The 135,277-nt window shown below is 49.2% G+C and overlaps 1 protein-coding gene across 1 annotated transcript; it reads right to left on the bottom strand.

Moving 5' to 3' along the window:
- Window positions 1-31,378: 31,378 nt before the first annotated feature.
- Window positions 31,379-107,907, bottom strand: LOC147107267 (coagulation factor X-like). The gene is made up of 8 exons (XM_086006136.1): window positions 107,619-107,907; window positions 82,175-82,335; window positions 78,086-78,110; window positions 76,690-76,803; window positions 75,502-75,633; window positions 56,144-56,343; window positions 45,759-45,876; window positions 31,379-32,461 (listed from the first exon to the last, which is right to left on the bottom strand). The coding sequence occupies exons 1-8, from the start codon at window positions 107,683-107,685 to the stop codon at window positions 31,896-31,898; spliced, it is 1,383 nt and encodes a 460-aa protein (XP_085862262.1). The 5' UTR covers window positions 107,686-107,907; the 3' UTR covers window positions 31,379-31,895.
- Window positions 107,908-135,277: the final 27,370 nt, after the last annotated feature.

Raw genomic sequence — 135,277 nt, 5'->3', positions numbered from 1 at the left:
GGGCTTGAACCCACAACCTTCGGACTCAGAGGCAAGGGTGCCACCCACTGAGCCACGGCCGAGGGAAGTAGAGAAAGGTTTAACTGAGTACAGTGATACAGAGAGACACCAGCAGAGAGGAGGCTGATAGAGCAGCTCATTCCGAGACTGTGGCCACTGAAGGGGATGGAATCGGTGGTCGGGTCCAGAGCTGTGGCAGGGGCTGGAGGTGGAAGCTTCGGTCTTCCCAAGGAAATTGCAGTTTGTTCAGGAGCTGACACCAAATTAGGGGTGTAGTTAATAAAGAGGAGGACTGCGACAAGATACAAGAAGGCATTAATAAACTTGCAGAATGGGCATGTAAATGACAAATGAATTTCAATATAGAAAAGTGTGAGGTGGTACATTTTGGTAGGAAGAATAAGGAGGCCACACACAGCTTGGAAAATAAGTGTCTAAATGGGGTAGAGGAGCAAAGGGATCTAAGGGTACAGATACACAAATCATTAAAAGGAGCGACACAGGTTAATAAGGCCATAAAATGCAGACCAAACACTGGGGTTCATTCCTAGAGGGATAGAATTGAAAAGTAGAGACGTTACATCAATCTTATATAGAACCTGAGGAAAGGTCAGCGACCTGAAACCTTAACTTGGTTTCTCTCTCCACAGATGCTGCCTGACCTGCTGAGTATTTCCAGCATTTTCTGTTTTCATTTCAGATTTCCAGCATCCGCAGTATTTTACTTTTATATCGAACCTTGGTTAGACCACACTTGGTTGCTGTGCACAGTTCTGGGCTCCATATTACAAAAAGGATATAGAGGCACTGGAGAAGGTACAAAAAAGATTTACAAGGATGATACCAGAACTGAGAGGTTACACCTATCAGGAAAGGCTGAACAGGCTGGGGCTCTTTACTCTAGTAAAGAGAAGGCTGAGGGGTGACCTGATAGAGTTCTCTAACATTATGAAGGGGTTCGATAGGGTAGAGGTAGAGAGGATGTTTCCGCTTGCGGGCGAGACCAGAACTAGGGGCCATCAATATACGAAAGTCACTAATAAATCCAATAGGGAATTCAGGAGAAACTTCTTTACCCAGAGAGTGGCGAGAATGTGGAACTCGCTACCACAGGGAGTGGTTGAGGTGAACAGCATTAAAGGGGAAGCTGGATAAACACATGAGGGAGAAAGGAATAGAAGGATATGCTGATAGGGTGAGATGAAGTAATGGGGGAGAAGGCTCGTGTGGAGCATAAACACCGGCATGGACCAGTTAGGCTGAATTGTGCTGTAAATTCCTTGTGAGACTGGATGTCGGACAAGCATTCTGATTGTACAGAGGCAGTGGAGGGGTCGAGAAAGAAGAGGAGAATTAGAGCTGGGTGTTATCAATATAAAGGTGTAAGGTACAGACTCACGTGGAAGCAACAGAATTCGGTAGTTTAACGCCACCCGTTACCACCAGATTCGGGGAACAAAATGGTGGCCGCCACTCTTATGCCTGCTGCCGGCGGGTCCCGCGGTGGCCTTCATTTTCAGATGACCGGCAGCGCTGCTGATGTCGGCGCTCACCAAAATTTTGTAGATGATGCAGATTGTGACGTCAGTGAGCGTGTAACGCTCACTTAATGCCTGATCTGCGAGTTTCAACTTCGTTGCTCCACTTACCAGCATGCCTTAAGTGCCACCAGCTGAGCAAGCATTGAGGAGCAAGAAGGAGGCTCCAGCAGCGGTATTTAAAGGGATCATCAGCAGCAACTTGCACCTGACATGTTTCTGCAGTTTGACCGGCTCTGTGGAACCTTCTGCAACTCCAGCAGCTTTATTAACTTATCGCAAGGTTCTAAGGTAACACAGAGTGTCATTGCAAGTGGAGAACACCTTCATTCTTATTTAAAGGCTTCTGCTCACAACACTTGCTCACAGTCATGGGGACGCTACTAGCAGTTCCCCTCCCGCTCAAGAGGGAGTGGAGGCGGCAAAGAAGACGAGAAGATGTGTAGAGGGAGGAGGAGGAGAACCAATAGGAGGCCTTACCCACCGAGGGTCTTCCGAGAGCACTTCTCTTATATCCACTTAAACGAGGAGCAGTGTATTAGGAGGCTCCGCTTCACCAAGGAGGTGGTCACAGAACTCTGCCAACTCCTGCAACCAGACCTGCAGTCTGAGAGCAGGGCGACCACAGTTCCTTCAGCGGTTGTCATTGTCACCGTGGCCCTCAATTTCTTGGCCAGTGGCACCTTCCAGTCTGCAACAGGAGATATAGCTAACATTTCCTAGTTTGCCGTGCATCGCTGCATTCGGGAGGTCACAGAGGCTCCCTACACCAGGAGAAGGGACTACGTTTTCTTCTCTCTGTGTAGAGAGAAGCAGGACAAACGTGTATGTGACTTTTGCCAGGATAGCGGGCTTCCCCATGGTGCAGGGCGCCATCAACTGCTCCCACGTGGCTTTGTGGGCGTCGCATAACAATTCTGACATCTTCCGTAACCACAAAGGCTACCACTCATTTAATGTGCAGTTGGTGTGCGACCACACCCAGTGCTTCCTGATGGTCAATGCCCGCTATCCTGGCAGCAGCCATGATGCCTTCACCCTGCGTCAGTCCGGTGTGCCAGCAATCTTCCAGCCACCACATGAAACTCCATGGTGGCTGCTCAGAGACAAGGGCTATCCACTCTGCACCTGGCTCATGACTCCCCTCCGCAACCCCAACACTCGTGCCCAGCACTCATATAATGAGAGCCATGTTTCCACCAGGAAGAACATAAGAAATAGGAGCAGGAGTCGGCCATTTGGCCCCTCAATGAGATCATGGCTGATCTTCTACCTCATCTCCACTTTCCTGCACTATCCCCATATCACTTGATTCCCTCAATATTCAAAAATCTATCGATCTCTATCTTGAATATACTCAATGACTAAGCCTCCACAGCCCTATGGGGTAGAGAATTCCAAAGATTCACCACCCTCAGTGAAGAAATGTCTCCCCATCTCAGTCCAAAATGGCCGACCCCTTATTCTGAGACTGTGACCCCTGGTTCTAGATTCCCCAGCCAGGGGAAACATCCTCCCTGCATCTACCCTGTCAAGCCCTGTAAGAATTTTGTATGTTTCAATGAGATCACCTCTCATTCTTCTAAACTCTACAGAATATAGGCCTAGTCTACTCAATCTCTCCTCATAGGACAATCCCCCCATCCCAGGAACCAGTCTGGTGAACCTTCGCTGCACTCCCTCAATGGCAAGTATATCCTTCCTTAGGTAAGGAGACCAAAACTGTCCACAATACTCCAGGTGTGGTCTCACCAGGGCCCTATATAATTGCAGTAAGACGTCTTTACTCTTATACTCAAATCTTCTTGTAATAAAGGCCAACATACCATTTGCTTTCCTAATTGCTTGCTGTACCTGCATGTTAACTTTCAGTGATTCGTGTACAAGGACACTCAGGTCCCTCTGAACACCAACATTTCCCAATCTCTCACCATTTAAAAAATACTCAGCTTTTCTATTTTTCCTACCAAAGTGGATAACTTCACATTTCTTCACATTATATTCCATTTGCCATGTTCTTGCCCACTCCCTTAGCTTGTCTATATCCCCTTGACGCCTCCTTGCATCCTCCTCACAACTTACGTTCCCACCCAGCTTTGTATCATCAGCAAACTTGGATATATTACATTTGGTCCCCTCATCCAAATCATTGATGTAGATTGTGAATAGCTGAGGCCCAAGCACTGATCCTTGCGGTACCCCACTAGTTACAGCCTGCCAACCCGAAAAAGGCCCGTTTATTCCTACTCTCTGTTTTCTGTCCATTAACCAATCCTCAATCCATGCTAGTATATTACCCCCATCCCATGAGCCCTAATTTTGTTTAATAACCTCTTGTGTGGCACCTTATCGAAAGCCTTCTGAAAATCCGAATACACCACATCCACTGGTTCCCCCTTATCTATTCTGTTAGTTACAACCTCAAAAAACTCTAATAGATTTGTCAAACACGATTTCCCTTTCATAAATCCGTGTTGACTCTGCCCAATCCTATTATTATTTCTAAGTGCCCTGTTACCACGTCCTTAATAATAGATTCTAGCATTTTCCCTACTACTGATGTCAGGCTAACTGGTCTGTAGTTCCCCGTTTTCTCTCTCCCTCCTTTCTTAAATAGTGGAGTTACATTTGCTACCTTCCAATCTGCGGGAACCATTCTAGAATCTATGGAATTTTGGAAAATGACAACCATTGCATCCAGTATCTCTCTAGCCACCTGTTTCAAAACCCTAGGATGTAGGACATCAGGTCCAGGGGATTTCTCGGTTTTCAGTCCCATTAATTTCTCCAGTACTAATTTTTTACTAATACTAATTTCTTTCAGTTCCCCATTCTCGCTCGACCCTTGGTTCTCCACTATTTCCGGGAAAATTTTTGTGTCTTCTTTCGTGAAGACAGACACAAAGTATTTGTTTAATTTCTCTGCCATTTCCTTATTCCCCATTATAATTTCTCCTGTCTCAGCCTGTAAGGGACCCACATTTACTTTCGCTAATCTTTTCCTATTTACATACCTATAGAATCTTCTACAGTCTGTTCTTATGTCACTTGCTAGTTTACTCTCATATTCTATTTTCCCTTTTTTTAAATCAATTTCTTGGTTCACCTTTTCTGAATTCTAAAGTCCTCCCAATCCTCAGGCTTACTACTCTTTTTGGCAGCATTATAAGCCTCTTCCTTTGATCTAATACTATCTTTAACTTCGCTTGTTAGCCATGGTTGGACTATGGCAGAACCACTGAATGACTCTGGATAACTGTATATAATTCTCTTTAATGATGTTCTAACACCAGCCTAAACCTGTACCATTGTGTTAGGCATTTCTGTGTTTTGTATATAGAGTTTGCATGTACGGGGCGTGGCCCCTTTAAGAGCGCGGGAAAACGCGGGCAAACGCGATGACGTCACGTCGCAAACCACGGGGCTGCCCAGGCAGTCCTCGTGGCATCTCCTTTGAGTAAAGACCTGTTTAATTGTTCTCCTGTGCCGATCTCAGTTATTCGTAGGAATTCGTCAATTCCTACATTGGTGACCCCGTTTTTGTGAACGTTTTCACAAAAGAAGAGCACAGCATGGAAGCAAACGTCGTTTCGCTAAAGCTGCCACAGTTCTGGGAGCAGCAAGCGCCCTCGTGGTTTATTCAGGTCGAGGCCCAGTTCGCCCTGAGGAACATCGATACGGATCAGACCAGGTATCTTTATGTGGTCTCCGCACTCGACAGCTCTACCACCTCTCGGATCGTCAGCCTCCTCGAAAATCCCCCAACGGAGCGCAAGTATGAAACCCTCAAGGCACGGTTACTGCAAGTTTTCGGGCTCACAAAATCGGAGCGCGCCCATCGATTACTCGCTATGCCCGGGCTCGGGGACTCCAAGCCTTCAGAGTTGATGAGCCAAATGCTCACACTCCTGGGCTCAGAACGGGAATGTTTCCTATTCCGCGAGATTTTCCTCAGCCAACTGCCTGAACAGGTACAAGCTGCCCTGGCCAGATCTGAAGCTGAAGACTGCGCAACACTCGTGGCGGTGGCTGACAAAATTTTCGATGTAACTCGGCAGCACTGCGCCGCCACGAGGCACCCATCCCCCGCAGACACTGCCCCAGCTCGTCAGCCTGCTGGGCTGTGTTTCTACCACGTGCAGTTCGGCGCGAAGGCGAAGCGTTGCCGCCCTCCCTGCAGTTTTCCCCCCAAAAAAGCCAACATCAACTGCCACTGCAACCACCGAGGAACGGGTCTAACGGGCACCCGGTGGCCGCGATGGCGATCGGCAAAGCGGGAAAATTGCTGTTCATCACCGATACTCTCTCCGGTCGTCATTTTCTGTGCGACACCGGAGCGCAGTGCAGCATTTTACCCACGTCTGCCCTCGATGTGCAGACGGGGAATCACGGCCCCGCCCTTGAAGCGGCCAATGGCGGAACGATTCGGACCTTCGGCAGGCGGCGAGTGGAGTTGTGCCTCGGGGGGCAATGTTTTCACTGGGAGTTTGTTACGGCCAAAGTTTCCCAGCCCCTCCTCGGCGCGGATTTCCTGTGCGCCAACAGTCTCCTGGTCGACGTTAGGAACCGGCGGCTGATCAACGCAGCAACTTTTAATTCTCTTCCGTGTTACCGCAGCAACACTACGTCACGCACCGTCTCCTGTGCGTTCCCGACTCCTGATGAGTTCACTCGCCTGCTCAGCGAATTCCCCGACCTGACAAGACCCACGTTCTCCTCCACAGCCATGAAACATGGTGTGGAACACCACATCACCACCAACGGCCCCCCGGTCTACGCGTGGGCCCGACGCCTGGAACCTGGCAAGCTGGCGGTCGCAAAGGCAGAGTTCGCAACCATGGAACAGTTAGGGATTATTCGCCGGTCGAATAGTCCCTGGTCTTTGCCCCTCCATATCGTCCGAAGCCTGGCAGCGGATGGCGGCCATGCGGCGACTATCGATGCCTAAACGACGCCACCACTCCCGATTGGTACCCGATCCCCCATATCCAGGATTTCTCTGCCCATTTGGCAGGGAACAACGTGTTCTCTAAAGTCGACCTCGTCCGGGGCTACCACCAGGTCCCAGTTCATCCAGAAGACGTCCAGAAGACCGCAGTCATCACCCCATTCGGCCTCTTCGAGTTTCTACAAATGCCGTTTGGGTTAAAGAACGCCGCCCAGGCTTTCCAACCCCTGATGGACTCCGTGCTGCGAGACCTCAAGTTCCTCTTCGTCTATTTAGATGACATTTTAATTGCCAGTCCTACCAAGGAAGAACATACCTGTCACCTACGCAGCCTTTTTCGACGCCTCAGCCAACACGGCCTGATTATCAACCCGGCCAAGTGTCAGTTTGGCCTGCACCAAATTGATTTCCTGGGGCATCGGATCACCTCAGAGGGAGCGGTTCCTTTACCTTCGAAGGTGGAGACGGTGACATCCTTTCCACGCCCGCAGAACATTAAGGCCCTGCAGGAATTCCTAGGCATGGTAAACTTTTACCACCGTTTCGTGCCTAAGGCGGCACTACTCATGCAGCCCCTGTACGAGGCCCTCAAGGGCAAGACTGGCAAGAACCCGGTAGACTGGACGGATGACATGACCCGAGCGTTCGCCGACACCAAAAGCGCCTTAGCCAGCGCGACTATGCTGGCGCACCCGCTGCCAGGAGCCACCATCGCCCTCACCACCGACGCGTCGGACTACGCAGTCGGTGCCGTGCAACAGCAGTAGGTGAATGGGACGTAGTAGCCGTTGGCATTCTTCAGCTGTCAACTACGGCAGAACGAGAGAGCTTACAGCACTTTCGACCGGGAGTTGCTCGCCCTTTTTCTGGCCATCCGCCATTTTTGGTTCCTTCTGGAAGGAGGTTCTTTCACCGCCTTTGTGGACCATAAGCCGCTGACCTTTGCCATGTCCAAGACCGCCGAACCGTGGTCAGCCGGACAGCAGCGTCAACTGACATGCATATCCGAATTCACCACGGATATACGGCATGTGGCCGGTAAGGACAACCTGGTGGCAGACTGCCTCTCCTGCGCGATCTTCAATACGGTTCATTTGGGCATCGACTACGCCCTCATGGCAGCGGACCAAGCCTCAGACCCAGAAGTCCAGGCTTACAGAATGGCCATCACTGGCCTCCAGTTGGCTGACGTCAAGTTCCATTCGGCAGGTACCACGCTGCTGTGTGACGTCTCCGTACAGGATCCTCGCCTTGTCGTGCCGGTCGTCTGGCACCGCAAAGTGTTCGACCCATACATGGGTTGTCACACCCTGGAATGAAGGCCTCCCAGAAACTGATGTCAGCGAAATTCGTATGGTATGGCATGCACAAAGATGTCCGCGACTGGGCCAACACCTGCGTGGTCTGCCAAAAGGCCAAGGTACAGCGCCACATCAAAGCTCCGTTGGCCGCCTTCACAGTTCCAGAGCAACGTTTTGACCATGTCAATGTGGACCTGGTAGGACCACTCCCACCCTCCCATGGTTTTTCACACATCCTGACCATGGTTGACTGCACCACCAGATGGCCAGAGGCGGTCCCCCTGTCATCCACTACTTCGGCGGACGTAGCCAGGGCATTCATTTCCTCCTGGATCGCCCGTTTCGGAGTGCCCGCAGATGTTTCGTCGGACAGGGGACCGCAGTTCTCCTCCGAACTCTGGAATGCAGTGGCCCAAGGACTCGGTGTCAAATTACACTGCACCACAGCCTACCACCCACAGGCGGATGGCCTCTGCGAACGCTTCCACCGTTCAATGAAAGCCGCCCTGATGGCCAGCCTCCAGGGTGCTGGATGGGCAGACAAGCTACCGTGGGTCCTGTTGGGCCTTCGCACGGCCCCCAAAGAAGACCTTCACTCTTCATCAGCGGAGCTTATAGCCAGCGCATTTAGACCTCGACCGCCCCGTCGAGACAGCACAACCGCCGAGACGGGGTCGGTCACCCATCGTCGTTACGGCAGATCAAGTGCGACCACCCACCAAACCGCCAGCCGCCCAGCAGCCTCCACCTCGAGAGTACAGGAGTCGTTCTGACAGGCTTGTCAGACCCCCTCACCGTTTGACTTTGTCCGTTAAAGCGAATTCTGGGGGGGCGCATGTGGCAAAACCACTGAATGACTCTGGATAACTGTATATAATTCTCTTTAACGATGTTCTAACACCAGCCTAAACCTGTACCATTGTGTTAGGCATTTCTGTGTTTTGTATATAGAGTTTGCATGTACGGGGCGTGGCCCCTTTAAGAGCGCGGGAAAACACGGGCAAACGCGATGATGTCACGTCGCAAACCACGGGGCTGCCCAGGCAGTCCCTGTGGCATCTCCTTTGAGTAAAGACCTGTTTAATTGCTCTCCTGTGCTGATCTCAGTTATTCGTAAGAATTCGTCAATTCCTACAGGACCACTTTTCCTGTGGGATTTTTGTGCCTGAAAGGAATGTATATTTGTTGTAAATTATGTATTAATTCTTTAAATGCTAGCCATTGCTCATCCACTGTCATACCTTTTAATGTAGTTTCCCAATCTACCTTAGCCAACTTGCCCCTCATACCTACGTAGTTTGCTTTGTTTAGATTTAAGACCCTAGTTTCAGATTTAACTAAGTCAGACTAGGCAGACCATTGGGATACTGAAGCAACGGTTCTGCTGCTTTGACCGATCGGGAGGCGCTCACCGTAGTTGCCGGAGTGGGTGTCCCATTTTGTGTTGGTCTGCTGCATGCCTCACAACTTGGCCCCCATGAGGGCGCCCCCAGGGATTGTGGAACCACCTCAGGAGGAGGACGAGGAAGAGCAAGTTCAACAAGAGGAGGAGGGAGGGAGGAGACAGGCAGCCAATCCCCCTTCCAGACGGGCTGTCCGTGAACACATCATCAGACTCCGATTCAAATGAATGAAACCCCAGATCCCTGTTGCTCACCACATCCCCACCACACCACCCCTATGTCATGGAATATCACAGCGTGCTCCTGGACACAAAGCTGAATTGAAAGCCACTAAAGATTCCATACAAAATTAATAAATTTATCAAAAATCAATTTACAGATACAATATGAACTAATCACCCTTGTGGAATCCCTTCGTGCCTGTCATTCAGGTGCCCGTTCCTGATCTAGTGCAGCTATGAAGTGCTCGCCCAGTGGCTGCAGCATGGTTGGTGGAAGGCTGCTGAGTTTCTGTGCGGGAGACTTCAGAAGGCCTTGCAGGATGACCTCGAACAGCTCTGGGCCTGGAAGGCCTGGCTCTAGACTGCACCACCTTGGCATGGGCGGCAGCAGTCTGGGCTGGCTGTTTGACAGGCAGCGGCAAGGGCATCGGCGAAGTGGCAGTGGGGGGAACAGGAATGTGGTCATTCTGAGAGAGGACAGCGGGGTCCTGATCCACTGACACAATGCCGTTCCCCCGGGGCGACACCCCAGCATTCCTACCAATCTGTCGGAGCACCAATTGCTGGGCTGCTGTGCCACCGTGAAAGCCCCGGTTGACGGTGGTAGACCCAGCCACGATGGCAGCAGTCAGAGCATGCGTGGCAGCAAGCTGAGACTTAATGAGAGTGGTCTGAGCTTCCGCTGCAGCACTAAGACGTTGGGTCGCTTCCACCTGTGCTGCAATGGCAGCCGCGACATCGCCCATCACGCGCAGCATCATGTCTGGGTCGACACGGTCTCTCCTGGAGTTGTCCATCATTTGCAGCTGGAAATCCTGGGCTCCAAGCTCTGCACTGAGCCCCGGCCAATGTTGGAGGCGGACTCCACCACGCTCTTTGACATTGCCAAGAGGCTCTCTGGTAAGCTTGCAATTTGGTGTGCATGCCCATCACCCTTCTTCACCCATCGAGGTCCTCATCTGAGTACTGTGCAGCAGAACTCGCGAGCGAAATCACCCACCGGGGAGCTGGCCCCTGAGCTACCCTTTCCCCTTGGCCTTGCTGCAGCCCACTCCTGCCCGGTGCCTCACCCTGTGCAGATCCCACTTCTACACTAGCCTCTAAAGTACGCGCAGTGCCAGTTTCTGAGCTGGTGTCTCGAGTGACAGATGCAGTGATGCTGCGTCTTCTCCTTCTTCTCCCCCCTTGTGCTCCTCCATTGCCTCAGGGACAGGCTGGTCCAGTGCTTGTTCTTGATTAGCTGAAAGCAGAGAGGCACAAGACTTGAGTTATGGTGAGGTGAGGGAGGGTGGAAAGCAAGATATGCATGTACACACCATCAGCAGCCTGAAAGTGCGAAGAGATTGTGGGATATGGGGGAAGTGGGATGTGAGAAGAAGGATTGGGAATGAGCATACTGTTCTTGTCCCCAGGGCTTCAACCCCGCCAGTTGCCATGGCCTCCATAATCTGCCGCCCAGTGATCTCCAGCATTCGCTCCTCCAGTTGACTGAGGTCCTGGATGGCAGCTTGGCCCCGCCCATCTGCCGCTGCTTCCTCCTCTTATATGTAACCTTGGCCTGCAAGAGAAAGGGAAGTGAGTCAGTGAGTGTGGTGCAATGTGTTTGGGTGAAGTGTGTCAGTGAGTGTGGTGCAGTGTGTTTGGGTGAAGTGTGTCAGTGAGTGTGGTGCAATGTGTTTGGGTCAAGTGTGTCAGTGAGTGTGGTGCAATGTGTTTGGGTGAAGTGTGTCAGTGAGTGTGGTGCAGTGTGTTTGGGTGAAGTGTGTCAGTGAGTGTGGTGCAATGTGTTTGGGTCAAGTGTGTCAGTGAGTGTGGTGCAATGTGTTTGGGTGAAGTGTGCCAGTGAGTGTGGTGCAATGTGTTTGGGTGAAGTGTGTCAGTGAGTGTGGTGCAATGTGTTTGGGTCAAGTGTGTCAGTGAGTGTGGTGCAATGTGTTTGGGTGAAGTGTGCCAGTGAGTGTGGTGCAATGTGTTTGGGCGAAGTGTGTCAGTGAGTGCGGTGCAATGTGTTTGGGTGAAGTGTGTCAGTGAGTGTGGTGCAGTGTGTTTGGATGAAGTGTGTCAGTGAGTGTGGTGCAATGTGTTTGGGTGAAGTGTGTCAGTGAGTGTGGTGCAGTGTGTTTGGGTGAAGTGTGTCAGTGAGTGTGGTGCAGTGTGTTTGGGTGATGTGTGTCAGTGAGTGTGGTGCAATGTGTTTGGGTGAAGTGTGTCAGTGAGTGTGGTGCAATGTGTTTGGGTGAAGTGTGTCAGTGAGTGTGGTGCAATGTGTTTGGGTGAAGTGTGTCAGTGAGTGTGGTGCAATGTGTTTGGGTGAAGTGTGTCAGTGAGTGTGGTGCAATGTGTTTGGGTGAAGTGTGTCAGTGAGTGTGGTGCAATGTGTTTGGGTGAAGTGTGTCAGTGAGTGTGGTGCAATGTGTTTGGGTGAAGTGTGTCAGTGAGTGTGGTGCAATGTGTTTGGGTGAAGTGTGTCAGTGAGTGTGGTGCAATGTGTTTGGGTGAAGTGTGTCAGTGAGTGTGGTGCAGTGTGTTTGGGTGAAGTGTGTCAGTGAGTGTGGTGCAGTGTGTTTGGGTGAAGTGTGTCAGTGAGTGTGGTGCAGTGTGTTTGGGTGAAGTGTGTCAGTGAGTGTGGTGCAATGTGTTTGGGTGAAGTGTGTCAGTGAGTGTGGTGCAATGTGTTTGGGTGAAGTGTGTCAGTGAGTGTGGTGCAGTGTGTTTGGGTGAAGTGTGTCAGTGATTGTGGTGTAATGTGTTTGTGTGATGTGTGTGTCAGTGAGTGTGCTGCAATGTGTTTGGGTGAAGTGTGTCAGTGAGTGTGGTGCAGTGTGTTTGGGTGAAGTGTGTCAGTGATTGTGGTACAATATGTTTGGGTGAAGTGTGTCAGTGAGTGTGGTGCAATGTGTTTGGGTGATGTGTGAGTGAGCGTGGTGCAATGTGTTTGGGTGAAGTGTGTCAGTGAGTGTGGTGCAATGTGTTTGGGTGATGTGTGAGTGAGCGTGGTGCAATGTGTTTGGGTGAAGTGTGTCAGTGAGTGTGGTGCAATGTGTTTGGGTGATGTGCCTGCCACAGTTGAATAGCTTTCAGTGTGTGCAAGGTGTGAGATGTGGGAGTGTGTCTTACAGCAGTGGTAAGGTTGTGAGAATGAAGTGAAGCTATGATTGTGAGGTATGAGTGTGGTAGGTAGAGACTGTTGGTAGGTGAGTGATGGGGATGTGGTGCATTGAGCAGTTTGTGAGGCTTGTGGTGCAGATGGTGGGATCTGGCATTTGATGACGCCTTCACTCACCTTGACTACTCGTGTGAGGTCATTAAACTTCTTTTGGCACTGGATGGCCGGCCTTCGCACCACAGTGCTGGCCATCACATGGATGTTTATCTCCTGCTAGAGCCTTTGAGATGTATGGGACGAGGGCTTCCTGCTAGTCTGCGGGAAGAGAACAGCCCTCCTTCCACCATGGAGAGGGTGGCAACCTCCCTGGAGAACATAAGTCGCCAGATGCAAATGAACATGGTTACTCTTCTAAATAGATGGTCTGCTATGGAGGATAGATTGCTATCTATTGAGGAGAGGAACCAGAGGTACACGGATGTCCCCGTTATGAGGACTATCAGTACAGAGACGGGTCCTCATGGCCCCACTGATGTGCAGCAAGGTGCTCTCCAGCTTCTTGCTAGTACTGAAGTGCGGGCGACCCATGAGAGGGATGGTGGTGGTCCACAACAAGGAAGTGTGGGCTCCTCTCCAAGTGCTCACACTCCCATGCCACTGCAGAGACCTCGGTCAGAGCCCCGGATTCCTCACCCAACTGAGATGGCCGTCTCAGCCCTGCACAGCTGCAGGAGGAGCAGACTGTTGCAGAGCGCTCCAAGGTTTCCAAACCCAGAGGACGTCCGCCAAAGGTGTTGAAACAGGCGCAGCATGGAAGTGAGCAAGGTGCCTCAACATCTGCTGAAGCCACAGGGGAAGCACCACGTAGAAGCACGCGTAAGAGAAAGTTAACGCACAAATAGTCACAAGAGTAGTCACTTGGGTGTTTTGATCTAATACAAAGTGAAGAATGTCATCATTATTTCAATTGTAATAAAGAAATGCTATGGCAAAGATTCAAATAGTTGGTCTATGTGTGCCCAGAAATGGAAGTGTCACAGTGAGGGGTGAGGGAGCCTTTCATCTGTAATGATGGTGGTGAGAGTGATAGGAACCCACAGTTTATTGTACAGATGCTGTATGGTGTGTTAAGAAGGTCGGCCAGACACTCATTTCCATGTGGCAGCCATGTGTTGGCTTCGTAAAGTTACGCGAATCTGGCATGGATTAGTGTATCCCTTGCCTCATGGCCAGCAATGTGCTCGCGTGCTGGTGGAACTGCCACATCCGCCTCCACAAGCTCTTCCTCCTCCTCCTCCTCCTCCGAGGAGTCTGTGCACTGAGCCACTTGTTCCTCAGGCAGCGGTAAGCCATGTTGCTGTGCGATGTTGTGCAGTGATTCTGGAGACCTTGGCTGGTGAGTACTATAGGGCTCCACCAGATCTGTTGAGGCATCTGAATCGCATTTTGAGCAAGCCAATGGTTTGCTCTATGATGCTTCTGGTGGAAATGTGGCTCACATTGTAGCGCTCCTCAGCTTCGTTTGATGGCCTCCTCATCAGTGTCATTAGCCAAGTCTTCAGGGGATAGCCCTTGTCGCCAAGTAGCCATCCGGAAAGTTGGGTTGACGGATTGAACAGCTGAGGCACAGTAGACTGCCGCAGGATGAACAAGTCATGGCAACTGCCAGGGAACTTGGCGCAAACATGCATAATGTTCTTCCTGTGGTTACACACCAGCTGGACGTTAAGGGAGTGGAAGCCCTTGCGGTTGACAAATACAGCTGGGTTGTGATGGGGTGCCCTAATGGCCACAGGTGTGCAGTCAATGACGCCTTGCACCCTTGGGAAGCCTGCTAGATTTTCAAAGCCAACTGCACGCGCGGTTACACTTGCTTCATCCGTGGAGAAGTGGATGTAATTGTGCACCTTTGCAAAGAGGGCATCGGTAGCCTGTGTGATGCAAGTGTGTGTGGCCGACTGTGAGATGCTGCTTATGTCTGCTGCTGATCCCTGGAAGGACCCTGAAGCAAAAAAGTTGAGTGCGGTGGTGACTTTGACAGCCACTGGTAAGGGGTGTCTACCTGCTCCTCTGGGCTCCAGGTGTTGGTGCAGCATTGGGCAGATGTCAGTGACTATGTCTCGCGGAGGGCTCAGCCTCCTTTGGCACTGCTGCTCACTCATGTTGTGGTAGCTCATCCTCTGCCTGTAAACCCTATATTGGGGGTTTCTCCTGCGGCGAGGTGCAGCCCTGCGCTGACGCCCTCTGCCCTGTGCAGCATCAGGTGGGTGAGGAGAAGGTTGGTGCTCCTGTTGTTGGCTCTGCTGTTGCCGCGGCTGCTCTTCCTCCGATTCTGAGGACCAGGGTGAGAGGGTATAAATGGTTCCCATTCCGCTGGTATATATCTCAGTTGAGGAATAGATGTTATAAGCGCTCAGTCAATGTGGGGAGAGGGTTTTCCAAGGAGGTGACAGTGCATATGGATCTCAGCTTAACCACTTACAAGCTCCATAGACCTGCAAAATATGTTCCAAAACCTCAAAACACAAAGTTCTGGCATCTGAAACTCAGCCATGTTACAGGTCAGCTTTTATGCTGCAGGAGCAGCCGTCAACAATTCAGCGAGTTGTTGAACCTGACACAATCCGTTGGCGTGTTTGGTGCATGATGTGCAACACGCTGAAAATGTTGCAAAATGGGAAGAGCCAGTAAAATGGGATTATGTCGGCAGTTAACAAGCTGGTAACTGTCTTAAGTGCCTCTCCCGCTGCTTGGTGGCGGGTCTGATCGGGATTCGCAAACCCGACACTTTGTAAAATTTGCATGGAGGCGGGACGGCGGCGGGCTCGCAACCCGCCGTCAATCATTTTGATTTTCACTCCTGACCCGCCTCCAAACCCCCGCCCTCTAAGCGCTGGCAAAATCGTGGCCAATGGGTCAGACAGCAACGGGAGAGATTTGTGGAATATAAAGTAAAATATAAAAGCCAGCTAAGATTTACCTGGTATTGCTACAGATATTGTTAAAGCGCAATGTTCCTGTCAATGTTTGCGAACACTGATAACGTTTGAGGGGCGGTTCATAATATTTGCGTTGATTTCCCTCAGTGTGCACAGGTCACTTGTTATCAGTTCATCTGTCCCAAAGTGCCAGTAACTTTCGATAAAAAGAGCTAACTTTTTCTGAAATGTCAGGTGCCTCTTTTTTTTAATAAAAGGTGAAGGTAATTCAGACTGAAAATCCTTTTGTTTTGGCAATAGTGGTGAACTTTCCAGGCCAATTTGTTGCACATTAGTTCATGTAGACTTTAATCTGATAATGATGAAATCTTACAGCTTGAAAAGCAAATGTGTAGCATTGAGAATGTAGAAATTGGGAATGAATTTTCAACAAAAAGTACCAAGGTACTGTGTTCTGTTTGTTCTGTACAGGAGGAAACTGCAACATGGATAACATTACAATACTTGAGGGGATGATATAACTGTGACACGCAGAACACCATTCCCGAACTTGGGGGAATTATATAACTGAGACACGAGGGTATGGTAACATAGTGATTATGTTACTGGACTAGTAATCCAGAGGCTAACAGCAGCAGAATTGTATTCCACCACAATCTGTAACCTCATGGCCCAGCATATCCCTCACTCTACCTTTACCATCAAGCCAGGCGACCAACCCTGGTTCAATGAGGAGTGTAGAAGAGCATGCCAGGAGCAGCACCAGGCGTACCTAAAAATGAGGTGCCAACCTGGGGAAGCTGCAACACAGGAATACATGTGTGCTAAACAGCGGAAGCAGCATGCTATAGGCAGGGCTAAACGATCCCATAACCAACGGATCAGATCAAAGCTCTGCAGTCCTGGCACATCCAGTCGTGAATGGTGGTGGACAATTAAACAACTAACGGGAGGAAGATGCTCCATAAATATCCCCATCCTCAATGATGGCGGAGCCCAACACGTGAGGGCAAAAGACAAGGCTGAAGTGTTTGCAACTAGCTTCAGCCGGACGTGCCAAGTAGATGATCCATCTTGGCCTCCTCCTAAGGTCCCCACCATTACAGAAGCCATCCTTCAGTGAATTTGAGTCACTCCACGTGATATCAAGAAACGACTGAGCGCACTGGATACAGCAAAGGCTATGGGCCCTGACAACATCCCGACTGTCGTGTTGAAGACTTGTGCTCCAGAACTAGCCGCGCCTCTAGCCAAGCTGTTCCAGTACAGCTATAACACTGGCATCTATCCGACAATGTGGAAAACTGCCCAGGTATGTCCAGTCCACAAAAAACAGGACAAATCCAACCCGGCCAATTACCGCCCCATCAGTCTACTCTCGATCATCAGCAAAGTAATGGAAGGTGTCGTCGACAGTGCTACTCACCAATAACATGCACAGGATACTCAGTTTGGGTTCCACCAGGACCACTCAGCTTCAGACCTCATTACAGCCTTGGTCCAGATATGGACAAATGGGCTGAATTCCTGAGGTGAGGTGAGGTGAGAGTGACTGCCCTTGACATCAAGGCAGCATTTGACAAAGTCCTAGTTGTAAAGTCTGTGGGTTGTTTAGTTAATTAATACACAGACTCCAAGAGTAACTTAAAACAGGACTTTACTATTCGAAGGTCAGGGCGAATCTGCCCAATAAATCCTGACACAACACTTATATACTGGTGTGGTCACCGTCGGTATTACAGTATACAGAAGCCAAACAAAGTAGTGCCACACCTAAAATAGTTCTCTTAAAGGTGAACGGTTACATACAATAGTTCTCTTAAAGGTAGACGGGTACATACACTACAATCCTCCCTTTTTAGCTTACAACATACTTATTCCCCATTAAACATAACATATAATCAACTTCATGTAAAACAATTCACAGATATAGTCTCTGCGGGAACAGTTCACAGATTCAGTCTCTGGTCTTGACTCGGTCCGAACAACATCTCTGTGGTGTGGCCGGTTCACATTTCTAGCGTGACTCATCCAATAGTCTTTCCCTTGGCTTAACAGCTTGAACTTCCGTCCTGCTGAACCAGCAGTGCTGACTTTTACAAACAGCTGGACTGCCTTGGTAATTTTTCCTACTTTCCAACTGATTTGGCCCCCTTCGTAGGGCCCACGTGCATGATCTGATAGAAGTGATAATGATTTAGATGGTTATCGTCTTCTACTTCGTCTTTTTCTTTTCTGCTTCTTGGAGACTCTCGGGGCTCCCTTATCCGCTGCCAGCTGTAGCGCCACCATCTCCCTATGTTCCTTAGACTTTAAGTGCTTCATCCTGATTTCTGCACTTTGGGAGTTTTCATCACAAGTTGGGCAGACCAAGTCATCGTAATATTCCGTGTCACTCAACAGGTCATGGTAATATTCGGTGTCGTCCTGAGCTAGTCTAGCGAGAGGGCCTGCTACTTCTTCCTTACCCAACTGGACGTTAGCCGACTGTTGTTCCCTCCCTAGACATCTTTCCTGAAGAGACTTCTTCATGCATTCATATTCATCCCGCTCTTCCTGGGTTTCCTGCCAATCCTTCACTAATGACCTCATTTGTGATTCCAATACTTCCCCTTCCATCGGGGATTGATTGATCGGGCTATTCAATCCTTCTACTGGAGCAGCTGTTTCAACATTCTGTAGTTCACATTGACGTGATTCAGCGTACTTTCGGCAGCCCCGTAAAATCTGTGTTGCAACCTCAACTATTCCCCAAACTTTTGAGAGCTCCGAACCCCTTCCCTTTGAAGATTGAAGCTCATGTTCAAATGGTTCCCCTTGCAGAGTCTTGTCTCTCAGCATATGAAGGAGTTGGCTGACCGTTAACTCTTCCACGGGGACCCTGTGGATCAGAGTCTTCTCCATTTCATCCACCTTTTCCTCCAATGCTTTCACCTTTTTTTCCTCTTGTACTTTGGCTTTAAGCGCTCGGAGAAGTTGCGCCTTGATGCTCTCTAGCTCATGTTCAGGGGCCATTCTTACAGTCTCTGTGTTTCTTACAGTTGCCTTTTCTTTCACTGAAAGAATTCCCAGTTGAATCTGTTCTTCAAGTTGTTGAACCTCGGTCATTGCCGCCTCATATTTGTCTTGGGTTTCCTTCAATATTTTTATGAGTTCTTGGACATCTTGACTTTCATGTTCTGCCATGTCTTTCACCTCTAATTTCTCATCTATGGATGGAACTTCTACCGATGAGTCTGTCTTGGCCTTGAGCTCATTAAGAATTTCCTGCAGCCTTTGGACTTCTTGTTCATGTTCAACCTTTAGTTGCTCATATGCTTCCACTGAAACTAGCTTTTCGGAGGTTGCCGAGTTAACCCCCTCCAGGATTGTAGCCTGGGCCTGTTCATACTGTTCCTTCAACTTCTCAAACTCTGCTTGTAAGGAGTCGTAGAGAAGAACTGGAATAAAATCCTGGCTTCCTGAAGATTCCTCTTCATTTGCTTCTTTCTGCAAATATTCTAACTCCTGAACATCATAAGGGAGATGTGATCGGTGATTGGTCACGATGGCTCTATGGTCGCTCTCTGCTTGAGCTAGCTGCTTCTGTTGTCTTTCCAGATTCTCCCATTCGGTGTCATAGAACTTTTTCATTGTTTTCATCTCTTGTACGAGACGGTAACTCAATTGATCTAATTGTTGTCGTGATTTGAAATAAAGTTGAGTCCGAGCTCGGTGTTCTTCCGTCATGGATATGTCCTTAAACTGAACAGGCTCAGAATTCTCTGTCAAACTATGTTGTCGTTGTTCGGTGGAGATCTGTTCTGAAACTTTGTTCTTCTCTGAAGCATAAGCCTTTCTGCATGCCTTCGTTTTTCCAACCTTAGTCGGCAAGTCCATTTTAGCCTTGTCTTTCACATTTGGGTTGGTCTTATCGTCATCCGATTCAGAATCTGAGCTGATTGTCTGCACCGAGTCCTCACTCGTTATGGCTTTTAGATAGTGCCATTCCATGTCTATTTTCTTGATCCACTCGCGTCCTAGAAGTGGTGGTCCTCCCTCAGGTAGTACGTATAAGTTCATTCTTGGGTGTTCTTTACCCCTATCTCTCACCTTGACTCTTATCTTTCCCATGGGGTATACTTTATGCCCTGTGTATGTCTGCAATACGAACTTGGTATCCCTTAAGGGTATATGTGAGAATAGCTGGTGGTAATCCCTTCGATTTATGACTGATAGAGCTGATCCAGTGTCCAACTCCATTTTCACTTGGACTCCAGCTACTTTTAGCATGACCCAGATAGTTTGTAGGTCAGCTTCCTTACTCACATTGTGAATTCTCAGACTACCCAGCTCCTGGCCGTTTGGGTCTGAGTCCGAATTCTGTTCGTCTGAACTCTTCTCAGCCACCTTGTGTGCCTTGTTGTACTTTTCCTGTGATGGCTTCCTTTGGCTGTTGGTCCTTTGGTTGTTGGTCTTCTTCCCTGACCGGCATACCTTAGCTATGTGACCCAGTTTGCCACATTTCCTACATTCCTGGTTCTTAAACCAGCATTGGTTCTGGTCATGTGTTGTCTTCCCACAACGATAGCATTTTGTTGTTGTCGAGGTAATTTGATCCACACTGAGTGCCGCTGTCTTTAGCTGCATTTCCGCAGTTCCCTTCGCTGCGGCTTCGTGCGATGCTGCAATAAGGATAGCCCTGTCAAGTGTAAGGTCGTTCTCTTCGAGTAGTCGCTTTTGCGTTCCTTCCTTTGCCAATCCGCACACGAACTTGTCTCGCAATGCCTCTGTCAGATTCCCTCCAAACTGGCAGTATTTCGCTAGTCTACGCAGTTCGACCAAGTATTCTGCGTTGCTTTCGTCTTTCCGTTGCGTTCTCGCATAGAATTTGAATCGTTCCGCCAACATCAACGGTGTGGGGTTCAAGTGATCCTTCAGAACAGCCACAATATCATCGAAAGTCTGATCCGCCGGTTTAGCTGGTGATAGTAGATGCTTCAAGAGCCCGTATGTCTTCGCGCCCATCGAGTTTAGCAAGGTTATAGCTTTGTCATCTTCTTCTATTTTATTGGCCTCACAATAGATCTCAATGCGTTCCACATACGTGGCCCAGTCTTCTACCTCGGAATTAAAATCGTTGATGTTACCACACTTAGGCATCTTCCTCTCTTCCTGATAAACACCACGAATTATTTCTTTAAAAATTTTTTTTTCAAGATGGCGGTTCCCGCGAAAATGGCGGTTTCCCGCGCTTATCTTCTCTCCCCGCCCACTTCAATGGCGGTTTCCCGCTTCTGTCTTCTTCCCCGCCTAATGGCGGCTTCCCGCGTTTCTTCCCTGGCGGGAGGGGTACACTTTCCCCACGGGCGACGGCCGCTGGCTTTCAGGTTCACAGCCTGCGCGTCGGCTTCAGTGCTTTCCCTTTTCTCGGCAGGGCAACCGGCGCTGGGTACACCCCGTTGACGGCGAACAGTTTCAGCCGCTGGGCTGGCTCTCGCTCAGTTCCCCTTGCTCGGGCTCTGTCTCTCTCCCGCTCGCTCGGCTCTACCGGCGCTGGGTACACCCCGTTGACGGAGAACAGTTTCAGCCGCTGGACTGGCTCTCGCTCAGTCTCCCTTGCTCGGGCTCTGTCTCTCTCCCGCTCGCTCGGCTCTACCGGCGCTGGGTACACCCCGTTGACGGAGAACAGTTTCAGCCGCTGGACTGGCTCTCGCTCAGTCTCCCTTGGTCGGCTCTGCCTCTCCCGCTCGCTTGGCTCCCAATCGCGCCTCCCAGCCCTCTCGCAGTCCGGTGCTTCCCTCCCCGGCTGCGGCTGAGTTTATCTCTTCCCGCGCCTACGTTCCCGGTCGCAGCGCTTCGTGGCTTCGGTCGCTGCCCGGCCTTTTTCGCCGGTCGCGGTCTAGCTGTCTCACGACGCCGTTGCGTCCCCCAGCCTGTCTGTACCGCGGCTTCCTTGCTCCACGCTGCCCCAGTCTCAGCGCCTCTGGACCCGACTTCTGTCCGGCTCCTTTCCCCCTCGACCGTGGTCGAGTGCACCGCCCTTATCCTCTGGTTATTCTTTTTACTTTCCCTTACTCACAGTCACCGTGGCCGCCTTGCTTCTCGTGCTGATCGGCTCACTCCTCACCGTGGCAGAAGGGACAGTCAGTGCCTGTTGCTGATGGAAGTCTTTGTCTCTAAATTCTTCCTCCTTTCTAGTTCTGCAGCCTCGAGTTTTCTCCCAGCAGAACGACGAGGGCGGTTGCCTCTTCTCGACGCTCGTTAACTGCTTCGGAAGTATTGTTGCCACAGGGTACGATCGGACTCGTCGCCACTGTAAAGTCTGTGGGTTGTTTAGTTAATTAATACATAGACTCCAAGAGTAACTTAAAACAGGACTTTACTATTCGAAGGCCAGGGCGAATCTGCCCAATAAATCCTGACACAACACTTATATACTGGTGTGGTCACCGTCGGTATTACAGTATACAGAAGCCAAACAAAGTAGTGCCACACCTAAAATAGTTCTCTTAAAGGTGAACGGTTACATACAATAGTTCTCTTAAAGGTAGACGGGTACATACACTACACTAGTAAAATTAAAGTCAATGGGAATCGGGAGAACATTCTTCACTGGCTGGAGCCATACCTAACACAAAGGAAGATGGTTGTGGTTGTTGGAGGTCAATCATCTCAGTCCCAGGACATCGCTGCAGGAGTTCCTCAGGGCAGTGCCCTAGGCCCAACCATCTTCAGCTGCTTCATCAATAAACTTCCCTCCATCAGAAGTGGGGATGTTTGTTGATGATTTCACAGTGTTCAGTTCCATTCACAATTCCTCAGATAATGAAGCAGTCCATGCCTGCATGCAACAAGACCTGGACAACATCCAGGCTTGGGTTGATAAGTGGCAAGTAACATTCGTGCCACACAAGTGCCAGGCAATGAGCATCTCAAATAAGAGGGAGTCTAACCACCTCCCCTTGAAATTCAATGGCATTACCATCGTCGAATCCCCCACCATCAACATAAATACCGTGGCTACAAGAGCAGGTCAGGGGCTGGGTATTCTAGGCAAGTGTCTCACCTCCTGACTCCCCAAAGCCTTTCCACCATCTACAAGGCACAAGTCAGGAGTGTGATGGAATACTCTCCACTTGCCTGGATGAGTGCAGCTCCATCAACACTCAATAAGTTCGACACCATCCAGGACAAAGCAGTCCACTTGATTGTCTCCCCAGCCTCTACCTTAAACATTCACTCCCTCCACCGCCGGCGTACCGCGGCTGCAGTGTGTACCATCTACAAGATGCATGGCAGCAACTCGCCAAGGCTTCTTTAACAGCAGTTCCAAACCCATGACCTCTTCCACCTAGAAGGACAAGGGCAGCAGGTGCATGGGAACACCGCCACCTCCAAGTTCCCCTCCAAGTTACACACCATCCTGACTTGGAAATATATCGCCGATCCTTCATCGTCGCTGGGTGAAAACCCTGGAACTCCCTCCCTAACAGCACTGTGGGAGTACCTTCACCACACGGAATGCAGCGGTTCAAGAAGGCGGCTCACCACCACCTTCTCAAGGGCAACTAGTGATGGGCAATAAATGTTGGCCTTGCCAGCGACACCCACATACCGTGAATGAATAAATAAAAATAAAATTTAAAAAAACACACCGAACACAAATCTAGGACTTGGGAGAATGATATAACTGAGACACACAGAACACCATTTTAATTGGAGTTGCCAACATTGCTGACAAGTCCAGAAATGAAAGATTAATCTTCCAGACACTGCTATGAACAACCCAGTAGCAAAATCATAGAGGTGTCAAAACATACTGGCCTAGAAATTCGTGAATGCCACAAAAACTGCCGGTGCTAGGGAAGGGGCACCCAGGGTCTCGCACACAGCACTCCAGCTTTGTGCAGGAGGTCTAGACTGCAAGAGAGGTCCTCTACTCACAGGAGCCAGGGGGCCCTCCAGAAAGAAGGATGTGGGACCACATCACTGAGGCCGTCACTGCCAGCCGTGTCGCCCCCCACCACCTGGCTCCAGTGCCCAAAGAAGCTTCATGACCTCAGACCAGCGGTCAAGGTCAGTGAATGCATCTCCATCTACTATCATCTGCAGCACTAGCCTCACACACTGCTCAATACACAACCCCCACCCGCCAATCACTCACCTACCAACAATCTGCACCAATCATGAGGCACACCTGCCATTCCTAGCTTCACCTCACCCCCTTGGAGGAGACGGAGCTGGCCATTGTTTGCAGGGGAATGGCTGAGCCCTTGGCCAGCAGTGGGGCAGAAAGGATACAAGATGCTGGTATCCTCATACGTTATCCTCCTTCTCGCATGCACCTCTTGCTTTCCCGCCCTCCCCTCACCACAGCTCCACCCTTGTGCCTTCCTCATTTCATACACCCAAGAAATGCAGCCTGCCCAGCCAGTGAGTGACCAAGGAGAGGGAGAGGAGAAAGAAGAAGAAGCCACCAGCTCCTCATGGACGACCAGCAAGGCACTGTGCAGTGTCCCCCACTGAAAGTCAGCAGCCTTCCACCAGCCACGCTGCAGCCACTGGGGTAGCACCACGTGACATCAGTAGGATAGGCAAAGGCAGTCACTAAGGGAATGCACAAGGATAATGAGTTGATTTCTTGAAGTCATATTGGATGGATCGATGTATAAAGTTTGATTGGAAAGTTTGCTTTGTGGTGGCTTTTATTTCAGCATTGTGGTCAAGAGGACACTGTGATGGTCAGTAACAGAGGGAAGGTAAGGTGTGGGACAAATGTGGAAAGGCGAGTTGGGGTTGTGGTCACTGGTAGAAAGGGGCTGTCTGGGTTGCATCCTTCCTTCTGCGTCTTCCTCTTCCCTCTGTGAGCCGATGCTGTAAATCTGAAATAAAAGCATAAAATGTTGGAAATGCTCAGCAGGTGAGGCAACATCTTGACCTGAAACGTTAACTCTGTTTCACTCTCCACAGATGCTGCCTGACCTGCTGAGTATTTCCAGCATTTTCTGTCTTCTCAGAGGCCTTCCTTTACCACCCGAGGCCTTGCAAGAGTCCAGCAGCACTCCCTACACACTTAAAAAACTAATAACATCTATTGCACCAAGCCACTACTTCAATAAAATGTGAAAAATCCAGTCCAAAAGCTTAAATACAAACTTACCTGAAAGATGTGTGTGTCCCTTTAAGAAGTGCTGCAGCATCTCTGTCAGTCTGCTGAAGGCTGGATTTTAATAGTGAGCTTAGGGTCTCTGTAATATCACCCTCGGACAATCTGTGTAATATCACCCTCGGACAATCTGTGTAATATCACCCTCGGACAATCTGTGTAATGTCACCCTCGGACAATCTATGTAAATCACCCTCGGATAATCTGTAATATCACCCTCGGACAATCTGTGTAATATCACCCTCGGACAATCTGTGTAAATCACCCTCGGACAATCTGTAATATCACCCTCGAACAATCTGTAATATCACCCTCGGACAATCTGTAATATCACCCTCGGACAATCTGTGTAAATCACCCTTGAACAATCTGTGTAATGTCACCCTCGGACAATCTGTAAATCACCCTCGGACAATCTGTGTAAATCACCCTCGGACAATCTGTGTAAATCACCCTCGGACAATCTGTGTAAATCACCCTCGGACAATCTGTAATATCACCCTCGGACAATCTGTGTAAATCACCCTCGGACAATCTGTGTAATATCACCCTCGGACAATCTGTGTAATATCACCCTCGGACAATCTGTGTAATATCACCCTCGGACAATCTGTAATATCACCCTCGGACAATCTGTAATATCACCCTCGGACAATCTGTAATATCACCCTCGGACAATCTGTAATATCACCCTCGGACAATCTGTAATATCACCCTCGGACAATCTGTGTAATATCACCCTCGGACAATCTGTAATATCACCCTCGGACAATCTGTAATATCACCCTCGGACAATCTGTGTAAATCACCCTCGGACAATCTGTGTAATATCACCCTCGGACAATCTGTGTAATATCACCCTCGGACAATCTGTGTAATATCACCCTCGGACAATCTGTAATATCACCCTCGGACAATCTGTAATATCACCCTCGGACAATCTGTAATATCACCCTCGGACAATCTGTGTAATATCACCCTCGGACAATCTGTGTAAATCACCCTCGGACAATCTGTGTAATATCACCCTCGGATAATCTGTGTAATATCACCCTCGGACAATCTGTGTAATATCACCCTCGGATAATCTGTAATATCACCCTCGGACAATCTGTAATATCACCCTCGGACAATCTGTGTAATATCACCCTCGGACAATCTGTGTAATATCACCCTCGGACAATCTGTGTAAATCACCCTCGGACAATCTGTGTAAATCACCCTCGGACAATCTGTGTAAATCACCCTCGGACAATCTGTGTAATATCACCCTCGGACAATCTGTGTAAATCACCCTCGGACAATCTGTAATATCACCCTCGGACAATCTGTGTAATATAACCCTCGGACAATCTGTGTAAATCACCCTCGGACAATCTGTGTAATATCACCCTCGGACAATCTGTGTAATATCACCCTCGGACAATCTGTGTAAATCACCCTCGGACAATCTGTAATATCACCCTTGGACAATCTGTGTAATATCACCCTCGGACAATCTGTGTAAATCACCCTCGGACAATCTGTAATATCACCCTTGGACAATCTGTGTAATATCACCCTCGGACAATCTGTGTAAATCACCCTCGGACAATCTGTGTAAATCACCCTCGGACAATCTGTGTAAATCACCCTCGGACAATCTGTGTAAATCACCCTCGGACAATCTGTGTAATATCACCCTTGGACAATCTGTGTAAATCACCCTCGGACAATCTGTAATATCACCCTCGGACAATCTGTGTAATATAACCCTCGGACAATCTGTGTAATATCACCCTCGGACAATCTGTGTAATATCACCCTTGGACAATCTGTGTAAATCACCCTCGGACAATCTGTAATATCACCCTTGGACAATCTGTAATATCACCCTCGGACAATCTGTGTAAATCACCCTCGGACAATCTGTAATATCACCCTCGGACAATCTGTCATATCACCCTCGGACAATCTGTGTAATATCACCCTCGGACAATCTGTGTAATATCACCCTCGGACAATCTGTGTAATATCACCCTCGGACAATCTGTGTAATATCACCCTTGGACAATCTGTAATATCACCCTTGGACAATCTGTAATATCACCCTCGGACAATCTGTGTAATATCACCCTCGGCCAATCTGTGTAATATCACCCTTGGACAATCTGTAATATCACCCTCGGACAATCTGTAATATCACCCTCGGACAATCTGTGTAATATAACCCTCGGACAATCTGTAATATCACCCTCGGACAATCTGTAATATCACCCTCGGACAATCTGTGTAATATCACCCTCGGACAATCTGTGTAATATCACCCTCGGACAATCTGTGTAAATCACCCTCGGACAATCTGTGTAAATCACCCTCGGACAATCTGTGTAAATCACCCTCGGACAATCTGTGTAAATCACCCTCGGACAATCTGTAATATCACCCTCGGACAATCTGTGTGATATCACCCTCGGACAATCTGTGTAATATCACCCTCGGACAATCTGTGTAAATCACCCTCGGACAATCTGTGTAAATCACCCTCGGACAATCTGTGTAATATCACCCTCGGACAATCTGTGTAATATCACCCTCGGACAATCTGTGTGATATCACCCTCGGACAATCTGTGTAAATCACCCTCGGACAATCTGTGTAAATCACCCTCGGACAATCTGTGTAATATCACCCTCGGACAATCTGTGTAAATCACCCTCGGACAATCTGTGTAATATCACCCTCAGACAATCTGTGTAATATCACCCTCGGACAATCTGTAATATCACCCTTGGACAATCTGTAATATCACCCTCGGACAATCTTTAATATCACCCTCGGACAATCTGTGTAATATCACCCTCAGACAATCTGTAATATCACCCTCGGACAATCTGTAATATCACCCTTGGACAATCTGTGTACTATCACCCTCAGACAATCTGTAATATCACCCTCAGACAATCTGTGTAATATCACCCTCGGACAATCTGTAATATCACCCTCAGACAATCTGTGTAATATCACCCTCGGACAATCTGTAATATCACCCTTGGACAATCTGTAATATCACCCTCGGACAATCTGTAATATCACCCTCGGACAATCTGTGTAATATCACCCTCGGACAATCTGTGTAATATCACCCTTGGGCAATCTGTGTAAATCACCCTCGGACAATCTGTGTAATATCACCCTCGGACAATCTGTGTAAATCACCCTCGGACAATCTGTGTAATATCACCCTCGGACAATCTGTGTAATATCACCCTTGGGCAATCTGTGTAAATCACCCTCGGACAATCTGTGTAATATCACCCTCGGACAATCTGTGTTAATCACCCTCGGACAATCTGTGTAATATCACCCTTGGGCAATCTGTGTAAATCACCCTCGGACAATCTGTAATATCACCCTCGGACTATCTGTGTAATATCACCCTCGGACAATCTGTGTAAATCACCCTCGGACAATCTGTGTAATATCAGCCTCGGACAATCTGTGTAATATCAGCCAGGCTGCAATCTGGGCAATGCTTTTAGAAGTTGACTGATGTACTTTGCAGGAGAGCTGAGGAATTCACCAACTTTGGATCACAACAAGGCAGCAGGGAGCTTGGGCCATCGAGTGTCACAGGGTTTCTGCCTTCCCCAAGATCTAGGGTGCAATCGATGGCTGTTGCATTATTTTGCGAGCTTGTACAGAAATCCCCCTCAAACTACCTCAACAGAAGGAATTGCACCCCCTCAATGTACAGATTGTGTGCGACACCATGCTGAGGATCCTACACGGGAGATGCTGGAAAATGTCTCGATGCCTCCTTCCTTCGCAATGAAGCCCATCCTGACCTGTTCAAGGAGGAACATTGGGTCAACAGATGGCTTGTGGGTGGTAAACCTCACCCCTTGCTCCCATGGATAACCCAACTAAGATTGGTCCGAACAGCAGCAGAGGAGAATTACAATGAGGCACGTGCTTCTACCAGGGCTCGAGAGGAGCAACAGAATCCCAGACAGATCAAGAGGGGGTCTGTAGTATGCTCCAGATCATCTGAGCCATACAGTTGTAGCCTGCTGTGGCCTGCACAACTCTGCCATCCAAAAAGGACTGGACAGCTAGTCCCAGAGAGATGACACCAGCTGCTTTGGAGGGTGAATTACAGAGAAGAGAGAATTACAGAGAGTCTGTCACTCAGAGGGCTCCTCAGTGACTGCTGCAGAGAGCACCAGAGTATAACTTGATGCGTCTCTTCTGTTTAAGACAGTCTACCTCTGAGACCACTGCCTCAATTCCTTCTCACCAATACAGATCAAAAAACATGGCAACACATCCTGGGAGGGAGCTGCTCTTAGCTGAATTTCTGGAGTTTTTTCCTGAGCCTGGTGTCAGGTTCCTGATCCAATGATACAATAATCAGACATGGACTCTGGGTGGAGCGGGACTGATGGGTCCAATAGTCTGTGATAGTGGATTGGCGGTTAGGATCAGATCAGCCATGATCTTATTGAATGGCGGAGCAGGCTCGAGGGGCCGATTGGCCTACTCCTGCTCCTATTTCTTATGTTCTTAATAATCAGACATGGACTCTGGGTGGAGCGGGACTGATGGGCCCAATAATCAGACATGGATTCTGGGTGGAGTGGGACTGCTGGGCCCAATAATCAGACATGGACTCTGGGTGGAGCGGGACTGGTGGGTCCAATAATCAGACATGGATTCTGGGTGGAGTGGGACTGCTGGGCCCAATAATCAGACATGGACTCTGGGTGGAGCGGGACTGATGGGCCCAATAATCAGACATGGATTCTGGGTGGAGTGGGACTGCTGGGCCCAATAATCAGACATGGACTCTGGGTGGAGCGGGACTGGTGGGTCCAATAATCAGACATGGATTCTGGGTGGAGTGGGACTGCTGGGCCCAATAATCAGACATGGACTCTGGGTGGAGCGGGACTGATGGGCCCAATAATCAGACATGGATTCTGGGTGGAGTGGGACTGCTGGGCCCAATAATCAGACATGGACTCTGAGTGGAGCGGGACTGATGGGTCCAATAATCAGACATGGACTCTGGGTGGAGCGGGACTGATGAGTCCAATAATCAGACATGGACTCTGGGTGGAGCGGGACTGATGGGCCCAATAATCAGACATGGAACCTGGGTGGAGCGGGACTGATGGGTCCAATAATCAGACATGGACTCTGGGTGGTATCTGATATTATTACACATTCTGCACTGTTCAGTGTATCCCTCATTATCGTACATCAGCACCATTCAATGTAGCTGACACTATTGCACAATCTGCGCTGTTCACTGTATCTGCCACTATTGTACATTCTGCAGTGTTCAGTGTCTGTGTCACTATTGTACATTCTGCAGTGTTCAGTGTCTGTGTCACTATTGTACATTCTGCAGTGTTCAGTGTCTGTGTCACTATTGTACATTCTGCAGTGTTCAGTGTCTGTGTCACTACTGTACATTCTGCAGTGTTCAGTGTCTGTCACTATTGTACATTCTGCAGTGTTCAGTGTCTGTCACTATTGTACATTCTGCAGTGTTCAGTGTCTGTGTCACTATTGTACATTCTGCAGTGTTCAGTGTCTGTGTCACTACTGTACATTCTGCAGTGTTCAGTGTCTGTCACTATTGTACATTCTGCAGTGTTCAGTGTCTGTGTCACTATTGTACATTCTGCAGTGTTCAGTGTCTGTGTCACTACTGTACATTCTGCAGTGTTCAGTGTCTGTGTCACTATTGTACATTCTGCAGTGTTCAGTGTCTGTCACTATTGTACATTCTGCAGTGTTCAGTGTCTGTGTCACTACTGTACATTCTGCAGTGTTCAGTGTCTGTGTCACTTTTGTACATTCTGCAGTGTTCAGTGTCTGTGTCACTATTGTACATTCTGCAGTGTTCAGTGTCTGTCACTATTGTACATTCTGCAGTGTTCAGTGTCTGTGTCACTACTGTACATTCTGTAGTGTTCAGTGTCTGTGTCACTACTGTACATTCTGCAGTGTTCAGTGTCTGTGTCACTACTGTACATTCTGCAGTGTTCAGTGTCTGTGTCACTACTGTACATTCTGCAGTGTTCAGTGTCTGTCACTATTGTACATTCTGTAGTGTTCAGTGTCTGTGTCACTATTGTACATTCTGCAGTGTTCAGTGTCTGTCACTACTGTACATTCTGCAGTGTTCAGTGTCTGTGTCACTACTGTACATTCTGCAGTGTTCAGTGTCTGTGTCACTACTGTACATTCTGCAGTGTTCAGTGTCTGTCACTATTGTACATTCTGTAGTGTTCAGTGTCTGTGTCACTATTGTACATTCTGCAGTGTTCAGTGTCTGTCACTACTGTACATTCTGCAGTGTTCAGTGTCTGTCACTATTGTACATTCTGTAGTGTTCAGTGTCTGTGTCACTATTGTACATTCTGCAGTGTTCAGTGTCTGTCACTATTGTACATTCTGCAGTGTTCAGTGTCTGTCACTACTGTACATTCTGCAGTGTTCAGTGTCTGTCACTACTGTACATTCTGCAGTGTTCAGTGTCTGTCACTATTGTACATTCTGTAGTGTTCAGTGTCTGTGTCACTATTGTACATTCTGCAGTGTTCAGTGTCTGTCACTACTGTACATTCTGCAGTGTTCAGTGTCTGTCACTATTGTACATTCTGTAGTGTTCAGTGTCTGTGTCACTATTGTACATTCTGCAGTGTTCAGTGTCTGTCACTATTGTACATTCTGCAGTGTTCAGTGTCTGTGTCACTAATACCATTTGACACACAAGCTCTATAATGTTCTGTTGATTATTTTTATTACGGTTACAGTATTACTGCTGCATTTTACAGCGATGTTCTGTTGTACAGTCTGGTTGAAGCCACAGATAACAGGTCGCTATTTTACATGCAGCATTGAAATTACAACATGGGATAAAGATTAGGCAGAAAACCAGTGGGTCAGCAGAATTTTATGACATTCTCTGACAAAAGGTAAAGCTTCTTTGCTAGCAAAATGATAAACTACAGCATTCTGTTGATAATTGGTGTAACTTAGATTATGTGGAGTTAATGCAGTCTGAATTTGGTCTTGGTGTTCTGTTAAAATGTGAGCACTATTTCAGCAGTGACGTGTTATTGGATTTGGTGGGAAGGAATCTAATTGTGTCACCCATCTGCACTCCAGTAAGGTGCATGGTCTTTGTTTTCCGCGCATATTAAAATGAGATCCATTTCCGGACTAAATATGTGAGCTTGTGTTCCAGTTATAGTGAGAATGTGGAAACAAGGCATCTTCGATTCCAAGGGACAGCCTAAGAGAGACTATAGTGAGAAGATGTCTCCTCAATAACCCTTTTGACCCACTTGATGTACTTTGACACCTTAGTGTAGATACCATATTTCCCTTTCTGTGCACATCCTTCTCCCCAGCTCACAATGCCAGTCAGGAACCAGGTGTTCTTGTGTTCGGTAACATGGGGCCCACCGCTGTCCCCTTGACAGGCGTCTTTGAGCTCATTGTCATAGCCGGCACAGAACATGTTCTGAGACACGGGGTGCTTGCTGGACTCGATGCATTTGGTCCGATCGATGTATGGCACGGTGAGGCGCTGGAGCTTGATGGACGGCAGACCGCGTTCATGATCAAGGCCCCAGCCGCTGACTAAAGCCTGCGGCATATTCATCAAAACTTTCTCTGCAAAGTCTCTGTGAGGCAGACAGATCGGGACAACGTCATGGTTCAATTGTAGAGGATTCTTCAATATCAGGACTGCGATATCGTTGTCATATGCTCCCTGGTAGAACCTAGGGTGGGGAACTACAGCCTCAACATCTTGTCGTTGTTCTGAATGTTCCTCTTTCCTGACATCAAACTCACCTGGTGAGTAATAACAGATACGTGTCAATAAAACAGTCACCCCGCACTTTATAAATCCTTTGGTATCATTTATTTGATGGTCAAAGTTCCATCAATTTGTTCGCAAACAATGAAGTGAAAGAGTTTCGATTCTGCAAATTGTAACAAATAGCCTAAATTTTAAGAACATGGAACATACATAAGAACATGAGATGTAGGAGCAGGAGTCGGCCATTCGGCCCCTCGAGCCTGCTCCGCCATTCAATAAGATCATGGCTGATCTGATCTTGGCCTCAACTCCACTTCCCTGCCCGCTCCCCATAACCCTCGACTCCCTTACATTTCAAAAATCTGTCTATCTCCACCTTAATTATATTCAATGACCCAGCCTCCACAGCTCTCTGCGGAAGAGAATTCCAAAGATTCACCACCCTCAGTGAAGAAATTCCTCCTCATTTCCGATTTAAAAGGGTGCCCCCTTATTCTGAAATTATGCCCCCTAGTTCTAGATACCCCCACGAGGGGAAACATCCTCTCTGCATCTACCCTGTCAAGCCCCTTCAGAATCTTATGTTTCAATAAGATCCCCTCTCATTCTTCTAAACTCCAATGAGTATAGGCCCAACCTGCTCAACCTTTCCTCATAAGACAACCCCTTCATCTCCAGATTCAACAACTTGTATTTATATCGTGCCTTTAACGTAGTACAATGTCCCAAGGCGTTTCACAGGAGCATTATAAAACAAAATTTGACACTGAGCCACAGAAGGAGATATTAGGGCAGATAAGAGGTTGGTTTTAAGGAGTGTTTTAAAGGTGGAAAGTGAGGTAGAGAGGCGGAGAGGTTTAGGGGGGGAATTCCAGAGCTTAGGGCCTAGGCAGCTGATGGCACAGCTGCCAATGGTGGAGCGATTAAAATCGGGGGATGTTCAAGAGGCCAGGATTGGCGGTGCACAGAGGTCCCGGGGGTGGGGGGGCAGATATAGGGTTGGAAGAGGTTACAGAGATAGGGAAGGGCGCGGCCATGGAGGGATTTGAAAACAAGGATGAGAATTTTGAAATCGAGGCGCTGCTTAACTGGGAGCCAGTGTAGGTCAGTGAGCACAGGGGTGATGGGCGAACGGGACGGTGCCAGTTAGGACAGGGACAGCAGAGTTTTGGATGACCTCAAGTTTACGTAGGATAGAACGTGGGAGGCCGGACAGGAATACGTTGGAATAGTCACGTCTAGAGGTAACAAAGGCATGGATGAGGGTTTCAGCAGCGGATGAGCTGAGGCAAGGGTGGAGTGGGGCGCTGTTCCAGAGGTGGATATAGGCGGTCTTAGTGATGGTATGGATATGTGGTCAGAAGCTCATTCTCAGGATCAAATATAACACCAAGGGTTCCGCCTCAAACAGCTGCTAGGGAGAGGGATGGAGTCGGTGGCTCGGGAACGGAGTTTGTGGCTGGGACCAAAGACAATGGCTTCGGTCTTCCCAATATTTAGTTGGAGGAAATTTCTGCTCATCCAGTGCTGGATGTGGACAAGCAGTCTGGCAGTTTAGAGAGAGTGGAGGGGTTGATAGAGGCGGAGGTGAAGTAGAGCTGGGTATCGCCAGCACACAAGTGGAAAATGATGGTGTATTTTTGGGTGATGTCGCCGAGGCGAGCATGTAGATGAGAAATAGGAGGGGGCCAAGGACAGAACCTTGGGGGACACCAGAGGGAACGATGCGGGAGCGGGAAGAGAAACCGTTGCTGTTGATTCTTTAGCTACAACTGGATAGATAGGAATGGAATCAGGCGAGGTCACCCAGCTGGACAACGGAGGAGAGGCACTGGAGGAGGATGGTGTGTGGTCAGCTGTGTCAAAGGCTGCAGCCAGGTCGAGATGGATAAGAAGGGAGAGTTTATCACGGTCACAGTCACATAGGATGTCATTTGTGACTTTGATAAGGGCCGTTTTAATGCTGTGGCAAGTGCAGAAACATGATTGGAAGGGCTCAAGCATTAAGTTGCGGGATAGAACGGCACGGATGTGGGAGGTGACAACACGTTCAAGGATTTTTGAGTGGAAAGGAAGGTTGGAGATGGGGCGGGTGGTTAGCAAGGGCAGAGGAGTCAAGGGTAGGTTTTTTGAGAAATGGGGTGATTACAGCAAATTGAAGGGAAGGGGAAGAGCACCTGAGAAGGGGATCTCATGGTCACAGGTATTAAATTGAAATAAACTGCTCACTACATGGGTCAATAATAAACTGTAATAAACCGCTGACCACACTGTGAGAAAGGGGGAAATCTTCATTTCAGAGTCTGCCTACTAACTAACTGGACTAAATGAAATAAGTATTATTTGTTATAGTCTCAAGTTTGTATTGTTTGTATTATATAACTAATACACAATGCACAACAATGTTTGAATAATCATGCTTTTAAAACTAGTGTAATGTACCCTGGGTAGAAGTGGTTAGATTTTAAAATGGAAGAAACACAGGTGTTGGGCCCTCTTGACTAACATTCTTGACCAACATTTTAAAAGCTCTTCTCAGCAAACCTATTAATAAGAACAGACATGGGGCTAGAAATTCATTAAAGCCAAGGAATGGGCGGTGTCAGTAGAAAAGTTGGAGAGTTAGCGCCAGGCGCTAATGTTTTAGACTGCACGCAAAATTTGTGCTCACTGCTCAAAAAAATCATTGGAGTCCTAATTCAAGTCTTAAAGCCCAAGCTCATTGGCGTTACACTCAAAGGGTGGGCCAATATCAGGCGCAGTCTAATCACAACTCATCATTTCCACAGGCTTTTTTAGTACTTAAAGGGGAGGTTCATTGATGCTGCAGAACCTCATTCTCAGCATTGCTGGCTGCGCAGCTGTCTCAGCAAGCAGAATCAGGACAAGGAGGAGCCAGAGGGCTGAACCAGGCATACTCATGGCAGATCCACGCCCCAAGGAGAGAGCCTGCAGATTCTGCAATGAAGTTTTGGAGGCGTTTGTTTTCGCTGTGGAGAGACGGAGGATGGTGCGCTACCCGGCAAGTGGCAGGAGGCCCTCGCCACAACTTTTCCACACCATGTGGAGGGAGGTAGCACAGCATGTCTCGGGCAGCACTGTGGTCCCCAGGGCCCACAGTGTAGAAAGAAATTTAACGACCTCACTCGGGTTGTCAGGGTGAGTGAATGCTTCAACAAATGGTACTTACCACCATCTGAACCACAGTCTGCGCACACTGCCCAATGCACCACACCCCTAGCACTCACCCACCAACAATCTCTACCTAACAACACTCACACCCACATCTCACACCTTGCACACAATGACAGCTATTCAACTATGGCAGGCACATCACCCAGACACATTGCTCCACACTCACTCATACACTTTCCTTTCTCTTGCAGGCCAAGAAGGCTCAGAACAGGAGGGAGAAGGAGTACACAGGTGGGGGACAAGCCGACACCCAACCACTGTCTGTGCTGGAGAATTGGGTGCTGCCGATTATTGGGCACCAGGTGGTGGACGTCGTGGCCACTGGTGACTTTGACCCCCTTGGGGACAACAATGGTATGTTCATCCCTACTCCTCCTTCTCACAAGCGAGTCGCACTTTCCAGCTAATCATGCTGTATGCATGCCTTTCTCCCTTCCTGCCCCCCTCTCCTCACCTTAACCCAACTCTTGTGCCTTTATGCTTTCAGATCATCAGCAAACACCTGAGCAGCCTGTCCCTGAGGGCACCGTAGAGAGCGAGGCAGGAGAAGAGGAGGAGGAAGAACACACCACGTCACTGCATGTCTCACCCGCAGGCACCAGCTCAGATACTGGCACTACGGGTTCTTTAGAGGCTAGTATAGTGGCAGGATCTGCACAGGGTGAGGCACCGGGAATGAGTGGGCTGCAGCAAGGCCAGGGGGAAAGGGTAGCTCGGGAGTCAGCTCTTCGGAGAGCGAGTTCATGCACGAGTTCTGCTGCACAGGACTCAGATGAGGACTTTGATGGCAAGGCCTTTAGAAAAAGGGGATGCACACGGAGATGATAGGTGCAATGGCAAGAGTGCCCGAGAGCATCTCGGCAATGATAAGGAGCATGGAGGAGTCCGCCTCCAACATTGCACAAAGCTCTGCGCACACCATGGAGCCCATCATTTCCAGTCTTCAAAGGATGGTAGACTCCCAGAGAGACCGTGGCAACCCAGACCTGATGCCGCGCGTGAGGGGCAATCTGGCAGCTTCCATTGCAGCACAGGTGGAAGCGACGCAACGTCTCAGTGCTGTAATGCAATCTATGCTTGGTGGCATCCAGCCTCAGACTGCTCTCATGCAGTCTCAGCTTGATGCCACGCAAGTTCTGACTGCCGCCGTCATGGCTGGGTCCGCCACCGTCGACTGGGGCTTTCACGGTGTCGCAGCAGGCCAGCAATCTGTGCTGCAACAGATTGGTAGGGATGCTGAGGTGCTGCCCCGGGGCAGTGGGTCAGTGGAGCAGGAAGCTGTTGTCCAATCTCAGGGTGACAGCATTCCTGCTCCCACCACTCCGCCAGTGCCCTTGTCGCTGCCTGTCATCCAGCCAGCCCAGACTGCTGCCGCCCATGCTGAGGTGGTGCAGTCTACAGCCGGGCCTTCCAGGTCCAGAGCTGGTCGAGGGCGTCCTGCAAGGCCATCTGAAGTCTCCCGCACGGACACTCAGCAGCCTTCCACCAGCCCTGCTGCAGCCACTGGGCCATCACTTCGTAGGAGCACTAGAGTAGACAAAGGCACAGTAACGAGAGGCACTAAGGGATTGCACAAGGGTGAATAGTAAATATTGTTGTTATAAATGTCACTGGGCTAGTAATCCAGAGGCCTGGACTAATGATCCAGAGACGTGAGTTCAAATCCCACCACGGCAGCTGGGGAATTTAAATACAGTTAATTAAATAAATCTGGAGTAAAAAGCTAGTGTCAGTAATGGTGACCATGAAACTATCAGATTGTCGTAAAAACCCATCTGGTTCACTAATGTCCTTTACGGAAACAATCTGCTGTCCTTACCCGGTCTGGCCTATATGTGACTCCAGACCCACAGCAATGTGGTTGACTCTTAACTGCCCTCTGAAATGGCCGAGCGAGACACTCAGTTGTAACAAACCGCTACGAAAAACAATAAGAATGAAACCGGACAGACCACCCGGCATCAACCTCGGCACTGGCTACGGACACGGCAAAGGCACACCCAGCCCAGCCAACCCTCCTCACCAACATCTGGGGAGAGCTGTCCCACAGACTAGTCAAGCAACAACCTGACATAGTCATACTCATAGAATCATACCTTTCAGCCAATGTCCCAGACTCCTCCATCACCATCCCTGGGTAGGTCCTGTCCCACCGGCAGGACAGACCCACCAGGGGTGGCGGCACAGTGGTATACAGTCAGGAGGGAGTGGCCCTGGGAGTCCTCAACATTGATTCCGGACCCCATGAAGTCTCATTGCTTCAGGTCAAGCATGGGCAAGGAAATCTCCTGCTGATTACCACCTACCGCCCTCCCTCAGCTGATGAATCAGTACTCCTCCATGTTGAACACCACTTGGAAGAAGCACTGAGAGTAGCAAGGGCACAGAATGTACTCTGGGTTGGGGACTTCAATGTCCATCACCAAGAGTGGCTCGGTAGCACCACTACTGACCGAGCTGGCCGAGTCCTGAAGGACATAACTGCCAGTCTGGGCCTGCGACAGGTGGTGAGAGAACCAACACGAGGGAAAAACCTACTTGTCCTCGTCCTCACCAATCTACCTGTCGCAGATGCATCTGTCCATGACAGTATTGGTAGCAGTGACCACCGCACAGTCATTGTGGAGATGAAGTCCTGTCTTCACACTGAGGACACCCTCCATCGTGTTGTGTGGCACTACCACCGTGCTAAATGGGATAGATTCAGAGCAGATATAGCAGCTCAAAACTGGGCATCCATGAGGCGCTGTGGACCATCAACAGCAGCAGAATTGTATTCCACCACAATCTGTAACCTCATGTCCCGCATATCCTTCACTCTACCATTACCATCAAGCCAGGGACCAACCCTGGTTCAATAAGGAGTGTAGAAGAGCATGCCAGGAGCAGCACCAGGCGTACCTAAAAATGAGGTGCCGACCTGGGGAAGCTGCAACACAGGACTACATGCATGCTAAACAGCGGAAGCAGCATACTATAGACAGAGCTCAGCGATTCCACAATCAACGGATCAGATCAAAGCTCTGCAGTCCTGCCACATCCAGTCGTGAATGGTGGTGGACCATTAAACAACTAACGGGAGGAGGAGGCTCCATGAATATCCCCATCCTCAATGATGGTGGAGCCCAGCACATGAGTGCAAAAGACAAAGCTGAAGCATTTGTAACCATCTTCAGCCAGAAGTGCCGAGTGGATGGTCCATATCAGCCTCCTCCTGAGGTCCCCACCATCACAGAAGCCAGTCTTCAGCCAATTCGATTCACTCCACATGATATCAAGAAACGGCTGAGCGCATTGGATACAGCAAAGGCTGTGGGCCCCGACAACATCCCAGCTATCGTGCTGAAGACTTGTGCTCCAGAACTAGCCGCACTTCTAGCCAAGCTGTTGCAGTACAGCTATAACACTGGCATTTATCCGACAATGTGGAAAACTGCCCAGGTATGTCCTGTCCTCAAAAAACAGGACAAATCCAATCAGGCCAATTACCGCCCCATCAGTCCACTCTCGATTATCAGCAAAGTGATGGAAGGTGTCATCGACAGTGCTATTAAGCAGCACTTACTCACCAATAACCTGCTCACTGATGTTCAGTTTGGGTTCCATCAGGACCAATTGGCTCCAGACCTCATTACAGCCTTGGTCCAAACATGGACAAAGGAGCTGAATTCCAGAGGTGAGGTGAGAGTGACTACCTTTGATATCAAGGCAGCATTTGACCGAGTGTGGCATCAAGGAACCCTAGTAAAACTGAAGTCAATGGGAATCAGGGGAATACTCTCCACTGGCTGGAGGCATACCTAGGACAAAGGAAGATGGTTGTGGTGGTTGGAGGTCAATCATCACAGCCCCAGGACATCGCTGCAGGTGTTCCTCAGGGTAGTGTCCTAATCCCAACCATCTTCAGCTGCTTCATCAATGACCTTCCCTCCATCATTAGGTCAGAAGTGGGGATGTTCGCTGATGACTGCACAGTGTTCAGTGCCATTCGCAACTCCTCAGATAATGAAGCAGTCCATGCCCACATGCAGCAAGACCTGGACAACATTCAGACTTGGGCTGATAAGTGGCAGGTAACATTTGCGCCACACAAGTGCCAGGCAATGACTATCTCCAACAAGCGAGAGTCTAACCACCGCCCCCTTGACATTCAACGGCATTACCATCATTGAATCCCCCACCATCAACATCCTGGGGGTCACCATTTACCAGAAACTTAACTGGACCAGCCACATAAATACTGTGGCAACAAGAGCAGGTCAGAGACTAGGTATCCTGTGGCGAATGTCTCACCTCCTGACTCCCCAAAGCCTTTCCACCATCTACAAGGCACAAGTCAGGAATGTGATGGAATACTCTCCACTTGCCTGGATGAGTGCAGCTCCAACAACACTCAAGAAGCTCGACACCATCCAGGACAAAGCAGCCCGCTTGATTGGCACCCCATCCGCCACCTTAAACATTCACTCCCTCCACCACCGGCGCGCCGTGGCTGCAGTGTGTACCATCGACAAGATGCACTGCAGCGACTCGCCAAGGCTTCTTTGGCAGCAACTCCCAAACCCGCGACCTCTGCCACCTAGAAGGACAAGGGCAGCAGGGGCATGGGAACACCACCACCTCCAAGTTCCCCTCCAAGTCACACACCATCCTGACTTAGAAGTATATCGGCCGATCTTTCATCGTTGCTGGGTCAAAATCCTGGAACTCCCTCCCTAACAGCACTGTGGGAGTACCTTCACCACACGGACTGCAGCGGTTCAAGAAGGCGGCGGCTCACCACCACCTTCTCAAGGGCAACTGGGGATGGGCAATAAATGCTGACATTGCCGGCGATGCCCACATCCCATGAACGAATTAAGAAAAAATGTGTTCACTAATTTTTGATAAACTTATTAATTCAGTTTGGATTCTTTTCTGGTGTGTCTCATTTCATCTTTGCGCTGTGATATGGCCTGCGACAGGGATGGAATGATGGGGATGTGGTGAGCAACGGGGATCTGGGGTTTAATTCATTTGAACCGCATCTGATGAGGCGATCATGGACCGCCCTTCCGGAAGGTCGATTGTGTGGCTGCCTCCTCCTCCTCATCCTCCTCCTCCTCCTGTCCCTCATCCTCCTCCTGAGGTGGTCCCGCAATCCCTGGTGACAAGGGCTGCGCCCTCATGATGCCCAAGTTGTGGAGCGTGCAGCAGACCACCACGAAATCCCGCTCAGCCAAGTACTGGAGGGCTCCTCCCAAGCAGTTGCTTCAGCGGGCCGATGGTCTGCTCAATGATGTTCCTGGTGGCAGCATGGCTCTCATTATATGAGTGCTGTGCAGGAGTGTTGGAGTTGGCTCTCATTATATGAGTGCTGTGCAGGAGTGTTGGAGTTGCGGAGGCGAGTCGGAGCCAGATGGAGAGCAGATAGCCCTTGTCTCCAAGCAGCTAGCCGCAAGCTTAATCTGGTGGCTGGAAGAGTGCTGGTGCACAGATCTGGCACAGGATGAAGGCATCATGGCTGCTGCCAGGATTGCGGACATTGACATTGAGGATTTGCTGTCTGTGGTCACACACCAACTGCACATTAAGTGAGTGGTAGCCTTTGTGGTTACGGAAGATCTCAGGATTGTTATGGGGTGCCCACAAAGCCACGTGGGTGCAGTCAATGGCGCCCTGCACCATGGGGAATCCCGCTATCCTGGCAAAGTCACATGCATGTTCATCCTGCTTCTCTCTGGTGATGGGGAAGGTAATATAGGCCTTTCTCCTACCGTAGAGCGCCTCTGTGACCTCACAAATGCAGTGATGGATGGCGAACTGTGAGATGTTAACTATGTCTCCTGTTGCAGACTGGAAGGATCCGCTAGCAAAGAAATTGAAGGCGACAGTGACCTTGACTGCTACTGAGAGCGCCGTGGTCGCCCTGATCTGAGGCTGGAGGTCTGGTTGCAGGAGCAGGCAGAGTTCTGTGACCACACCCTTCGTGAAGTGGAGCCTTCTAATACACTGCTCCTTGCTTAATTGGAGGTAGGAGAAGTGCTCTCAGAATACCCTCGGAGGGTAAGGCCTCCTGTTGAGAGGCCTGATGGCCCTCCTCCTCCCTCTGGCCAAATGTTCCAGTTTTTCTCGCTGCCTATGCTCCCTCCACCGTAGATCCTGAAGGGCAAGGCTGACTGCCAGTACAGCCCCCATTGATGTTACCAAGTGTAGCAGTTTGGTTGTTTGAAGAATAAATGTAACTACTTTTTAGTTACCACAACACTCCTGATACAAAAGAACCTTGAAATTATTGAATGAAACTGTTGGAGTATGTGAAACTGATAAGAAACCATTGAAACTGCACTAATGTGACAGCTGTGAGTCATTACTGATGATCCCTTTAAATAACTTCCCTGGAGCCAGCTTCCTGGTGCTTCACGCCAGCTCTCCCTGTCGGTGTTTACTCCAGGCGCTAAGGTAGGTGGCGACAATCAATTTAGCAGATCGGGCGGTCAGTGAGTGTTGCACACTCAGTGACATCATGATCCACCTGGCGATGATGTTCCCAGCGATAACTTACTGGCGGCGCTACAGGGGAAGCGGGATTTGGCGCTAACGGGAGGCACTAAGGGGATGAATTTTTCCCCCATTATGTCTGTGTGAAGGGACTGAAGAAGGGTAGTGGAATTCCAGTGACTGAGATAAGAGGCAAAGGGAGTCCGATGTTTTCTGTCTCAAATTAAGATAATTGATTTCAGGGACACCACCATCGTCTCCGAGCAAGGCACCACCATCAGTGTGTTAACGAGCTGATAAGGGTCCAAGGGTAAAAAGCAGATGTCATAACATGATGACTTGACATGGACAGGCGGGATCATTAGGTACGTGGCATCCCTGTAATTGGACAGAGGGGCTTCAGGTGTGAGTCAATGATTGGGTTAACTGGTGCCCAAAGACTTTACTGGGAAGAAGAAGTATAAGAAGGGGTCTCACAAACAGTTAGGTTGTAGAGGCATTCGGCAAAGTGCTTGGGAACATCCACCAGGCGAGCTGAGGAGGGTTTCGGGATGGCGGAGGACTCAAACCCGTCACACCGGGTGGATGAGTGAGCCTAGATGGTGGTTGACCCATGGAGATCGCGTCTTCTACCCAAGGCACAACGGGTAATATAAACCTTGATTGTGCCTTGTTTAAATACTGCTCAGATGCTGTAATGTATCAAGCCTCACTTTCATTGAATAAAATATAATTACTGTCTCCAATACGGGTCAAGTCGAATCTTTTGGAACATAGGAGTGAAAGGGTTAATTGCCAAAGACCCGAAAACTCTCCAAAACGGGTCAGTGATAAACCGTAATAAACCGCTGACTAGTCCCATTCACCCATCACCCCCGTGCTCGCTGACCTGTGTCCTAGCTCGCACTGAGTCCCATTCACCCATCACCCCCTGTCCTCTGCCCCCCCGTGTCCTAACTCGCACCCAGTCCCGTTCACCCATCACCCCCTGTGCTCACTGCCCCGTGTCCTAACTCCCACCCAGTCCCGTTCACCCATCACCCCCTGTGCTCACTGCCCCGTGTCCTAGCTCGCACTAAGTCCCGTTCACCCATCACCCCCTGTGCTCACTGCCCCGTGTCCTCACTCGCACCCAGTCCCGTTCACCCATCACCCCCTGTGCTCACTGCCCGTGTCCTAACTCGCACCCAGTCCCGTTCACCCATCACCCCCTGTGCTCACTGCCCCGTGTCCTAACTCACACCCAGTCCCGTTCACCCATCACCCCCTGTGCTCACTGCCCCGTGTCCTAACTCGCACTGAGTTCCGTTCACCCATCACCCCCATGCTCACTGCCCCGTGTCCTAACTCACACCCAGTCCCGTTCACCCGTCACCCCCTGTGCTCACTGCCCCGTGCCATAACTCACACCCAGTCCCGTTCACCCATCACCCCCTGTGCTCACTGCCCCGTGTCCTAACTCACACCCAGTCCCGTTCACCCATCACCCCCTGTGCTCACTGCCCCGTGTCCTAACTCACACCCAGTCCCGTTCACCCATCACCCCCCGTGCTCACTGCCCCGTGTCCTAACTCACACCAAGTCCCATTCACCCGTCACCCCCTGTGCTCACTGCCCCGTGTCCTAACTCACACCCAGTCCCGTTCACCCATCACCCCCTGTGCTCACTGCCCCGTGTCCTAACTCACACCCAGTCCCGTTCACCCACCACCCCTGTGCTCACTGCCCCGTGTCCTAACTCACACCCAGTCCCGTTCACCCATCACCCCCTGTGCTCGCTGCCCCGTGTCCTTACTCACACCCAGTCCCGTTCACCCATCACCCCCTGTGCTCACTGCCCCGTGTCCTAACTCACACCCAGTCCCGTTCACCCGTCACCCCCGTGCTCGCTGCCCCGTGTCCTAACTCGCACCGAGTCCCATTCACCCATCACCCCTGTGCTCGCTGCCCCGTGTCCTAACTCACACCCAGTCCCGTTCACCCATCACCCCCTGTGCTCGCTGCCCCGTGTCCTAACTCGCACCCAGTCCCGTTCACCCATCACCCCCTGTGCTCACTGCCCCGTGTCCTAACTCACACCCAGTCCCGTTCACCCAACACCCCCTGTGCTCGCTGCCCCGTGTCCTAACTCACACCCAGTCCCGTTCACCCATCACCCCCTGTGCTCACTGCCCCGTGTCCTAACTCGCACCAAGTCCCGTTCACCCGTCACCCACTGTGCTCACTGCCCCGTTTCCTAACTCACACCCAGTCCCGTTCACCCATCACCCCCTGTGCTCACTGCCCCGTGTCCTAACTCGCACCCAGTCCCGTTCACCCATCACCCCCTGTGCTCACTGCCCCGTGTCCTAACTCACACCCAGTCCCGTTCACCCATCACCCCCTGTGCTCACTGCCCCGTGTCCTAACTCGCACCCAGTCCCGTTCAACCATCACCCCCTGTGCTCACTGCCCCGTGTCCTAACTCACACCCAGTCCCGTTCACCCATCACCCCCTGTGCTCACTGCCCCGTGTCCTAACTCGCACCCTGTCCCGTTCACCCATCACCCCCTGTGCTCACTGCCCCGTGTCCTAACTCACACCCAGTCCCGTTCACCCATCACCCCCTGTGCTCACTGCCCCGTGTCCTAACTCACACCCAGTCCCGTTCACCCATCACCCCCTGTGCTCACTGCCCCGTGTCCTAACTCACACCCAGTCCCGTTCACCCATCACCCCCTGTGCTCACTGCCCCGTGTCCTAACTCACACCCAGTCCCGTTCACCCATCACCCCCTGTGCTCACTGCCCCGTGTCCTAACTCACACCCAGTCCTGTTCACCCATCACCCCCTGTGCTCACTGCCCCGTGTCCTAACTCACACCCAGTCCCGTTCACCCATCACCCCCTGTGCTCACTGCCCCGTGTCCTAGCTCGCACCCAGTCCCGTTCACCCATCACCCCCGTGCTCACTGACCTACATTGGCTGCTGGTCCAGCAACAACTTGATTTTAAAATTCTCGTCCTTGTTTTCAAATCCCTCCATGGACTCGCTCCTCCCATCTCTGTAACCTCCTCCAGCCCCACAACCCCTGAGATCTCTGCGCTCCTTCAATTCTGGCTTCTTGCGCAGGCCTGATATTCATCGCTCCACCAATGGCGGCCATGCATTCAGCTGCCCTGGGCCCTAATGTCTGGAATTCCCTCCCTAAACCATTCCTCCTCGAACTCTCTCTTCTCCTTTAAGATGCTCCTTAAAACCTAACTCCAGTAATGGACTGTTCGGGCTTTACTTTAGATAGAAAGCGGCCAATTTACCAACTGGCATTTCTAATTTGCGGTGGCACTGTATGCAAATTCTTGTCCTGTAATTTGCCAAGGCTCACCGTTTGCAAATTAGCAAATCTGTGTGAGTTCAGAATCCCAGCATTCCTCCAATCTGAAATGTCTTTATCTATGAACCAATGTCCATAGATAGAGAAATAAATAAAAGGTAGATATTAGATAGACAGATAAATAGAGAGATAGAAATGTGGGTAATACAGATAAATAGAGAGATAAAAACACACAATCGATCAAAGCATCACTTCACCATTTCCTGGTGATCCTGGACTCTTTTTAAATGAGAATTATTATTTGTCAAAGAAGCAACTTAGAAAAGAGCAGATTGCTCACCAACAACAGCAGTGATGGTCTTCGTCTGGTTAAGGCAGTGGGCTGCAGTCAACACTAAATGCTCGGTTAGAATTATACCTCCACAAAATCCTTTGCCAGTTTCATCGACTAAAAGAACCTGTTAGACAATAATACATAGCATTAGGATAACTATTAGTCACATCGAACATAAAATCATAGAATCCTAGAATGGTTACAGCACAGAAGGAGGCCATTCGGCCCGTCGAGCCTGTGCCGGCTCTGTGCAAGAGCACTTCAGCTAGCCCCACTCCCCCGCCCTTTCCCCGTAGCCCTGCAGTTTTTTTCCTTCAGGTACTTATCCAATTCCCTTTTGAAAGCCACGATTGAATCTGCCTCCACCACCCTTTCAGGCAGTGAATTCCAGATCCTAACCACTCGCTGCGTAAAAAAGTTTTTCCTCGTGTCGCCTTTGGTCCTTCTGCCAATCACCTTAAATCTGTGTCCTCTGGTTCTCAACCCTTCCACCAATGGGAACAGTTTCCCTCTATCTACTCTGTCTAGACTCCTCATGATTTTGAACACCTCTATCAAATCTCCTCTCAACCTTCTCTGCTCTAAGGAGAACAACCCCAGCTTCTCCAGTCTATCAACGTAACTGAAGTCCCTCATCCCTGGAACCATTCTGGTAAATCTTTTCTGCACCCTCTCTAAGGCCTTTACATCCTTCCTAAAGTGTGGTGTCCAGAATTGGACACAATGCTCCAGTTGAGGCCAAACCAGTGTTTTATAAAGGTTCATAATAACTTCCTTCCTTTTGTACTCTATACCTCTATTTCTAAATCAGAGGATCCCGATGCTTTCTCAATCTGCCCTGTCACCTTCAATGATTTGTGCACATACACCCCCAGGTCTCTCTGTTCGTGCACCCCTATTAAAATTGTACCCTTAAGTTTATATTGCCTCTCCTCGTTCTTCCTACCAAAATATATCACTTCGCACTTTTCTGCGTTAAATCTCATCTGCCACGTATCCGCACATTTCACCAGCCTGTCTATGTCCTCCTGAAGTCTATTGCTACCCTCCTCACTGTTCACTATACTTCCAAGTTTTGTGTCATCTGCAAATTTTGAAATTGTGCCCTGTACACCCAAGTCTAAATCATTAATATATATCAAGAAAAGCAGTGGTCCTAGAACCGACCCCTGGGGAACACCACTGTATACCTTCCTCCAGTCCAAAAAACAACCGTTCACCACTACTCTCTGTTTCCTGTCACTTAGCCAATTTTGTATCCGTGCTGCCACTGTCCCTTTTATTCCATGGGCTTCAAATTTGTTGGCAATCCTATTATGCGGCACTTTGCTGAACGCCTTTTGGAAGTCCATGTACACCTCGTCAACCACATTGCCCTCATCAACTCTCTCTGTTATCTTATCAAAAATCTCAATCAAGCTAGTTAAACACAATTTGCCTTTAACAAATCCATGCTGGCTTTCCTTAATGAATCCAAACTTGTCCAAGTATCTGTTAATTTTGTCCCGGATTATCGTTTCTAAAAGCTTCCCCACTACTGAGGTTAAGCTGACTGGCCTGTAGTTGCTGGGTTTATCCTTACACCCTTTTTTGAACAAGGGTGTAACATTTGCAATTCTCCAGTCCTCTGGTACCACCGCCGTATCCAAGGAATTTGGAAGATTATGGCCAGTACCTCCGCAATTTCCATCCTTCCCTCCCTCAGCATCCTAGGATGCATCCCATCCGGTCCTGGTGACTTATCTATTTTAAGTACAGCCAGCCTTTCTAGTACCTCCTCTTTATCAATTTTAGCTAATCCAGTATCTCAACTACTTCCTCTTTCACTATGACTTTGGCAGCATCTTCTTCCTTGGTAAAGACAGATGCAAAGTACTCATTTAGTACCTCAGCCATTTAAATTTAAATAAAGGAAACTACGATGGTCTGAGGCGTGAATTGGGTAGGATTGATTGGGGAATGTCACTCAAAGGGTTAACGGTGGATAGGCAATGGCAAACATTCAAAGACCGCATGGACGAACTACAGAATTTGTTCATCCCAGTTTGACATAAAAATAAAACAAAAAAGGTGACTCAACCGTGGCTAATGAGGGAAATTAGGGATAGCATAAGATCCAAGGAGAGGATATATAAATTGGCCAAAAAAAGCAGTAATCCAGAGGATTGGGAACAGTTTAGGATTCAACAAAGGAGGACAAAGGGATTAATTAAGAAAGGGAAAATAGAATAAGCTTGCGGGGAATATAAAAACTGACTGTAAAAGCTTTTATAGATATGTGAAGAGAAAAAGATTGGTGAAGTCAAGCGTAGGTCCCTTGCAATCAGAATCAGGGGAATTTATAATGGGGAACAAAGAAATGGCAGACCAATTAAATACATATTTTGGTTCTGTCTTCACAAAGGAGGATACAAATAACCTCCCGGAAATGTCGGGAACATAGGGTCTGATGAAAGGGAGGAACTGAAAGAAATCAGTATTTGTAGGGAAATGGCGTTAGGGAAATTGATGGGATTGAAGGCCGATAAATCCCCAGGGCCTGATAATCTACATCCTAGGGTACTTAAGGAAGTGGCCCTAGAAATAGTAGATGCATTGCTGATCATCTTCCAACATTCGATGGAATCTGGAACAGTACCCATGGATTGGAGGGTAGCTAATGTTACCCCACTATTCAAAAAAGGTGGTAGAGAGAAAACGGGGAATTACAGACCGGTAAGCCTGACATCGGTAATGGGGAAAATGCTAGAGTCCATTATAAAAGATGTAATAGCAGAGCACTTGGAAAACAGTGACAGGATTGGACAAAGTCAACATGGATTTACAAAAGGTAAATCGTGCTTGACTAATCTACTGGAATTTTTTGAGGATGTAACTAGTGAAATAGATAAGGGAGAACCAGTGGTGTGGTGTATCTGGACTTTCAGAAGGCTTTCGATAAGGTCCCACATAAGAGATTAGTGTGTAAAGTTAAGGCACATGGGATTGGGGGTAAGGCACTGACTTGGATAAAGAACTGGTTGGCAGATAGAAAGCAAAGAGTTGGAATAAACTAGTCTTTTTCCGAGTGGCAGGCAGTGACTAGTGGGGTACCGCAGGGATCGGTCCTTGGACCCCAGCTATTCACAATATATATTAATGATCTAGACAAGGGAACTAGATGTAGTATCTCCAAATTTGCAGACGACACAAAGCTGGGTGGGCGTGTGTGCTGTGAGGAGGATGCTGAGAAACTACAGGATGATTTGGACAGGTTGGGTGATTGGGGAGAAGCATGGCAGATGCAATATAACGTGGATAAATGTGAGGTTATCCACTTTGGTGGCAAAAACAGGAAGGCAGATTATTATCTGAATGGCAATAGATTGGGAAAAGGGGAAGTGCAATGAGACCTGGGTGTCCTTGTGCACCAGTCGCTGAAGGTAAGCATGCAGGTGCAGCAGGCGGTTAAGAAGGCAAATGGTATGTTGGCCTTCGTAGCGAGAGGATTCGAGTACAGGAACAAGGATGTCTTGCTGCAGTTGTACAGGGCCTTGGTGAGACCACATCTTGAGTATTGTGTGCAGTTTTGGTCGCCTTATCTGAGGAAGGATGTTCTTGCCATGGAGGGAGTGCAGCGAAGATTCACCAGGCTGATACCTGGGATGGCAGGAATGACGTATGAGGAGAGATTGGGTCGATTGGGCTTATACTCGCTGGAGTTTAGAAGAATGAGAGGGGATCTCATTGAAACTTATAAAATTCTGACAGGACTGGACAGACTAGATGCAAGAAGGATGTTCCCGATGGCGGGGGGGTCCAGAACCAGGGGTCACAGCCTAAGGATAAGGGGTAAGCCTTTTAGGACAGAGATGAGGAGGAATTTCTTCACCTAGAGAGTGGTGAACCTGTGGAATTCTCTACCACTGAATGCAGTAGAGGCCAATTCATTAAATATATTCAAGAAGGAGTTGGATATATTTCTTAAGTCTAAAGGGATCAAGGGGTACGGGGAGAAAGCAGGGACCGGGTACTGAACTTGGATGATCAGCCATGATCTCATTGAATGGCAGAGCAGGCTAGAGGGGCCGAATGGCCTACTCCTGCTCCTATCTTCTATGTTTGCCATGCCCTCTGCCTGCATGTATAAGTCTCCTTTTTGTTCCCTAATCAGCCCCACCCCTCCTCTTACTACCCATTTATTATTTATATGCCTATAGAAGTCTTTTGGATTCCCTTTTATGTTAGCTGACAGTCTATTCTCATACTCTCTCTTTGCCCCTCTTATTTCTTTTTTAACTTCTCTTCTAAACTTTCTATATTCAGCCAGGTTGTCACTTATATTCTCAATCTGACATCTGTTATACATGCTCTTTATCTGCTTCATCTTACTCTCTATCTCTTTCGTCATCCAGGGATCTCTGGCTTTGGCTGGCCTACCTTTCCCCCTTGTGGGAATGTACCTCGACTGTACCCGAACCATCTCCTCTTTAAAGGCAGCCCATTGGTCGATTACAATTTTGCCTGCCAATCTTTGATTCCAATTTACCCGGGCCAGATCCATTCTCAACCCACTGAAATTGGTTTTCCTCCAATTAAAGTATTTTTACTCCAGATTGCTCCTTGTCCTTTTCCATAGCTAATCTAAACCTTATAATACTATGATCACTGTTCCCTATATGTTCACCTACTGACACTTGCTCCACTTGACCCACCTCAGTCCCCAGACCCAGATCCAGCAATGCCTCCTTCCTCGTCGGGCTGGAAATGTGCTGATCAAGAAAGTTCTCCTGAACACACTTCAGAAATTCTTCCCCCTCTGCTCTTTACACTATTACTATCCCAGTCTATATTAGGATAGGTCCCCCATTATCTCTACTCTGAGGGGGAAAAATTTGGTATCGCCCCATTTGGGGCGCCGTTATCGGCCACGTGCAAAGTTTAGCGCCTGGTGCTAATTATCGCCTCCGACCGCAAACTTGGCTTTTATTGCCGTTGGAGGTGATTGGAGCTCTAAACCCGGCGCTTCACACCTGCCTTAAGGCGCTAACGCCGAGGAGCGAGGCGTTACCTCAGAGCGCTGGCGAAGTAAGGAAGGGCAAATCAAAATAAACCTGCAAAGTGCTGCTCAGTACCCAAAACTCCTTCACACAGCGTTGAATCTCTCCAGAAGTCTCTCTCTCTCTCTCTCTCAGAATGCGTGGTGCAAAAATGTCACCAACAAAAAAAGGTAGGAAGCGGTAACCTTTAAATAGCGCTCCCCCAGTCCCTTTCTGACAGTATAACGCTCCCCTCAACCTGTCGTTGCTAGCGGCAGGCGGTAAGGCAGGGGGCGCCACTCAATATCCGGTCCAAGGCGCTACCGGGGTGTTGCGCACTCGGCTGACGTCACGATCTGCCGGCGCAGGAGATCGTGGTGGTAGTGTTTAGCGCCGCCGCAAAATGTCTGGTCAATTTCGCGAGCGGCACAAACATCGCCGCGCCCGGGCGCCAGTTGCTTTGCGCCCCATTAGCGCCCTCTTAAGGTGCTAACGGGAGGCGCAAACAACTGAATTTTTCCCCCTATAGGTCTTGCACCTCTCTGTAATTCCCTCACTGGTCAAGAAGGTAAGAGCCCATGGGATCCAGGGCAATTTGGCACATTGGATCCAAAATTGACTTAGTGGCAGGAGGCAGAGGGTGATGGTCGAAGGTTGTTTTTGTGACTGGAAGCCTGTGTCCAGTGGTGTACCGCAGGGATCGGTGCTGGGTCCCTTGCTGTTTGTAGTGTACATTAATGATTTAGATATGAATGTAGGAGGCATGATCAGTTAGTTAGCAGATGACACGAAAATTGGTGGAGTGGTAAATAGTGAGGAGGGAAGCCTCAGGCTACAGGACGATATAGACGGGATGGTCAGATGGGCAGAACAGTGGCAAATGGAATTTAACCCTGAAAAGTGTGAGGTGATGCATTTTGGGAGGACTAACAAGGCAAGGGAATACACAATGAATGGTAGGATCCTAGGAAGGACAGAGGATCAGAGGGACCTTGGTGTGCAGGTACATAGATCCCTGATGGCAACAGGACAGGTAGATAAGGTGGTTAAAAAGACATATGGGATACTTGCCTTCATTAGCCAAGGCATAGAATATAAGAGCAGGGAGGTTATGATGGAGCTGTACAAAACGCTGGTTAGGCCACAGCTGGAATACTGTGTGCAGCTCTGGTCGCTATACTATAGGAGGGATGTGATTGCATTGGAGAGGGTGCAGAGAAGATTCACCAGGATGTTACCTGGGCTGGAGCGCTTCAGCTATGAAGAGAGACTGGACAGGCTGGGGTTGTTTTCCTTAGAGCAGAGAAGGCTGAGGGGGGACCTGATTGAGGCGTACAAAATTATGAGGGGCATAGATAGGGTAGATATAAAGGAACTTTTCCCCTTAGTAGAGGGATGAATAACCAGGGGGCACACTTTCAAGATAAGGGGCAGGAGATTTAGAGGGGATTTGAGGAAAAACTTTTTCACCAGAGGGTGGTTGGAATCTGGAACTCACTGCCTGAAAGGGTGGTAGAGGCAGGAACCCTCACAACATTCAAGAAGCATTTAGATGAGCACTTGAAACGACATAGCATACAAGGCTACGGACCAAGTGCTGGAAAATGGGATTAGAATAGACAGGGCTTGATGGCCGGCGCGGACACGATGGGCCGAAGGGCCTCTTTCTGTGCTGTATAACTCTATGACTCTATGACAGTGGGATATTAGCGGGTATGGGAGCAAGCAAGAGAGTGGGATTAGAATTGGTGAGATATTAAAGCATATGGGGTGAGTGCGACTAGACTGGGAGGTATAATAACGGGTATAGGGTTGATTTGGAGTAGACTGGGAGGCATAATAAAGGGTGGCATAGTGGTTAGCACTGTTGCCTCACAGCGCCAGGGACCCGGGTTCGAATCCGGCCTCGGGTGATTGTCTGTGTGGAGTTTGCACATTCTCCCCGTGTTTGCGTGGGTTTCCTCCGGGTGCTCCGGTTTCCTCCCACAGTCCAAAGATGTGCGGGTTAGGTTGATTGGCTATGATAAATTGACCCTTAGTGTTCGGAGGATTAAATACGTGGGGTTGCGGGGATAGGGTGGGATATGTGTTGATGTAGGGGTTACAGGGATCGGGTGGGATATGTGTCGGTGCAGGCTCGATGGGCCGAAATGGCCTCTATCTGCACTGTGGGGTTTCTGTTCTGTTCTGTTCTGTATAGGTCTGAGTGGGATAAGACTGGGTGGAATATTAAAGGGTATGGGGTGAGTGGGAGTATGGGATTAGACTGGGGAGCTGGTTCAATAAGGAGTGTAGAAAAGCATGCCAGGAGCAGCACCAGGCGTACCTAAAAATGAGGTGCCAACCTGGGGAAGCTGCAACACAGGATGACATACATGCTAAACAGCGGAAGCAGCATGCTATAGACAGGGCTAATTGATCCCACAATCAACGGATCAGATCAAAGCTCTGCAGTCCTGCCACATCCAGTCGTGAATGGTGGTGGACCATTAAACAACTAACAGGAGGAGGAGGCTCCATGAATATCCCCATCCTCAATGATGGTGGAGCCCAGCATGTGAGTGCAAAAGGCAAGGCTGAAGTGTTTGCAACCATCTTCAGCCAGAAGTGCCAAGTGGATGATTCACATTGGCCTCCTCCTGAGGTCCCCACCATCACAGAAACCAGTCTTCAGCCAATTCGATTCACTCCACGTGATATCAAGAAATGGCTGAGCACACTGGATACAGCAAAGGCTGTGGGCCCCGACAACATCCTGGCTGTCGTGCTGAAGACTTGTGCTCCAGAACTAGCCGCGCCTCTAGCCAAGCTGTTCCAGTACAGCTACAACACTGGCATCTATCCGACGATGTGGAAAACTGTCCAGGTATGTCCTGTCCACAAAAAGCAGGACAAATCCAACCCGGCCAATTACTGCCCCATCAGTCTACTCTCAATCATCAACAGTGCTATCAAGCGACACTTACTCACCAATAACCTGCTCACCGATGCTCAGTTTGGGTTCCATCAGGACCACTCGGCTCCTGACCTCATTACAACCTTGGTCCAAACAAGGACAAAGGAACTGAATTCCAGAGGTGAGGTGAGGGTGACTGCCCTTGACATCAAGGCAGCATTTGACCGAGTGTGGCATCAAGGAGCCCTAGTAAAATTGAAGTCAATGGGAATCAGGGGGAAAACTCTCCACTGGCTGGAGTCATACCTAGCACAAAGGAAGATGGTTGTGGTTGTTGGAGGTCAATCATCTCAGCCCCAGGGCATTGCTGCAGGAGTTCCTCAGGGCAGTGTCCTAGGCCCAACCATCGTCAGCTGCTTCATCAATGACCTTCCCTCCATCATAAGTTCAGAAGTGGGGATGTTCACTGATGATTGCACAGTGTTCAGTTCCATTTGCAACTCCTCAGATAATGAAGCAGTCCATACCTGAATGCAGCAAGACCTAGATGACATTCAGGCTTGGGCTGATAAGTGGCAGGTAACATTCGCGCCACACAGGTGCCAGGTAATGACTATCTCCAACAAGCGAGAGTCTAAACACCTCCCCTTGACATTCAACAGCATTACCATCGCCAAATCCCCCACCATCAACATCCTGAGGGGGTCACCATTGACCAGAAACCTAACTGGACCAGCCACATAAATACTGAGGCTACAAGAGCAGGTCAGAGGCTGGGTATTCTGCGGCGAGTGTCTCATCTCCTGACTCCCCAAAGCCTTTCTACCATCTACAAGGCACAAGTAAGGAGTGTGATGGAATACTCTCCACTTGTCTGGATGAGTGCAGCTCCAACAACACTCAAGAAGCTCGACACCATCCAGGACAAAGCAGGCCGCTTGATTGGCACCCCATCCACCACCTTAAGAATTCACTCCCTCCACCACCGGCGTACCGTGGCTGCAGTGTGTACCATCTACAAGACTCGCCAAGGCTTCTTCGGCAGCACCTCCCAAACCCGTGACCTCTACCACCTAGAAGGACAAGGGCGCATGGGAACACCACCACCTCCAAGTTCCCCTCCAAGTCACACACCATCCTGACTTAGAAGTGTATCATCGCTCCTTCATCGTCGCTTGGTCAAAATCCTGGAACTCCCTCCCTAACAGCACTGTGGGAGTACCTTCACCACACGGACTGCAGCGGTTCAAGAAGGCGGCTCACCACCACTTTCTCAAGGGCAACTAGGGATGGGCAATAAATGCTGGCCTTGCCACTGACGCCCACATCCCAGTATAAGAAATCGTGAATTGGAAGAAATAACTTGAGATAAAAATGTCTCTTTAGACTGGTGTTAGAATAACTGGAGAGACATTTAGAATTTGCTGATGTTCTTGGTTCCCTGCAGATGTTATAACATTCTGCACTGTGGCGGTGACCTTGTTTCCAGACTCGCTGTCTGCTGTGTGTGCTAGAAAGGTTGTTGACTGTATCTTTAATTTGGCCAACCGAGACCCAACGCCGATGTTTCTTCCATTATTGTTAATAACCATAATATAATGTTAAGTTAGGGTTTTGACTTTGTTTAACAAAGCTGCTTTAAAATGTGTAGGTTAATTACATATAACGACATAGAATAGAAGATATCTTTGGGAATTTAATGATTCATTCCATGGTACAATAATTGCATGAACAGCATGAACATAAATAACTGATAACAAGCAGTTACGAACATCTGATGGCCGAGAATGGCCTGTCTGACTCCAAACTAGGGAGGATAGGGACAAGGGAGCTAAGAGAAATTCCGATGGGCAGGCCTTCAAAACGTATAAACAATAAAGCGTGTGTGATGATTGTGAAGATCCCTCCTGGAGGGAGGATCTTCATCTCGAAGTTGAGACAAAGAACTCGACGTGCCATTGGGCACCTTGGTTTAGGAAGAACCCTTACAGGTCAGATAGCCCTGTCCATATCCTATTCTAGGCCCACCTCTAAAAAGAGAGTAAAAGAGATATCTAAAGAGCTTTTAGCACAGACGGTGAAGGGAAGGGAAGAGCTGTTCATCCACGCCAGCTGTCTGTCCGATCGGGACCGTTACTAGCTGCTTGTCACGATTGTGTGTCTACTATGTCTATCTTAATTCCGTGTTATACTTAACTTAAACTGCCGCTCCTTAATAAAGTGATCTATGATTCCTAAGACCCTTTGGGTAATCAGTGTGTGACCTGTGATCCAAATCTTACAGTCCCAGGAACAAATAAAAAAAAGCTGATGTGGAAATAACACTGGCCCAGACTGGAGGGACCTAATGGCCTGTTTCTGTGCTGGAGAATTAAATAAATGTACAGTTCAGTATGTGAGTGGACTGGTAGTAGAATTAAAACCTTACTCACCAGTAATCTCTGTTAATCTCTAGTCTTTAAATGAACGGTAAGTACCTGCCACGGACACTGTCCCAAGGGGCAATCTTGTCCACCCACGATTCTCACCATGTTATCGGAGTTGGGTTCGTTGGATCCGGTGTCACTAAATTGGACATCGGTGTCGTTTTCCGCAGTGCTGTTAGTTGACACAGGATCTCTGTAAGCATTTAATGTACGGGTTCGCTGGCCATAAACGGTCCCACAAGGATTAGGCACTGTTAAACGGAGTAAATACAGTGTATATCTGTTTATTAAAACACTGTTGGGCCATTCTGAGACAAGCAATTTATGAATAGCTTGATGCATTGGCAGCTTCGCAGGGAGAGCTTTTAGCCCAGAGACAATACTTATTGCCCTTCTACCGGGTAATTGAACCACCTCCATTCCCAAATTTACAGCCAATGATCTACTGGCAGTAGAACGATGGTCCCAGACATAGAATCATAGAATCAGACAGCAAAGAAAGAGTCCATTCGGCCCATCGTGCCTGTGCCGGCTCTCTGAAAGAGCTCTCCAATTAGTCCCACTCCCCCTGCTCTTTCCCCAGAGCCCTGCAAATGATTCTGTATACATCCAAACCCCTTTTGAAAGTTACTATTGAATCTGCTTCCACCACCCATTCAGGCAGTGCGTTCCAGTTCACAACTCGCTGAATAAAAAAAATTCTCCTCATTTCCCCCCTCGATTTTTTGCCCATTACCTTAAATCTGTGTCCTTTAGTTACCGACTCTTCTGCCTGTGGAAACAGTTTCTCCCGATCTACTCTATGAAATCTCCATGGCAACGGGTACACATTGATTTTGCTGGTCCATTTATGGACTCAATGGCCCAGTAATTCCTGTCACAACGCGTGAGTAAGGACGGGGTACTCACGCGTGTGCCAGGAGGAATTGCCGGTTTTCAGCATGCACAGCGCATGCGCTGAAAACCGGCATTTCCTGTCCTCTGACCCAAGGGGTTAAGAGGCTGAACGCATGCGCGGTATTGGGCAGCGCGTGCAACTTGGATTTCCTGTATTTTTACAGATTTGCGCGTGTGTAAAGGCCTCCGGTTTTTACGCATTGAAAAACCACACGTAAGTACTTAGTTTTACAGGTAAGTGGTCTTTTAGTACAATTTAGAATTTTTTTTTCCACAGGTTTATTATTTTTAAAGAATCTACAGTAAGGTAAGTTTAGTTTTAGACACTATTTTTAAAAAATTTATTTTTTTCAAAAATTTGATTAATTGTTTAAAATAGTTTTTTTAAAGTTATTCATAGTTAATTTAATTATTGGGTGCTTTTTAAAATTTTATTTAAAGTTTAAGTAGTGTTTTGGGGTGCAGTACTTTTCATGAGTTTGACAGTCTTTACTATCAAACTTATGAATGAAGTTTCCCCTCCCCTGATTGGCTGAACAGTGCTCACCTGATCCCAGCCGGCACATCGCACTAACTACGCCGCTGGGTCAGGTTAGCACAGCGCGCCGAGATCAGAACCTGGCCACTGACAGGAAATCCACTGCGGGCCAGATTTCAGATGTCGGCGCGCTGGGTAAGTGCACATCGGGGGCTTGCACGCGCGGCAAGCCCCCGACCCGAATTACTGCCCCAATGTTTTTAATTGCCGTGGATGCACATTCGAAATGGCCAGAGGTCATCAAAATGTCCTCCACCACCACGGAGAAAACTATTGCAGTCCTACGGACCATCTTCGCCAGGAATGGCTTGCCAGAACAGATTTGCTCCGGCAATGGACCACAGTTTGTGTCCGAGGATTTCCGGAGGTTTTTGAGGAATAATGGGGTAAAACATTACACATCTGCCCCATATCATCCAGCCACAAATGGATTGGCTGAGAGGTTTGTTCAGACCTTTAAAAAAGCAATAAAGGCGATGTATAATGACGACATACCACTACAACACAAGGTGGATAATTTCTTGTTTGCTTACCGGAATGCGACACATGCAGTCACCAACCAAGCTCCAGCCATAATGTTCTTTAACCGAAGGTTAAGATGTCACCTGGATTTGCTCAAACCAAACATAAGACGAGATGTTGAGGATAAGCAATTCCAGCACATCAATGAGAAGCCAACCAGGAGCTTCAAGATAGGGCAACCAGTCTTGGCCCGCGACTACCGAATAGAAAAATGGCAGCCAGGAACGATATGCACACAGCAGGGACCACTAATGTACACAGTGGACGTTGGAGAGAGCATCGTGAGACGCCATGCTGACCAGATTCTAGAGTCACAGGAACAAGTCAAACCCATACCACGAGCATGCGCACCTGGTGATGAACCCGAAGTACAGATTGCGTCTACCTCAGAATCAGTGGTATTGGAAGCTGACGAACCAACCAATGACAATGAGCCAGAATCGACTCCACCGCAAGAACAGGATACTCGAGAAAGGCGCTATCCAGACAGGATCAGGAAGCCTCCTCAAAGACTGAATTTATAAATGATTACTTCAGTTGATGTATATAGTACAGAGAAAATTGTTAAATGAATGTTATGTACTGTTTATCTAAAAGGGGAGGAATTGTTGTGTATGTACGTTTAAGAGAGAACTGCTTTTATACTGTAGTACCGGCAGTGACCACACCTGTATATAAAGCCGTAGCAGGCTTCTGCACTTTCAGTTCCCTGTTATTATCGTTCTCCTGCAGTCCGTGTGTTATTGATACGCGGACACTACAAAAACCTCTCATGATTTTGAACACCTCAATTAAATCTCCACTTAACCGTCTCTGCTCTAAGGAGTTCAATCCCAGATTCTCTATTCTCTTCACATAACTGAATTCCCTTTTTAAAGGTGTACAGAAACAGGCAGATCTGGGGGTTCACATACACGAATCTTTGAAGATGTCAGTTTAAGCTGATAAAGCATTCAAGAAGTATACAGGATTCTTGGCTTTATTAATAGTTATGGTAAACCTAAATAAATAACTGGTTAGGCCTCAGCTGGAGTATTGTGTTAAATTCCGGGCACCGCACTTTAGGAAGGATGTCAAGACCCTGGAGAGGGTGCGGAGGAGATTTACCAGAATGGCACCAGCGGTGAGGGACTTCAGTTATGTGGAGAGACTGGAGAAGATGGGGTTGCTCTCTTAGAGCAGAGAAGGTTAAAACGGAGATTTAATACAGGCGTTCAAAATCATAAAGTAAATCAGGAGAAACTGTTTCCAAAGGCAGTCGGAACGATAACCAGAGGACACAGGTTTAAGGAAATTGTCGAAAGGAGCGGGGGCGCGATGAAGTACAAAATAAGTACACCATGAGTTGTGATGTGGAATGCCCAATCTGAAAGGAAGCAGAATCTGTAGTGTATGTGCCTTTAAGAGTCCCTGTGTACTGTAATGCCGGTAATGGCCACTCGGGCTATATAAGCCTGTATATTGTGTTGTATCAGTTAGTTCCCCTCCAGACTTTGTTCAGTAAACACCTGTGAAACCAACTCCTGTCTTCAGTGTCTCTATTAACACACGGATACAACAGTGGCGACGAATTGGAAACGGACTTACCTGCAATTCGGCAGCACCTCAAGGACATCGATTCCTCTGGCGTCCAAAGTCGAAGAAAATCAAGAAAAAGAAAAAGCTGTGGTTTCACCAGCTAGCCGAGCTGGTGGCAGGTACTGCAATAATCCTTCCTGGGCGTCGGGCTGGGGCTCCAGCGGCTGGCTCTGCAGCTAGGCCAAGCAGCGAAGGCGGAGGCAAGCAGTAACAGACGGGGAGGGAGCACTCGGGAGATGGCCGGCGCTGCAAGCAGGTCGGCGTTCAGACCTAGCAGAGAGAGTCCGGCGGGAACGAGTCTCCACCTGTAAATAAATAAATAAAAAGAAGAGAAACCCGCGGGAAACAGCGTTGTCATCGGCAGCAGCGGCGGGGAAGCGCGGGAAGCGCCATATCTTTTCTGCAGAAAAGAAAGAAAAGCGCGGGAAGTGCCATTTTTTTCTAGGATGCCTAAGTCTGGCAAGATTGATGCTTTTCATAACGAGATAGAGGATTGGACCACATATGTGGAAAGAGTGGAGGTATATTGCACCGCAAATGGAATAGAAAATGAAAAAAAAGCGTCAGTACTTCTAAATCTAATGGGCGCAAAGACATACGGGCTGTTACGAAACTTAATCACTCCAGCCAAACCAAAGGACAAGAATTTTAAAGAAATTGTTGATACCCTACAGGAGCACTTAAACCCAATACCGCTGCTGATAGCGGAACGATTCAAATTCTTCAAGAGGAATCAACACAAGAATGAAAGTAACGCTAATTACCTCACTGAATTAAAAAAGCTATCAAAGCACTGCCAATTTGGGGCAGGACTAGCAGGTTATCTTCGAGACAAATTCGTCTGCGGTCTCCTAAGTGAAGGAACACAGAAAAGGCTGCTTTCTGAAAAAGATTTAACACTGGACAAGGCTTTCAGTATGGCTGTATCAAACGAAGCAGCCGCAAGAGGAGCTGCAGAGATACAACAAAAGACACAGGACTTCGGCACCCATGAAATGACACAGGGTTTCGAGAGATGTTATCGCTGCAGCAGATCCACCCATGACCAGAGGGACTGCTGGTTCAAGGACAAAGCATGCAGGCAATGCGGAAAGATTGGACACATTGCACGGGTATGCCGATCTGGACAAAAAAAAATCCACGGACAGGAAAAAAAAAATCAATAAAGAAAAGTACAGAAAGGTACAAATGATGACGGACAGTAGCTCCGAAGACCAGAAGAGCGATAGCGACTCCGAAAACAAGAGACTAAGCTGTCTCAAATTACATAATGTAATTGCCAAAGAAGATTACCAAACCATGTGGGTTACCCTCACGATAGCAGGGTCCCCAGTTAAAATGGAGCTAGATACAGGATCAGCGCTGACCATCATAAATCGACGGGATTACGAGCGGCTATTTCTGCATATACCTTTAAAAGACACATCCATTATCTTGAAAACATATATGGGGCAGAAAGTATACCCCAAAGGAAAAATAAGGGTGCCTGTTGTATACAACGGCAAGGAAATACAAAAGTTGTATTTATACGTTCTACAAGATGGTGGTCCACCGCTGTTGGGATGTGAATGGATCAGGAAAATACATTTAGACTGGCACTCCATTCAGGCACTGACGGTGACCATTAAGGAAAAAAACGATGATGACGTCATACCTGAACGATTAAAAGACATCTTGGCCAACGCCAAAGAAGTGTTTCAAGAGAAACTAGGAACCTTGAAAGGCATCACCGCCTCAATAAAAGTGGAAGATGCGGCAATTCCCAAGTTTTTTAAGGCAAGACCGGTGCCATACGCAATTCGTCCAGCAGTCGAGGCAGAGCTGGAGAATTTGGAAAAGGCAGGCGTATTATCCAAAATAGATTGGAGCGAGTGGGCAACACCCATCGTCCCAGTCATGAAGAAAGCGTTGAATAATGATAAATCTGAAGAACAGAGAAAAATTCGCATCTGTGGAGACTTCAAGGTGACTGTAAACCCGGTCCTTCACACGGTACAATATCCTCTTCCGAGGATAGAAGATATTTTCGCCTCACTGTCCGGAGGGAAATGTTTCACCAAAATTGACTTGGCACAGGCATATCTACAGATGGAGGTTGAAGAGGCCTCTAAAAAGTATCTCACGATAAATACACACAAAGGTCTGTACCAGTACAATCGACTGGTTTTCGGAGTAGCATCCGCTCCAGCTATCTGGCAAAGAGCTATGGAGCAAGTCCTCCAAGGGATTCCGGGGACTCAATGCTACCTAGACGACATCCTTGTAACAGGAGAAAACGACAACGAGCACCTTGCCAATTTGGAGCAGGTGCTCACTAGGCTGAGAGAACGGGGCCTACGAGCAAATCGCCCCAAGTGCGAATTTTTCCAGAATCAAATATCATATTGTGGCCACATAATTAATAAGGAAGGGTTGCATAAGTCACCTGAAAAAATTGAAGCGGTCATAAAAGCCCCAGCACCTGAAAATGTTTCACAATTAAGGTCGTTCCTGGGATTAATAAATTACCATCATAAATTTTTACCGAACTTATCAACTCTTCTGCACCCTCTTAAGGAACTGCTACAAACAGGAGTAATTTGGAAATGGAGCGAAGACTGTAAACGTGCCTTCCATAAATGCAAAGACTTAATCACATCCAAAGAAGTTTTGGCTCATTACAACCCATCACTGCCAATCAGACTGGCGTGCGATGCATCCCCTTACGGCGTAGGAGCAGTATTATCGCATAAATTCACTGATGGCTCGGAACAGCCGACAGCTTTTGCGTCACACTCATTGAACTCAGCTGAGCGTAACTATGCCCAAATCGACAGGGAAGCACTCAGCCTGGTATGGGGAGTGAAGAAATTCAACCATTACCTACACGGACAAAAATTTACCTTGTTGACTGACCATCAACCCCTCATCTCCATATTCAACCCTAAAAAGGGTGTTCCCATTATGACAGCGCAAAGGCTACAGAGGTGGTCCCTTTTTCTAGGGGCACACCAATATAACATAGAATACAAAGGATCAAAACAGCATGGGAATGCTGATGGTTTAGCGCGCCTACCGTTGCCAATGGTAGAAGAAGCACCTACCATAGACCCAGTGGAGATTTTCCACTCTACCATAGTCGAATGTCTACCAGTAACAAATTCTGCCATTGAAAGGGAAACTAGAAATGACCCGACTCTCTCATGAGTCTACAATTTAACAGTGAAGGGATGGCCAGCACATGGCGAACCACTGTTGCCAGCATTCTCGCAAAGAAGAGAACAGCTGTCAGTGTGCCGAGGAACCTTGATGTGTGGATCCAGAGTGGTGATTCCACCCAAACTCCAGGATAAAGCTCTAAAGGAGCTTCACGAGGGGCATCTGGGTGGAGTGAAAATGAAGAACCTAGCCAGGGCGTTTGTATGGTGGCCAGGTATCGATGGAGACATCGAAGAAATGACCAAGAGCTGTCTAGGATGCCAGAAGGTCCAAAACGCTCCACCACAAGCCCCTCTACATCCATGGGAGTGGCCCTCATCTCCCTGGCAAAGGGTACACATCGACTTTGCTGGTCCATTTATGGACTCAATGTTCTTAATCGCGGTTGATGCACACTCCAAGTGGCCGGAGGTAATAAAGATGTCCTCCACCACCACGGAAAAAACCATCACAGTATTAAGGACAATATTTGCCAGGAATGGGCTGCCTGAACAGATCTGTTCTGATAATGGACCGCAATTTGTGTCCGAAGAATTCAGGAAGTTCGTAAAAAACAATGGGGTTAAGCACTACACGTCCGCCCCATACCATCCCGCCACCAATGGATTGGCTGAAAGGTTTGCCCAGACCTTCAAGAAGGCCATAAAGGCCATGGGTAATGAAGACATAAAACTTCAGCACAAGGTGGATAACTTCTTGTTTGCATACAGGAATGCAACACATATGGTTACAAACCAAACTCCCGCCATGATGTTCTTCAATAGAAGCCTAAGATGCCGGCTGGATTTGATCAAGCCAAACATCAGAAGGGACGTGGAGAACCAGCAATTTCAAGGCATGAATGAAAGGCCAACTAGAACCTTCCAGATAGGTCAACAAGTTTTGGCCCGGGACTACCGTACCGAGAAATGGCAGCCTGGAACTATCTGCACACGACTAGGACCGCTGATGTATACCGTGGACATCAGAGAAAGCATAATAAGGCGCCATGCTGACCAAATCATAGAGTCATCCGAAAAGGGACAACCTACACCACAACTCTATACGCCTAATGATGAAGTAGAGATACCCATAGTATCTACCTCCGATCCGGTGATACTGGAACCCGATGAACCCGACACTGGCATTCAAGCCGAATCAGCCTTGCCAAAAGAACCTACTACACCACCAGAAACTACTACACCACCGAGGCGTTATCCGGACCGAGTCAGGAAGCCTCCAGAGAGACTGACTTATAATTAATTAACTGCAGCAATGTGTAGATTATTTTTCTTGTAACATGTAATTAATGATTACTTAAAATATTATGTACTGGTTGGCTAAAAGGGGAGGAATTGTAGTGCATGTGCCTTTAAGAGTCCCTGTGTACTGTAATGCCGGTAATGGCCACTCGGGCTATATAAGCCTGTATATTGTGTTGTATCAGTTAGTTCCCCTCCAGACTTTGTTCAGTAAACACCTGTGAAACCAACTCCTGTCTTCAGTGTCTCTATTAACACACGGATACAACAGAATCAATAATAACTTTCAAAAGGGAATTGGATATATACAGAAAAACTTGCAGGGCTCTGGGGAAAGAGCAGGGGGAGTGGAAATAATTGGCTAGCACTTTCAAAAAGCCAGCACAGGCTTGATGGGCCAAATGGACTCCTTCTGTGCTCTGTGATTCTCTGATTCTATATACCCATTGAATCAGTGATATACATATTGGATCAGTGATATACATATTGGATCAGTGATATACTCATTGGTTCAGTGATATACATGTAACCCCTTCACGGTTCTCTAGATATATGTGAGATGTGGTCTCTGTTGTAGACAGTATTCTATAGTCCAGTAAGGAGATCACTACTACAATGGCTTAATTCTAATTATCTTACTTTATAGTTTTAACGTCAGACAGTATAAGAAGATTACAGGTCAATGAACGAAATTAGACATTTGCATACATTAGAATGAATCTAGACATAATGGCCCAGAAATTCCAGAACGGGGCTTGCAGCGCGTGCAAGCCCCGTATTTACACTTACCCCGCGCTACTGCCGATCAGCTCCAGGGACGCCTGGAATTGGTGTTTCCAGAAGAAGAATCCCGGGCAGCGTATGACGTCACGCCGCCCAGGAGTGCAGCCAGCGCGAAGCCAGGAGCGTGCAGTGCAAGTGAGACACGCCCCTTGAGGTCTCAGTTTCACTGGACACGCCCCCAATGTTTCTGTCAAGCTGCTAACCATTTTTACATGCAAAGCAGCAGTTTAAATAGGTTTTTGGAAGTTTTTTGAAGATTTTGGTAACTTTTATAAACTTTTTAAAATGTTTACATTATTTTGAGTAATTTGAAGTAGTTTTAAACAGAATTAAAGCAATTTAAAGACTTTTAAAAGCCCTAAAAGAATTTTTTAAATTCCATTTATTTATTTAGCAATGTCGTCGTCATACGTGTCTTCACACTGTTCCCTTTGGGGAACTGTATGAAGTGGTGGAAGGATTTATGGCCATGATTAACGCTCATTCCGTGACCGTAACCATCTTTGAACCAGGCATTAGGGCGGTTAGTCCTATGGCGGGAGGGTTTTACGGGCTCCCACAAGCTATACAAGGAGGGGGGGCCACCCACACCCACGGACGCAAATATCCCACTGGATGTCAACCCAGAATTTAGAGCCGGAGCTCCGACTCCACTTGCCGGGACTGTCTGGAGTGGGGTTCGAAACCCTACCCTGATCTGGCCCAGCGGCGGGGATCCTACCGCTATGACAAAGGCCCAATCCGATTAGCAACGTGAAATGGCAGCATAGGGCTCCAGTCACGGGGAGGGAAAAGGCGCAGGAAACCTATGGGTGTCACCTTTTGTGCGGAGTGGGCCTTTTGCGTAGCAGTAAGCATCCCCGCCGCTGGGCCAGAAGGAGTAGGGTTTTGAACCCCACTCCAGACAGTCCCGGCAAGTGGAGTCGGAGTTCCAACTTTAAATTCTGGGTGGACATCCAGCGGGATACTTGAGTCCGTGGGTGTTGGTGGCCCCCCCTCCCTCAGATGGGTTGTGGGAGCCCGTAAAACCCTCCCGCCATAGGACTAACCACCCTAATGGCTGGTTCAAAGATGGTTACGGTCACGGAATGAGCGTTAATCACGGCCATAAATCCTTCCACCACTTCATACAGTTCCCCAAAGGGATCAGTGTGAGGATACGTCCGATGATGACCTCTTACGCAATGCACCTCCTTGGACCCTCAGTCGCAGATGCGAGGGGGCAAGTCGTGCAATTGTTAAATTTTTCATTTTATTGACATGTAAAATGTTGGCCCAGTAATTCCCTTCCAAATGCGCGAGTACGGTCGGGGTACTTACGCATCTGGCTGGATGAAATGCCGGTTTTCAGCATGCACAGTGCATGTGGGGAAAACTGGCATTTCCTGTCCTCTGAACGAAGGGGTTCAGAGGCAGAACGCGTGCGACTGCACAGGCAGCGCGTGCGCAGTATAATTCGCCGCTTTCATTAATGCTTTCAGTGAGGTCAAGTCATTACAACTTACACATGAAAAAAGCATGGGTACAGTTGCTCCAGAGGCTGCGGAGGAAGATATTTATTATCGTGGAGCTTCTGAAAGTATGTATGTCTGTATATATTCCTTTGCGTGTTATGTATATATTCCTTTACTTATGTGTATGAATGTATTATTTAATTATGACTTTCAGAGAAAGTAACTTATTGGAAAATCATAATTAAAAACATACATTCATACACATTAGTAAAGGAATATAAAACATACATACATATACGTAAAGGAATATATGTGGACATACATACATAACTCATTCTCACATTCCATTCACACAGCCACAATTGCTCCTTCTACCTACCGTTCTGAAAACCCTTTTTAAAAAAAAAAAAATTTTAACTTTAAAACTTACTTAAAATTTCTTAAAATAACTTCCCTCCCTTTCCCAAACAAAAATATTGCATTTCAGAAGCTCCACGATAAAATGTTTCTTCCTCCGCAGCCAATGAACCACTTTACACTTGCTTTTTTCAAGAGTAAATTCTGAGGACTTACCCTCACGGATTTCATGAATGAAATCTACGAAGTTCACTGCGCAAGCGCTGCCTGTGCAGTCGCACGCGCTCGAGGTCTGGAAATGCCGGCGTTCCCCGCATGCGCTGTTCATGCTGAACGCCGGCATTTCCAACGGCCAGATGCATGAGTACCCCGAGCGCACTCACGCCTTTGGCCGCGAATTTCTGGCCCAATAAACATACATTCTCCATTTACATGGATTCAAAGGAGAATCTGTCCCTGTGTCCAAATTCGAGTGCACTCTTTCGTTGGCGCGCTTAAGTTGGAGCTCATGGTATGTATAATGTCTGCAAGACTTACGACTCCGAACCCCTTCGTTGAATTCTCTTCACGATCACTGAATCCCACTTTGAGTTCTGGATGCAGAGCTACTAACGAAGGGCGGCGGCCGAGTTTGGAAGCCCGGGACGGGATGCGGCAGCCATTTGCCTCCTGAGCGCTCTTTTCAGAGCTCCTGCCCTCTTCTCTTCCAGTCGCTCCTTTTTTCCCGCTCGAAAACCCTGACTCCACCCCTTCCTCCTGGGGTTTCTGCCTGGAGACTGCGCAGCCTCACTGTCTGCAACAGTTGATACTGGTGCAGAATTATGGAAAGTCTGCTCTTAGTCACATTGTGTCCTTAAAAGTTCTTGCCGTACCTTCACATGGGCAACTTTAACCCAGGGATTTATAACAATGATAATACAGTGTCTAAGTTAAAGATTGATAACCATACTTAGCGTACATAACATTTCCAGTGGGTATTACATACATATTGGATCAGTGATATACTCATTGGATCAATGATATACACATTGGATCAGCTTCACTCCCGCTCTGATCGCTCTGTCCTCGGCCTATTGCACTGTTCCAATGAAGTTCAACGTAAGCTCGAGGAACAGCACCTCATCTTTCGATTGGGCACTTTACAGGCTGCCGGACTCAACATCGAGTTCAACAATTTCAGATAATTATCCCTGCCCCCATTTTTCATGCTGTATGATTTTTGCCATTCCCATTTGCAACATTTTATCTTTCCTGCCTCTTACAAAAGTACAGGGTGTTCTTTCAATTCCTTCCTCCCCTCCTAATCACCCCCCACCCCCAGTCTCTGCACCTGCTTAATATCTGTTACATCTCCAGCTTTTTCCAGTTCTGATGAAGGGTCCCAGACCTGAAACGTTAACTCTGTTTCTCTCTCCATGGATGCTGCCTGGCCTGCTGAGTGTTTCCAGCATTTTCTGTTGTTATTTCAGTGATATACCCATTGGATCAGTGATATTCCCATTGGATGAGTGATATACCTATTGGAGCAGTGATATTCCCATTGGATCAGTGCTATTCCCATTGGATCAATGATATACCCATTCAATCAGTGATATACCCATTGGATCAGTGATATACCCATTGGAGCAATATATATTAATGATCTAGACGAGGAAACTAGATGTAATAGCTCCAAGTTTGCAGATGACACAAAGTTGGGTGGGCATGTGTGCTGTGAGGTGGATGCAGAAAAACTCCAGTATGATTTGGGCAGGTTGGGTGATTGGGCAGATGCATGGCAGATGCAGTATTATGTGGATAAATGCGAGGTTATCCACTTTGGTGGCAAAAACAGGAAGGCAGATTATTATCTGAACGGCAATAGATTGGGAGAAGGGGAAGTGCAACGAGACCTAGGTGTCCTTGTGCACCAGTCGCTGAAGGTAAGCATGCAGGTGCAGCAGGCAGTTAAGAAGGCAAATGGTATGTTGGCCTTCGTAGCGAGAGGATTTGAGTACAGGAGCAAGGATGTCTTGCTGCAGTTGTACAGGGCCTAGGTGAGACCACACCTTGAGTATTGTGTGCAGTTTTGGTCGCCTTATCTGAGGAAGGATGTTCTTGCCATGGAGGGAGTGCAGCGAAGATTCACCAGACTGATACCTGGGATGGCAGGAATGACGTACGAGGAGAGATTGGGTCGATTGGGTTTATACTTGCTGGAGTTTAGAAGAATGAGCAGGGATCTCATTGAAACATAAAATTCTAACAGGGCTAGACAGACTAGATGCAGGAAAGATGTTCCCGATGGCTGGGGAGTCTAGAACCAGGGGTTACAGTCTAAGGATAAAGGGTAAGCCATTTAGGACTGAGATGAGGAGAAATTTATTCACCCAGAGAGTGGTAAACCTGTGGAATTCTCTACCACAGAAGGCAGTTGAGGCCAATTAATTAAATATATTCAAGAAGGAGTTAGATATATTTCTTTAGGCTAAAGGGATCAAGGGATATGGGGAGAAAGCAGGGACAGGGTACTGAACTTGGATGATCAGCCATGATCTCATTAAATGGCGAAGCAGGCTCGTGGGGCCGAATGGCCTACTCCTGCTCCTATCTTCTACGTCTCTATGTTTCTAAGAGCAGTGAATATTCCCAATGGATCAGTGATATTCCCATTGGATCAATGATATACCCATTGAATAAGTGATATACCCATTGGATCAGCGATATTCCCATGGGATCAGTGATATACCCATTGGATCAGTGATATACCCATTGGATCAGCGATATTTCCATGGGATCAGTGATATACACATTGGATCAGTGATATTCCCATTGAAACTGATATTCCCATTGGATCAGTGATATACCCATTGGATCAGCGATATTCCAATTGGAACAGTGATATACCCATTGGATTAGTGATATTCCCATTGGAACAGTGATATACCTATTGGATCAGTGATATTCCCATTGGATCAGTGATATATCCATTGGATCAGTGATATACCCATTGGATCAGTGATATTCCCATTGGATCAGTGATATTCCCATTGGATCAGTGATATTCCCATTGGAACAGTGATATACCTATTGGATCAGCGATATTCCCATTGGATCAGTGATATATCCATTGGATCAGTGATATTCCCATTGGATCAGTGATATACCCATTGGATCAGTGATATTCCCATTGGAACAGTGATATACCTATTGGATCAGTGATATTCCCATTGGATCAGTGATATATCCATTGGTTCAGTGGCATCCCCATTGGATCAGTACAAACACATTGGATCAGCGATATTCCCATTGGATCAATGATATACCCATTGGATCAGTGATATTCCCATTGGACGAGTGATATTCTCATGGATCAGTGATATACCCATTGGATCAGCGATATTCCCATTGGATCAGTGATATTCCCATTGGATCAGTGATATACACATTGGACCAGTGATATTCCCATTGGATCAGTGATATTCCCATTGGATTAGTGATATCTACATTGGATCAATTATATACCCATTGGATCAGTGATATACCCATTGGATCAGTGGTATTCCCATTGGACCAGTGATATTCCCATTGGACCAGTGATATCTACATTGGATCAATTATATACCCATTGGATCAGTGATATTCCCATTTGACAATTGATATTCCCATTGGATCAGTGATATGGCCATTGGATCAGTGATAGACTTACTGAATCTGTGATATTCCCATTGGACCAGAGATATACACATTGGACTATTAATATTCCATTGGACCAGTGATATACACATTCGATCAATTATATACCCATTGGATCAGTAATACACCAATTGGATCAGTGATATATGCATTGGACTATTGATATACCCATTGGACCAGTGATATACCCATTGGATCAATTATATTCCCATTGGACCAGTGATATACCCATTGGATCAATTATATTCCCATTGGATCAGTGATATACCCATTGGATCAGTGATATACTCATTGGATCAATGATATTCCCATTGGATCAGTGATATAGAATCCTAGAATCATAGAAAGTTACAGCACAGAAGGAGGCCATTTCGGCCCATCGTGTCCGCGCCAGCCAACAAAGAGTTATGCAGCCTAATCCCACTTCCCAGCTCTCGGTCCATAGCCCTGCAGGTTAGAGCATCCCAAGTGCACATCCAAGTACTTTTTAAATGTGCTTAGGGTTCCTGCCTCTACCACCCTTTCAGGCAGTGAGTTCCAGACCCCCACAACCCTCTGGGTGAAGAAATTTCCCCTCAAATCCCCTCTAAAACTTTCCCCAATTACTTTCAATCTGTGCCCCCTGGTTTTTGACCCCTCTGCTAAGTGAAATAGGTCCTTTTTATCCACTTTATCTATGCCCCTCATAATTTTATACGCCTCAATAAGGTCTCCCCTCAGCCTCCTCTGTTCCAAGGTGTTTTATACAGTTGAAGCCTTCTTAACCAACTTATCTACTTGGCCTGCTACCTTCAGGGATCTGTGGACATGCACTCCAAGGTCCCTTTGGTCCTCTACACTACTCAGTTTCCTACCATTTAATGTGTATTCCCTTTCCTTGTTAGCCCTCCCCAAATGCATTACCTTACACTTCTCTGGATTGAATTCCATTTGCCACTGTTTTGCCCACCTGACAAATTTATTGATATCTTTCTGCAGTCTACAGCTTCCTTCTTCAGTATCAACCACACAGCCAATTTTAGTATCATCTGCAAACTTCTTAATCATATCCCCTATATTCAAGTCAAGATCGTTGATATATACCACAAAAAGCAAGGGACCGAGTACTGAGCCCTGCGGAACCCCACTGGAAACAGCCTTCCAGTCACAAAAACACCCATCAACCATTACCCTCTGCTTCCTGTCTCCGAGCCAGTTTTGAATCCAACTTGACACTTTGCCCTGGATCCCATGGGCTTTTAACTTCGTGACCAGTCTGCCATGTGGAACCTTATCAAAAGCCTTGCTAAAGTCCATATACACTACATCAAACCCACTACCCTCATCTACCCTCCTTGTTACCTCCTCAAAAAATGTTCAATCAAGTTTGCCAGACACAACCTACCCTTAATAAATCCGTGCTGACTATCCTTGATTAATCTGTGTCTTTCTAAATGAAGATTTATCCTGTCCTTCAGAATTCTTTCCAATAATTTTCCCACCACCGAGGTTAGGCTGACTGGCCTGTAATTACTCGGTCTATCCTTTCCTCCCTTTTTAAACAAGAGTACCACATTAGCAGTCCTCCAGACCTCCGGCACCACACCTAAACCCAGAGAGGATTGAAAAATGATGGTCAGGGCCTCTGCTATTTCCTCTTTTGCTTCACTTAACAGCCTGGGATACATTTCATCCGGGCCTGGGGATTTATCCACTTTTAAAGCTGCTAAACCCCTTAATACTTCCTCTCTCACTATGTTTATTTCATCTAATATACACATTGGATCAGTGATATTCACATTGGATCAGTGATATTCCCATTGGATCATTGATATTCCCATTGGATCAGTCTTATACACATTGAATCAATGATATATCCATTGGATCAGTGATATTCCCATTTGACAATTGATATTCCCATTGGATCAGTGATATGGCCGTTGGAGCAATGATAGACTTACTGAATCTGTGATATTCCCTTTGGACCAGTGATATTAACATTGGACTTATAATATTCCCATTGGACCAGTGATATACACATTCAATCAATTATATGCCCATTGGATCAGTAATACACCAATTGGATCAGTGATATATGCATTGGACTACTGATATACACATTGGATCAATGATATTCATATTGGACCAGTGATATACACATTGGATCAATTATATACCCATTGGAACAGAGACATACGCATTGGATCAATTATATACCCATTGGATCAGTGATATTCCTATTGAATCAGGTATATTCCCATTGGATCAGTGATATACCCATTGGATCAGCGATATTCCCATTGGATCAGTGATATTCCCATTGGATCAGTGATATACACGTATGATCAATGATATTCCCATTGGATCAGTGATATACCCATTGGATCAGTGATATTCCCATTGGGTCAGTGATATTCCCATTGGGTCAGTGATATTCCCATTGGACCAGTGATATTCCCATTCAATCAGTGATATTCCCATTGGATCAGTGATATACACGTTGGATCAATGATATTCCCATTGGGTCAGTGATATACACATTGGATCAGTGATATTCCCATTGAATCAAAGGTATACCCATTGGATTAGTGATATTCCCATTGGATCAGTGATATTCACATCGGATCAGTGATATACCCATTGGATCAGTGATATACCCATTAAAGGGTGGAAGATGCTTGTGCATGAATTCTTTTAACATGGGGTGGCCGTTGCACACCAGCTACCACACGTTCTTGGACCATTGGCCAGGGGATCCAAGATGATTTGAGACTAGGCTCTGCTACAGACAGAGGTAAGACAAAGGACCTCTACCAACCTGCCCCCGCAACACAGTACTGCTCCCCGATTATCAAAATCCACAACGAGGCCTTGGACAACATGGCCCACTTTCCATATCTCGGGAGCCTACTGTCAACAAGGGCAGACGTCGATGACGAAGTCCAACACCGCCTTCAGTGTGCCAGTGCAGCCTTCGGTCGCCTGAGGAAGAGAGTGTTTGAAGACCAGGATCTCAAACCCAGCACCAAGCTCATGGTCTACAGAGCAGTAGTGATACCCGCCCTCCTGTATGCTTCAGAGACATGGACCATGTACAGCAGGCACCTCAAAGCACTGGAGAGGTACCACCAATGCTGCCTTCGCAAGATCCTGCAAATCCATTCACAGGATAGGCGCACCAACGTCAGTGCTCTTGCTCAGGCCAACATCCCCAGCATCGAAGCTTTGACCACACTCGATCAGCTCCAATGGACTGGCCACATCGTCCGCATGCCCGATACGAGACTCCCAAAACAAGTGCTCTACTCGGAGCTCCGACATGGCAAGAGAGCCCCAGGTGGGCAGAGGAAATGCTTCAAGGACACCCTCAAAGCCTCCTTGAAAAAGTGCAACATCCCCACCAACACCTGGGAATCCCTGGCCCAAGACTGCACAAAGTGAAGGAGACGCATCCGGGAAGGCGCCGAACACCTCGAGTCTCTTTGCCGGGAGCAAGCGGAAGCCAAGCACAAACAGTGGAAGGAGCACACGTCAACACAAGCACCCCACCCACCCGCCCCTTCAACCACCGTCTGCCCCACCTGTGACAAAGACTGTAGGTCCCACATTGGACTCATCAGTCACCTGAGAACTCATTTTTAATGTGGAAGCAAGTCATCCTCGGTTCCGAGGGACTGCCTAAGAAGAAGATATACCCATTGGATCAATAATATTACCATTGGATCAGTGTTACACCCATTGGATCAGCGATATTCCCATTGGATCAGAAATATACCCATTGGATCAGTGATATTCCTATTGGATCAGTGGTATACGCATTTTATCAGTGATATGCCCATTGGATTAGTGATATATCCATTGGATCAGTGATATGCTCATTGGATTAGTGATATACCCATTGGATCAGTGATATGCCCATTGGATTAGTAATATACCCATTGGATCAGTGATATACTCATTGGATTAGTGATATACCCATTTTATCAGTGATACGCCCATTGGATTAGTGATATACCCATTGGATCAGTGATATACCCATTGGATTAGTGATATACCCATTGGATCAGTGATATACCCATTGGATCAGTGATATACCCATTGGATTAGTGATATACCCATTGGATCAGTGATATGCTCATTGGATTAGTGATATGCCCATTGGATCAGTGATATGCCCATTGGATTAGTAATATACCCATTGGATCAGTGATATACCCATTGGATCAGTGATATACCCATTGGATTAGTGATATACCCATTGGATCAGTGATATTCCCATTGGATCAGTGATATACCCATTGGATCAGTGATATCTTCTTCTTCTTTGGCAGTCCCTTGGAACCGAGGATGACTTGCTTCCACATTAAAAATGAGTTCGCAGGTGACTGATGAGTCCAATGCGGGACCTACAGTCTCTGTCACAGGTGGGGCAGATGGTGGTTGAAGGGGTGGGTGGGTGGGGTGCTTGGGTTGATGTGCGCTCCTTGCACTGCCTGCGCTTGGCTTCTGCTTGCTCCCGGCGAAAAGACTCGAGGTGTTCGGCGCCTTCCTGGATGCTTCTCCTCCACTTTGTGCGGTCTTGGGCCAGGGATTCCCAGGTGTCAATGGGAATGTTACACTTTTTCAAGGAGGCTTTGAGGGTGTCCTTGAAGCGTTTCCTCTGCCCACCTGGGACTCTCTTGCCGTGCCGGTGCTCCGAGTAGAGCGCTTGTTTTGGGAGTCTCGTATCGGGCATGCGGACAATGTGTCATGTCCGTCGGAGCTGATTGAGCGTGGTCAAACCTTCGATGCTGGGGATGTTGGCCTGAGCGAGAACACTGGATATGCCCATTAGATTAGTGATATACCAATTGGATCAGTGATATACCCATTGGACTTGCCCAGGGCGTGAGAGACAGACATAGGTTGGGAGTAGCCTGATGAAAACAGAGCAAGAGGAAGAAAAAAAGGATTGGTTTTGTCAGTTCACTGGCAGGTTGTGAGGTGAGGCATAAAGCAGATGACCGTGAAGAACACAAGCTCATTCAAACAGTTTTGTGTAAATTAGTCCACCTCACATCATCGCCCTTTTATTGATGGTGGTGGGACATATGCAACCTATTTATCCCCCTCCCCCGTCACTGACGAGGGATTGTGTAAGATTGCAAATTGAGGAAGGGATTGCAAAATAAAATATTACGATTCTACCTTGAGGAATACACAATTTATCCTCTGGTCCAAGTGCGTAGCCTTCTACACAGGAACATCTTACACGATCTCGCTGGATTCGACAGTAGTGCTGGCAGCCTCCATTGTCCAGGTTGCACAGCTTTGGGATGTCTGAAAGAAACCAAACATCATTCACCAAACAGACATTGAGACCCTAATTTTAACTCCAGGTGGGTGGTTAGTGGGGTGAATTGGAAACTCACGCACCGCTCCAAAAATCAGGCCCGGGCTATTTTAACTTCCCGCCCTCAATTTACAGCCCACCTGCCGACTTCCCACTCGTTCCAGGTGGGAAGTGGTGGAAAATCGCGCTGCTCGGAAGGCTGCCCAGCGACACCAGGCTTCGGGGCCCATCTCGCGGGAGTCTTGCTTGGGAGGGGGTGAGTCTGCGATGGGGGAGGCCCAAGTGCCTTGTGTGGAGCCTGTGCTCCTTGTGTGGCCCACCCGTTAAAACTGCAGTCGTGTCCTGATGACGTCATGTGTAAAGAAGGACCCCATCGGTATTGGATGGGCGTCCCTGCTGTCCGCACAGTAGAGCAGGTTAAAATTCCGAACGGTGAGTTCCTGGCGGCTTTCTGTTAGATGGGTAACCTGGGTGATTTTAATGGCTCACTCGGCTGGTTTCCACCGGCTGCATAGGGTTAAAATTGCCCCCGGCTCCAATTTTACCTCCTCCCCCGCAACCCCCCCACCCCAACCAGGACTGGCGGAAAACAGATGAGGGAGGGGGCAATTAAAATGGAGCAGGGAATCTGCCCACTTCTTTCTCACCCTGATCTGACCGACTGCAATTTTAAATCGCAATCAGCAAGGATGCCCGTCTCAAGCCAGTGGGTCCTCTTTGAATCTGCAGCGTGGGCTCCGACCTTTGAACCTGGGGCCTGAGCTGAGGAGCAGTGAGGCCTCCCCCCCACACACCCCCAGGCCAAACCTGCAGGGAGCTGGGTCGAGGGCCAGAAGAGGCCTGGCAAGGTTAGTTTTAAACTATGTTTTATATTTTTGTGGTGGGGGCCAGGAGGGGCAGGAGTGCTTGGGCCTCCCCTGCCCCGGGCCACCCCCCCAACCCCTCCCGCCACTCTGACCACGATCGCACCCCTCCCCATTTACCTCACGCAAACGAATCACTTTCAGGTTATAGATTGTGAATTATTCTCTCTTGGATCTTACCAATCTCACAGTTGATGCCTTTGTAACCTGTCGAGCAGATGCACTCATACCGGTTGATGCCGTCGCGACATCTGCCATTGTTCCTGCAAGGGCTGGATTCACACTGATCCCCATCTGCAAGAGAAGAGAGTGACATTAATCTGAAATACGTTTGTGGAATTCACTTCTGGGCTTAGCAGAGATTACTTCAGGCAGGGAGTGTTTTCAGAATATCATTCTACAATAGAACAAAAGCAGAAGGAACTCCAAATATTAAAACAGTTGTAATGCTAGAAACAAATCTTTCTTTTCCGAACAATTAACCTACTTTAGGATTGGTGCCCCCAAAATTGCATTGTGACACCTATTTGCCTGACTACCCAATCCCTACGCAATGGGGATCTGATCAGTGATAGAGTGAGACTTGTTGCCAGCCATTGGTAACAATAGGGGCCAATGCCGTGCCCCCCCCCGTGCCCCTGTATAACCTCACATCCAACCAGTGGCCTACCTGAAAATGGTGGATGACCAATGCACAATTTGTTACTCATTGGAACTAATGGATCGAAAATCACAGGCAGCGCAGCCACGACTGGTCGGTCAGCCACCCACTACGTGTGAGGTCTGCTGGTGGAGCAGATCTCAGAGAGCTTCCTGCCATCCACCTATCAGATCCGCGGTACACAAGTCAAAATGGTGGCTCAATTAGCCATCAAATGACATGATCAAACTGCTACCCTTTGACCTGTACAACACAGTCCAATATCCCATTTGATCTGTAATGCGCAGTCTGATTTCCAATTGTTGCACTTTGACCTTAATGCACTCTCTAATGTCCTATCTGTTGCTGAGAGAGGGAGCGTGGAGAGAGGGAGCGGAGAGAGTGGATGGAGAGAGGGAGCGAAGAGAGTGGACGGAGAGAGAGGGAGCGATGGAGCAGGATTGCTGTGTGACCCACACAAAATATATCATTCACTTCTGGCCTTTTAATTATGTTTTTTGGAGGCAATTTGAATTGCCTGTGAAAAGACTGGATTAACTAAAATAAAATCAGATTCATAGCAAACAAATTTAACATTTTTTCAAATGGGATTTAGAACACAGGATGTTCACTCTCGTATATTCAATGGATTTCTCGGCAAAAGCTGGTCTTAACACGTGAATGGTGTTAGACACAATCACAAACCTGATACATCTCCCTCACAGCCGATCCCACTGTCCCATAGTCCCAATGGGGATGGTTGGAGATCTCAGCACTGCTTATATTCTTCACCCCCACTCCCTGGAAGATGGAACCCTGCCTCCAAAGATCCACTCATAGTCCACGGCCCAGGAAAGGGACTGGACTAACTGGACGGCAATTTAAGCAGTGCAACTAGAACTGAATGGAATATAAAGAAATGTTGTAATTACTCACCTACATATTTATGCCAGTATTCATCCTGAAACAAGAAGGCGACACTGTATCAGCACATGTAGGAATGTGTATGAGCACAGAGAGACATGGCCAGCGCAGAGTGACACGGGGAATTCACTGGTGCCACACTCTACTGTTTACAAAGCACAGCAGTGCCACATCTCCACCTTAGAGATGCCAGACTGCACAGCTCAATCAAAGCGAGCAGATACACAATCCATTCTCAGCATTATTGGGGGAAAATAAAAATAAAACCAATGAAATAGATCACATTGAAAATGTTAAACCTGATGTTGACATTCTGAGCCTCAATATGTCCAGCGCTCTGTGGATGGGACGATGGAAGTTAAGTGTAAGAAGGGATTTAACGGGGGTGCAAAGAGACTGAACTGGTAAACTTTGCTGCAAGGATGGGATTCACATACACGAGGGGTAGATTTTTGTCTTCACCAACTGGATGATAATCTGATGGGACAGATCGACACCATTTATAGAATCGGCCTGATTTTCCTTCCATTGAAATCAACAGTTTGACAATTAAGCGGGCTCTATAACAAGCGTCTTCTAACGGTGGGACAGAGATTGGTGGGAGCCTCGTGGGGTTTGGGACAGAGATTGATGGGAGGTGGGAGAAAGATTGCTGGGAATTGGAGAGAAAGATTGGTAAGAGGTGGCAGAGCGATTGGTGGGAGTAAGATTGGTGGGAGGTGGGAGTGAGATGGTCAGAGGTGGGATTAAGAATGGTCAGTGGATGTTGGAGAAAGATTGGTGAGAGATGGGGAGAGATTGGTGAGAGGTGGGAGAGAGATTGGTGGGAGATGGGACAGATTGGTGGGAGATGGGACAGATTGGTGGGAGGTGGGAGAGAGATTGGTGGGATGTAGGAGAGAGATTGGTGGGAGGTGGGAGAGAGATTGGTGGGAGATGGGACAGATTGGTGGGATGTAGGAGAGAGATTGGTGGGAGGTGGGAGAGAGATTGGTGGGAGATGGGACAGATTGGTGGGATGTAGGAGAGAGATTGGTGGGATGTAGGAGAGAGATTGGTGGGAGGTGGGAGAGAGATTGGTGGGAGGTGGGAGAGAGATTGGTGGGAGATGGGAGAGAGATTGGTGGGATGTAGGAGAGAGATTGGTGGGAGGTGGGAGAGAGATTGGTGGGATGTAGGAGAGAGATTGGTGGGAGGTGGGAGAGAGATTGGTGGGAGATGGGTCAGATTGGTGGGTTGTTCTGTGGAGCCAGGGTGCAACACTCCTGCTCCTGCCAACTGGGAAATGCCATTCAGAACTTGTGCATTGCAGCCTCCGACTAGTCTAAACGCATTTACCAACTGGGTTAGAAATGAGTGCTGGAGCCTGAGCCATGAAAATGAAAGGCCGCGACCAATTTAGCAGTGGCCCAAGCACCCGCGCAGTTCTGGTGTTGGTCTCAGTCCTGCTACTTTGGTTTTATGGGCCTAAAATGGTCTAAAACAGGTGCAACAATGTTAAATTTAGAATTCTTTGTTTCCATCTACTCTGTCCACCCCATCATAATTTTAAACACCTCTATGTAGTCTGGAGGACGAGTTCATGGAATGCATTTGGGACAGTTTCCTAGAACAATATGTCATGGAATCAACCAGGGAACAGGCTATTTTAGATCTTGTATTGTGTAATGAGATAGGGTTAATTAGCAATCTCATAGTAAAGGATCCTCTGGAGCAGAGTGATCATAATATGATAGAATTTTACATTAATTTTGAGAGTGACTTGCCTAAGTCCGAAACTAGAGTCTTAAAATTAAATAAAGCCAATTACATAGGTATGAGGGGGCGAGTTGACTAAGTGGGCAGTAAGGTGGCAGATGGAGTATAATGTAAGGAAATGTGAGGTTATTCACTTTGGTAGGAAGAATAGAAAAACAGAATATTTTTTAAATGGTGAGAAACTTTCAAATGTTGGTGTTGAGAGAGATTTGGGTGTCCTCGTGCAAGAAACACAGAAAGCTAGCATGCATGTACAGCAAGCAATAAGGAAGGCAAATGGCATGTTGGCCTTTATTGCAAGGGGGTTGGAGTATAAGAGTAAGGAAGTCTTGCTCCAATTGTACAGGGCCTTGGTGAGACCACACCTGGAGTACTGTGCACAGTTCTGGTCTCCTTATCTGAGGAAGGATATACTTGCCTTAGAGGCGGTGCAACGAAGGTTCACTAGATTGATTCCTGGGATGAGAGGGCTGTCCTATGAGGAGAGATTGAGTAGATTGGGCCGATACTCTCTGGAGTTTAGAAGAATGAGAGGTGATCTCATTGAAACATACAAGATTCTGAAGGGGATTGACAGGGTAGATGCTGAGAGGTTGTTTCCCCTGGCTGGAGTGTCTAGAACTAGGGGGCATAGTCTCAGGATAAGGGGTCGGCCATTTAAGACCGAGATGAGGAGGAATTTCTTCACTCAGAGGGTTGTGAATCATTGGAATTCTCTGCCCCAGAGGGCTGCGGATGCTGAGTCTCTGAGTATATTCAAGGCTGAGAGAGAGAGATAGGTTTTTGGACTTGAGGGGAATCAAGGGATATGGAGATTGGGCAGGAAAGTGGAGTTGAGACCGATGATCAGCCATGATCTTATTGAATGGCGGAGCAGGCTCGAGGGCCATATGGCCTAGTCCTGCTCTTATTTCTTATGTTCTTATGTTCTTATGACCCTGTAATCTCCTCTGTTATAATGCAAACATTAGAACACTTTTTTTGTAATTCTATTTTCTCATACTGGCCAGCATCCCTGAGAATCTGTGCTGTACCCTCTCTATTATCTCAACATCCTTCCTATAGTGAGGAGCCTAAAATTGCACTGCAGTGCTCCAACTAAGGTTTTATACAGATTCACTATTACATTAATCCTCAGTAAGACCACAGTTGGAGAACTATGTGCAGTTTTGGGCTCCACACGATGGGAATGTGGGCATTTATTACCCATCCCTATTTTTGAATTGCTGGTAGTGGTTTTGATACAACTGAGTGACTCACTAGGCCAACCCACCCGGGGCCTGTAAAGAGTCAACCACGCTGATGTGGGACTGGAGTCACGTATAGGCCAGACCGGGTAAGGACGGCAGGTTTCCTTCCCTAAAGGACATTAGTGAACCAGTTGGGATTTTATGACAATCCGACAGTTTCATGGTCACTTCTACCAATACCAGATTTTTATTTCCAGACTGAGTTCAAATTCTGAAACTGGCCTGGAGTTCCCTGAATTTAGTCCAGGTCTCTAGATTACTATTCCTGTAACATAGGCACTGCACTACTGTGTGCTACAGTGGCTCAGTTGGTTGCACCCTTGCCTTTGAAGTCAGAAGGTTGTGGCTTCACATTCCCACTCCAGTGACTTGAGCATAAAAATCTAGGCTGACACTTCAGGGCAGTACTGAGGGAGTGCTGCACTGTCAGAAGTGCTGACTTTTGGATGAGACGTTAAAATGAGGCCCTGTCTGCTCTCTCGGGTGGACGTAAAAGGTCCCATGGCACTATTTCAAAGAGGAGTTCTCCCCAGTCATTGGCCTGGCCAATATTTATCCCTCAATCAACTTCACTAAAACAGATTATCCAGGCATTATCACATTGCTGTTTGTGGGAGCTTGCTGTGCACAAATTGGCTGCCGCGTTACCTACATTACAACAGTGACTACACTTCAAAAAGTACTTCATTGGCTGTAAAGCACTTTGGGATGACCTGAGGTCATGAAAGGCGCTATATAAATGCAAATCTTCCTTTCTTTACTGAAAACAGCACAAATGGGAACTAAGGATTACATGTACAGTGCCTCAATGCACTCCTAACACCAGGGAGAGTATATATAGAGATATTTCTCTATATCTGTAGTCCCTTCATGTGACAATATTTGTGACAACTCTCTGTGGCATCTTATCAAACACCATCAATCATTTTATGACATTGCCTGATGTGACAGGAAGTGACAGTGCGCCCTATCGGATTGGCTAATATTCCTCATATTGTTGTTCTCAAGGAGCTTAGAAGAAAAATACAACAGTGCTTGGGAACGGAGCGACCGAGATCGACAACCCATTACGGAAACAATTATTTGCACTTACAGTTTGCTGATCATTCTCAAAAATTTCTCTGGCCTCTTCGTATGAACACTTTTCTTCGACACATTCTCTCTCCAAATTACCTTCTTTCAGTTCCTCTAAGAAGCTGTTATCACGTCTTGGGCGTGTTAAGATGTCGTTAGCCTTTTCATTGGTCAGAAAGACTAAAATAGAAGCAGGTATTGTTAAATGAATAGCTCGGCAGCTGTCACTCGCTGTCAGTTCAACCTGTCAGTCAGTCATAACATAAAAACATAAGAAATAGGAGCAAGAGTCGGTCATTCGGCCCCTCGAGCCTGCTGCGCCATTCAGTAAGATCGTGGCTGATCTGATCTTGGCCTCAACTCCACTTTCTTGCCTGTTCCCCATAACCCTCGACTCCCTTACCGTTCAAAAATCTGTCAATCTCCACCTTGAATATATTCACTGACTCCGCCTCCACAGCCCTCTGAGAATTCCAAAGGTTCACCACCCTCTGAGAGAAGAAATTCCTCCTCATCTCCGTTTTAAAAAGCCGACACCTTATTCTGAAATGATGCCCCCTCGTTCTAGATTCCCCCACGAGGGGAAACATCCTCTCAGCATCTACCCTGTCAAACCCCCTCAGAATCTTATATGTTTCAATAAGATCACCTCTCATTCTTCTAAACTCCAATGAGTATAGGCCCAACCTGCTCAACCTTTCCTCCTAAGACAACCCCTTCATCTCAGGAATTAACCTCGTGAACCTTCGTTGAACTGCCTCCATTGCAAGTATATCCCTCCTTAAATAAGGAGACCAAAACTGTACGCAGTACTCCAGGTGTGGTCTCACCAATGCCCTGTACAGTTGTAGCAAGACTTCCCTACTTTTATACTCCATTTCCTTTGCAAGAAAGGCCAACATTCCATTTGCCTTCCTAATTCCTTGCTGTACCTGCATGATAACTTTTTTGGGGAAAAATTCAGTTGTTCGCGCCTCCCGTTAGCACCTTAAGAGGGCGCCAATTGGGGCGCAAAGCAACTAGCGCCCGGGCGCAGCGATGTTTGTGCCGCTCGCGAAATTAACTAGACATTTTGCGATGGCGCTAAACACTACCGCCACGATCTCCTGCGCCGGCAGATTGTGACGTCAGTTGAGTGCGCAACGCCCCGGTAGCGCCCCGGACCGGATATTGAGTGGCGCCCCCTGCCTTACCACCTGCCGCTAGCAACGACAGGTTGAGGGGAGCGTTATACTGTCAGAAAGGGACTAGGGGAGCGCTATTTAAAGGCGACCGCTTCCTACCTTTTTTTGTCGGCAACATTTTTGCACCACGCATTCTGAGAGAGAGAGAGAGAGACTTCTGGAGAGATTCAACGCTGTGTGAAGGAGTTTTGAGTACTGAGCAGCACTTTGCAGGTTCATTTTGATTTGCCCTTCCTTGCTTTGCCAGCACTCTGAGGTAGCGCCTCGCTCCTTGGCCTTTGCGCCTTAAGACAGGTGTGAAGCGCCTGATTTAGCGCTCCAATCACCTCCAGGGGCGATAAAAGCCAAGTTTGCTGTCGGAGGCGATAATTAGCGCCAGGCACTGAACTTTGCGCACGGCCGATAACGGCGCCCCAAATGGGGCGATACCGGATTTTTCCCTCTTTGTGTTTCATGTACAAGGACCCCCAGATCCCTCTGTACTGCAGCATTCTGTAGTCTCTCTCCATTTAATTAATATTTTGCTTTTCTATTCTTCCTACCAAAGTGGATAACCTCATATTTTCCACATTATACTCCATCTGCCAAATTTTTGCCCACTCACTTAACCTATCTATATCCCTTTGCAGACTCCTTGTGTCCTCCTCACAACTTGCTAACCCACCCACCTTTGTATCGTCAGCAAATTTAGCTACAGTACACTCGGTCCCTTTATCCACGTCATTAATATAGGTAAATAGTTGAGGCCCCAGCACCGATCCCCGCGGCACCCCACTAGTTACCGTTTGCCAACCTGAAAATCACCCATTTATCCTGACTCTTTGTTTTCTGTTAGTTAACCAATCCACTATCCATGCTAATATATTACCCCCAACACCACGAGTCTTATCTTGTGCAGTTGTAGGAATGTCTAGTTCCTATCCAAAAGACTGAGGTCCACTCAGGCGATCAAATAAACAAGGTTTAATGAAAAGTAACAGAGTTTAACAGATAACTACAGGAGAACATCGAATATAGGTCTAGTCAGTTCAGAGGCTCCACGAGGACTGCTAGGGCGGTCCCATGGCTGATGTCATGACGTCATCACGTTTTTCCCGCCGGTGGGGGATCACGTGATGAACGGCATGACGTCATCGCGTTTACCCGCGCTGTTAAAGTGATCGCACTCTGTACATGTAAACAGTGAAAACAAAGATACAGACTCATGCTGTAGCCAACATATTATTAAAGGGAATTATATACAATTGATTGGAGTCCCTTAGTGGCTCCGCCACATGCGCCCCCCCTGAATTGTCTTTAATGGCAAAAGTAAAACGGCGAGGTGGCCTGACAAGCCTGTCAGATCGACTTCTGTAGCCTTGAAGTGGAAGCTGATGGACGGCGGGCGAGCTGGCGGGTGGTTGCGTTTGATCTGGCACGGTGACTGTGGGCGGTCGGCCATGTTTCAGCGGTTGTGCGATCTCGACTGGGCGGTCAAGGTCCAAGTGAGCCGGCTTCAACCGGTCAACCGAAATGTGATCCGGATTACCACCAACATCGACCGAAAAAGATTTGTCTCCTGGCTCTATTACACGGAAAGGACCAGTGTAAGGGGGTTTGAGCGGGTCCCGATGAGGGTCATGGCGGATAAACACATAGTCGGCGTTCTTCAGCTCAGCTGGGACGTGGGAACTCTGCAAGCCGTGATGCGACGTAGGCACTGGAGCGAAACTTCTGGCTGCCTCCTGGTGGCTGATGAGCTGCTGAGACGTGGTCCATGGCTCTGTTGGAGACGGAAGGAAATCCCCTGGTACGCGTAGCGGCTGGCCATATACGAGCTCCGCCGAGGACAATTGAAGATCTTCTTTAGGTGCCGTACGAAGACCCAAAAGGACCCATGGAAGCCTGTCCACCCAACCCGCGCCTTGAAGGCTGGCTCGCAGTGCGGCTTTGAGCGACCTGTGGAATCGTTCGCACAGGCCGTTCGCCTGTGGATGGTAGGCAGTGGTGCGATGTAGCTTGACGTCTAGCCCCTGAGCCACAGCATTCCAGAGCTCCGAAGAAAACTGCGGCCCACGATCGGACGAGATGTCCGCCAGTACCCCGAAGCGGGCGACCCAAGAGGAGATGAATGCCCTGGCGATGTCTGCAGAAGTGGTGGAAGACAGAGGAATCACTTCCGGCCATCGAGTGGTGCGGTCCACCATTGTGAGAAGATGAGTAAACCCGTGCGAAGGCGGAAGTGGCCCCACCAGGTCCACATGCACATGATCAAACCTACGCTCCGGAATGGCGAAAGTGGCCAATGGAGCCTTGACGTGGCGCTGCACCTTGGCCTTTTGGCAAACCACGCAGGTGTTGGCCCAGTTGCGAACATCCATGTGCATGCCCCGCCACACGAATTTGGACGACATCAACCGTTGCGAGGCCTTCATGCCAGGGTGCGACAACCCGTGGATGGCGTCAAAAACTTTTTGGCGCCAGGCAACCTGGACGATAGGGCGAGGATCTCCTATGGAGACGTCGCAGAGTAGCGTAGTGCCCGCGGCATGGAATTTGACATCGGCCGCTTGGAGGCTAGAGGGGTTGGTTCTGTAAGATTGGACCTCCGGATCCGAGGCTTGATCCACAGCCATGAGGGCATAGTCGATGCCGAGCTGGACTGCATGAACGGTCGCGCGGGAGAGGCAATCCGCCACCAGGTTGTCTTTACCGGCCATGTGCTGAATATCAGTGGTGAATTCTGAGATATACGTCAACTGACGTTGTTGCCGAGCAGACCACAGTTCGGCGGTCTTGGCCATAGCGAACGTCAGTGGCTTATGGTCCACAAAAGCCGTGAACGGACGTCCCTCTAGCAGGAACCGGAAATGGCGGATGGCCAGAAAAAGGGCCAGCAACTCCCGGTCGAACGTGCTGTACTTCCATTCGTTTCGCCGTAGTTGACGGCTGAAAAACGCCAGTGGTTGCCACATCCCCTAAACCCACTGTTCCTGCACTGCGCCGATGGCGTAGTCTGACGCGTCGGTGGTAAGAGCGATGGTGGCACCTGGCAGCGGGTGTGCCAGCATGGTTGCGTTGGCTAAAGCGCCTTTTGTGTCGGCGAACGCCCGGTCCATGTCGACCGTCCAGCTGATCGGATCCTTGCCGGACTTGCCCTTGAGGGCCTCGTACAGGGGCTGCATGAGCAGAGCTGCATTAGGGACGAACCGGTGATAAAAATTTACCATCCCGAGGAACTCCTGCAGGGCCTTGACGGACTGCGGGCGCGGGAACGAAGTAACTGCCTCCACCTTCGTTTGCAGGGGAATTGCACCGTCTGATGTGATGTGATGGCCTAAAAAATCAATCTGCTGCAGGCCGAACTGGCACTTGGCCGGGTTGATGATCAAGCCGTGTTGACTGAGGCGTCTAAAGAGGGTGCGCAAATGGCAGATGTGCTCCTCTTTATTAGGGCTGGCGATGAGGATGTCATCGAGGTAGACGAAAAGAAACTTGAGGTCCCGAAGCACGGAGTCCATCAAGCGCTGGAAAGCCTGTGCAGCGTTCTTCAATCCGAACGGCATCCGCAGAAATTCAAACAGGCCGAATGGGGTGATGACTGCAGTTTTCGGGATGTCTTGCGGGTGTACGGGGACCTGGTGGTAGCCACGGACAAGGTCGACTTTTGAAAAAATGGTATTTCCCGCCAAATGTGCAGAAAAATCCTGAATATGAGGGATCGGGTACCGATCAGGAGTAGTGGCGTTGTTGAGGCGTCGGTAGTCGCCGCAAGGCTGCCATCCGCCGCCAGGTTTTGGAACAATGTGGAGAGGCAAAGACCAGGGACTATTCGACCAGCGAATAATCCCTAGCTGCTCCATCGTGTCGAACTCCGCTTTCGCAGCCGCGAGCTTGCCAGGTTCGAGGCGCCGGGCCCGTGCGTAGACCGGGGAGCCAGTAGCGGTGATGTGGTGTTTGACACCATGCTTCGTGGCCGTGGAAGAGAAAGTGGGTCTGGTCAGTTCTGGGAAATCTCCGAGGAGGCGAGTGAAGTCATCTGGAGGTGGGGACGCGCAGGAGACAGTGCGCGCCACGGTGTTACCGCGGTAGCACGGGATGGAGTGAAAAAGTGGCCGCATTGATCAACTGGCGGTGCCGTACATCCACCAGGAGGCCGTTGGCGCACAAAAATCCACCCCGAGGATGGCTTGAGAGACTTTGGCCGTGATGAAATCCCAGTAAAACCGCTGGCCGCCGAAGCACACCTGGACCCGCCGTCTTCCGAAGGTCCGAATGGCCCCGCCATTAGCCGCCTGGAGGGAGGGGCCGTGCCACCCAACTTGTAGATCAAGATCTGACGCGGGTAGGATGCTACACTGCGCCCCGGTGTCGCAAAGGAAACGTCGACCAGATAGGGAGTCGTTGATGAAGAGGAGTTTTCCCGAATTACCGATTGCCATCGCATCCGTGGGGCGCTCCTTATACTCGGTCCTCTTTCGACAGGGTGGCTGCTGGTTTTTTTTGAGCGAAAAGCTGCAGGGAAGGCGGCAGCATCTTGCTTTTGCGCCAAAACGGGCGTGGTAGAGGCACAACCCCGCAGGTTGAGGGGCTGGAGCGGTGTCTGTGGGGGGTGGGCGCCTCGTGGCAGCGCAGTACTGCTGTGTCACCGCGAAGATCTTGTCCGCTTCGGCAGCCAGCTCTGCGCAGTCTGTGACTTCCGACCTGGCTAGGGCAGCCTGAACTTGCTCCAGTAGCTGGCTGAGGAATAGCTCCCTGAAGAGGAAGCATTCCGGTTCGGAGCCCAGGAGCGTGAGCATTTGGCTCATGAGCTTGGACGGCTTGGAGTCCCCGAGGCCGGGCATATTGAGCAGCCGGATTCGTGAGCCCGAAGACCTGTAACAACCGCGCCTTTATTGTATCATACTTGCGATCTTCTGGTGGATTACCAAGCAGGCTGACGATCCGCGAGGCTGTGGCGCTGTCGAGGGCGGAGACCACATGATAGTAACGGGTCTGATCCGCAACGATGTTCCTGATTGCGAACTGGGCTTCAGCCTGGATGAACCACGCGGCTGGCTGTTGCTCCCAGAACTGTGGTAGCTTCAAAGCAACGGCGTTCGATTCCATGTTCAGTAACTTCTGCGAAAACCGTTCGCAAAAGTCGGGGTCACCAATGTAGGAATGTCTAGTTCCTATCCAAAAGACTGAGGTCCACTCAGGCGATCAAATAAACGAGGTTTAATGAAAAGTAACAGAGTTTAACAGATAACTACAGGAGAACATCGAATATAGGTCTAGTCAGTTCGGAGGCTCCACGAGGACTGCGAGGGCGGTCCTGTGGCTGACGTCATGACATCATGACGTTTTTCCTGCCGGTGGGGATCACGTGATGAACGGCATGACGTCATCGCGTTTACCCGCGCTGTTAAAGTGATCGCGCTCTGTACATGTAAACAGTGAAAACAAAGATACAGACTCAGGCTGTAGCCAACATATTATTAAAGGGAATTATATACAATTGATTGGAGTCCCTTAGTGGCTCCGCCACACAGTAACCTTTTATGTGGCACCTTATTGAATGCCTTTTGGAAATCCAAATACACTACATCTACTGGTTCCCCTTTATCCACCCTACTCATTACATCAAAGAACTCTAATAAATTTGTCAAACATGATTTCCCTTTCATAAAACCATGCCGACTCTGCTTGATTGTATTATGATTTTCTAAATGTCCTGCTACTACTTCCTTAATAATGGATTCCAGAATTTTCCCAATGACAGATGTTAAGCTAACTGGCCTATAGTTTCCTGCTTTCTGTCTCCCTCCTTGCTTGAATAGGGGTGTTACATTTGCGGTTTTCCAATCCGCTGGGACCTCTCCAGAGTCAAGGGAATTTTGGTAGATTACAACCAACGTATCCACTATTTCTGCAGCCACTTCTTTTAAGATCCTAGGATGCAGGCCATCAGGTGCAGGGGACTTGTCAGCCTTTAGTCCCATTAGTTTGCCTAGTACTTTTTCTCTAGTTTAGTGATTGTTTTAAGTTCTTCCCTCCCTTTTGCCCCTTGATTTTCCACTATTATTGGGATGCTTTTAGTGTCTTCTACCGTGAAGACAGATACAAAATATTTGTTCAAAGTCTCTGCCATTTCCTTGTTTCCCATTATTAATTCCCCAGACATCCTCTAAGGGACCAATGTTTCCTTTAGCTATTCTCCTTTTTATATACTTGTAGAAGCTCTTACTGTCTGCTTTTATATTTCTTGCTAGTTTACTCTCATAATCTATTTTCTCTCTCTTTATTTTTTTTAGTCATCCTTTGCAAGTTTCTAAAAAATTCCAAATCTTTCTATATATATCCCAGCCTATAGAATCATGGCCTATCCCAGCCTATAGAATCATGGGCCTGTCCCGGCCTATAGAATCATGGGGCTATCCCAACCTATAGAAACATGGGCCTACCCAACCTATAGAATCAGGGGCCCATCCCGGCCTATAGAGCCATGGGGCTATCCCAGCCTATAGAAACATGGGTCTACCCAGCCTGTAGAATCATGGGCCTGCCCTGGCTTATGGAATAATGGGCCTAGCGCAGCCTATAGAATCATGGGCTGATCCCAGCCTATAGAATCATGGGCCTATCTCAGCCTATAGAATCACAGGCCCATCTCGGCCTATAGAAACATGGGTCTATCCCAGCATATAGAATCCTGGCCTATCCCGGCCTATAGAATCATGGGCCTGTCCCAGCCTATAGAATCATGGGCCTGTCCCAGCCTATAGAATCATGGCATATCCTGGCCTATAGAATCATGGTTCTATCCTGGCCTATAGAATCATGGGCCTATCCTGGCCTATATAATCATGGGTCTGTCCCGGCTTATAGAATCATGGGTCTGTCTCGGCTTATAGAACCATGGGCCTACCCCAGCCTATAGAATCATGGGCCTGTCCCAGCCTATAGAATCATGACAAATCCCACCCTATAAAATCATGGGCCTACCCCACCTATAGAATCATGGGGCTAACTTGGTCTATAGAATCATGGACCTATCCCGGCCTATAGAATCATGGGCCTGTCCCTGCCCATAGAATCATGGGCCTACCCTGGCCTGTAGAATCTTGGTCCTATCCCGGCCTATAGAATCATGGGGCTAACTCGGTCTATAGAATCATGGGCCTGTCCCTGCATATAGAATCATGGGCCTGTCCCAGCCTATAGAATCATGACAAATCCCACCCTATAAAATCATGGGCCTACCCCACCTATAGAATCATGGGGCTAACTTGGTCTATAGAATCATGGACCTATCCCGGCCTATAGAATCATGGGCCTGTCCCTGCCCATAGAATCATGGGCCTACCCTGGCCTGTAGAATCTTGGTCCTATCCCGGCCTATAGAATCATGGGGCTAACTCGGTCTATAGAATCATGGGCCTGTCCCGGCCTATAGAATCATGGGCCTATCCCAGCCTATAGAATCATGGGCCTACCCTGGCCTGTAGAATCTTGGTCCTATCCCGGCCTATAGAATCATGGGGCTAACTCGGTCTATAGAATCATGGGCCTGTCCCTGCATATAGAATCATGGGCCTACCCTGGCCTGTAGAATCATGGCATACCCCGGCCTATAGAATCACGGTTCTATCCCAGCCTATGGAATCATGGCCTATCCTGTCATATAGTATCATGGGCCTATCCCGGCCTATGGAATCATGGGCCTATCCCGGCCTATAGAATCATGGGGCTAACTCGGTCTATAGAATCATGGGCCTATCCCAGCCTATAGAATCATGGGCCTACCCTGCCCTGTAGAATCATGGCATACCCCGGCCTATAGAATCACGGTTCTATCCCAGCCTATGGAATCATGGCCTATCCTGTCATATAGTATCATGGGCCTATCCCGGCCTATAGAATCATGGGTCTATCCCGGCCTATAGAATCATGGGTCTGTCTCGGCCTATAGAATCATGGGTCTATCCCAACCTATAGTATCATGGGCCTGTCTTGGCTTATAGAAACATGGGCCTATCCTGGACTATAGAATCATGGCTTGTCCCAGCCTATAGAACCATGGGTCTGTCTCGGCTTATAGAACCATGGGCCTGTCTCAGCCTATAGAAACATGGGCCTATCCTGGCCTATAGAATCATGGCCTGTCCCAGCCTATAGAATCATGGGCCTATCCCTGCCTATAGAATCATGGGCCTGTCCTGGCCTATAAAATCATGGGCCTGTCTCGGCTTATAGAATCATGGGTCTGTCTCGGCTTATAGAACCATGGGCCTACCCTGCCTATAGAATCATGGGGATAACTCGGCCTATAGAATCATGGGCCTATCCCGGCCTATAGAATCATGGGCCTGTCCCAGCCTATAGAATCACGACAAATTCATCCTATAGAATCATGGGCCTATTCCACCTATAGAATCATGGGCTCTCCTGGCCTATAGAATCATAGACTGACCCCAGCCTATAGAATCATGGGCATATCCTGGCCCATAGAATCATGGGGGCTACCCAGCCTATAGAAACATGGGCCTGTCCCTGCCTATAGAATCATGGGCCTACCCCGGCCTGTAGAATCACGGGGCCATCCCAACCTACAGAATCATGGGCCTATCCCAGTCTACAGAATCATGGGCCTACCCTGGCCTGTAGAATCATGGCATATCCCGGCCTGTAGAATCACGGTTCTATCCCGGCCTATGGAATCATGGCCTATCCTGTCATATAGTATCATGGGCCTATCCCGGCCTATAGAATCATGGGCCTATCCTGGCCTATAGTATCATGGGTCTGTCTCGGCCTATAGAATCATGGGCCTATCCCAACCTATAGAATCATGGGCCTACCCTGGCCTGTAGAATCATGGCATATCCCGGCCTTTAGAATCACGGTTCTATCCTGGCCTATGGAATCATGGCCTATCCTGTCATATAGTATCATGGACCTATTCCAGCCTATAGAATCATGGGCCCATCTCGGCCTACAGAATCATGGCCTGTCCCGGCCTATAGTATCATGGCCTATCCCTGCCTGTAGAATCATGGGCCTACCCCAGCCTATAGAATCGTGGCCTATTCTGGGATATAGAATCATGGGCCTATCCCGGCCTATAGAATCACGGGGCCATCCCAACCTAGAGAATCATGGGCCTATCCCATCCTATAGAATCATGGGCCTATCCCGGCCTATAGAATCATGGGGCGATCCCGGCCTATAGAATCATGGGCCGACCCCAGCCTATAGAATCATGTGCCTGTCCCAGCCCATAGAATCATGGGCCTTTGCAGCCTATAGAATCACAGGCCTTTCCCACCCTATAGAATCATGGGCCTATCATGGCCTATAGAATCATGGGCCTGTTCCGGTCCATAGAATCACGGGCCTATCACAGCCTATAGAATCAAGGGTCTATCCCAGCCTATAGAATCACGGGCCTGTCCCAGCCTATAGAATCACAGGCCTGTCCCCGCCTATAGAATCATGGGCCTATCCCGGCCTATAGAATCATGGGCCTGTTCCGGTCCATAGAATCATGGGCCTATCCCAGCCTATAGAATCATGGGTCTGTCCCAGCCTATAGAATCATGGCATATCCCACCCTATACAGGGAACTCTTTATTATCTGGCACCAACGGGACCGGCGTGGTGCCGGTTTATCAAAAAGTCTGGAATACAGAGAGGTATAGTTTAAAAGGTACGAGAGCTCCGTACACGGCAACAAATCCAGGCTTCCCTGTTGCTTAGCAACATGTGCAGAAACTCTGGCCACAGACCAAGCATCCCTGTTGCTTAGCAACAAGTGCACAAACCCCAGTTACACAGCCACAGATCCAGGAACTGCCACTAATATGAAGTAAAACTTACCTGAACCTACTCCTGAATTTTGCCGGTTAAAAGAGAGTTTCCTGTAGAATCATGGGCCTATCCTGCCTATAGAATCATGGGGCTAACTTGGCCTATAGAATCATGGGCCTATCCCGGCCTATAGAATCATGGGTCTGTCTCGGCTTATAGAATCATGGGTCTGTCTCGGCTTATAGAACCATGGGCCTACCCCGCCTATAGAGAGTCATGGGGCTAACTCGGCCTACAGAATCATGGGCCTGTTCCAGCCTATAGAACCATGGGACTATCTCAGCCTATAGAAACATGGGCCTTTCCCAGCCTATAGAAACATGGGCCTGTCCCTGCCTATAGAATCATGGGCCTGTCCCGGCCTATAGAATCATGGGTCTGTCTCGGCTTATAGAACCATGGGTCTACCCTGCCTATAGAATCATGGGGATAACTCGGCCTATAGAATCATGGGCCTGTCACGGCCTATAGAATCATGGGCCTATCACGGCCTATAGAATCATGGGCCTGTCCCAGCCTATAGAATCACGACAAATTCATCCTATAGAATCATGGGCCTATTCCACCCATAGAATCATGGGCTCTCCCGGCCTATAGAATCATGGGCATATCCTGGCCTATAGAATCATGGGGGCTACCCAGCCTATAGAAACATGGGCCTGTCCCTGCCTATAGAATCATGGGCCTACCCCGGCCTGTAGAATCATGGACCTATCCCAGCCTATAGAATCATGGGCCGATCTCAGCCTAGAGAATCATGGCCTTTTCTGGCCTATAGTATCATGGCCTATCCCTGCCTATAGAACCATGGGCCTACCCCAGCCTATAGAATCATGGGCCTATCCCAGCCTATAGAATCATGGGCCTATCCCGGCCTATAGAATCATGGGGCTAACTCAGTCTACAGAATCATGGGCCTATCCCGGCCGATACAATCATGGGGCTATCCCAGCCTATAGAAACACGGGCCTGTCCCTGCATATAGAATCATGGGCCTATCCCAGCCTATAGAATCATGGGCCTACCCTGGCCTGTAGAATCATGGCATATCCCGGCCTATAGAATCACAGTTCTATCCCGGCCTATGGAATCATGGCCTATCCTGTCATATAGTATCATGGGTCTATCCCGGACTATAGTATCATGGGTCTCTCTCGGCCTATAGAATCATGGGCCTATCCCAACCTATAGAATCATGGGCCTACCCTGGCCTGTAGAATCATGGCATATCCCGGCCTTTAGAATCACGGTTCTATCCTGGCCTATGGAATCATGGCCTATCCTGTCATATAGTATCATGGACCTATTCCAGCCTATAGAATCATGGGCCCATCTCGGCCTACAGAATCATGGCCTGTCCCGGCCTATAGTATCATGGCCTATCCCTGCCTGTAGAATCATGGGCCTACCCCAGCCTATAGAATCGTGGCCTATTCTGGGATATAGAATCATGGGCCTATCCCGGCCTATAGAATCATGGGCCCATCCCGGCCTATAGAATCATGGGCCTATCCCGGCCTATAGAATCATGGGGCGATCCCGGCCTATAGAATCATGGGCCGACCCCAGCCTATAGAATCATGTGCCTGTCCCAGCCTATAGAATCATGGGCCTTTACAGCCTATAGAATCAGGGGCCTATCCCAACCTACAGAATCATGGGCCTATCCCAGCCTATAGAATCATCGGCCTATCCCGGCCTATAGAATCATGGGGCGATCCCGGCCTATAGAGTAATGGGCCGACCCCAGCCTATAGAATCACGTGCCTGTCCCAGCCTATAGAATCATGGGCCTTTACAGCCTATAGAATCACGGGCATTTCCCACCCTATAGAATCACGGGCCTATCGTGGCTTATAGAATCATGGGCCTATCCCGGCCTATAGAATCATGGGCCTGTTGCGGTCCATAGAATCATGGGCCTATCCCAGCCTATAGAATTATGGGCCTGTCCCAGCCTATAGAATCATGGCATATCCCACCCTATACAGGAAACTCTTTATTATCTGGCACCAACGGGACCGGCGTGGTGCCGGTTTATCAAAAAGTCTGGATTACAGAGAGGTATAGTTTAAAAGGTACGAGCGCTCCGAACACAGCAACAAATCCAGGCTTCCCTGTTGCTTAGCAACATGTGCAGGAACTCCGGCCACAGACCAAGCATCCCTGTTGCTTAGCAACAAGTGCACAAACCCCAGTTACACAGCCACAGATCCAGGAACTGCCACTAATATGAAGTAAAACTTACCTGAACCTACTCCTGAATTTTGCCGGTTAAAAGAGAGTTTCCTGTAGAATCATGGGCCTATCCTGCCTATAGAATCATGGGGCTAACTTGGCCTATAGGATCATGGGCCTATCCCGGCCTATAGAATCATGGGCCTAGCCCAGCCTATAGAATCATGGGTCTGTCTCGGCTTATAGAATCATGGGTCTGTCTCGGCTTATAGAGCCATGGGCCTACCCCGCCTATAGAGAGTCATGGGGCTAACTCGGCCTACAGAATCATGGACCTGTCCCAGCCTATAGAACCATGGGACTATCTCAGCCTATAGAAACATGGGCCTTTCCCAGCCTATAGAAACATGGGCCTGTCCCTGCCTATAGAATCATGGGCCTATCGCAGCCTATAGAATCATGGGCTTACCCCGGCCTGTAGAATCATGGCATATCCCGGCCTATAGAATCATGGCCTATCCCAGCCTATAGAATCATGGGCCTATCCCGGCCTATAGAATCATGGGCCCATCCCTGCCTAAAGAATCATGGGCCTGTCCCGGCTTATAGAATCATGGGTCTGTCTCGGCTTAAAGAACCATGGGCCTACCCCTGCCTATAGCAGCAGCAGCGGCGGCGGCAGTGCGGACCTGGGAGGAGCGGTGAGGCGGCGGCGGTGTGAACTCAGCACCGGCAGAATTTTCAAAGAGTGACGTCAGAAGTCAAAAGTGACGTTGGCACAAGGGGAGGGAGCTGATTGAGGCCAGTGTCGGGAGGAGCAGAGAGCGGCGGTACAGTGAGTACTTAAACTCACTTTCGCGGGCTTTTTTACAGAAGCTTACCAATCTCACAGACTGGCGGCGGCATTCCGGAGCCACATCACGATTGACGTGGGCAAGAGGATGCAGCTGATTGGGTGAGTACGGCCAGGTGAGTATTTATACTACTCTATAGTTTGACAGTTAAGATTAATCGTTTATAAAATTTAGAAGGTCTTAATTTCTGTGGTTATAGTTTCTAATGTTTCTGTTGTGTATCGGGGAGTGCTAGTAACCAAGGGCCCTTGAGAATATCATTTAATTGTAGTGTAATTAGTGGTATTGATTTGATTTAAATTAATTAAAATTAATTAAAGGGTAAGTCATGGCAGAGCAGCTCGGCCCCGTGGCATGCTCCTCCTGTGCTATGTGGGAAATCAGGGACACTTCCTGTGTCCCTGACGACCATGTGTGCAGGAAGTGTATCCAGCTGCAGCTACTGACAGACCGCATTGTGGCGCTGGAGCTGTGAATGGATACATACTGGAGCATTCGCGATGCTGAGGACATCGTGGATATCACGTTTAGGGAGTTGGTCACACCGCAGGTAAAGGCTGCACAGGCAGGAAGGGAATGGGTGACCACCAGACAGAGTAGTAGGCGCAGGCAGTTAGTGCAGGGGTCCCCTGTGGCCATCCCCCTCTCAAACAGATATACCACTTTGGAAATTGTTGAGGGAGATGGCTTATCGGGGGAAGGCAGCAGCAGCCAACTTCCTGGCACCATGGGTGGTCCTGCTGCACAGGATGGGAGGAAAAAGAATGGGAGAGCTATAGTGATAGGGGATTCTATTGTAAGGGGAATAGATAGGCGTTTCTGCAGCCGCAAACGAGACTCCAGGATGGTATGTTGCTTCCCTGGTGCAAGGGTCAAGATGTCTCAGAGCGGCTGCAGGGCATTCTGGAGGGGGAGGGTGAACAGCCAGTTGTCATGGTGCATATAGGTACCAACGATATAGGTAAAAATGGGATGAGGTCCTAAAAGCTGAATATAGGGAGTTAGGAGGTAAATTAAAAAATAGGACCTCACAGGTAGTAATCTCAGGATTGCTACCAGTGCCACGTGCTAGTCAGAGTAGAAATAGAAGGATATTTCAGATGAATATGTGGCTAGAGGAATGGTGCAAGGGGGAGGGATTCAAATTCCTGGGACATTGGAACCGGTTCTGGGGAGGTGGGACCAGTACAAACTGGACGGTTTGCACCTGGGCGGGACCGGGGCCGATGTCCTAGGGGGAGTGTTTGCTAGTGCTGTTGTGGAGGGTTTAAACTAAAATGGCAGGGGGTTGGGGACCTGTGCAAGGAGACAGAGGAAAGGGAAGCAAGGATAGAAACAAAAGACAGGAAGGAGAAAAGCAAAAGTGGAAGGCAGAGAAATCAAGGGTGTAAATCAAACAGGGCCACAGTAAATAAGAATTCTAAAAGGACCATGGGCTAGATTTTCAGTTGCTTGCGCCAGCAGTTAGCGCCTTAAGAGAAGTGATTTTCGGGCGCTATGCGTGTAGCGCCTGGGCGCAGCGCAGTTTGCGCCCCGCCCCAAATTAAGTTGCCCGTTAGCGCCGGCGCAAAGTTTAGCGGCCGCCCGGATGCGCGCGCAGAAAATGACGTCACATCCTCGTGCAACGCCCTTTGGCCGCCCCGAATCCAAACTTCAGTCGGACCGCCCCATTGTGCGCCTGGCGTCCAGAGCGTTTGTAAAATGGAACGCAACACACCCTGGGGAGCGCAAATTAAAGGGCACTCGTACAGAAGGCACTCTGCATGTGTTGTGTGGAGGTAAGCTGTGTGTTGTTCTGAACGGTCTCTTTATTATTCCTCCTCCTCCTCCTCCTCCTCCTCCTCCTCCTCCTCCTCCTCCTCCTCCTCCTCCTCCTCCTCCTCCTCGTTTCTCCCCAGACTTTGCATTTGAAAAAAATACATGCACCCTTCCCCTTTAAGAGCTCACTGGCACCAGAGTGTCTGCCGTGCGCTGCGCCCGAGCTCGGGTGTTGCGCTCTCCACCGCCGGCTTAGCGCCTAAAGATACTAGTGGAACGCCTCTTTTAGCGCTCCACCAACCTCTTAGGGCGAAGCCACTGAATTTCCGGCAACGGGGCGCTACTTTGGGGCGGGCGATAACTTCGGGCGGGCGCTAAGCTTAGCGCCCCAAAACTGTCTATACTGAAAATCTAGCCCCATGAGTGTTAAAAAATCAAGCCTGAAGGCTGTGGGCTAGATTTTCAGTATAGACAGTTTTGGGGCGCTAACCTTAGCGCCCGCCCGAAGTTAGCGCCCGCCCCAAAGTAGCGCCCCGTTGCCGGAAATTCAGTGGCTTCGCCCTAAGAGGTTGGTGGAGCGCTAAAAGAGGCGTTCCACTACTATCTTTAGGCGCTAAGCCGGCGGTGCAGAGTGCAGCGCCCGAGCTCGGGCGCAGTGCACGGCAGGCACTCTGGTGCCAGTGAGCTCTTAAAGGGGAAGGGTGCATGTGTTTTTTTTTGGAGGAGGAGGAGGAGGAGGAGGAGGAGGAGGAGGAGGAGAATACACCGTTCACAACAACACACTGGATCCTTCCACACAACACATGCAGACTGCCGTTTATAGTGCAGGAGGAGTGCCCTTTAATTTGCGCTCCCCAGGGTGTGTTGCGTTCCATTTTACAAACGCTCTGGACGCCAGCCGCACAATGGGGCGGTCCGACTGAAGTTTGGATTCGGGGCGGCCAAAGGGCGTTGCACGAGGATGTGACGTCATTTTCTGCGCGCGCATCCGGGCGGCCGCTAAACTTTGCGCCGGCGCTAACGGGCAACTTAATTTGGGGCGGGGCGCAAACTGCGCTGCGCCCGGGCGCTACACGAATAGCGCCCGAAAATCACTTCTCTTAAGGCGCTAACTGCTGGCGCAAGCAACTGAAAATCTAGCCCTTTGTGTCTTAATGCGAGGAGCATTCATAATAAGGTGGATGAATTAGCTGCGCAAATAGATGTAAACGGATATGATATAATTGGGATTACGGGGATATGGCTCCAGGGTGACCAAGACTGGGAATTCAACATCCAGGGGTATTCAATATTCAGGGAGGACAGGAAAAAAGAAAAAGGAGGTGGGGTAGCATTGCTAGTTAAAGAGGAGATTAACACAATAGTAAGGAAGGATATTAGCTCTGATGATATGGAATCTATATGGGCAGAACAGAAATACCAAGGGGCAGAAAACGTTAGTGGGAGTTGTATACAGACCCCCAAACAGTAATGTTGAGGTTGGGGATGGCATTAAACGAGAAATTAGAGACACGTGCAATAAGGGCACAGCAGTTATCATGGGTGACTTTAATCTACATATAGATTCGGCTAACCAAATTAGTAACAATACTGTGGAGGAGGAATTCCTAGTGTGTATACGGGACGGTTTCCTGGACCAATATGTCGAGGAACCAACTAGAGATCAGGCCATCTTAGACTGGGTATTATGTAATGAGAAAGGATTAATTAGCAATCTTGTTGTGCGAGGCCCCTTGGGGAGGAGTGATCATAATATGATAGAATTCTTCATTAAAATGGAGAGTGAAGTAGTTGACTCAGAGACTAGGGTCCTGAATTTAAATAAAGGAAACTACGATGGTATGAGGCACGAGTTGGCTAGGATGGATTGGGGAATGTTACTCAAAGGGTTGACGGTGGATAGGCAATGGCAAACATTTAAAGATCGCATGGATGAACTACAGAATTTGTTCATCCCTGTTTGGCATAAAAATAAACAAAAAAGGTGACTCAACCGTGGCTAACAAGGGAAATTAGGGATAGCATACAATCCAAGGAGAGGACATATAATTTGGCCAGAAAAAGCAGCAAACCTGAGGATTGGGAGCAGTTTAGGATTCAGCAAAGGAGGACAAAAGGATTAATTAAGAGGGGGAAAATAGATTATGTGAGTAAACTTTCAGGGAACATAAAAACTGACTGTAAAAGCTTCTATAGATATGTGAAGAGAAAAAGATTGGTGAAGTCAAGTGTAGGTCCCTTGCAGTCAGAATCAGGGGAATTTATAATGGGGAACAAAGAAATGGCTGACCAATTAAATACATACTTTGGTTCTGTCTTGACAAAGGAGGACACAAATAACCTCCGAGAGATGTCGGGGAACATAGGGTCTAATGAGAGGGAGGAATTGACTGAAATCAGTATTTGTAGGGAAATGGTGTTAGGGAAATTGATGGGATTGAAGGCCGATAAATCCCCAGGGCCTGATAATCAACATCCTAGGGTACTTAAGGAAGTGGCCCTAGAAATAGTAGATGCATTGCTGGTCATCTTCCAAAATTCTATAGACTCTGGAACAGTTCCCATGGATTGGAGGATAGCTAATGTAACCTCACTATTTAAGAAGGGTGGTAGAGAGAAAACGGGGAATTATAGACCGGTAAGCCTGACATCGGTAGTGGGGAAAATGCTAGAGTCCATTATAAAAGATGTAATAGCAGCGCACTTGGAAAACAGTGACAGGATCGGACAAAGTCAACATGGATTTACAAAAGGTAAATCATGCTTGACTAATCTAGTGGAATTTTTTGGGATGTAACTGGTAGAATAGATAAGGGAGAACCAGTGGATGTGGTGTATTTGGACTTTCAGAAGGCTTTCGATAAGGTCCCGCATAAGAGATTAGCGTGTAAAGTTAAAGCACATAGGATTGGGGGTAAGGTACTGTCTTGGATAGAGAACTGGTTGGCAGACAGAAAGCAAAGAGTTGGAATAAACGGGTCTTTTTCCGAGTGGCAGGCAGTGACTAGTGGAGTACCGCAGGGATTGGTGCTAGGACCCCAGCTATTCACAATATATATAAATAGATGAGGGAACTAGATGTAATAGCTCCAAGTTTGCAGACGACACAAAGCTGGGTGGGCGTGTGTGCTGTGAGGAGGATGCAGAGAAACTCCAGTATGATTTGGACAGGTTGGGTGATTGGGCAAATGCATGGCAAATGCAGTATAATGTGGATAAATGCGAGGTTATTCATTTCGGTGGCAAAAAGAGGAAGACAGATTATTATCTGAACGGTTTGCTTTTGTATTAGCTAGGACCCCAGCTATTCACAATATATATTAATGATCTAGACAAGGGGACTAGATGTAATATCTCCAAGTTTGCAGACGACACAAAGCTGGGTGGGCGTGTGTGCTGTGAGGAGGATGCAGGGAAACTCCAGTATGATTTGGACAGGTTGGGTGATTGGGCAGATACATGGCAGATGCAGTATAATGTGGATAAATGCAAGGTGGCAAAAACAGGAAGGCAGATTATTATCTGAATGGCAATAGATTGGGAGAAGGGGAAGTGCAACGAGACCTGGGTGTCCTTGTGCACCAGTCGCTGAAGGTACGCATGCAGGTGCAGCAGGCGGTTAAGAAGGCAAATGGTATGTTGTCCTTCATAGCAAGAGGGTTTGAGTACAGGAGCAAGGAAGTCTTGCTGCAGTTGTACAGGGCCTTGGTGAGACCACACCTTGAGTATTGTGTGCAGTTTTGATCGCCTTATCTGAGGAAGGATGTTCTTGCCATGGAGAGAGTGCAGCGAAGATTCACCAGGCTGATACCTGAGATGGCAGGAATGACGTATGAGGAGAGATTGGGTCGATTAGGCTTATATTCGCTAGAGTTTAGAAGAATAAGAGGGGATCTCATTGAAACTTATAAAATTCTAACAGGACTAGACAGACTAGATGCAGGAAGGATGTTCCCGATGGCAGGGAGTCCAGAACCAGGGGCCACAGTCTAAAGATAAGGGGTAAGCCATTTAGGACTGAGATGAGGAGGAATTTCTTCACCCAGAGAGTGGTGAACCTGTGGAATTCTCTGCCAAACAGGGCAGTTGAGGCCAATTCATTAAATATATTCAAGAAGGAGTTGGATATATTTCTTAAGGGTAAAGGGATCAAGGGATATGGGGAGAAAGCAGGGACAGGGTACTGAATTTGGATGATCAGCCATGATCTCATTAAATGGCAGAGCAGGCTCGGCGGGCTGAATGGCCGACTCCTGCTCCTATCTTCTATGTTTTTATGTTTCTATAGAATCATGGGCCTATCCCGGCCTATAGTATCATGGGCCTGTCTCGACCTATAGAAACATGGGCCTATCCCGGCCTATAGAATCATGGCCTGTCCCAGCCTATAGAATCATGGGCCTATCCTGGCCTATAGAATCATGGGCAGTCCCAGCCTATAGAATCAATGGCCTATCCCTGCCTTTAGAATCATGGCCTACCACGGCCTATAGAATCTTGGGCCTAACCCGACCTATCGAATCAAGGCGTATTCCTGACCTAGGGCCATTCTGCCAATTTGTCCCACCTGCCTCATCCCCTCCTGTTGTCCCACATAACCCACTCCCCCATTTTTCTGACCCGGCCTATTTCTCCCTCAACTTGTCCAACCTACCCACTTCCCCACTCATTCCCCTCCCTTCCCCTCACCTCACTGCCCCCCCACCTTTCCTCACTCCTTCCTCTTGACTCCGAGATTCTGCCGCAGGCTCTGTGGAAACACAGGTCCATTTTTGCTGACCTACCTCTTCGACTAAGCTTTTGGTCTTCTGCCCTAACATCTCCTTATATGACTCGGTGTCAAAATGTTGTTGTTGTTTGATAACACACCTGTGAAGTGCCTGGAGGCATTTTATTACATTAAAGTAGCTATATAAATATAACTTATCTTTGTTGATGTTGTTGATCTAAGCAAGACAGAGGGCAGAAATTCTGTTTGGAGAGAGGAGGACAGAACAGGGTCATGATCCTGCCTGGGGGGAAGGGTACAGGATGGGAGGGGTACAGGATGGGAGGGGTACAGGGTGGGAGGGGTACAGGGCGGGAGGGGTACAGGGCGGGAGGGGTACAGGATGGGAGGGGTACAGGGCGGGAGGGGTACAGGGTGGGAGGGGTACAGGGCGGGAGGGGTACAGGATGGGAGGGGTACAGGGCGGGAGGGGTACAGGATGGGAGGGGTACAGGGCGGGAGGGGTACAGGATGGGAGGAGTACAGGGTGGGAGAGGCACAGGGTGGGAGGGGGACAGGATGGGAGGGGGACAGGATGGGAGGGGTACAGGGTGGGAGGAGTACAGGATGGGAGGGGTACAGGGTGGGAGGGGTACAGGGTGGGAGGAGTACAGGATGGGAGGGGTACAGGGCGGGAGGGGTACAGGGTGGGAGGGGTACAGGGTGGGAGGAGTACAGGATGGGAGGGGTACAGGGTGGGAGGGGTACAGGGTGGGTGGGGGACAGTGTGGGTGGGGGACAGGGTGGGTGGGGTACAGGGCGGGAGGGGTACAGGGCGGGAGGGGTACAGGGCGGGAGGGGTACAGGGCGGGAGGGGGACAGGGCGGGAGGGGGACAGGATGGGAGGGGTACAGGGTGGGAGGGGTACAGGGCGGGAGGGGTACAGGGCGGGAGGGGTACAGGGCGGGAGGGGTACAGGATGGGAGGGGTACAGGGTGGGAGGGGTACAGGGCGGGAGGGGTACAGGGCGGGAGGGGTACAGGGTGGGAGGGGTACAGGGTGGGTGGGGTACAGGGTGGGAGGGGTACAGGGTGGGAGGGGTACAGGGCGGGAGGGGTACAGGGCGGGAGGGGTACAGGGCGGGAGGGGGAAAGGGCGGGAGGGGGACAGGGCGGGAGAGGTACAGGGCGGGAGGGGTACAGGGCGGGAGGGGTACAGGGCGGGAGGGGTACAGGGTGGGAGAGGTACAGGGTGGGAGGGGTACAGGGTGGGTGGGGTACAGGGTGGGAGGGGTACAGGATGGGAGGGGTACAGGGTGGGAGAGGTACAGGGCGGGAGGGGTACAGGGCGGGAGGGGTACAGGGTGGGAGGGGTACAGGATGGGAGGGGTACAGGGTGGGAGAGGTACAGGGCGGGAGGGGTACAGGGCGGGAGGAGTACAGGGTGGGAGGGGTACAGGGTGGGAGAGGTACAGGGTGGGAGGGGTACAGGGTGGGTGGGGTACAGGGCGGGAGGGGTACAGGGTGGGAGGGGTACAGGATGGGAGGGGTACAGGATGGGAGGGGTACAGGGTGGGAGAGGTACAGGGCGGGAGGGGTACAGGGCGGGAGGAGTACAGGGTGGGAGGGGTACAGGGTGGGAGGGGTACAGGGTGGGAGGGGTACAGGGTGGGAGGGGTACAAGGTGGGAGAGGTACAGTGCGGGAGGGGTACAGGGTGGGAGGGGTACAGGATGGGAGGGGTACAGGGTGGGAGAGGTACAGGGTGGGAGGGGTACAGGGTGGGTGGGGTACAGGGTGGGAGGGGTACAGGGTGGGAGGGGTACAGGATGGGAGGGGTACAGGGTGGGAGAGGTACAGGGCGGGAGGGGTACAGGGCGGGAGGAGTACAGGGTGGGAGGGGTACAGGGTGGGAGGGGTACAGGGTGGGAGGGGTACAGGGTGGGAGAGGTACAGGGTGGGAGGGGTACAGGACGGGAGGGGTACAGGGTGGGAGAGGTACAGGGCGGGAGGGGTACAGGGCGGGAGGGGTACAGGGCGGGAGGGGTACAGGGTGGGAGAGGTACAGGGCGGGAGGGGTACAGGGTGGGAGAGGTACAGGGCGGGAGGGGTACAGGGCGGGAGGGGTACAGGGTGGGAGGAGTACAGGGTGGGAGAGGTACAGGGTGGGAGGGGTACAGGGCGGAAGGGGTACAGGGCGGGAGGAGTACAGGGTGGGAGGGGTACAGGGTGGGAGGGGTACAGGGTGGGAGAGGTACAGGGTGGGAGGGGTACAGGGTGGGAGGGGTACAGGATGGGAGGGGTACAGGGTGGGAGAGGTACAGGGCGGGAGGGGTACAGGGTGGGAGAGGTACAGGGCGGGAGGGGTACAGGGTGGGAGAGGTACAGGGCGGGAGGGGTACAGGGCGGGAGGGGTACAGGGTGGGAGGAGTACAGGGTGGGAGAGGTACAGGGTGGGAGGGGTACAGGGCGGGAGGGGTACAGGGCGGGAGGAGTACAGGGTGGGAGAGGTACAGGGTGGGAGGGGTACAGGGTGGGAGGGGTACAGGGTGGGAGAGGTACAGGGTGGGAGGGGTACAGGGTGGGAGGGGTACAGGATGGGAGGGGTACAGGGTGGGAGGGGTACAGGGTGGGTGGGGTACAGGGTGGGAGGGGTACAGGGTGGGAGGGGTACAGGGTGGGAGGGGTACAGGGTGGGAGGGGTACAGGGTGGGAGAGGTACAGGGCGGGAGGGGTACAGGGCGGGAGGAGTACAGGGTGGGAGGGGTACAGGGTGGGAGGGGTACAGGGTGGGAGGGGTACAGGGTGGGAGAGGTACAGGGTGGGAGGGGTACAGGACGGGAGGGGTACAGGGTGGGAGAGGTACAGGGCGGGAGGGGTACAGGGCGGGAGGGGTACAGGGCGGGAGGGGTACAGGGCGGGAGAGGTACAGGGCGGGAGGGGTACAGGGTGGGAGAGGTACAGGGCGGGAGGGGTACAGGGCGGGAGGGGTACAGGGTGGGAGGAGTACAGGGTGGGAGAGGTACAGGGTGGGAGGGGTACAGGGCGGGAGGGGTACAGGGCGGGAGGAGTACAGGGTGGGAGAGGTACAGGGTGGGAGGGGTACAGGGTGGGAGGGGTACAGGGTGGGAGAGGTACAGGGTGGGAGGGGTACAGGGTGGGAGGGGTACAGGATGGGAGGGGTACAGGGTGGGAGAGGTACAGGATGGGAGGGGTACAGGGCGGGAGGAGTACAGGGTGGGAGGGGTACAGGGTGGGAGGGGTACAGGGCGGGAGGGGTACAGGGCGGGAGGAGTACAGGGTGGGAGGGGTACAGGGTGGGAGGGGTACAGAATGGGAGGGGTACAGGGTGGGAGAGGTACAGGGCGGGAGGGGTACAGGTCGGGAGGGGTACAGGGTGGGAGGGGTACAGGGTGGGAGGGGTACAGGGTGGGTGGGGTACAGGGTGGGAGGGGTACAGGGTGGGAGGGGTACAGGGTGGGAGGGGTACAGGGTGGGTGGGGTACAGGGTGGGAGGGGTACAGGGTGGGAGGGGTACAGGGTGGGAGGGGTACAGGGTGGGAGGGGTACAGGGTGGGAGAGGTACAGGGCGGGAGGGGTACAGGGCGGGAGGAGTACAGGGTGGGAGGGGTACAGGGTGGGAGGGGTACAGGGTGGGAGGGGTACAGGGTGGGAGAGGTACAGGGTGGGAGGGGTACAGGACGGGAGGGGTACAGGGTGGGAGAGGTACAGGGCGGGAGGGGTACAGGGCGGGAGGGGTACAGGGCGGGAGGGGTACAGGGCGGGAGAGGTACAGGGCGGGAGGGGTACAGGGTGGGAGAGGTACAGGGCGGGAGGGGTACAGGGCGGGAGGGGTACAGGGTGGGAGGAGTACAGGGTGGGAGAGGTACAGGGTGGGAGGGGTACAGGGCGGGAGGGGTACAGGGCGGGAGGAGTACAGGGTGGGAGAGGTACAGGGTGGGAGGGGTACAGGGTGGGAGGGGTACAGGGTGGGAGAGGTACAGGGTGGGAGGGGTACAGGGTGGGAGGGGTACAGGATGGGAGGGGTACAGGGTGGGAGAGGTACAGGATGGGAGGGGTACAGGGCGGGAGGAGTACAGGGTGGGAGGGGTACAGGATGGGAGGGGTACAGGGCGGGAGGAGTACAGGGTGGGAGGGGTACAGGGCGGGAGGAGTACAGGGTGGGAGGGGTACAGGGTGGGAGGGGTACAGGGCGGGAGGGGTACAGGGCGGGAGGAGTACAGGGTGGGAGGGGTACAGGGTGGGAGGGGTACAGAATGGGAGGGGTACAGGGTGGGAGAGGTACAGGGTGGGAGGGGTACAGGGTGGGAGGGGTACAGGGCGGGAGGGGTACAGGGCGGGAGGAGTACAGGGTGGGAGGGGTACAGGGTGGGAGGGGTACAGGATGGGAGGGGTACAGGGTGGGAGAGGTACAGGGCGGGAGGGGTACAGGTCGGGAGGGGTACAGGGTGGGAGGGGTACAGGACGGGTGGAGTACAGGACGGGGGGGGGAAATAAAGTGCAAACTAGGGCACGGTGATGGGGAATGAAGACAAACGGCAAAAATAATGGACCTCTGCCAGTAATTGTAACTGAAATGAGCTCAGTATTATTATTATGACGATGTTTTGCCGCAGCAATCGGACTAAATTGTCTTTTTTTAAAAGCCTTGCTTCACCAACATTCTTCAATCAGAGACCTTCGACTGAACAAAATACCAAAAGACCTGCTAAATAACAGCTAATGGGCACTCCGGTGCTGTATTTCAAATATTTCAGCTTTCAGAGATTAAACGTCACATTTGTCAATCGACTGTCCTGTTACTGAGACAATGGTCCCTCCACTCCTGGTTATGATTACAAACTTTGAACCTTTGCACAACCGATGGGCACAGTTTTAAATTGTCCCTTTGAGAATCTTTGTACGAAAAACGGTTTACAGAAAGATTTTACCTTGAATTTCAGCTCCTGTGGGATTAAGAAGGAGGAAAAGATTAATGGCCCAGAAAAGTCCTGCCATGGTTCGTTTCTGTTAAAACCTTTCGCATCTGAATTTCTGTGAACTGGCTGAGTAAACAAAAGTTCAAAGTTCAATGGCCAGCTTGGGAAAAGAAAACACTCGATTCCTGTTGACCAGTCCCCGTCTCTGGCATCCTGTGTGAATCACAATCAGCAGATCTCGGTCTCCCGCAGCCAGTGAATTAACGGCAAGAGTTTGTGATCACATCGATCTTGCCCACAAATTCATCCTCGCACCACCCGACCCATGTAAAATTGGAACCTCTTTTTACTTTGAGGCTGAGGCCGTTTCTGTCGGTTTTCTGCCCAGAAATCGATCATCCCGAGTTTCCCAATGCGATATAAACCCTCCCGCAATCCGGGAAGTGAGCCCATTTTTTAAAATTTGTTTATTCTTGGGATGCGGGCGTCGCTGGCACGGCCAACATTTATTGCCCATCCCTAGTTGCCCTTGAGAAGGTGGTGGTGAGCCGCCTTCTTGAACCGCTGCAGTCCGTGTGGTGAAGGTGCTCCCACAGTGCTGTTAGGGAAGGATCGGCGATATACTTCCAAATCAAGATGGTGAGTGACTTGGAGGGGAACTTGGAGGTGGTGGTGTTCCCATGCACCTGCTGCCCTTGTCCTTCTAGGTGGAAGAGGTCGCAAGTTTGGGAGGTGCTGCCGAAGAAGCCTTGGCGAGTTGCTGCAGTGCATCTTGTAGATGGTACACACTGTAATCACGGTACGCCGGTGGTGGAGGGAGTGAATGTTTAAGGTGGTGGATGGGGTGCCAATCAAGCGGGCTACTTTGTCCTGGATGGTATCGAGCTTCTTGAGTGTTGTTGGAGCTGCACTCATCCAGGCAAGTGGAGAGTATTCCACCACACTCCTGACTTGTGCCTTGTAGATGGTGGAAAGACTTTGCGGAGTCAGGAGGCGAGACACTTGCCGCAGAATACCCAGCCTCTAACCTGCTCTTGTAGCCACAGTATTTATGTGGCTGGTCCAGTTAAGTTTCTGGTCAGTGGTGACCCCCAGGATGTTGATGGTGGGGGATTCGACAATGGTAATTGTAGTAACCTGGGAGGTTATGAGTAACCTGATCCACCAGGTGGTGCTGTGGCAATTGGTCTCCTGAGTTAAGTCTGGTCTGTACTGGTTGTACTCTTTGTTTTTGCTGCCTCATGGCAGAAGCTTTTATGTGCAAGGGTTGATTAAACCATGTTAAGGAGTTAACCTGTGTCTGTCTCCATCTATGGCCAGCTCAAGATACCACATATGGCAACGAGAATAAAGGACGGAAGAGTTTTGGAGTATTCGGAAGAGGTGCTCGGGTTGGTTAGCAAACTAGTCGGAAAAGCACGAGGCTAGGCCGCGGGAGTCAAAACGGAGTTTGATTTTTTGGCTGAAGTGACCGGACTCCAAGGATGGCAGGAACGGTAGGCTCCGTGGCACCTTTTGACAGCAAGTCGCAGTCTTGGGAGGAGTATATTGAAATACTGAGCCATTTCTTTATGGCAAACGAGGTGGACAGTGCTGAAAAGAAAAGGGCCATTTTACTGAGTTGTGTGGGAGCGCAAACCTACACACGGATGAGGAATCTGCTGAGCCCGGAGCGGCCAGGAAAAAAATCTTTTGACGAGTTGGTGAGTCTACTAAAGAATCATTTCAATCCGAAACCTAGTGAAATAGTACAGAGATGGAAATTCAATTTGAGGATTAGGAGGCCGGAAGAAAGCATTACCGAGTATGTGGAGGAGCTTCGGAAGCTCGCACAGGACTGTAATTTTGGAAATGCGCTCACAGTCATGTTAAGGGACAGACTAGTATGCGGAGTTAACGACGACAGTATACAGCAAAGGTTGCTGTCAGAAGAAGGATTAACGTTTGAGATGGCACTTAAAAAAGCACAAGCCATGGAGACGGCTAACAAGGACATTAAGGACTTAAACAGTATGAGCAAGGAGAAATGGAGTAAACCAGGGGGAGGAGCTGTTTTCAAGATGGAAGCTGGCGTGAAAAATCCACCAGTCGGGGTTGGGGATTGCTACCGATGTGGCGGGACGAGCCATTATGCAAAGGACTGCAGGTTTGCAAAGGCAAAGTGCCACAATTGTGGAAAAATAGGGCACTTAAAGAAAGCCTGTAAAAGGGCAGTGAGTGAGAGAAGCAGTGCTAAAGGGGCAAAGCATGCAAAAGGGGGGAGGGAGAAGTACACAAAGCGGGCAAATTACATACAAGAGGAGGAAGAGTCTAGTGAGGAGGTTTTCACTGTATACAGTATAGACACTTCAAGGCCCAACGTACCCCCTCTCACTCAGTATTTGATAGTGAACGGAGGTCAAGTAAAGTTTGAGATTGACACCGGATGTAGTGTAACCATAATGTCGCAGACTGAGTACGCCAAGCTATGGGGGGAAGCAAAAGTACCAGAGCTAGGTACATGCCCCATTAGTCTCAAAACCTACACAGGACAGAAGGTGGACATTTTGGGGGCGGCCGAAGTACAAGTGGAACACAAAGGAGTCACCAAAGAGCTTACGGTGGTAGTGGTAGCAGGGTCAGGGCCAAACCTGTTAGGGCGAGGGTGGATCAGTGAGTTGAGTGTGTACTGGCAGGCAATGAATAAAATGGAGGACTGTACAGAGGCACTGCAAGAAGTGCTGATGAAGCATGAGTTAGTGTTCAAGGACGAACTGGGCACCTTAAGGGGAGCCACAGCCAAGATTCATGTAGCCAGTGATGCCACGCCTCGTTTCTTTAAATCAAGGCCGGTACCTTTTGCAATGAAAACCAAGGTTGAGGCGGAACTAGATCGCCTGCTAAGGGACAAAGTAATAGAACCAGTGAAATTTCAGACTGGGCGGCACCAATAGTCCCGGTATTGAAGCCTGACGGTAACGTAAGGGTGTGTGGTGACTATAAGTTAACAGTGAACAGAGTATCATCACTGGAACAGTACCCCATTCTGAGAATGGAGGACATGTTAACATCGCTCGCTGGAGGAGAAAGATTCAGCAAACTGGACATGAGTCATGCGTATCAGCAGATATTGCTAGATGAAGAATCAAAAAAGTTTGTCACAGTGAACACGCACAAGGGGCTGTTCACGTATGCCAGGTTACCATTTGGTGTCAGTTCTAGCCCAGCAATATTCCAACGGACTATGGAGGGCATTCTGCAGGGCATTCCAAAGGTGGCTGTGTACTTAGATGATATTCTGCTAACAGGAAGTGATGATCAGGACCACTTAAAAACACTGGACAAAGTGCTACAGCGGCTGGAAGAGGCGGGGCTATGCCTGAAATGGAGTAAGTGTAGTTTCATGGAGAAGGAAGTTACATTCCTGGGACATCAGGTGGATGCCACAGGCCTCCATCCATTACCAGGGAAAATGCGGGCAGTGCAGGATGCACCTGCACCCACCTCAGTGACTGAACTGAAAGCCTATCTAGGGCTCCTGAATTATTATAACCGGTTTCTTCCAAACTTATCGATGCTGCTGGCACCCCTGCACAAACTGCTGAGAAAGGAGGAGCCATGGCGTTGGGGGCCAGAGCAAGCGAAAGCGTTTCAGCAGTCAAAGGAGCTACTTCAGTCCAGCAGGGTGTTGGTGCATTACGACGAGAAGAAGGAGCTGATAATGTCCTGCGACGCATCACCCTATGGAGTGGGGGCAGTGTTGGCCCACCGCATGCCAGATGGAGCAGAAAGGCCCATCGGGTTTGTTTCACGCACGCTCACAGCTGCGGAAAAGAACTATTCACAGCTTGATAAAGAGGGGTTGGCCATTATATTTGGAGTAAAGAAATTCCATAAGTACATATATGGGAGGAAGTTTGTAATCAGTACTGACCACAAGCCTCTTATTAGCTTACTGAATGAGATGAAAGCGGTGCCTCAAATGGCATCACAGAGAATAATGAGATGGGCAGTAATACTAAGAGCCTATGAATATGTGATCACGTACAGAGCCAGCAAGGAAAACGGGAACGCGGATGCTCTCAGCCGCCTGCCCCTCTCAAAATCTCCTTGCAGTACTTCCCCTGAGGAGCACGTCCTGATGCTGGATCAGGAGATCAGTCCCCTGATGACTTCAGTGCAAATCCAGGGCTGGACAGCCAAGGACCCCATTCTGTCAAGGGTCCGTGAGTATGTGTTGAAAGGCTGGCCAGATCACCGTGAGGGACCAGAGTTCGTGCCGTACAGACAGAGACAGCACGAGCTCAGTGTCCAAGATGGATGTGTGCTATGGGGAGCACGCATCATAGTCCCAGAGCGGGGATGCTCTACTTTGATGGAACAGTTGCATCAATCGCACCCAGGAATGACTAGAATGAAAGGACTGGCTAGGAGCTACCTGTGGTGGCCTAACTTGGATGCTGAAATTGAGTCAAAGGTAAAGTCATGTACTATATGTCAGGAACAGAGGAAAGCGCCTGCCGGGGCACCACTCCATCCCTGGGAGTGGCCCAGCAAACCCTGGAGGAGAATTCACATAGACTATGCGGGACCTTTTATGGGCAAAATGTTTTTGGTGCTGGTTGACGCTCACTCAAAGTGGATCGACGTTTGTCCAGTGAGCTCTGCAATGACTGATGCCACACTGAATTGTCTCAGGAACAGCTTCAGCACGCATGGTATTCCAGAAATGATTGTATCCGACAATGCACAGTGTTTTGTTAGTGAAGGGAGCAAAGAATTCATGGTCAGGAATGGAATCACACATGTCACCTCGGCTCCATATCACCCAGCCTCAAATGGGTTAGCCGAGCGAGCATTGCAGACTTTTAAGGAGCTCATGAGGAAGAGCTCAGGTGACACCCTGGAGACCAAGCTCAATCGAGCCTTGTTTAGTTATCGTATAACAGCCCAAGCTACCACGGGGCTTTCTCCGGCTGAGTTGATGATGGGGAGAAAGTTGCGGTGCACGTTAGACCTGATACACCCAGATCTCAAAAGCAAGGTTGAGACAAAACAAACAAACCAAAAAGCGTACCATGACAAACATACTAAAGCTCGCCATTTCACCATAGGGGACTCTGTGTACACCCGGAACTTCGGTTATGGATCTAAATGGATACCAGGACTAATCCAGGACATTACAGGACCTGTGTCGTACTCCGTGTTACTAGGGGATGGTCGAGGGGTTTGTCGGCATGTGGATCAGCTTTTCAGCCGGCAGCAGGGGGAACTGCCTCAGATGGAACAAAGGGCAGTAGAGGAGGCTGTTCCAGGACCCAGCACGGCTTATAAGGTGCCAGTGGACACTGGTACTGCCAGGCCACAGCGGGACAGAGTAAAACCAACATCAGAGACTACTCCAATCTCAAGTGCGAATGAATCTGAGAATCCACCACAAGTGGAATTAAGACGTTCACAAAGGATTCGCAAGCAACCAGAAAGACTTATACAAACCTGTTAAATTAGTCAGGGGTTAACCATGGTTAGAGCATACTGGTTAATTAAAACGTAGTACCTAGTAAGGGTTATTGTTTAAGAATTGCATACGGCAATCTTAAGTGGGGAGGAGTGTAGTAACCTGGGAGGTTATGAGTAACCTGATCCACCAGGTGGTGCTGTGGCAATTGCTCTCCTGAGTTAAGTCTGATCTGTACTGTTGTACTCTTTGTTTTTGCTGCCTCATGGCAGAAGCTTTTATGTGCAAGGGTTGATTAAACCATGTTAAGGAGTTAACCTGTGTCTGTCTCCATCTATGGCCAGCTCAAGATACCACAGTAATTTCGTTGAATGTCAAGGGGTGGTGGTTAAACTCTCTCTTGTTGGAGATAGTCATTGCCTGGCACTTCTGTGGCGCGAATGTTACTTGCCACTTATCAGCCCAAGCCTGAATGTCGTCCAGGTCTTGTTGCATGCGGGCATGGACTGCTTCATTATCTGAGGAGTTGTGAATGGAACTGAACACTGTGCAATCATCAGCGAACATCCCCATTTCTGACCTTATGATGGAGGGAAGGTCATTGATGAACCAGCTGAAGATGGTTGGGCCTAGGACACTGCCCTGAGGAACTCCTGCAATGATGTCCTGGGGCTGAGATGATTGACCTCCAACCACCACAACCATCTTCCTTTGTGCTAGGTATGACACCAGCCAATGGATAATTCCCCCCCCCCCTCCCCACCGATTCCCATTGACTTCAGTTTTACTAGGGCTCCTTGATGCCACACTCGGTCAAATGCTGCCTTGAGGTCAAGGGCAGTCACTCTCACCTTGCCTCTGGAATTCAGCTCCTTTGTCCATGTTTGGACCAAGGCTGTAATGAGGTCGGGAGCCAAGTGGTCCTGGCGGAACCCAAACTGAGCATCGGTGAGCAGGTTATTGTTGAGTATGTGCCGCTTGGTAGCACTGTCCATGACACCTTCCATCACTTTGCTGATCATTTCCATATCTTATGGTGAGGCTAGCGGCCCTGCAACCAGAGCACTGGGGTAAGTTAGACCCAGACCCAATGCTGCGACCATTGGAGAGTTTCAGCGGTGATTTATGTGGCTGGGAGAGACTTTCTGTAGCAATGTTTTGAACATTTGACTTGTTTCTGGACTGACCCACAGTGAGGGCTTCTTGGCGAGGAGGTGGGGGGTGGGGATGGCGGGGGGCGGGCGGTGGGAGGTTGGGGGCTGATCTGTTCACTCCCTATGGACACGTCCTCGTGGGCAGCATTTAAAATAATGGACCATATCAACATTAACTGCTCTCCCCAAGAATATACAGGCAGCACAGGACCTTAGTGAGGAGATGCGTATTAGAAGAGAACACTTCAACAAAGAGATAAAAGGGCAGATGTGTCACCCACTTCATGAGGACCTCCAGCCATGGTAATCTGTCCACGCACTGTTACCTCTGTGGGTATGACGGTAATAACCACACCCACTTTTTAAGGCACAGAATCATTCCAGGCAGCCTCGGACAATCTGTGTAAATCACCCTCGGGCAATCTGTGTAAATCACCCTCGGGCAATCTGTGTAAATCACCCTCGGGCAATCTGTGTAAATCACCCTCGGGCAATCTGTGTAAATCACCCTCGGGCAATCTGTGTAAATCACCCTCGGGCAATCTGTGTAAATCACCCTCGGGCAATCTGTGTAAATCACCCTCGGACAATCTGTGTAAATCACCCTCAGACAATCTGTGTAAATCAGCCTCGGGCAATCTGTGTAAATCACCCTCAGACAATCTGTGTAAATCACCCTCGGACAATCTGTGTAAATCACCCTCGGACAATCTGTGTAAATCACCCTCAGACAATCTGTGTAAATCACCCTCGGACAATCTGTGTAAATCACCCTCGGACAATCTGTGTAAATCACCCTCAGACAATCTGTGTAAATCACCCTCGGGCAATCTGTGTAAATCACCCTCGGACAATCTGTGTAATATCACCCTCGGACAATCTGTGTAATATCACCCTCGGACAATCTGTGTAAATCACCCTCGGGCAATCTGTGTAAATCACCCTCGGGCAATCTGTGTAAATCACCCTCGGACAATCTGTGTAAATCAGCCTCGGGCAATCTGTGTAAATCACCCTCGGGCAATCTGTGTAAATCACCCTCGGACAATCTGTGTAAATCACCCTCGGACAATCTGTAATATCACCCTCGGACAATCTGTGTAAATCACCCTCGGGCAATCTGTGTAAATCACCCTCGGGCAATCTGTGTAATATCACCCTCGGACAATCTGTAATATCACCCTCGGACAATCTGTGTAATATCACCCTCGGACAATCTGTGTAATATCACCCTCGGACAATCTGTGTAAATCACCCTCGGGCAATCTGTGTAATATCACCCTCGGACAATCTGTGTAAATCACCCTTGGACAATCTGTGTCAATCACCCTCGGGCAATCTGTGTAATATCACCCTCGGACAATCTGTGTAAATCACCCTCGGACAATCTGTGTAAATCACCCTCGGGCAATCTGTGTAATATCACCCTCGGACAATCTGTGTAATATCACCCTCGGGCAATCTGTGTAAATCACCCTCAGACAATCTGTGTAAATCACCCTCGGACAATCTGTGTAAATCAGCCTCGGACAATCTGTGTAAATCACCCTCGGACAATCTGTGTAAATCACCCTCAGACAATCTGTGTAAATCACCCTCGGACGATCTGTGTAAATCACCCTCGGGCAATCTGTGTAAATCACCCTCGGACAATCTGTGTAAATCAGCCTCGGCCTGCAATCCAGGAAATGCATTCATGAGGTGACTGATGCACTTTGCAGGAGAGCTGAGGAATTCACCAGTTTGGATCTCAGCAAGTATGTAATCCTCACCCCTGCTCTGACGGAAACCCGGGTAAACGTGTCCCAGACGGCAGCAGAGGAGGGTTACAAGATTTCAGTGAGAGCAAGCGGCCGTGGGCTGTCCTTCCCTACTCCCCACTCCCTCCCACATCAAGGGTGCATGTTGGGGCAGGGGTTCTGAGCCTTCCCCCCAGAAATCTCGCCCAGTACAACCCCTGATAGGTGGAGAGGAAATGTGGGTTCCATTATGGAGTTGGGTGATGGCCCCAAATCTTTCTTAAGGCACAGATTTCTTAAGGCTAAAGGGATCAAGGGGTATGGGGAGAAGGCAGGGACAGGGTACTGAATTTGGATGATCAGCCATGATCGCATTGAATGGCGGAGCAGGCTCGAGGGGCCGAATGGCCGACTCCTGCTCCTATCTTCTATGTTTCTATGTTTCTATGTTTCCTCAGTGGAGTAAGGTCATCGCTGATGGAGGGGATCCCTCACTGACTCTGAAGGCATGGGTATGGAGGGGGGCATCATTTCCAACTCGCCGCCTGGGCATGAACCTACTGTTGCAGAGCGGCCGTCCATTATAGAAACCGCCTAATTTTAATTTCTGCTTCGGCCCAGTGGGCACCTCAAGTGAAGCAGGCGTCAAGGGCGGGCGCAGCTGAGGGGCCCCTCCCCCGACCCAGTTATGTAAAGGACCTCGTCACCTGTTTCAAGCTAGAGCGGCCGGACTTGCGTCAGCAGAGAGGAGCTCCAGTAATCGTGGAGCCTTTATGCCTGAGAAAGTTAAGGGAACAATAATGAGAAACCCCCATTTCAACCCCCTGCACACATCAGAAATACCCGTGCGTGGGGGTAAAAGTAACTCGCAGCAACCTGCTCACCCAATTCTCATTGGCCTGCAGCAGCGCGCCTTTTAACAGGTGCATTCTGGCCAGTCAGGGAGGTCCTCGCACCAGGCAAGCGAGGGCCTCATTGAAATTCATTGATGGTGTCATTCAGACCTCGGCAGTATTTTAACTCTCTCTGGATATCAGCCTCGCCAGGAGCACCGATCGCGAAGGAGACACAGGCCCAGAAGGAAAGGCTGAAAAGGTGAGTACTATTTTTTGAGAAGGTTTCCTTGTGGGCCAGGGGGAGCAGGAGTTCTCCTCCGGGCTCCACAACAAAACCTTAGGGCTTTCCTCCCCTGACCGCCATCACCAACCGCCCCCCTCCACCCCCACCCTCCACCTAAAGGGGGAGGGTGAGCAGGCAGAGGTCATGGTCCACATTGGGACCAACGACATAGGTAAGAAGGGGGATGAGGTCCTGCATCAAGAATTTAGGGAGCTAGGTAACAGATTAAAGAGCAGGACCTCAAAGGTTGTAATCTCTGGATTACTCCCAGTGCCACGTGCTAGTGAGTATAGGAATAGGAGGATAGAGCAGATGAATGCGTGGCTAATGAGTTGGTGTAGGGGGGAGGGTTTTACTTTCCTGGATCACTGGGCCTGCTTCTGGGGAAGGTGGGACTTGTACAAGTCGGACGGGTTGCACCTGAACCAGAGCGGGACAAATATCCTTGCGGGGAGGTTTGCTAGCACTGTTGGGGGGGGGTTTAAACTAACTTGGCAGGGGGATGGGATACAGAGGGGAGCTGAAAGAGGGGGTGGTGTGCTGCCAATTATAGAGAAAAAAACAAGTCAGCTTGGTAGACAGGGCAAATATACAAGGGCAAGGCTGGATGGCATCTATTTTAATGCAAGGAGTCTTGCAAATAAGGTGGATGAACTGAAGGTGTTGATAAACACATGGGAGTATGATATTGTTGCTATCACGGAGACATGGTTGAGGGAGGGGCAAGACTGGCAGCTCAATATTCCGGGGTACAGAATCTTCAGGCGAGACAGAGGGGGGGGTATAAGAGGAGGGGGTGTAGCAATATTAATTAAGGAGTCAATTACTGCAGTAAGGAGGGATGACATATTAGCAGGTTCCTCTAATGAGGCCATATGGGTGGAGCTTAAAAACAAGAAGGGGGCAAGCACTTTGCTGGGAGTGTACTATAGGCCTCCAAACAGTCAGGGGGAGATAGAGGAACAGATATGTAGGCAAATCTCAGAGAAATGTGCAAATAATAGGGTAATAATAATGGGGGATTTCAACTTCCCCAATATTAACTGGGATAGTCAGAGTGTGAAAGGCACAGAGGGTGTAGAATTCGTAAAGTGCATCCAGGAGAGCTTTTTGAGCCAGCATGTAGAAGGTCCTACAAGAGAGGGGGCGGTACTGGACCTAATTCTAGGGAATGTGGCCGGCCAAGTGGAAGAAGTGCTAGTAGGTGAGCACTTTGGTGACAGTGACCATAATATGGTGAGATTTAAGGTGGTCATGGAAAAGGACAGGGATGGGCCGGGAATAAAGGTTCTAAATTGGGGGAAGGCCGATTTTAATAGGATAAGGCAGGATCTGGCCAAAATGGACTGGGATCAGCTACTGGTAGGTGTGGTAAACCACTTTTACCGTTTACTATCGTTACACTATAGTTATCACTGTTAGATCGTTTCCCTATAGTTATCACTGTTCACATTGTTGTATCACTGTACGAGGTCGCCTCTTGTCACGCTGCTATACCTGGGCTGACCACTGCCGACTCCGCCCATGGCTCCACCTACCTGCCTGGATATAAAGGTAGTCGACTGGCTGGTATTCCTCCTTCTTGGATCCGATCACCCACGAGGGTGGGCTCTGTTATTTAGTCAATAAAAACCTATAGTTACTTTCTTAACTCGTCGCTTTTCATTGGACGAATTGATAGGTATATCAATTTTATTGACTAAATTTTAAAATGTCGTCACTTGAGCAGCCAAACAACCAGTCAACGGAGCAGCCAAACAACCAGTCAACGGAGCAGCCAAACGACCAGCCAGACGCCCAGCTACAACAGCCACAGCAGCCGGCTTGGCTGCGAGCCCTCAAACCACCGTACCTGGATCTAAACCCACAAGCAACAAACGCAGCCCTCGACTTCAAACACTGGCTGTGCTGCTTCGAATCCTACCTGGAAGAATCCGGCATCCCTCAGAGATCCAAACTAAGAGTTCTGACCGCCCAAGCGAGCCCTAAAGTATACGCACTCATCCAGGACATTACTACTTACGAGGCCGCTATCAACCTACTGAAACAACAGTACCGGAGCCCGGTAAATTCCATGTATGCCAGACACCTCCTAAGATCCCGCCCGCAACAGCCAGGAGAGTCTGTAGCTGAATTTTTACGGGCGCTACGAACACTCGGCAGGGACTGTGACTTTAAAGCAGTATCGGCTGCAGAAAACAGTGAAGATAACATCCGCGATGCCTTCGTGAAAGGCCTTCGGTCCGACTACTCACGGCAGAGACTGCTGGTATCAAAGGACCTCGACCTGAACACAGCTGCAGCCTTGGCCTACTCCCTAGAAGTGACCCAGCGGGACCTCGAGGTGTATTCCAGGTACAGTTCGCGACTCTGGGACTCGGGCCCGACCCCGACCGCAATACCCCTCGTAGCGCCGCCCCCGGGACCTACCTCAGCGTCGGCGTCCCGGACCCGATCGGGACCGCCACCCCCGGTACCGGCTGCGACTTCGGACCCCCGCGACCGGGCCGCCGGCTGCTTCTTCTGTGGGCAGGCGAAACACCCGAGGTCGCGCTGCCCAGCCAAAAACGCGACGTGCTCCAGCTGCCTGAAGAAAGGCCACTTCGCGAAGGCCTGCAGAGGGAGAGCAGCAGAGGCCAGCAGTGCCTCATGCGAACTGTGGGGGCGGCCATCTTCTATCAAGGCCACAGATGAGCAATGGGGGCGGCCATCTTTGATCCAGGCAACCGACGCCAGCAGTGCCTCATGTGGGTTGTGGGGGCAGCCATCTTCTCCGCCATTTTGCCCCACCTCGTGGGCGCCTCCATTTTACCCACCACGCTCGACCGCCACCTTACCTCCAGACCTGACGACCGCTTCACCTACAGACTACAGCAACCCGCTCAGCCACACACTAGCCTCCGTCACACTGGACCAAGCTCGCCCGCATCAGCTGTCCAAGTCAATGATGGACATCAAAGTAGACGGCCACGCCACGACCTGCCTGTTCGACAGCGGAAGCACGGAGAGCTTCATACATCCAGACACGGTGAGCCACTACTCCCTCACTGTCCAGCCAACGCGCAACCGGATCTCGATGGCATCGAGGTCCCACGCCACAGACATCAGCGGCTACTGTGTTGTGACCCTGTCGGTTAAGGGCACGGAGTATAAAAACTTTAAACTCCTCGTCCTGCCCCAGCTATGCGCTGTCGTCCTACTAGGGCTGGATTTTCAATCCCACCTCCAAAGCGTCACTCTAGCATACGGTGGACCCCTCCCCCCGCTCACAGTCGACAACCAGCAGCCTTTAAATCGCCCACCGCGTAACACCTGCGGCCTATCCACCCTCAAGGTCCCGCCACCTTCCCTGTTCGCTAACCTCACCCCCGACTGCAAACCCGTCGCTACCAAGAGCAGGCGGTACAGCGCCGGGGACAGAGCTTTCATTAGCTCTGAGGTGCAGCGTCTCCTGAAGGAGGGCATCATCGAGGGGAGCAGCAGCCCCTGGCGTGCCCAGGTTGTAGTCGTTAAGACCGGCAATAAAAACCGCCTAGTCATCGACTACAGTCAAACCATAAACCGGTACACCCAGCTGGACGCATACCCCCTTCCCCGCATATCTGATATGGTCAATCAGATTGCTCAATACCGGGTATTCTCTACCATCGACCTTAAGTCGGCCTACCACCAACTCCCTATCCGCCCCGAGGACCGCCAGTATACCGCCTTCGAGGCGAATGGCCGCCTCTACCACTTCCTTAGGGTCCCCTTCGGCGTCACCAACGGGGTTTCAGTCTTCCAAAGGGAGATGGACCGGATGGTTGACCAGAACGGGCTGCAAGCCACGTTCCCCTATCTAGATAACGTCACCATCTGCGGCCGCGACCGGCAAGACCATGACGCTAACCCGGAAAGATTCCTCCGTACGGCCCAACGGCTGAACCTCACCTACAATAAGGAAAAATGTGTGTTTAACACCTCGCGCCTTGCCATCCTCGGCTGCGTAGTAGAGAACGGAATCATCGGCCCCGATCCCGAAAGAATGCGTCCCCTCATGGAGCTACCCCTTCCCCACTGTCCAAAGGCGCTGAAGAGAACCCTGGGGCTCTTCGCCTACTATGCCCAATGGGTGCCGAATTATGCGGACAAAGCCAGACCCCTCATGAAGTCCACCTCCTTCCCCCTTACGGAAGAAGCGCGCGCGGCCTTCTCCCTCATCAGGGGAGACATTGCTAAGGCCACTATGCACGCAGTGGATGAGTCCATCCCCTTCCAAGTGGAGAGCGATGCATCCGACTTCGCCCTAGCCGCTACCCTCAACCAGGAGGGGAGACTGGTGGCCTTCTTCTCAAGGACCCTCCAGGGCCCTGAGATCCGACACTCTTCGGTCGAGAAGGAGGCCCAGGCGATTGTGGAGGCGGTACGCCGCTGGAGGCATTACCTCGCAGGCAAGCGATTTACCCTCCTCACCGACCAGCGTTCGGTCGCTTTTATGTTTAATAACAAGCTGAGGGGTAAAATCAAGAACGACAAGATCTTGAGGTGGAGAATCGAGCTATCCACCTACGATTATGATATCTTGTACCGGCCTGGTAAGCTGAACGAACCCCCTGACGCTCTATCGCGAATTACATGCGCCAACGCGCAAATTGATAGACTTCAGACCCTCCACAACGACCTCTGCCACCCCGGGGTCACCAGGCTTTACCACTTCATTAAGGCCCGCAACCTGACCTACTCCATCGAGGAGGTCAGGACCATGACCAGGAACTGCCAGACCTGTGCCGAGTGCAAACCGCACTTCTTTAGGCCGGACAGAGCAAGCCTGATCAAGGCCACCCGCCCCTTCGAGCGCTTGAGCATCGATTTTAAGGGGCCCCTCCCGTCCTCTGACCGTAATGTGTACTTCCTCAACATTGTTGATGAGTACTCCCGTTTCCCCTTTGCCTTCCCCTGCCCAGACATGACCAGTACCACGGTCATCAAATGCCTGAACGACCTCTTTGCCTTGTTCGGGTTCCCAAACTATATACATAGTGACCGGGGCGCCTCCTTCATGAGCGAGGAACTCCGTCAGTTCCTACTAGCGAGAGGCATCGCCACTAGCAGGACCACCAGCTACAACCCCCGAGGGAACGGCCAGGTGGAAAGAGAGAACGCGACGGTATGGAAGGCCGTCCTCTTAGCCTTAAAGTCTAAGGGCCTCCCAACCTCTCGCTGGCAGGAGGTCCTCCCGGCGGCGCTGCATTCCACCCGGTCACTACTTTGCACTGCCATTAACGCCACCCCCCATGAACGAATGTTTGTTTTCCCCAGGAAGTCGACTACGGGAACCACGCTACCAACCTGGCTGACCTCTCCGGGGCCTGTCTTGCTGCGAAAGCACGTGAGGGCCCATAAAACGGACCCCCTGGTCGAGAGGGTGAACCTCCTGCACGCCAACCCCCAGTACGCCTACGTGGCATACCCAGACGGGCGGGAGGACACAGTCTCCTTACGAGACCTCGCACCCTCGGGCACTCCGGAGACACCACCGCTACCCCCCCCCCACCACCCCCCCAATTCCAGCCCAGGTAGACGGTACGCCGGAACCCCAAGAGCCTTCGCCTACCTCGCAGACGCCAGCATTAACACCGGAGAACGCAACACCGCCGCTGCGACGATCAGACAGGCTTACGAGGCCTCCGGACAGACTGACATACCAGAACTGGTAGTACACTTCACCCCGCCGGACTCAAATCTAAACAAGGGGTGAATGTGGTAAACCACTTTTACCGTTTACTATCGTTACACTATAGTTATCACTGTTAGATCGTTTCCCTATAGTTATCACTGTTCACATTGTTGTATCACTGTACGAGGTCGCCTCTTGTCACGCTGCTATACCTGGGCTGACCACTGCTGACTCCGCCCATGGCTCCACCCACCTGCCCGGGTATAAAGGTGGTCGACTGGCTGGTATTCCTCCTTCTTGGATCCGATCACCCACGAGGGTGGGCTCTGTTATTTAGTCAATAAAAACCTATAGTTACTTTCTTAACTCGTCGCTTTTCATTGGACGAATTGATAGGTATATCAGTAGGAAAATCCGCATCGGAGCAATGGGAGGCTTTCAGAAGGGAGATTGAGATCATACAATGGCAACATGTTCCCGTAAAGGTCAAGGGTGGTTCCAAAAACCACAGGGAACCGTGGATGTCAGGGGATATACGAGAATGGATTAGAAAAAAAAGGCGGGCTTTTGGCAGATACAAAAGGCTAAAGACGGAGGAAGCCCTAGAGGAGTACAAAAAGTGCAGGGGGATACTTAAAAAAGAAATTAGGAGATCAAGGAGGGGCCATGAAATAACACTGGCGAGCAAAATAAAGGAAAATCCTAAGATGTTTTATAAGTATATTAAGGGTAAGAGGATAACTAGGGAAAAAATAGGGCCCATTAGGGACAAAAGTGGCAATCTGTGTGTGGAGCCGGAAGATGTAGGAGGGGTTCTAAATGAATTTTTTGCATCTGTTTTCACTATGGAGAGGGACGATGTAGACATAGAAATAGGGCGGGGGGACTGTGATATGCTCGAACACATTAACATCGAGAGGGAGGAGGTATTGGCGGTTTTAGCAGGCCTAAAAATGGATAAATCCCCAGGCCCGGACGAAATGTATCCCAGGCTGCTGTGTGAGGCAAAGGAAGAGATTGCGGGGGCTCTAACACACATATTCAGAACCTCTCTGGCCACAGGGGATGTGCCAGAGGACTGGAGAACCGCTAATGTAGTTCCATTATTCAAGAAGGGGAGTAGGGAAAAACCGGGGAACTACAGGCCAGTGAGCCTAACATCAGTGGTGGGAAAATTATTGGAAAAAATTCTGAGGGACAAAATCAGTCTCCACTTGGAGAGGCAAGGATTAATCAGGGATAGTCAACATGGCTTTGTCAAGGGAAGATCTTGTCTGACTAATTTGATTGAATTTTTTGAGGGGGTGACTAGGTGTGTGGATGAGGGTAACGCAGTGGATGTGGTATACATGGATTTCAGTAAGGCCTTCGATAAAGTCCCCCACAGGAGACTGGTCAAGAAGGTAAGAGCCCATGGAATCCAGGGTGCCTTGGCACGTTGGATACAAAACTGGCTTAGTGGCAGAAGGCAGAGGGTGATGGTCGAAGGTTGTTTTTGTGACTGGAAGCCTGTGGCCAGTGGGGTACCACAGGGATCGGTGCTGGGTCCCTTGCTGTTTGTGGTCTATATTAATGGCTTGGATATGAATGTAAAAGGTATGATCAGTAAGTTCGCGGATGATACAAAAATTGGTAGGGTGGTAAATAGCGAGGAGGGTAGTCTCAGTCTGCAGGACGATATCGATGGGTTGGTCAGATGAGCGGAACAGTGGCAAATGGAATTTAACCCGGAAAAGTGCGAGGTGATGCACTTTGGGGGGACTAACAAGGCAAGGGAATACACAATGAATGGTAAGACCCTAGGCAAGACGGAGGGTCAGAGGGATCTGGGTGTGCAAGTACACAGATCCCTGAAGACGGCGGAACAGGTGGATAAGGTGGTAAAAAAGACATATGGGATACTTGCCTTCATTAGCCGAGGCATAGAATATAAGAGCAAGGAGGTTATGATGGAGCTGTATAAAACACTGGTTAGGCCACAGCTGGAATACTGTGTGCAGTTCTGGTCGCCACACTACAGGAAGGATGTGATAGCTTTGGAGAGGGTGCAGAGGAGATTCACCAGGATGCTACCAGGGCTGGAACGCTTCAGCTATGAAGAGAGACTGGGCAGATTGGGTTTGTTTTCCTTGGAGCAGAGGAGGCTGAGGGGGGACATGATTGAGGTGTACAAAATTATGAGGGGCATAGATAGGATGGATACTAAGGAGCTTTTTCCCTCAGTAGAAGGGTCAATAACTAGGGGGCACAGATTCAAGGTAAAGGGCGGGAGGTTTAGAGGGGATTTGAGAAAGAACTTTTTCACCCAGAGGGTGGTTGGAGTCTGGAACTCACTGCCCGGAAGTGTTGTGGAGGCTGGAACCCTCACAACATTCAAGACGCATTTGGATGAGCACTTGAAATGCCATAGCATACAAGGCTACGGACCAAATGCTGGAATATGGGATTAGATTAGACAGGGCGTGATGGCTGGCGTGGACACGATGGGCCGAAGGGCCTCTATCCGTGCTGTATAACTCTATGACTCTATGACTCTATGACTCACCTCTTACTCGACCGCTGCAGATCATTACTGTGGTACCCTGGCCACAGCATCAACACTGGGTTCAGGCGGGAGTCGGGCCTAGTAAATTTAAATGGCCCAAGCCTCACATCAGCAAGTGATGGTCACCCTGACACTCCTCCCTCACCCCCCGATAAAAGCGATGAAATCTCGCAGAACTGGATTGAAGAGATAGAGAGAACCATATAGCAAGAAATGTAAAGCAGCAAAATACTCTAGGGAAAGGGAAATAATGAGGGGGGTGGGATGATGCCAATGGAATGGGGTGGGGGGAGATTCTAATCTACGGTGATCCCACAGACTGTGGGGAAATGGAACAAATTCAGCCCACACAGTGCAGGCTGAGAAATCAGCAGTGTTTGGAGTGTAAGTGTTAATGTGGAGGCTGAGGTAGAGGGATTGTTTTTGCAACCTCTGTTTCCCTCTGTTCTGAGACGTGACAGATCGAACACAACTCTGTCAGCAGTGGCGAGTCTCAGGGCTGCAACTTTCTCACAAGGGCTTGAATCAGCTCGCATTCTCAGCGATAACTCAGTGGAAAAGTAGGTGAGAAGTGATCCCAAATATAGCCATTGGGGGACAGAAAGGTGATTAGTTACTGTTATGTCTTCTAACGCTCATAGTGCTTTGTAAAGACGACTCTGGACTCGGTAGTTTGTAATTATAACTACTGTTTTATTTGTGTTGTAATGGCTGCCTGCCGCATGGTGCGGGGTGATATTTTCAAGTGCTGTGCGGCGCCTGCGCACTACTTTCCCAGCATCGTAGTGCTGCTACACTTGATTTGAATGTTAGTACACTTGTACAATGTAGTCCCAACATAACTATGTAACATCCCTCTTTCCCAACAAAACGAATTACATCAATTTTCTATTTTACAATGTTTCCAGTTGAATAACGTTAACAAAATACAGAACCTGAGCTTTCTTTGCTCAATTTATATACAGATATTTGTCCATGTTGTTTTACTGTTCTGTGCGAATTATAATTGTCTTTATAATTATTCGCGATACCGCTCAGGTGGTTGTATGTTACTCCTCCATCTTGTGGACTTGGCTGTAACTATTCCTTTCTGCGGTGTTTTGGTGTGTTCTTTTCTTGTTGCCGGTGCTGTCGTGTTTGGCTCTGGAGAGTGCATGTTTGCAGTTGTTGTATTTGAGGTGTTTGTTTCTGGCATTATATTGTTTTCCGTGTCTGGTACCCTAACTGCTGTTAATGTTGTCCGCTGTTTGACAGCTTCAGGTGAGGGTCTGATATGGATCCTGTTTCGCCTGTATTGGTTTCCAGGTTCTGTCTCTACCAAGTAAGATCTTGGAGTATCAGCTTTTCCAATAACCTTGGCTGGACTCCATATTCTCAACAACGGATCTTGTATATGCACTGATTGCCCATTTAGCAGCTCCGGTAGTGGTTTTGCATGCTTGTTATAGTGTGTGCTCCCCGTAGCTTGTGTTTCCATCAGCTTCTGCCGAACGTCCTCTTGGCCCTGGGGAGGATATACCTTTGCTGGTAGAGTTGTTTTTAGTATTTTCTACCGTTTAGTAGTTCTGCTGGTGATTTCGAGTCTGCTCTCAAAGGTGTTGATCTGATTGCCAAAAGGGCGAGGTTTTGGTCTTCTCCCATCTCCTTGCTTTTAATGAGAGTTCTTTTGACTGTTTGGATCTGTCTTTCAATAAATCCGTGTCCCCTTGGATAATGTGGGGATGAGGTAATTATTTTAAATCCGTATTTTACAGCCAGTGCTCTGAATTCGCTGGAGGTGAATTGTGTCCCATTGTCGCAGATGACCTTCTCTGGGATGCCCTGTTCTGCGAATAAGTTTTTCGCAATTTTTGTGATTGTTGTGGCTCTCATGTCGTTTATCCTTCTGACAAAAGGAAATTTTGAGTAGTAGTCTGCTACTATGATGTACCACTCCTGGTTGCACAGGAACAGATCTGTTCCGACCGTGTGCCATGGTCTCGGGGGTACTTCCATTTGAATCATCTCCTCCTTCTGCTGTGTGTTTCGGTATTTCTGGCATATGCAGCATGTGGAGACCATTTGTTCTATGCTTTTGTACATGCCTATCCAGTACACAGCTGATCTGGCTCTTAGTTTACATTTCTCCATCCCCATATGGCCTTGGTGTATTAAGCGGAGAAGTTCCGTTTGCATCGTTTTTGGTATTATGATTCTTGAGCCAGCAAGGAGAACACCGTCCTCCACCGAGATGTCGTCTCTGATTGTCCAGTACTGTCGGATTTGGTTTTGGACCTGCTGGATCTTCTCTGGCCACCCCTGTATTACCTGTTGCATGAGTAGTAGCAACTCCTCTTCTTTACCAGTCTCCTCTTGAATTTGGCTAAGCTTTGTGGGAGTAACATTTACAAGGTGGTGTATTTTTACCGTCAGGCCCTTCATCTCATGTTTTTCGTGTGGTGACAATCGAGACAATGCATCTGCCAGTGCCATTTCTTTCCCTGGCCGGTATTTTAATTCGAAGTCGTAACTTTGGAGTCTTAACAGTAACCTTTGCAGTCTTGCTGGGGCCTTGCTTAGGTTTTTCTTGTAAATTTGTTCGAGGGGACGATGGTCACTCTCTACCTCGAATTTTCTTCCGTATAAGTAGGTGTGGAACTTTTCGCATCCGTATACTATTGCCAATAGCTCTCTTTCGATGTTTGTGTATCTTGTCTCTGCTGATGTCAATTCCTTCGATGCGAAAGCTATTGGTTTTCCTTCCTGCACGAGGGCTGCCCCTAGCCCCTTGGTAGAGGCATCTACCTGTAGGGTGACAGGTTTTTTTCTATCGTAATAAGACAGGCTGGTTTCTTTACATAATAATTCCTTTAGGTGTTTGAAGTTCCTCTCATGGGATTCTGACCATTGGTATTCAGTGTCTTCTTTTAGTAATTCTCTTAGGTTCGCTGTGTAGTCTGACATGTTCGGGATGAAAGAGCTCATATACTGGACCAAGCCGAGGTAGCTTCTCAGCTCCTTCTTGTCGTTTGGAGGTTTCATCTCTGCTATTGCCTCCACCTTTTCGGGATTAGGCTTGACACCCTCCGGTGTGTAGATCATGCCAAAAAATTTGCATTTCGTACTTTTAACGATGCACTTCTCAGCGTTCAGCTTCATGCCAGCCGTTCTGGTGCGCTCCATGGCCTCATGCAAGTGCACGTCGTGGTCTCTTTCATTTGATCCATAAACTTGGATGTCATCAGCGATTCCAGTGGCTCCTTCACAGCCTTTGTATGTTTCATCGATCTTTTGTTGGAAGATGTCTTGGCTGACTTTCAACCCGAATGGCAGCCGCAGGAATTTATAACGCCCCAATGGTGTATTAAAAGTTGTCAGGTTAGTTGATTCTTCGTCCAGTTTTACGTTCCAGCAGCTGTTTCTGGCATCCAGTTTGGAGAAGACTTTGGCTCCTGCCAGTGCTGGTGTGATTTCTTCTAATGTTGGTGGGGGGTAGTGGTCCCGCTTTATTGCCTGGTTTAAGTCTTTGGGGTCCAGACAGATTCTGAGCCGCCCGTTCGGCTTTTCCCGTACCACAATCGTGTTTACCCAGTCTGTGGGTTCAGTGACCTTTGCGATTATTTCTTTCTCTTCCATTTCTTTTAGTTCGGTGTATAATTTTTCTTTTAGCTCGATGGGTATTTTTCTTGGAGCGTGGATGACGGGTTTTACCTCTGGATCTATTGTTATATGGTACTTGAACTCCCCGAAGCATCCTACAGTGTCATCAAAACACTCTGGATACATGTCCATCAAGTGTTTCGTGTCCATGATTTGTGGACGATTTTCCAGTGGGGTGTTGCTGTCGACTTTCAGTGATGTTTTTGTTAGTTCGTGGTTTACCGAGATTAACCCCAGCTTCTCGCAGCTGTTTAATCCCAGGATTGCCGGTCCCTCAGAGTCGGTCACATAGAACATGCAGTTGATGTTTCTGCTTTTGTGTGTTCCTTTTATATAGGTTGTTCCGAGTTGTCTGATCTCGCTCCCCCCATACGCTGTTAGCGTGATGTTGTTTGCTTTTAAACATCCTCTTTTCGGGTATCTATCTTCGCCCAAGTTTTCGGGGAAGATCCTCTGGTACAGCCTCAGTGGAAGGATGTTGCTCTGAGCTCCTGTGTCCAACTTTACTTTTAGATTGACGGTTGTGGGCTGTCCTTCGATCCTCTTTTTAATCTGGTTGATAGTGTGCCATTCTTTCTTTGGGGTGCTTTCCGCTCTGGACGTTTTGTGTAAGAGAACCTTTATGGTTTCAATGTTCAGAGCTTTGTTGTACCCGCAGTCTTCGTCATCTTGCTCACCCATGGTATGGATTTTGTTTTTCTTTTGTTGGTTCTGCTGCCCACCTCTGCTTTTGGTGTGTAGCCCCTCTCTTTTAGCTCTGCACATCTTTTGCCAGTGGTTTGCTTTACCACACGTGTTGCAGCTTGTTCCATACGCAGGGCATTTTCTTCTGCCTGTGTAGTCGTGTTGTCTTCCACAGTTTCTACATGTATTCTTCCCGCTGTCATATACTTGCTTTTGTGTGCTGTGCTTTTCGCGCACTGCATCTACTTTGTGATCCAGTTCGGGAGTTGTCCGCACGTCAGCCATATGAGTATTCAGCGTTTTCATCTGTTGTTTTGTGGCTTCATGAGCCCTCGCTGTATCTATGGCTTCTGATATTCCGAGCTTTTCTTTTCCTATTAGTTCTTTTTGCACTTCTGTATGTGCTGATCCCCATACCAATTGGTCTACTAGCCTTTCTTCTAGTTCCGTAAACTTGCATTTGCTGGCTTCGTTTTTTAATCTCATCAGGAAATTGTCAGCCGTTTCACCAGGTTCCTGTCTTAAGCTTTGGAATTTATACCTGTGTATGCGGTGGTTTGATTTAGGCTCGAGATGGTTACTGAACTTTTCATAAATCTCCGTAGGGCTCGTTTTATCCTCTTCGGATAAACTCCAGCTGTTATAGAGATCTAAGCCTTTTTCTCCCGCCCACAGCAGAATGTAGCTGACTTTTTCCTCGTCGGAGGAGCCTTTAAGGAAACTTTTAAATGTAAGCTCGCATTTTTGCTTAAATTTCCGGAAAGCTTCCACGATATCGTTGGCTTCCCAGTTCATGATGGGGAGCATATTCGCAGTCAGTGCATTGGACGCCGCCATTTTAGCTGCCCGTACGATTCGCGGTTACAACGCTGCAGAGTTTACTTTTAAATTTCTTTCTTCAATTTGATATCGTTTTTATTTGCGTAAGTTTTACTCACTTATACCGCTGCCACCATGTTATGTCTTCTAGCGCTCATAGTGCTTTGTAAAGACGACTCTGGACTCGGTAGTTTGTAATTATAACTACTGTTTTATTTGTGTTGTAATGGCTGCCTGCCGCATGGTGCGGGGTGATATTTTCAAGTGCTGTGCAGTGCCTGCGCACTACTTTCCCAGCATCGTAGTGCTGCTACACTTGATTTGAGTGTTAGTACACTTGTACAATGTAGTCCCAACATAACTATGTAACAGTTACTTTTTAAAGGCGTTACTTATTTTCTCTCCTTCTTGCAGACCCAGGGCTGCCGACACCTGCTTGGTTGCTAATTGACCACAGGGTCCGCCTGTGGGACAATTGCTCTCCGCGAGGGCTGTGCCCCGCAGCTGCTGGCATTGGAGGAGGCGTTCCCCGGGAAACAGAGCTTGTGGGACGCAGCTGAACTGCTGACCTCTGAACTGCTGACCTGACAGCTCTACAAATTCAACAGTTAGTCAACAAGAGCAAATGGAATGGCAAACAGAGGTGAATGTTAGTGACTGTGGGAAATACTGGAGAAGCGAACACTATTCATCAACGTGCAACCACGAGGAGCTGCTTACAGGCTGCCAGGACTGCGGCCAATCAGAGTGGAGCCAATTAACGGCATCGCAGGCCCACAAATCCAGTGGACTTGACCTCCCAGCGAAGGTCAACGGGCGCCATTTTAGACATCGCCCATAACCGGCCACGGGTCACCCTAGCCAGCGATCTATGGGCAACAAACGGGCGTTCTGCTGCACCTCGCCAGTGTACCTCTCTAGGCTGGCCGATGAGTCGGACCTGGGGGGCGGAAGGGGTATAATAGCCAATCCCGGAGGGAGGTGAGCTCGGGACCAGCAGTGTCCCACAGCATTTTTACAGAGCCAGAATGAACACTCCCAAAGAAATTTTTGAGCCATTCCCACAGCAGCCCTTTAACGACTGCCGGTCAGCCCATCAGCCACTGGTACAGATGAGCGGAGCGTGCCCATTCATTCCTGAAATTTGAAAACAGATTTCCATTAGGGCCGCCGACTCTCCGGGATTGTCCGGGAGTCTCCCAGAATGGACCACTGATCTCTGAGGCGCTGCTGCTGGCGATCTGGGGGGAAAGTATTCCCGGCGATCCGGCTCTTGTCTGGAACAAGCAAAAGTCGATGATTTAGGCATGGATCCTTCCAGAGTTCTGAGGAGAGTTTGCAGAATTTTCTGTTTTCATTTCATTGGTTTCGATGTCTAGAAAACACTTTGGAAGAAAATCACACAGCCCCATGACATGTAGGGTAGGGAGACTAGGCATGTAGGGTAGGGAGACTGGGCATGTAGGGTAGGGAGACTGGGCATGTAGGGTAGGGAGACTGGGCATGTAGGATAGGGAGACTGGGCATGTAGGGTAGGGAGACTGGGCATGTAGGGTAGGGAGACTGGGCATGTAGGGTAGGGAGACTGGGCATGTAGGGTAGGGAGACTGGGCATGTAGGATAGGGAGACTGGGCATGTAGGGTAGGGAGACTGGGCATGTAGTTAAGCTGAGGAGGGAGTGGAACATCAAGCTGGTTCAGGGAAGGAGCAGGGTCTGAGTGAAGGGGGAAGTGAGGCCTGATCTGGGAGACAGGAGAGATGCTTGATGTCTGGAGCAAGGAGGGAGAGGAATCAGACATGAGGATCAAAGCTAGAATGAATGGGGAAAGGAGCGGGGCTTGAGAGTCGAAGCTGAAGTGATCAACAGAGCAAGGAGGGAGTGGAGAGGTGCTTCAGGCCTTAATCTGGAGTAAAAAGGGAGTGCAGAAGAGGCCAATGCTTGAAGTTGGACTTGGGGATGGAGATGGGCTGAAGGCCTGGGCCTGACTGGGTTAAAGGCCCGAGAGCCTTGTGTAGGTTGGGGTGGTGGAACACTGCCCGAAGCTCATAGCTGGAGAGATCTAAAGAAATAGAAAGTGCAGGAACATTTCCCAGCCATGTGTTTCTGATACGCTGTTGGTTGAAAGATGCAGCGGTCGGTGGAAGTGAGGGCGCCCGAGAGGCAGGACTGGAGGGAAGGCCGAGGGCAAGAGGCTCTCATCTGATGCTGTCTCTTTGCATCCATTGATAATGGGCACAACAACAACGATAACTTACATTTCTATAGCGTCTTTAATGTCGTAAAATGTCCCAAGGTGCCGGCTCAGAGGAGATACAGCTCGATGTTAGTACAGGTCAAAATAGTCCCAAGGAGGTTTTGGAAGCCCTGTGAAAGCATGGCCTTCAAGCTGACTTTGGAGGCATCTATGGAAGCCCTGTTAGTTAGTTGCCATTCTTGGAAGGCAGCAATGTCCTTAGAAGATTATCCTGGTGTCTTGTTGCGGCAAACATCTCCTGGGACTTCATGAGAATCTTCCTGCAATGTGTTGCAGATACAGGTCGCAGATTCTTTCCATCATTGATCATCGCAACCATATTCATGGAACCTGTCTTCACTGCCTCCTCATGAGATCAATGCTCCCAAATCATTGAAGACTGGCCTGAGAGCTAAATCCCTAGTCTCCTCGGTCAACGGTGATCCTTTCTCCCCTCTCCAGGGAGAAACAACACTCTTCGTCTTCTAAAATAACAACAGAAAATGCTGGAAAAACTCAGCAGGTCAGGCAAAATCCGTGGAGAGAAATTTGAGTTGACGTTTCGGGTTGGACCCTTCTTCAAAACTCTTCGTCTTCTATCCTCTCTTCCATTCCCAGCTCTTCATGCTCACTCGTGCTCAGTGCCTGACCCAGTGACAGTCCTTCTGACTCACTAACTATTTCCCCCCGGGTGGATGTCTCTGTGCTGACACTCGTGCGAGTAAGATGGCATGCTGCAGGTGGTGAGAAAGTGGCTGCAGTTGAGGTTCTGATTCTAGAAGCTAATTCCCCAGTGGAAGTGCCTGAGTGATCATCGGTGTGACTGGCATCTTCCTGCAAGGCACCCTTTATAAATATGAAACGCAGAAGTGTTTGTTTAGCTGCACCCACAATGACACTCCTTGAAGAAATAGTAGCTGAGTATAAGGGCATTGCAATACTTGTAGAACTTACATAAACCTGACATTACCTACCATGAGCGTTACATAGAATTCTATAGAAACTGCAACAGAGAAACAGGCCATTCGGCCCAACCAGTCCGTGCTGCTGTTTATCCTCCTCACGAGCAACGTCCTAATCCCACGTACCTGCCCTGTTCCCATATCCCTTTAACCCCTTTCCTTCAATCACCTGTCTAATTTGTTCTTAAATGTTGACATGGTTTCTGCTTCAATCACTAACTCCAGTATTGAATTCCACAGACTCACAACCCTACTCCCCTCCTCTCTGTCCCAAATCTCTTCCATTTAATCTCATATTCATGCCCTCTCAATCAAGACCCCTCGCTCACTGGAAAAAGTTGATCCATTTTGTCCCATCCCTTCATAAGCTTAACACTTCTATCACATCACCCCTTAATCTCCTTCCTCTTCCTTCAAGCCTTTCTTGGTCTTTGTATTTCCTCATATCAGGCAGCATCCCAGTGAATCTGTGCTGTACCCTCTCTATTGCCTCAACATCCTTTCTATGATGTGGAGACCAAAACTGTGCACGGTACTCCAACTTAGGGACTTACTAATGTTCTATGGTCTAGAATTTCATGTTCGCCATGAAAGTTGCCGGTGTTAACAACCACTGAAAATTGGGTGGGTAGGTGGGGTTGGGGATATGGTGAGAAGGTTGGATGGTGGTATTAAGGGATAACCTGAGAAGGTGGTTGGGGGGATTGAGTGATATGATGAGAAGGTAGGTTTGAGAAATATGGGGAGAATGTGTGTAGGTGGGGTTGGGGGATATGGTGAGGAGATGGGTATGTGGTATTAAGGGATATAGTGAGAAGGTCATGGGGAGGTGGGATTGAGGGATATGGTGAGAATGTGGGTAGTAGGGGTTGAGTGATATGGAGAAGTTGGTTAGGTGGGGTTGAGGTGTGTGGTGAGAAAGTGGGTAGATGGGGTTGAGGAATATTGGGAGAAGGTGGGTAGGTGGGATTGAGGAATATGGTGAGGAGATGGGTAGAGGGAGTTGAGGAATATTGGGAGGAGGTGGGTAGTTATCTATTGGTACACAGAGCGGTCGCACAGAGTGGTCATAAACGGACTGCATCAAAAACAAAGTGTAAAAGTTCGGAATTTGGTGAGAGTGGAACTCTCTGGTATGTAGTGGGTGAATGTAAGAAATCACACAACACCAGGTTATAGTCCAACAGCTTTATTTGAAATCACAAGCTTTCGGGGCGCTGCTCCTTCGTCAGGTGAAGTGGAGAGGTGCATAAAAACACAGCTTATATAGTCAGAGAATAATGTCAGATGTTTACAGGTAATCTTTCTAACTGCCATTTATCACACCTCGCCAGAGAGATAATCACAGCAATCAAAGGTGTAAATGGTGTCCAAACAGGTCAGTCAGGAAAACATTACATCAAAGAACAATGAGGTGGGGTCACAAGGGGGTGAGTAGAGCTTAAACTGAAATTTAGTTTAACACTTAGAATTTAACTTAGAACTTTAAAAATTGTAAAAGAAACTGCAAGTTAGTCAACCGTTAAGATAAATTGCCTATCAGTGGCAGTTACTAGTTAAGAAAAAAAGAAAGACTTGCACTTAAACAGTGTCTTTCCAGACCTCAGGACACCCCAAAGTGCTTTACAGCCAATGAAGTACTTTTTGAAGTGTAGTCACTGTTGTAATGTAGGAAACGCGAC

The sequence above is a fragment of the Somniosus microcephalus genome, chromosome 14 (genome assembly GCF_052327205.1).
Source record: "Somniosus microcephalus isolate GS21.2 chromosome 14, FLI_Smic_1.0, whole genome shotgun sequence".
NCBI classification, from domain to species: Eukaryota; Metazoa; Chordata; class Chondrichthyes; order Squaliformes; family Somniosidae; genus Somniosus; species Somniosus microcephalus.
The sequence above is the reverse complement of the archived record's forward strand: the minus strand, read 5'-3'. Positions and strand labels throughout refer to the sequence as shown.

Coding starts and splice junctions, on each gene's coding strand:
- LOC147107267 (XM_086006136.1), bottom strand. CDS start 107,685: ATGGCAGGACTTTTCTGGGCCATTAATCTTTTCCTCCTTCTTAATCCC. Junction 75,634..76,689: donor AGGCATCAACTGTGAGATTG/GTAAGATCCAAG, acceptor GGTTTCTTTCAG/ACATCCCAAAGCTGTGCAAC. Junction 32,462..45,758: donor GACCATCACTGCTGTTGTTG/GTGAGCAATCTG, acceptor ATTACTCACCAG/GTGAGTTTGATGTCAGGAAA.